A 144179-nucleotide genomic window follows, 5' to 3' on the forward strand; every position below is an offset into this window, starting at 1 on the left:
TGTGTTGACAGTTAAGAGCCTGGAGCCTGCTTCGGATTCTGTGTCCCCCTCTCTCTCTCTGCCCCTTGCCCATTCGCATTCTGTCTCTCAAAATAAATAAACATTTAAAAAATTTTTAAAAAGACTAAGAAAAATGTAATGCATATAATGATCAAAACATATGTATGGAGAATATACAAATAATTCCTAAAACTTATTAAGAAAAAAATCAATGGAAAAATGGGCAAAGAAGAGAAAATGTGCTTTCCTAACTTCTCCCATAAAAAGAAAATATCAAGGAAGAAACTTTACCAGTGGTTCCCATCCTATTGATAAAGTGAAATGTTTAACTCTACCAGTTATTGGTAAGGATATAGCACAACAAGAATTTTTTGCACATTGCTAGTCAGGATAAGCATTATTACAGTTACTTTAGAGAACAGTTTAGCAATACTTATTACATTTTAAAAACGTGTGTCCATTCAAAATCTTACAATGAAATACCATACATGGGTGAATGAGAACTGTACTAACAAGGATGACTCTCACAAACATTAAATAAAGACCAAGCCACATTTTGTTTAGGAATACATAGTCATGTAGTAAAAATATAAGATGTATGAGAATAAAACAAGCTAATGGGGAGATGGTATAAAGTCACCTTGTGAAAACCCCTCTATGTCATCATTATATTTAGTCTCACTTTTCTCCAAATAATTCCAAACACCTTAGCCAGACCTAATATTCCTGAAACTGCCCCCCCCCATTTTTTTTCTCTTTAAAAACCTTCCACAGTTTCTCCTTGAATCAAAATAATGTCCAAATGATTGGACTGTAAACTCATTGTGGGCAAAGATGGTCAATATCTCTCTGTGTTCTCACCCCCTAGAAGAGTTCCTTACATACAATCATACAGCAAATGCACCATGATTAAATAGCCCTGAAATGATTGGTTTTTGTGCAAATTATTCAACTTATGTGTTCTTATAACAGTGAATCTAATTTTGAATTTTTTGCAAATAATGTTACATGCTGTGGAGGAAAATTAAGGTTATATCTTAAATTTAGCAAAACTAGATACAGGACATGCAGCATGAAGGCTAAAATATGATTAAAAAATTCCATATGCTTGTATGAGTATGTGGTTTAACACAGTGTGTCCTACCAATAGTGTACTAAAATCATGGAAAATTGCCATGAGAAAATAGGATAAAATAGCTATAGTGGACAAAATTAATATTATATCAATAAAAATACTCTCTTCTGGAAAGAGTATTTAATAAACCTGTGATAAAAGTATATTTCTCTTCTAACAGTAAAAGATAACTTACACTCTATTAATATATTACAAACCTTTGAGTGAATTCATTTACAGAATGAGAAGGCTTATGAAGAAGTAATGTTAATGTTCTGGATATGTGGGGATCCCATGCCCAAAGCCAGGAGCATGTCAGTTCTGCTCTTTTCGAGTGGTCTTGCAATTCAGAATCATATTCTCTGGCAACAATAGGTTTATTTTATTTTAAGTTGCATTCAAAATTCAGAAGACATAGTTTTTGGTTAATAGAATGGTGTAGTAGTGTGACAGGTAAAAGTCTCAGGTATACCAGACATGTAACTTTAAATTTTTTTCATTAATTCAACTTTACTTTTTACAAAGTCTCCATTCAGCTAAGCTTTTATAAATTTCTTCATGGGGAATATCACTTATTTCTGGGGTTTATTCCTCTACCCCATAGTTGTGCCAGAACTCTTAACCATTCATCCTGGGAGGATGAGAGGAGAAGTATGCAAATTACCTATTTATAACCCAGAAGGGTTATGGCTGAGATGTCTTTTCAATTTTATCCATCATCTTTCAGCATCCAGGAGCTTCTGCTGCTTTGTGCTAAGTTGAAGCATAGGAGTCATTTGCCATGTTGCCTATGGTCTGGTCAAGCTGGATACATAAAGCAGACATGCCTCTCTTCAATCAGAAAAATACCTCATCTGGAGAATTTCCAGTAAAGAGGAAGTACATCCTTTTAACCCCCCAGATCCATAGACTTCTATTTCTTCCCTAAATTTTGCAGATTAACATTGTATTTAACCATTCTCACTGTTGCCCGAATATCCTTCTTGTTACCTCTTCCTGAATACTTCTCAAATTCTCCTAAAACCTTAGGCTTAGGGAAATTAAAATCCTAATGAATTGTGGATACCTCTACTTACCTCTCCATCACATCCCTTTCTGAGACAATGAACTCAGAACGTCCTGTCTCTTTAGGGGGACCTGGGTGGCTCAGTCAGTTAAATGTCCAACTTTGGCTCAGGTTGTGATCTCACAGTCTGTGAGTTCAAGCCCCGTGTCTGGCTCTGTGTTCACAACTCAGAGCCTGGAGCCTGCTTTAAATTCTATGTCTTCTCCTCTCTCTGCCCCTCCCCTGCTCACTCTCTCTCAAAAATAATGAATAAACATTTTTTAAAAAGATTTAAAGAAATCCCGTTTCTTGGGGAGGAAGAAAATGTGGCAAAGTAGAGAGCAAAATATCACAGAGTAACATGTTAAAATATTATCCTTTAAAAATAGAGCATGAGACAGACATGAATTTGCCTGCCAGTTCTAGTGATGTGGACAGCTTGCTATTGAACATACTCAAAAATCACTGCATATTAGAATCACTCAAAGAGTTTTGAAAAGAAAAAAAAAGCCATTGCCTGACCTAGACTAAGAATATCTGGGGAATAGAACCTAGAAAATATGGATATTAAAAATACTCTGGGTGATTCTAATGTGCATTTAGACTTGAGAAATACTGTCTTTGAACTGTGCTATTCAAAATGTGGTCCCCACAAAAATTCTCAGTAAAATACTAGCAAATCAAATTCATCAGTACATTAAAAGAATTATTCACCATGATCAAAGGGGATTTATTTTTGGGCTGCAGGGTTTTGGTTCAGTATTTGCAAATCAATTAACATGATATACCACTTAATAAAAGCAAGGACAAGAAGCATTATGATACTGTCCATAGATGCAGAAAAAAGCATTTGACAAAATACAGCATCTGTTCTTGATAAAAACCCTTAAAAAAGTAGGGATAGATGGAACATACCTCAACATCATAAAGGCCATATACAAAAGATCCACAGCTAATATCACCTTCAATGGGGAAAATCTGAGAGCCTTTTTCTTACAGTCAGGAACAAGGCAAAGATGTCCATTACTATTTAACATAGTACTAGAAGTCTTAGCCTCAGCAAGAAGGCTGACCAAATCATCAAGAAAGAAGTCAAACATTCACTATTTGTAGATGACATGATCCTCTATGTAGAAAACCCAAAAGACTCCACCAAAAAATTGCTAGGACTAATACTGAATTCAGCAAAGTTGCAGCAAAGTCTGCATGTAAAATCAACATGCAGAAATCTGTTGCATTTATATGTGCCAGTAATGAAGCAGCAGAAAAATCAAGGAATTGATCCCATTTGCAATTGCACCGAGAACAATAACATACCTAGGGATAATCCCAACTAAAGAGATAAAAGATCTGTATGCTAAAAACTATAGAACACTTATGAAAGAATTTGAAGGGGACACAAAGAAATGGAAAAGCATTCCATGCTCATGGATTGGAAGAACAAACGTTGTTAAAATGTTGATACCACCCAAAGCAATCTACACATTTAGTGAAATCCTTATTAAAATACTTCCAGCATTTTTTGCAGAGCTAGAACAAACATTCCTAAAATTTGTATGGAACCACAAAAGATCCTGAATAACCAAAGCAGTCCTGAAAAAGAAAAAACTGGAAGCATCATGATTCTGGATTTCAAGCTATATTACAAAGCTGTCCTCATCAAGACAGTATGGTACTGGCACAAAAACAGACACATAGATCAATGGAACAGGGTAGAAAACCCAGAAATGCACCCACAACTATATGATCAACTAATTTTCAACTAAGCAGGAAAGAATAGCCAATGTAAAAAAGGGTCTCTTCAACAAATTGTATTGGGAAAACTGGACAGCAACATGCAAAAGAATGAAGCTAGGCCACTTTCTTACACCATACACAAAAATAAATTCAAAATGGAATTAATACTTAAATGTGAGAAAGGAAACCATCAAAATCATAGAGGAGAAAATAGGCAGCAGCCTCGTTGACCTCAGCTGGAGCAACTTCTTACTAGACACGTTGCCGAAGGCAAGGAAACAAAAGCAAAAACAAACTATTGGGACCTCATCAAGATAAAAAGCTACTGCACAGCAAAGGAAACAGTCAACACATCTGAAAGGCAGCCTACAGAATGGGAAAAGATATTTGCAAATGATGTATCTGATAAAGGGTTAGTATCTAAAAATCTATAAAGAACATATTAAACTCAACCCCCCCCCCAAATAACCCAGTTGAAAAATGGACAGAAGACATGAATAGACACTTTCCAAAGAAGAGATCCAGATGGCTAACAGACACATGAATAGATGTTCAACATCAGTCATCATCAGGGAGATACAAATCAAAGTCTCAATGAGATACCACCTCACACCTGTCAGAATGGCTAAAATTAACTGCACAAGAAACAATAGGTGTTGGCAAGGATGCAGAGAAAGGGGAACCCTCTTGCACCATTGGTAGGAATGCAAACTGGTGCATCCACTCTGGAAAATAGCATGGAGATTCCTCAAAAAAGTAAAAATAGAACTACCCTATGATTCAGCAATTGCACCAATAGGTATTTACCCAGAGGGTACAAAAACAAAGATTCAGAGGGGTACATACACCCCAGTGTTTATAGTAGCATTAACAACAATAGCCAACTATGGAGAGAGCCCAAAATCCATCGACTGATGAATGGATAAAGATGTCATTCACACACACACATGCACACATGCATGCAAGCACACACACAAACACAATGGAATATTACTCACCCATCGAAAAGAATGAAATCTTGCCATTTGCAATGAACTAGAGTATATTAAGCCAAATAAGCCAACCAGAGAAAGACAAATACTATATGATTTCACTCATATGTTGAATTTAAGAAACAAAACACACGAGCATAAGGGAAGGGGGAAGAAAAAAAAAGAGAGAGAAACCACAAGAGACTCTTCATAGAGAACAAACTGAGGGCTCATGGAGGAAGGTGGTTGGGGGATGGGCTATTTGGGTGATGGGTATTAAGGAGGGAGCTTGTTGTGATGAGCACTGGGTGTTGTAGGGAAGAGATGAATCACCGAATTCTCCTGAAGCCAGTATTGCACTCAATATTAACTAAAAAATTTTAAATAAAACATTTTTTAATGGTTTTATTTTTTTTTTCACATTTATTTTTGAGACAGAGAGAGACAGAGCATGAACAGGGGAGGAGCAGAGAGAGAGGGAGACACAGAATCCAAAACAGGCTCCAGGCTCTGAGCTGTCAACACAGAGCCTGACGCGGGGCTCGAACTCACAGACCGTGAGATCATGGCCTGAGCTGAAGTCGGACGCCCAACCGACCAAGCCACCCAGGCGCCCCGAAATAAAACATTTTTTAAATGTGGTTCCCAGAGTAGCAGCTTCATATCACCTAGGAATGTGTTAAAATGCAGAATCTGAGGCCCACCCCTCTCAGACCTAGTAAATCAGAATCTCTGTGCTTTAACAAGTTATTTAGGTGATTCTTAAGCACACATTCAGAATTGAGAACCTTGGCTACTGAAGTTAGTAGAGGTCAGCCCCAAGTCCATAACTTCCCTTATGATTGATTTAGAGCCATGTATCAGGGTGGGAAAAGAATAGGATCTCTATAATCCTGTGTGGTTAGAGATATTTTATGGCACAAAAATGTTCCAGAGTTAGGTAGACTTTCAGGGATTTCTTGGAAGCCACATTCTTTCTCAACGATATTTTTGTGTTGTGAATCTAATGTTCTTCCATTATTTAGCTATGAATCCCTAGGAGTAAACAACATTGACATCTGCAGCATCTAGCGTTGAGATGAGATGCATCCAATTTCCCAGCTGTGATTTAGCAATTACGCATTCTGTCTCACAATAATGTTTCCCTACATTTCATGGTACTCTACAGTACAAATTGCTTTGTATGCATTATCTCATTTAAGCCTCAATGTATCACTTAGTAGATGATGGAAATGAGGTTACAAGAATCTAGTGACTCAGGTTCTCTAAGACCTACTAGTTGGTAAAAGTCAAAGACGATTTATACTGTGAATCTGAATCCAATTACAGGACTTTTTTTCTCCTCCAGTATACCACCACGTTTTTGAGTTTGGCTGATTTCAATTGATTCCTCATGTTCTCTTTTCATGAAATGAAAAGATCTTCCGTAAAGCAGGCTGTGGTGCTCACACAAAATACAGATATTTAGTGAAAGCTTGCTTGCTTGCTTGATGAAGCCAGTAAAAATAAATCAGCTTCCATTGCATAAAGAATTCTGTACAAGGTGGGTTTGTTTTGCTTTGCTTTTTTTTGTTTTTTAAATGGTGGGAAGTTTGAGGGAGAAAGGGTTTGTCAGAAAAAGAAAAGGAAGCAGAATAAAATTGGCAAAATGGTTTATACTCTAGAAGTATCTTAAAATTGGGATGGAGATACACACATGTGCAAAGAAGACCTGAGACTATTTCAGACCAAATATTAAGTGGTGACAGTTAACACTATAGACCAATACCACTAGAGGGGTCATAGGAACTAGAATAGGAAGACCTGAGTTTTCCAAAAGTGCTCTGCACTCCCATAGAAGCTCCTTTTTCCAAGTAAAAAATCCAGCTCTGTACATACTTGAGAACAGCAGAAAGAAAGAAAAATGCATTTCCAGGTTGGGGAGTCATTAGAATATCATTTGCTAAACTACTTCATATAAATTATTAACCTGAGGGCACAGCTTTGAACTTTTTTCCACACAGAATATTGTATGTTGGGTGTTTTTTTTTTTTTTTACAGTTAATTCACTTCAATTATATATTCTTTTTAAATGCACTGCTTTTTGACAACTTTATATATCACTTGATGATTATAGTAGCATAGAGCATGCAATAGAAAGATACTGTGTTCTATATCATTTGTTAATTTCTACTGTGCAGCTTGAGTAAATTTAAATTCTTCTAGCCTGAGGAATCTTCTTTGTTCACAGTGCTACATAGGCACTGTAATAAAAATATAAAGCATTTTAGGTTTTCAGGAAGCAGGTATGTCAAAAGATAATATGTTGTCCAAAGGTGTCTTAAATCACCCATCAGCTTAGCTTTTTAAAATGTGGTATATGTTTACACACCAGGATATTTTATGACCTAAGACAGCAACTTTAATATTTAAAATGTTACTTTTACTCTGGGAAGTCTAATCTAGTGTGATGTGTTACTTCTTATTGCAGTGTTTCCAATTGTGTGTGCTTAGGGGACTATATTTTCCATTTTGATTTATCATCTTGTGAGTCAAGTACTTTTAATTGCTTTCCTATAAGATAAAGGTTTACTTGTTTCAATTTCACAAATAATTCATGAGGGCTCATGAATATGCATATTCTATCTTTTGTAGCATAATATTATTAATCAGCTTTTTCCTCAGAGTAGAGCAATAGATTAAATAAAATGGGATTTAGAATGAATAATGGATTATAAACAAAAGGATTTACAGAAAATAACTTTTATCTTTCTTGGTTATTTTAGAAAATACATTCCAATTGTCAAAAGATAAGGTCACTTCTCTAACATTTGGCACACTATGTTATTCTTCATCATTTTCCCCAATAGTACATCTTGCTTTTGTGTCCATGATAGGACTAAAAATGTAAAATGGACAAATATTTGAGCCTAGAAGAAAATGAACACCTTTATTAAGTATAACATTGTTTGTTTTACCTAAAATATCATACTACCCTCCAAGGCAGTAGTATCTACTACCATAATGTTAACATGTTTGTATTTCTAAAATGCGTATTTGCAACTCAAAATTTATGTTGCATAGTTAACAACTTAAGTCTATACTAACACCTTCAAATATAGCATACAACCCTTACTTAGGGTTAAAATATGAATAATTTTTCATGAAAAAAATGTAATTTGGAATTCTCTTATACCCTCATTAACTTTTCAGATGTAAGCATTAGTAGAAATGGATTTTAGTTGTTTTGCTTACCATTAGTGTTTGATACACAAACTTAAATGCACATAATAGCACATAAACAGGTGTGTTTAACAGTACAGTCGGGGTGCCTGGGTGGCTCAGTTGGTTAAGCATCTGACTCTTGGTTTTGGCTCAGGCCTTGATCTTACAACTTGTAGGTTCAAGCCCAGCCTCCGGCTCTGCACTGGCAGCACAGGGCCAGCTTGGGATATTCTCTCTCTCTCTCTCTCTCTCTCTCTCTCTCTGCCCTTCCCCTACTTGTTCGTGTTCTCTCTCTCTCTCTCATTCAAAAAAAATAAACATTAAAAAAACAGTACCATCATAGTATATTATACCTTAATAATTGGGAGAGTTAAAAAATATTTCAATCTAATTTTCTGAGCTGATAATTGTATGAAGCTTATTTCATTTATGTTGGTGATCTTAACTTATTACTTCTTTGAAGAACACTGCATTCATACCTTCTGTTTTATGGTAGAATAACAGTTGTGTTATTTCAAAGAAGACCCAACACCAGTTGCTTCTTAAGGAGTTTGCCTGTCTTACTAATTGGCCAGAATAGAGTTATGCAGCTAAAAGGAGCTAGCTCCTATATGTCTGTTCTAGCAATGAGAGCAGTTTACCACCTGGCATCTGCTATTTGGCTCTTACATTCATTTTTACCAGGCAAAGGGTGATTCTCCCAGTATATAACCCCTTCCCCTGTGATGGTTGAAGAAAAATTCCAAGCAGAATTGCTGTTTGAGGATTTTACAAGGCTGAAACTCTCAGGATTCTCCAAAGAGTAAGATAAACAGGAGCATATGAATTTTGTTTACATAACTGGTGCAGTAACAGTTTGGAAATAAATACACATGCACAGCTTTCTTTCACCTTTTTCTGTCTTCCCTCCCTTTCTTTCAATCTTTCTTTTAGAAACTTTTCAAAAAGCTATCCAAGGATTACACATAGAAAGTTATTGCTTGATAAAGGTCTTTAGGATTATTTGTAAGCATGATTTTTTTTTTTTAACTTCCATGGAATCCTCCATGTTCTAGAATGAAAGTTGTGATTTGGCAAGTAACTACTGTTTTAGAAAATCTTGGATAATAGTAGCCTGTCAGAATTTTATAAATCTGTGTGACCCTCCCCCCCATTCAATACATACTATATAGTCCTGGGTATGCATGTAAAAATGTAAACAAGCTTTGACAAATGTATCTAAAATATACCAAGAAGGCACACAGAAATTTAGGATAACAAATGTTAAGGAGTCAGCTGTCCTTCCTTACTTTCCCACTAGCTCACCGCAGTGGTTAAAATTCTGTTTTTCTTGACTGTTGAATACAGTCTGTCTCCCTTTGCAGTAGTCATGACCCCCAGAGCAATAGTATTAAATAAAAATCTTTTTTGCCTGTTTGACTTGTCCCATGGAATTTATCTTTGACAATCTTCGTATCACACAAAAGCATGTGCAGCCGGGGCACCTGGGTGGCTCAGTCAGTTAAGCATCTGACTCTTGATTTCAACTCAGGTCATGATCTCACGGTTCATGAATTCAAGCCCTACATAGGGCTCCTTGCTGACAGTATGGAGCCTGCTTGGGATTCTCTCACTCTCCCTCTCTCTCTGCTCCTCCCCTGCTCATATGTTCTCTCTGTCTCTCTCCCTCTCTCTCTCTTAAAATAAAGAAATAAACTTAAAAAAATTTTAAAAAACATGCACAGCTAAGACTAGATAGTAATATTCCTGAAAAACATCCGGATGCTCATTTTATTAAATGGGTTAATATGTATGGTAATTTGCTAAGAAACATTAAAGGTGACAGTGTTTTGTCATACTTTTGGTTTGAGAACATTTGCCCTATTCATTAATTTTCTATACCTACCTGAGAAAGGCATACACACACACACACACACACACACACACAGATAGCCACATCATTATATTCATTAGAATTATTTTTGAAACTCAGCTTCTCCCATGACTTTATAGAGAAAGGTTTCATTTTCTTTCCTAATATATGGTCTATTCAGAAACAAATTATTTTAAAGTGATTCTCCAATTAAAGTCAGAAATGAATCCTTACGGCACACATCCATATATTAGATTTCAGTAAATGGCTTTCCCTAGTTTAACAAGGAACATCAAGTTTTCTGCAGCTGTTTTCTTCTTACGACCTAATTTGTGTTGAACTATCTACTAAGGTTTATTCTCCCTAAGCCAGAGTTTAATTATGAGCCCTGTATGGAGCATTGTAAAAACTGTCATACAAAGAGCTTGGACTTCTTGATTGTATTATTCTGTAACATCTGCAGACATGAAAAGTAAAGATTAGTCATTAGGTGTTTTTCATAGATCATAAATCAACCTGGAAATTCTTAAAATTAATAAATTTCATGTGTTTTATCATTATGTTCTCACAAAACTGTGTTAATATTCTGCCCTTGATTTTAAAAATTAAATTTGAGGGGCGCCTGGGTGGCTTAGTCAGTTGAGCATCTGACTTCGCCTCAGGTCATGATCTCACGGTTCGTGAGTTCGAGCCCCACATTGGGCTCTGGGCTGACAGCTCAGAGCCTGGAGCCTGCTGCAGATTCTGTGTCTCCCTCTCTCTCTGCCCTCCCCCACTTGCGCTCTCCCTCCCTCTATCAAAAATAAATAAATGTTAAAAAAATAAAAAATAAATTTGAGGAATCTTCTTTTTTTTTAATGTTGATTTGTTTTTGAGAGAGCAAGATTGAGTGGGAGAGGGGCAGAGCGAGAGGGAGAGAATCCCAAGCAGGCTAGGTGCTGTCAGCACAAAGCCTAACATGAGGCTGGATCTCACGAACCTGAGCTGAAATCAAGAGTCAGATGCTTAATCAACTGAGCCACCTAGGCACCCCTTTAGGAATCTTTTCATTGGCCATTCGTAGAGGAAAAATTACAAATTGGATTTCCCTCTTAATAAGACACTAAGCACCAAATTGCTGAATTATGTATTATATGAAATTTGATTATCATGTTATTATAAATTATGGTTTGCATTTAATGGAACATTGAAGCATTGATAATCTGTAAGATGGGACACAACTTTGTTTCTCTTTTTTAGTTGAAGAAATTAAATTGTCATAGAGTTGAATTTCCTAGGATTATTTAGTTCCTAGGATTGCAACCCTTTAACTCTTGAATTTTTCCATGTTAAACTACTTCCATATGAACCTCTATGGCAACTGAATAATGTAGTTCCATAAAGTATTGAAAATTGCTAAGAATCTTCTTCAGTGTAAGACTTGGAAAAATAGCTGAATGGTTTTCCTCACCTTCCTCATATTATCTGTAGTGAACATATTTATTTATCTATTCATTTAATAAAACTTTCCTGCTACTTAAAAGTTTTTTAATGTAAGTGCAGTAATAATGTAATGCATGGGAAAAAATAAAAGGGATAAAAGTATGAGTGGAAGAAAAGGGATACTTATATCTTCCAGAATAAACAGATTCAAAACCAAAGACATCAAAGGAAATGGGAGGGACTTCTGTTCCCAGCTATGACAAAGTAATGGATAATGGAAATGTCTTCACATTGTAGTGAAAGAGAAAAGTGGACAACAGTGCAGCACGGGACTGTGACACCTGACAGAAAGGACACAAATGAAGAAATCCCTACGATCAGTCCAGCATTCCTAATAGAGGCACTTTCTAGACTAAAGCAGTAGCAAGGGGAACACAAGCAGATTATCAGTCTTACTGAGATGAAGACACAAATACCAGAGTTCAGGGTGTCTAAGGCAAGACTAGCAGAGCAGGCAGCTAAGCAGAGAAATAACACTAGTCTTCTGGCTGAATACTAAGGCGAGTATGAATAGGATAAGACTGAGGCCATATGAGGTCAGACAAGCAAAAACTACTGGGAAAGAACTTTTGGTGGATTATAGGCTGAAAAGTTCCCAGAGTTCATGCAGGGTTGGGAGATACTTAAGTGCTCACTAGTCAGGGTGTAAAGACCTTATTGAACAGTCAGGGAATTTAGTAGATTACATATTAAAGAGGGAAATAACTGAACCTGAGTATATAATATTAGAAATCCAAACTGAAAAACAGAGAACAAAAACATTAAAGAAAACAAACAGAGATGTAGTGGTCTATCAACTGGTTTAACATATGTGTAATTAGAGCTACATAAAGAGGCAAAGCTTAGCACAGAAAATATTTGAAAAAATATAAACACATACATCTAGAAACAAAGTTTCAAAACATGAAGAACTTTCAGACAGAATAAGCAAACAAATCAAGAAATAAGTGTGAAATTTCCACCCAACTCTCTCCCTAATGGAACAAGTGACAAACTAGTAAGTATATAACAGTTTTTTTTGAAAGAGTACGTGTACGCACCAGCAGGGGAGGGGCAGAGGGAGAAAAAGAGAACTCTAAGCAGGCTCTATGCCCAGTGTGGAGACCAATGAGGAGCTTGATCCCATGACCCTGGGACCATGACTTGACCAGAAATCAAGAGTTGAACACTTAACCGAGTGAGCCATCCAGGCACCTCAGTATATATAAAAGTTTTAAATACACACTCATTTGTAGAATACTACATTAATAACAGCAGAATACAGAACTCCCCTCAAATGCACATGAAACATTCACTAAGAAAACTCACATTTAGAGACTTAGAATTAAGTCACAATATATTTAATAGGATTGAAAGCACAAGGATTATGCTCACAGATCAAATGGAATTAAATTATGACTCAAAAACAAAATAATATTTCCAAAACTCCAAATATTTGACATTTAAGGTCAAAGAACAAACCACAAAAGAATTAGAAAATATCTTACATTAAATGGTAATGGTGACAACACAACAAAATGATTATGGGATGCTGCTGAGAGGACAATTTATAGTTTTATAGTTTTTGTGCTTATTCTAGAAAAGGAAAAAGGCAAAAAAATAATGAAAATCTATGTCATGTAAACAAAGGAAAGCAGGATTGACTATATTAATATCAAGCACAGGATAATTTAAGGCATAGAAAATTACTAGAGACAGAGGGACATAATAGGAAATTTGTCAGTCATCAACATGACATTGTAATTCTTTATGTGCATGTACCAAACAACAGAGCTGCAAAATTAATGAAGCAGAAAGTGATAGAACTAAAAAGAGAAATTGACAAATCCACAATTATAGTTGGGCACTTCAACAATCCTCTGTCAACATTTAACAGAACAATCATTAAGAGTATAGAACTCAACAACACCATCAATAAGATATAGTCAACATTTATGGAATTTTCTACCCACCAATAGTAAAATACACGTTCTTTTCAAGTGCCCAGAGAACATGCACTAAGATCTACCATATCCTGGGACATAAACCTTGAAAGGATTTAAAAGAATCAAAATGGTATAGAATGTGTTCTCTATCCACAATGGAATCAAATTAGAAATCAATATCAGAAAGATAACAAAAAAATATACCAATCCTCGCACACTAAAAAAATACTTTTTTCCTTTTTTTTAAACAACACACTTATTTCATGAGTTTATGAGAACATCCTAAGGGAAATTAAAAAAAATACTTTGAACTAATTGAAAATTAAAATAGTATAGAGTATATACTATAAATACTATAAATAGAGTATACTGAAATTTGCGGGCCATAGCTAAAACTTTGCTGAACCCTAAATGCATGTATTAGCAAAGAAGAAACTCTCAGATCAATAGTATGAGCTCTTCAAGGACCTAGAAAAAGAAGAGTAAAATAAAAATAAAGCAAACAGAAGGAAGGATATGATAAAAACAAGAGCAGAAATCAATGAAATTGAAAACCGAGAAACAACAGAGAAAAATCAGTGAAACAGAGCTGTGAAAAGATCAGTAAAATTGACAAACCTCCAGAAGGACTGACAAAAAGAAAAAAAGTGAAGACACAAATTTCAGGATCTGGAATGAAACAAGAGCTATCACTAAAGACCCTGCATGCATCAAAAGTATAACAAAGGAATACTACAAACAACTCTACACTTCTACACACTTAAATTTGACAGTTTAGATGAAGTAGACCAATTCCTCAAAAATCACAACTGTCACATCTCATCCAGTATGGAATAGAACATTTGAATAGCCCTATGACTATTATGGAAATTGAATTCCTCATTTTAAAAACTCACCAAAAAGTAAAACTTCTATGAGCCAAGATGGATTCAGTGGAGAATTTTACCAAATGTTAAAGAAGAATTAACAATTCTGTACAGTCTTTTTCAGAAAAAGAAACACTTCCTAATTCATTTTATGATGCTAGGAAAACTAGACAAAGATAATGCAAAGGAAGAAATTTACAGTGAATATCCTTTGTGAATATAGATGCATACCCATAACAAATTATTAGCAAATAGAACTAAGCAAAATATATAAAAGAATTATATACTATGATCAAATGAGATTTATTCCAGGCATGCAAATCTGGTTCAATATTTAAAAAAAAAAAATCAGTGTAATTCACCATTATAAAGGCTAGAAGAGAAGTCCCATGATTGTATCAATTAGTGCAAAAGAGCACTTTACAAAACTCAGAACTCATTCATGATTAAGATTCTCAAAAAATATGTAACAGGGAAAGAAACTTCTCCAGTTTTATAAAGCACACCTAAAAAAAAAAAAAAACAAAAACAAAAAACGAAAAACTCTACAGTTATCAATGGTTTTCCCCCAAGGTCATGAAGAAGGCTTGGATGTTCACTCTTACCACTCTTATTCAGCATAGAGCTGTAAGTTCTAGTCAGTTAACTAAAGCAAGAAATAGGAAATAAGACATACTGATAGGAAAAGAAGAAATAAAAAGTGTCCCTATTTGCAGATAATATGGTTTTCTATGTAGCAAATCCAAAGGTATCAGCAACAACAAAAACTCTTAGAATTAATAAACGAATTCAGCAAGACTGCAGGATACAAGGTAAACATTAAAAATCAACTATATTTCTGTGTACTAGCAATAAACAGTATACAATGAATATAAAAATACAATATCATTTACAATTGAGGGGCACCTAGCTGGCTCAACTGGTGGAACGTGTGATCTTGATCTTAGGGCTGTAAGTTCAAGCCCCACGTTGGGTGTAGAGATTACTTTAAAAAATCGTTTTTTAAAAAATGATATCATTTACAATTGAAAAAAAGTAATATTTAGGTGTATACCTAACAAAAACATGTTCAAGAGTTTATGCTGAAAACTGTATACTACAGATGAAAGAAATCAAAATCTAAATAAATGAGGAGACATACCAATTTCATGGATTGGAAAACTCAAAATAGCAAAAATGTCCATTCTTAATTTTATATACAGCTCTAATGCAATACCTATCAAAATCCTAGAAAAAAAATTTGGGGTAGAAACTGACAAAATGTGTGCAAGATCTATACACTAAAAATCACCAAACACTGATGGGAAGAAATAAACCCTAAATAAATGGAGAGACATGCCATGGTCATAGATTGGAAGGCTTAATCTTTTGAAGATACCAGTTCTTCTAAAGTTGCTCTATAGGTTCAAAACAATCCTTTCTTGTAGTTCCATCCCTGACATGATCAGAGCATTATTGGTAATGGTGGGTGTCTGTGTCTCATTCCTGACCTTATAGAAAATGTTCATAATGGGGCACCTGGGTGGCTCAGTCGCTTGAGCATCCGACTTCGGCTCAGGTCATGAATGATCTCATGGTTCGTGAGTTCAAGCCCTGCGTCGGGCTCTGTGCTGACAGCTCGGAGCCTGGAGCCTGCTTCAGATTCTGTGTCTCCCTCTCTCTGCCCCTCCCCTGCTCATGCTCTGTCTCTCTCTGTCTCTCAAAAATGAATAAACATTAAATTTTTTTAAAAAAGAAAATGTTCATAATATTCCACCATGAAGTACGATGTTTGCTGTAGATTTTAGTAGGTATATTTATCACATTAAAGACTTTTTTATTCCACATTAAGAGTTCCTATCATAAATGAATGTTTGATCTTGTCAAAGGATTTATCTCATTATCTATAAGGATGAATTATGTTAATGGATTTCTGATTTTAAATTGTCTTTCAATTCCTGCATATTACAGGTTGGGTTCTCAAGGGAGTAGACTCTGAGACAAACTCTGGTGTTTAGGATATTTATTAGAGAGTAGCCTTGGGATCAACACCTATGGAAGGGATAGAGAGGGATAGAGAGACATCAGGATTGGGCAAAGAAGGAGATAAAGATTTGATGCAAACCTCATAGCTTCAACTGCCCATGAAATGTATGCCATTCCTATAAGGACGTAGTCTTGGACAAAGGGTCTCTCCATAGCTGGGTCAATTCCTGAAGGGGCTATAAGCTAAAGGATGTCTACTGACAATACTTGAAACACCTGGGCAACAAATCTTTTCTTGAAAGGCAATTTGGGCTTCACACCTGTAGTCTACCATACGGAGCTATATGGCATATATATATATATATATATATATATATATATACACATACATACATGTATATATTAATACATGGCCAGATTAATTTGTGAATATTTTATTTGGGATTTTTGCTTTCTTTTTTTGAGACAGAGAACAAGAGCAAGTGAGGGAGAGAGAGAGAATCTTAAATGGGCTCCATACTCACCACAGAACCCAACACAGGGCTTGATCCCATGACCCTGGGATCATGACCTGAGCCGAAATCAAGAGTTGGTCACTCAACTGACTGAGCCACCCAGGCATCCCTGTAATTTTTACTTCTACGTGAGCAAACCTGTTCAATAATGATCTTTTCTTACACTATACTTGTCTGGTTTTAGTAATTAAGAATATACCATCCTCAACAAATAAATTGTATTTTAGTTTTTTAAATATACTATTCAAGATAACTTGTATAAAACTGATCTGTTTCTTACCTGTTTTCTAGAAATTACCAATCAATATGTAGCAGCCCCTGCCAGTTGCACTCTTATTTTGTCCTTTTTTTAAGTTTAATTTCTACACCTGATGTGGGGCTCAAACTTATGACCCTGAGATCAATAGTCACATGCTGTACCATCTAAGCCAGCCAGGTACCCCTTTTGTCCTTTTTTTAAAGAGCTTAACTCCTGACAACAGCTGACTCTAGCTTAATGGCTACATTTCCTAGTTCCTTTGCTTCTACAAGTGGTGGTGTCACTAAATTATGGTCAAAAATTGAGTGGAAGTGTTATGTGGAATTTTGTGGAAGTCTTGTTACCAAAACACAACTTTTGTGTCTTCTCCTCCTCCTCCTCCTCCTCCTCCTCCTCCTCCTCCTTCTCCTCCTTCTCCTTCTCCTTCTCCTTCTCCTTCTCCTTCTCCTTCTCCTTTTCCCTGTTGCCAGCAATACAGAAATGCTGACAGTTAGAAAGCTGATATGGCAAAGTAGAAAAATAGAGACTAGATCTCCTATGTGAGAGAATAGGCCAGTGTGAGCTTACAACCATTGTAGTGGGTTTTCTGATGTCATCGTTGGCTTATAATTATCTTCATATTCAACACCTGTTGCTCCTCCTATTTGTCTTCCAGATGTTGTTGTGGAGTTCATGTCTTCAGTCTTAAAATGACCTTAACAAGAGTTTGTTGTTGGTTTAGTCTCAGTATTTATTTAAAAATGTGAAAATAGGGGCACCTGGGTGGCTCAGTCAGTCAGTGTCCCACATCGGCTCAGGTCATGATCTCGCGGTTTGTGAGTTCGAGCCCCGCATCCGGCTCTGTGCTGACAGCTCAGAGCCTGGAGCCTGCTTAGAATTCTGTGTCTCCCTCTCTCTCTGCCCCTCCCCTGCTTGTGCTCTGTCTCTCTCTGTCTCTCTCTCTCAAAAATAAATAAACATTTAAAAAATTGAAACATGAAAGCAGCCTTCTCTCTTTTCCCTTTTTTTTCACTTTTACACTTTCATTAACTAGGCATATAATTCTAGGTTGGTAGCTGTTTTTCTCACAGCACTTTAAAGATGTTATTCCATTCTCTTTGTTCTTTGGATTCCTTTTTTGCCTTTATGAAGTATTCTATCAGTCCTTTTCTAAGAAAAGGTGCTTTCTGGAGTTTCCTTAAGAATTCCACTTTTTTCTTGGTATTCTGCAGTTTTATATAATATTCTTAGGTGTGGATTTATTTGTCTGTATCTTGCATGGTATTTATATCATTTCCTGAATCTAGAATTCACATTTTTGTTAATTTCAGAAAAAAATACTTAGCCATTGTCTGTTCAAATACTGTCTGTGTTATTCTCTCTCATCTCTCCCTTGGAACTCGAAATAGACATGTGCGAGACTTCTCTGCCCCATCTTCCTTCTTTTAATATCTTATATATGAAAGATGAGACTTCTGTCTTTGGACAGTTTTTGGGCAGTATCTTTATATCTGTCTGCTAGTTTACTGATTCTCTCTTCAGCTCTGTTATTCATCTTCTGTGTGTGTGCACAGTGTGAGTGCATGCATACATGATTGTATGTATGTGTTTTAATTTCAACAACAATATTTTTCACTTTAAGGACATTCTATTTTAATTCTTATATTTGTCTGCCCATGTTCTATACTCTTACGTTCATTGCTCAAGTTTTTAACTCATTTCTATTAATTTTGAAATATGCTTACTTAATAGTCTATATCTTATAATCATACTCTGTGGGGATCCCGTTCTTCTATATTTGTTTCAAATTCTCTTTCTGTGACTTGGCAGTTTAATTGTTATGATACTATATTTGGTCAGTCTTCATATTAGGAATCCTAATGACTTAGATTAAATATGTACTAATCCAGAGAGGATTTGCATTTACTTCACCAGTAGCTCTGAGCTACTATGAATATGAAAGCACCTTCAATGAATTTCTCACCTTGGAGTTTTCCTGAACCAAGTATAAATGCAGACCCTCAAATCTACATGACAGCAGGATTGTAGTTACGAATTCTCAAAAGACTATCTCCACTTGTCTCTGAACTCAAAATTCTCCTTTTGTTAGTAGACAGATTATCTTTCTAGTCTACCTTTTCACTTAGAATATATGCTACTTAAGTTTTCCTTTTGAAAGAACAACTGCAGGTGTATGGGTCCTGGCTTGAATTCCTAACCTTCATAGGAGACTTGTTTTATATTTTAACATGAAGTCATTAAAAACTGAAGCTTCAAGAATCAGTAGATATCCCCAAGTCACCCTGTGTGGCAATGCTGGTGCTACTTATATCCCACATGAACTTCCCTTAATTTTGTGTAAATGCAGCTTTCCATATAAATGGAGTTCCCCAGGGTCGCCTGGGTGGCTGAGTCAGTTAAGCCTTTGACTTCGGCTCAGGTCATGATCTTGTGGTTTGTGAGTTCAAACCCCACGTTGGGCTCTGTGCTGACATCTCAGAGCCTGGAGCCTGCTTTGGATTCTGTGTCTCCCTCTCTCTCTGCCCCACTCCTGGTTGCGCTCTTTCTCTCTCTAAAAAATAAACATTAAAAAAGTTTTTAAAAATGGAAATTCCCAGAATTTCTAAGTATTTGAGGCAGTATACTTTTCTAGGACATAATTTTTTTTTGAATGTAGAATAGTCTGCTAAATTTCCAGAAGTCATCCAATCCAACTTAAATTCCCATTCTCTGTGTTCCCACATCATCCTAGATCTCTTGTCATGGTACTTATATTTCTTTTATTTTTGTGTCGTAATTTCTGGGTTGACTTCTCCCCCACTATACTGTGAATTAATTTAAAAAGATGAAATTCAAAATCTGTTTCTCTGTCAGTTTATTGATATTTGCAGTGAAGATGATAGGAAAGCTATATACTCCTAGTTTTCTGACTGGCCCTAACTCAGGGATAGCCAAGGGATAATTCTACAGCCTCTCAAATCATGGGAATGAGTATGGATCCACATGAAGCCTCTCGGCTCTCTTCTTCCTTCCAGCTCTATTATTATGCAGGTCAACTCCAGAAACACAGCTGTGTTCAGTGAGATACAGCACAATGCAGACTGTGGAAGGGGGAGCAGAAGGTGTGCATTTCCTGAGCAAAGTTCATTTCTGCCTGACTCATTCGCCTCTTTTCTGGTCCTGTTCCCCAAGTCAACTTTGTTCATTTACTCTCTGTAAGCCTGGTGGCAAAACTGTGAAAAGATATGAAAACCAACCATCTGCATCCAACCAAATAATGAAACAATATCTGCTCTGGCAGGATAACTAGAGTTTGTGAGGGTCTTTATAACAAGCCATGCCTGGAAATTGTCAGTGAGTATATTAACAGACCTAAGTTAATTATCGCTGAGGAGTGTCATGTACTCTTTGGTATCTAACAAAACCTTCACGGATCTATTAGTTGTGATGTATTATTATCCTATTATACATCGGGGAAAGTAAAAATCTGAAATTCTAAGTAACTTTTTAGGGCCCCACATCTTATGTTTGAGATTTTTGATTCCCAAGTAAATATTTGTATTATACCACTATGCAGATTCTTATGTGGTAGTTTATGAAATCTCTTATATGAACTGAGACAATCCTTTCTGGATCTTCCTAATCGTGTATAACCACATGGAAAATCACAGCCAGCAAAACTTACCATTTTTTCTCCTTTGTTTCCCTCCTCTGTCCATTCTTTCCATCCTCTCACATCTTACCCCTCCACGCATCCCCACCTTCCCCACCACCACCCTTAGAAAATTCATAACACCCTTGGGGCGCCTGGGTGGCGCAGTCGGTTAAGCGTCCGACTTCAGCCAGGTCACGATCTCGCGGTCCGTGAGTTCGAGCCCCGCGTCAGGCTCTGGGCTGATGGCTCGGAGCCTGGAGCCTGTTTCCGATTCTGTGTCTCCCTCTCTCTCTGCCCCTCCCCCCTTCATGCTCTGTCTCTCTCTGTCCCAAAAATAAATAAAAAAACGTTGAAAAAAAAAAAAAAAAGAAAATTCATAACACCCTAATAATTGTCCTGCCACATTTTTGTTTATATTCCTATAGTAACATACAAAAGTAAATTATACATGCACACATATATGGAGATTATTCTTTTCTTACAATATGAGATTGTATGCAAACATTCTGCACTCTATTTTTTGTCACTCAAGAACACCTCATGGAAATTCCTTCAAGTCAACAGGGAGCAGTATTTTTCCATTGCTGCATAGTATTTCATGGTATGGGAATACAGTACCACATTTTTTTTAGCCATTCCGATTATAACCAATACTCTCATAAAGTATGTGTGTATTTATATTTGAATACTTGCATTTTTATTTCTGTAGCTATAATACAAGAAGAGGGGTTGGTAGCTGAAATTATATTCATTTTTAATTTTAATAGATGTTTCTGGTTGCTTCCTAAAAAGGTTGTAACAATTCCAGTTTTGTTTCCTCCTGAGGGCATCTTTTACTAAGTCCCCCTCTAAAGATAAGTGTTACTGCTTTTTTAAAAGGTGTGCTTTTTTAAAGGGTGGTGTAGTGTTATCTCAGTTTTATTTAATTTGCATTTGCCTGATTACCAGTGAGTTTGCACATAGAGTTCTTGACCTTGGGATTTGCTTTTGAGGCATTTGTTTTCTCATAACCCCTTGCCCATATTTTAACGGACTGTTTGCTTTTTTCTTATCCATGTTTAAGCTTTGCGTTTTGTTAAAGAAAAAATATGAACTTCAAGAATTTGTATATATTGAAACATGTACATGTGGTGGTAACTCAATCTACTCAGTGTGAATTTTGGAAAATAATGTTCATGCAAAACAAGAGGAAACAAATAACATTAAGTTTTTAACCATGTTATATAGGGTTATCTGCTTCATAACTAATTAAATGTTGTCTTAACCTAACTGGTCATGGGTTTTGTGCTCAGACTCTATAGCTTATAGTCACACAATTCTGTGGTTTATTGTTTAGGAATTGCTACTTAAGTATGTATTCAGTATGGATTGTGGGCAGTTGTTTTATTTTTTGCAAAATTCTTCCTCAGATTTATAGATAGCATACCTTTTTCTTTTCCTGTTGAATATTTTGCAATTTCTTTCCAAATCAGTGTTTGTCTATTGCCTTGTTTTGTTTAACTCCTTTTGCCATACAGAGATTTAATATATCTTATAGACAGAAATGGCAGATTTATTGGTAGATCTTTTATTGGTAGATTCTGGTTTCTTGTCTTGGTTAAGAAGGTTTCCTTTACCCCACCACCAAGTGTTGAACATGTCTCCTCATTTTTCTTTAACATGTAAATCTTTATTTCATGTGTAGTTTTATTTTGCATAGGCATAATACTAGGGTATATGTATGTTTTTCACACAAAGTCTGACATAATCTTATGAATAATTTTTTTCGTTAAATAGATATATTAGTATTGGTATATTGGAAACTGTTATATATACCAGTGCCCATTTCTATCTTTTGCATCCTGTTTCATCCCTCTATGCATCTATTTTTATGCCAGTGACATATTGATCCAATTACATGGATTTTTTTTCTTCTTTAACAAGTGATAGCTCCTTTAAAAAAAACATTTTTATTGGGGTGCCTCAGTTGGATATTTTTTCTTCTTTAACAAGTGATAGGTTCTTAAAAAAACATTTTTATTGGGGTGCCTCAATTGGGTGCTCACTTGGTTGAGCATCTGACTCTTGATTTTGGCTCAGGTCATGATCCCAGGTTCATGGGATTTAGCTCTGCATTGGGCTCCATGTTGACAGCGTGGAGCCTGCTTGGAATTCTCTCTTCCTATCGCCCTCTGCCATGCCCCACTTGTGCGCGCGCGCTCTCTCTCTCTCTCTCTCTCTAAAAGAAAAAAAAGAGAGAGAGAGAGAGATGGTTGACATATAACATTATATTAGTTCTAGGTGTACAACATAATGATTCAATTTTTGTATGTATTGTAAAATAATCACCACAAAAAGTCTAGTTAACATCCATCACCAAGCATAGTTACAATTTTTTTTCTTGTGGTGAGAACTTTTAAGATGTACTCTCTTAGTAACTTTCAAAATTTTGATATATCCTGACATCTTTTAAGACAAGTTCCTCAACATTATTTTCACTATTTTTTTCTTTCTCTTAGTTTTTTTGTCTTCCATATGAACTTTAGGATCTATTTCTAAATTTGACTTGAACACCTGTTAGCATTCCAACTGAAATTGCATTAAGCTTTTATTAATTTAATGAATAGTGCTTTATGAGACCAAATACCCTCATAAAGAGATATGTGTTTCCATTTGTTCAAATATAATGTTACATTCTACAAGTTTTTATTTTCTCATATAGTTCTGTTTCTTTTCTTGTTACATTTATTTCTAACTATTTTATAGTTTTCAGTGTATAGTGAATGGAATGTTTTCTATTTACATTTTAGATTTATATTTACTTTAGTTCTGATACACATGTATTTCTATGATGAGCTTATGGAATACTTTTTTTTTTCCTTTGAGAAATATGAAATGATGAGAACAGAAACGAAAGTGTACTTTTGTTTTTAAAACTAGATAAGGCGTTTTTGAGAATCTATTGTCATTCTTCCAACAAAGAGCCAACCTCTCAATTTTAACTTGCCAGTGTAAATTGCAACAATCGTTATGATGCCTATCCTGTACACTTTTCTTCTGTATATTTACATACACGTGTAGAAATACACATAAACATACCTGTACTCTAACTATAAATCTTCATCAACACTTTTAAATGGTAGCCTAGTTTGACATGTTCAATAATATAAAGTACACAGTGAATAAAATCTTTGAACACACATCACTGCACACTTTTCCAAGTATTTCTCTGGGATTATTTAAAGAAGTGGAATTCCTGATTGAAAAGGAATGCAATAATATTAATAACTACATTTATTACATTTTTCTTGTCTGTGAGAAGGGATTCCCAGTACTCCTGCATATCTGCTTCTCCTTTTCATCCTGGGTCCAAAGATGATGATACTTCCCAGACTGTTTGCAGGTGCATGGGGTCATGTGATAAATTATTGCCAATGGACTATGAGCAAATGATTCATGTCATCTCTGGTCAGTGACAATCTTCTTTCTAACCTCCAGTTTCTGTTGTTGTTTTTTCCCATGTGACAAAGACACTGGAGGAAAAGTATAGAGATGGTGAAGTTTGGCATGAGAGCTGAACCTTAGAGAACTTATGTTTCACAGCAGATTTTGCAGTGAGAGGTGACATCATTTTCCTGTTTACACAGCTTACAAGCTGACATGCCAGGATTCAAACCCAATGTCTTGCTCCAGAAACTATCCTGTGAATTCCTACATCATCCAGTCTTGTATTATGTTTTTTGATTCATATTTAAAATATCCTTTAGAAATATCCCAAACTATTTCTATTACTATTTCCTGAGAGCATCCATTTCTTCACTCAAATAGGTATTACTAAATATTGAAATCTATTTTGAATTGATGAAGTAAAGCTAAATTTAATTGTCATTTAATTTACAATTAAAAATGTATATTTCCTATGATTTATATATCCTATTTTGATAATAGCCAGTATATATATTTTGCCTGTAAACCTAATATATTTGGTATTTTTTCATAATACCTCATTACATAGTAAGCAGTAGTAACTTATTATAGTGTCCTGACTAAATTGTGAAAATTTTATCTAGTTTAGATTTATTCTCCACCCCTCAACCCAAGAAAACTCATCCAGAAAAATTTAACTTTTCATCTGACTTTGGAAAACTTTGCCTTACAATAAGATTATAAAATATTCAATTAATAGTTTTTTTCTATTTTGATATAAAATAATATATCAAGATCAAATTTTATGACTAGTGATTTTGAAAGGTGAATACATTTTTAATCAATGTTATGCAGTTAGCATAATACTGATATCAAAACCAGAAAAATAATTTATAAGGGGAAAAAATAAGCTTGTCTAATTTAAGAATCTACATGCATAATGTTTGCATAGTAGAATATTTAAATAATGGAAAAATATGACTGATTCCAGGCATTCAATGTTATATTTTTAAAATCTTATATATACTGAATCACATTAACAGATCAAAAGAGAAAACAAACATCAACATTTCAATAAATGACAGAAAAATAGGTGATAAAAGCTAATACCTATTTGTTTATTTTCTTTTTTCTTTATTTTCTTATTTATTTATTCTGAGTATAGCTGACATACAATGTTGCATTAGTTTCAGGTATGCAAGTTAGTGATTTGACAAGTTGTACGTGATGCTGTGTTAATCACAAGGGTAGCTACCATCCATCCCATTACATCACTATTAATATCATTGACTATATTCCTTATGCTGTGCTTTTTATTTCCATGACTTACTCATTCCATAACTGGAAGATTGTATCTTATTCCCCCCTTCACCCATTTTGCCTAGCCCACCATCCCCTTCCCCTCTGGGAGCTGTCAGTTTGTTCTCTGTATTTATAAGTCTGATTTTATTTTTTGTTTATTTGTTTGTTTGTTTTTTTAGTTTTAAGTTATGGGTGTATTCATATGATATTTGTACTTCTTAGTCTTACTTATTTCACCTAGCATAATACCCTCTAGGTCCATCCATGTTTCTCAAATGGCACAATCTCATCCTTTTTTATGGCTGTGTAATGTTCCATTGATTCTATTAATATTCTATAGTAGCATATATTTTTATGTATAAGTGTTTGTGTATAAATGTGCATGTGTGTGTGTGTGTATATATATATATATATATATATACACATACACACAGATTTTCCTTATCTGGTCATCTGTTGATGAACACTTAGATTGCATCTATATCTTATTGTAAATAATACCACAACAAATATAGGGGTGCATATATCTTTTCAAATTAGTGTTTTAATTTTCTTTGGATAAAACCCAGTAGTGGAATTATTGGATCATATGACATTTCTATTTTTGATTTTTTTGGGGAAACTGCCATATTATTTTCCACAGTGGCTACAGCAGTGTGCATTCCCACCAGTCGTGCTTGAGTGTTCCTTTTTTTCCACATCCTCACTAACACTTGTTATTTCTTGTCATTTTGACTTTAGCCATCCTAACTGGTAGAAGGTGATATCTCACTGTGGTTTTGATTTCTGTTTCCCTGATGATTAGTGATGTTGAACATCTTTCATGTGTCTGTTTGCCATCTGTATGTCCTCTCTTGGAAAATGTCTATTCAGTTTCTCTGCCCATTTTTTAATCAGATTTTTTTTTTTTTTGGTGTTTAATGGTATCAGTTCTTTATATATTTGTATACTAACCCTTTATCAGATATGTCATTTGCAAATATCTTCTCCCGTTCAATAGTAGGTTCTCTTTTTGTTTTGCTGGTAATTTGCTTTGTTGTGCAAAAGCTTTTTATTTGGGTGATTTTTAAAATTCTAACAGATTTTTCGGTCATTTTCTTTCCTTGCCAAATTTTTGGTCTATTTCTCTTTCACTGATTCATTTCTGCTCGGACATCATACTTAAAAAAAATAATTTGAGTTCAGACTCTTGTATCCTGTCTTATTCTTCAAGTTTGAAATTCAGGGAAGTACAGGGAGGATGTTAAAAACTGTCAAAGAAATTTGGGTTTAAAAGATCGCATGTCTAGGGGATTTCCTGAATGGTGATCTTGGTATCACTTCACTGAAGCTGAACCAAGATTAAGACTTAGTATAAAAGGGATTCAAAGAGAATGACCAAGCTGATATCAATCTACCAGCACTATTTGCAATTTTTGGGTCTAGCCTGCCCATTTGATTATCACAGATCCGTATTCTGTGATGAAGTTCCTTACCTTGTCATTTATGTTTCTGAATGCACCAATCACGATTATTTTAAAGTCTGTATTGCAAAACTCTAATTTTTGTATTATTGTAAATCTGTTTCTATTGCCTCATTTTCTCTTGGTCCTTTCTTATAATGTGCTTGAATTTTTTTGATTGAATGAACATTTTGTATAGCCAAATTGTAAAAGCCCTGTATTAGTTGTTTGTTTCTGCCAGGAAATTAAAGGCAAATAACCTGAATCCATGTAGGAACTGAGATGTTCTGAGGTGAGCTTTTAGTCTGTATATTATAAGTCAGGGAGAAAGCAAAATGCAGAACACATTTTAAGTTTTTTGTGGACTTTCTCCAGTCCTTGCAAGATCAAGCTAGTCATTTTAATTTGCTCGTATCATACAGTTGAGTCTTAGACTTCTCTATTTCACCTTTAGCTTCTTAATTTAGGTGGGCTGGAAGTCTATATGTGGAATTAGCTTGTAGTGGTGCATAATGCATATTACATGTGAAAACCAATGAGGTTCCTGATTTGGGGCCAGCTTCCATGTGCTCAGCCTCATTAGGTTGTGTCATAAAGTGTTCCCTGAGGTTCTTACTAATAAGTATCTTCCTATGAAATTTCTCTGGTGTATATTTAGAAATCACTATCTACTACTTAAGATGATGTCCCTGGTCCCTGTTGGATATTTTGAAACCTTGCCCCACCCCTCTTTTTACATAAAATCATTTATCTCCTGGAGGCAAACACTGAAATAACAGAAGCAGAAAGCTTCTCAAATTCCTAGCAAAATGCTTGTAATAATGCTGCTAATTTTTGGGAGGAGATCAGAACTTCTGATATTATATTACATCAGTATTATAAATCTGCCTTGTGCCTCTGTGAGCAAACTGGCCACCAAAAATGCTGCAGTAACTGATTCTACTGGACTCAGAAAGCCATAGCAGCAAGAACTAGTGTGGGACTGGGCAGAAACAAAGTAGGTCAGAACTTCCTTTGAAGACCCGTGCATTCTGCAGTATGCTTAACCATATCTCTCAAATGTTTCTGCAGCTCCGTAGGAGGAAATCTCCTGCTGGGATTAGTGGATTGCTTAAAAATGCAATTTGGATTTGTTTTCCTTAGAACAGTTTTGAAAGTTTTTTTTTTTCCTCTTTTCCCCCAAATACAATATATATTTTAAAGTATCAGGTAATTAGATCTCTGTATTAATTGTTTAGGGCTTGGAAAGTTTGATATTTTTCTTTTGACTTAAAAAAATCAACTACAAAAGCAGAAGGTTCAGAAAGGAGAATACAATTGCAAAGCCCCCCCCCATCATCATCAGTCCATTAGGACTGTATAGTCATACTGCCTAAGAAAAAAAATGTCATTAAAGCAAAAGGACTAAAATACATAATGATATTGATAGAAAAAAATCACTGCTATAAATTATGTCATATTGACCAATTACAGTGGGAGAGCAAAGTAATTCCAGAAAAATATGAACAAATATTTAATTATACCAATACAATTATTCCAGCAATGGAATGACCTTTTCCCACATGACACTGATGCAGGGGAGCAAATGTCCATGTGTCAGAAACTCCAACAAAGTAACCCAAGAACCCAGATCACTTGTCTCTTGTATCTCAGGTATCAACACCTTCTCATTTTTGTGAGGTTCCATTCTAAGAATTCTGTGTTTGCCCTGCACTGACCCAGAAGCTGAATTAAGTGCTTGGTTGAATTTAATTTTGCTAAGGAATTGACTTACATTGAAATTAATAGTGAGCAATGAAAAATCCATCTCTTCCTTCTTTCCTTTCTTCCTTCTATCTTCTTTTATTCTTTGAAACAGGAAAAGCTTATAAATGCTTAGAAATTCAAGACATGGTGATGTCATGGAAAATGGTGGAATAGTAAGCTCCAGGAATTGGTCTCTTCACTAAAAATAACTATTTAGTTGGCAGGAACTATCAGAATCAGTGATTTCAGAACTCTGAAGTCTAGTTGAATATTTACAGTATCCAGGGTGGTGCCTGATGAAGAAAGAGGTTGGTAAATGTTGGTGAATTTTCATAGTTTATGTAGTGACTGCAATTCCAAATCATATGAGGGATAGCATGTAGCTGTGAGGATGGTGGCCCATATTTCTGGTGTTGCTGGTGCCAGGGTGGGTGACAGAGATCTTGGGAAGTCTGATATTTTTCTTTTGACTTAAAAATCAACTATAAAAGTATAAGGTATGGAAACGAGAATGCAATTGCAAAGACTTCCATCAATATCAGTCCTTCAGGACTCTAGAGTCATACAGCCTAAGAAAAAATGTCTGTCGTTAAAGCAAAAGGACCAGAATATATAATGATACTGATAGAAAAATCACTGCTGTAAGTTATATCACGTTGACCAATTAGAGTGGGAGAGCAAAGTAATTCCAGAAAAATATGAACAAATATTTAATTATAACAATATGGCTGTTCCAGCAATTGAATGACCTTTTATCACATGACACTGACACAGGGGAACAAATGTCCATGTGGCAGAAACTCCAACAAAGTGATCCTCTAAAAATCAGGATTTTGGCCACTTTAGCATATTGCTGAGGGGCTATCACAGGAGCTGACTATTGTTTCAATTCTCATACACAGAAGCATTTTTCTGGTAATGTCAGTTGGGAGGATTCTTTCACCCGTCCCCCTTATGTATACCTAGGCATTTAAGGAAATCTCTTGTCAGGTCACTTGCTACTTGCTGACATGGCTGATAATAGAAAAGGGATTTCAGTGGCCACACATGATGAGGAATATAGTCTTTGCACAAATAATTTGGAAAAAATAAACAAATGAGGACGACTAAGAGGTCTTCCTCAATTAAAATAGTTGTCAAAAGCAACAAACGGAATTTCTATAAAGGGGGAAGAATTTGATTTCAAAATCTTTAACATTATAATGTTCAAAATGTCCAGTTCTCAACAAAAAAAATTATAAATAGACAAACAGGAAAGTGTGGCCTATTCATAAAAAATATAAAACAATAAATTGACAAAACCATCACTGATGGAGCCGAGACATTGGAGTTACTAGACAAAGATTTTAATTGTCTTAAATATGCTCAAAGAGCTGAAGGAAACCATAAACAAAGAACCAAAGGAAATCAGGAGACTGGTGTACGAGTAAGGAATATGAAGAAAGAGATAGAAATCACAAAAAGGAACCAAATAGTCATTCTGGAGCTGAAAGTACAATACCTGAATGAATTAAAAATCCATGAAGGGATGAAGTAGCAGAATTAAAATGTCTCAAGAAAGGGGTGCCTGGGGGGCTTAGTCAGTTAAGCGTCTGACTTCCCCTCAGGTCATGAACTCACAGTTTGTGAGTTCGAGCTCCACGTCAGGCTCTGTGCTGACAGCTCAGAGCCTGGAGCCTGCTTAGAGTTCTGTGTCTCCCTCTCACTCTGTTCCCACCCTGCTCTTTGTCTCTCTGTCTCTCTGTCTCTCTCACTCAAAACTGAATAAAGATTTTTTAAAAAGTCTCAAGAAAGAATCAAGATTAAATATAAAGCACTTAAAATTACTCAATCTGAGGAGCAGAAAGAAAAAAAGAAATTGGAAAAAAAAAAGGAGCAGAGGAGCAGAACTAAAGGTAACTATCAGACACTATCAAACAGACCAACATACCAATAATGGGAGTCTCAGAGAAAGAATATATTCTCTGACAGAAGAATATTTGAAGAAATGATGGCTAAAAACTTCCCAAAATTTGATAAGAACATGAAACTACATCTAAGAAGAAGAATAAACTTGAAGCAGGATAAACTCAAAGAGAGATCTATACTCAGACGTGTTATAATCATACTGTCAAAATCCAAAGCTAAAGTCTTTTTTCTGATAGCCATAGAAGAAAATAAAACTGTGTGTGTGGGGGTGGGGGGGGGGGCTTTGGTAGCTTTGAAACTTCAGATGCCCTAAAGCCATAAAGGGGATACACTGAAAGACCTTAAGGTGAGAAACAGAGTTGATCACAAAAGAGCAATCGTTACACAAGACACCAGTTCTGAAAGCATATTGACTTGAACTTAGCAGATAATAAATATTAATTTCTTTCCTTTCTACTCAGATATCATTAATAGCACTTTATTTCCAAAAAAAAAAAATCAGTTCAAACTATCAAGTGAATACATTTTAGAGCTTTTACCTTGATCACTTCAGATTAACAATACCTCTGTTTGAGAGTGTTGGTTGTTTAACATACTCATTCTGTCTCTGGAATATGCTCCCTCTCCCCGACATGGATACGTGTTGTGAAAATGGAAGCTGGTTAGATTGAGGAGAATTTAAAGCATTGTGCAATGGAAAAGAACTTTTTTTTAACTATACAAACTTAAGTAAAATGTACTTTTCAAGCTGTTTTTGAGATATATTGATTGCTCCCCTGAAGTTGGCAAGCATCATGAGACTAATAAATTTTCTTAATGTTTCTGCTAATGTGACTGGTGTTTGCCTATTTCATGTTGCTCAGAGAGCCCAAGGAGATTGCAAATATTAAATGAGGTGTCTTGGTGATGATTAAAACTATTTGGTGAATAATGACAGAAAGATAATGAAAGAAAAAGATAAGGATGAATGATAATGATAGCTTCCATACCTTGAGCACTCTCTTATATGGAATGTACATTTGTTTTCTTGGTTCAAGTTTTCAATTTTCATAAAAAGGTAGTTTTCATTAAATAAATATTTACCTCATATACGTTCTGAAATAGTTGTGCTTTGGAATCACGTGTGGAGCTTTATTGAAAAAAATATATACCTTGATTTTACCAGCAACTGAGTGAGATATTGGGAATAAAATAATGAAATCATCCTAAGCCCCCACCAACAAGAAGCTAATAACTTAATCTGGGAGGGAAACAATATAAGCTGTAAGGCAGCGTGAAAAATGTTAGCAGCATGAACAGAATGCTATAGGAACACAGAAGAGAGAGCAAGTGATTTTGATTGGGGGTATCACTGAAGGCTTCACTGCAAAGGTAGCATTCAATTTGAACTTAAAGGACACTAAGTATTTCACCAGGCAGAGATAGAAATAGGAGAATGGATTCTTTGTCCCAAATTGAGAAGTATATCACAAGACCAGAATTATAATCTTTGAAAATATCGAGAATATCCATTCATCTATGGATGGACACTTGGGTTGCTTCCATATTTGGCTATTGTAAATAACACTGTAATAAACATAGGGGTGCATCTTTAAAAAAGGAGAATGGACTCTTATAATAAATAAAATTTTATGAACAGTCTTATTTTCTACTAGTGAGTTAGTAAGTGCTACCATGTGCATTGCATAAGAGTAACTATTTGGGGTAAATTTTTACTTTATAAAGACAACTTTGTATACTCAAGGCCTTCAATATTACTTCATATTTTACTCACAGAAGATTCTCAATTATTCTTGTGTAGATTACTCATGCAGTCGATTCTGTGAAGCATATCTGAATTTTCAGATTGCCTTTACTTGTCCAGTACCTGATCCAAAATACCAAACATTCAACCAACAAATGCTGTGAGGCTATCAGTAACCAGCACATAGTCAGTATATGTTGAGAAAGTACTTGGGAGGTGAAGTCACAGGGACATAGGACAATGTTAGGAATAAGAAGGGGCATGTGTGGCTTGAAAGAGAATATTCAATATTATAACATAATTTTCTGTTTGAAAAATGGAAAAGAACTCTCTTGCTTTTGTAATGCAAATTACAAAGAGCACATCTCTCCCTCAGTAATCATAGCTGGTAGGCATACTTAGAAGATAGAGTGAAAAAGAATTCAGAGCAAGCAGTGTAAGATACACGTTACTTACCTGAAATGCTTTCCATTGTGTTCAGTGTAATTTATACTGTCATTTCTATTGCATATATAAATATGTTCCTTCTGAAACTATGCATTTATTTTATTTAAAAATTAAACTCAAGTATTGGCTACGAGTAAGATTGAGTAAGCATAGTCCACTCTGTCTCTACCAATGAATACAGATCTAAAACTAAGACAGAAGGCATGGGGCAGCTGTTGTTGACTTTGAAAACTAAACAGTAGCAGATGGATTGGGTAAGAATACCAGAATTCGAAGTACCACCAAACCGGAGGTGCATTTAACACTTTTTATCCCTCAGGTCTCCCACTTTTTTTCACTGGCATGGCCACATTTGCAAATGTGCATGGCAGGGTAGGGTAACTGAACTGGCTGGAGGACTGAGAAGGGTTCCACAGGTGAACGGGAAGTACTAGGGAGATCATAGACAGGAAGAAACCGGGGAAAGTGATCCCATAAAATTGTGAACTCTTGGGCTCATCTGAAGCTGTCATACCTGAGTCTATTTCTAACAAGCATACCAAAAACATTGAGAACTGAAATAACAGACCACTTTCCAGGTCCCATACTGAACCAACCACTGGGAACATTCATGAAACAGATCCAGATAGCCATACAAAGACTTTGAAAAGTTTGAAAACCAAACTTAAAGAGAATCACAACTCAAAGAAAGTGAGTCAGAATTTGCAACCTGAACTTAAATTAATCATGACAATTACTTACAAATGAAAATTTCATTATTTCTCATAAGATTTGTACAAGACCCAGAATCTTATAATAAAATGTCCAGGATATGATTTATATTGCTTGACATATGAGGAACCATGAAAATATCATCTGCATAGGAAAAGACAGTAGGCACAAAGCCAAGAGAATCCAGATGTTAGAATTATCTGACAAAGACTTTACACACTTATTGTAACAATGCTCCAACAAGTAAAGCCAAAAACTCTTTAAGATAACAGCAAGGAAGTTTCAGTAAAGAGAAAGAGGAAAAGAACCAAATGGAAATTTCAGAAATGAAAAAAGTAATTACCAAAAAAAACCCCCCAAAAACAAAAAACCCACTGAGTATACACTAGAGCAGAATGGAGATAGAATCACTAAACTTGAAGATTATCTATAGATATTGTACTATGTGGATACTAGATAAATAATTTTTAAAATATGGACACATTCTTAGATACTTAGATAATATAAAAAATTCTAAGGTTTGGGTTATTAGAGTTCCAGGAGCAGAGGAGAAGTGTGTTGCTGAAAAAATATTTGAAGACACATGGCTGAAAACTTCCCAAATTTGACACAAGACCTACAAATTCAAGAAGCCTAGTGAAACCCCAACTGGGGGCAGGGAGAGTAAAGCTAGAAATTCAAGCTCAGAAAATCAAACTGCTAAAAACTGAAGAAAAAGAAGACAATCTAGAAAGCAACAATATTACATATAGGAAAGCAATGATGCAGACGACTTCAGTTTCCAAATCAGAAACCATGGAGACCAGAAGGAAGGGACACAACATAAAGTGCCTTGTGAGGGGGCAGGGGAGACTCATCAATCCAGAATTCTATGTTCAGTGAAAATATCCTTCATGAATGATAGTGAAATAAAGACATCCTAGATGAAGGAAAATTCAGAGAAATGGCAACATTTGCCCTCGGACACCAGCTAGTGTTCCTGCTCCTAAGTACCAGAATTGGATAAAAATAGAGAAAGCAGCCCTAAAATACTTACCCACCTTCTCATGTCCCCCTAGCTCAAGGACCCTAACTGCTTGAGGACTCCTTTGAAGTTCCATTTGCCCAAGCCCAAGCAGATTTATGGAGAGGAGTGTCCTCTTCTTCCCAGGAAATAGTTCACTGTCATTGATAGTGCTTATGGACCCAAGATCGTACTTGTGATGGCAATATCGACTGCCACTTTTGGCTGCTGGCGATTGGAATATCATTCATTGTGCAGGGGTAAAGAGCTCACTGGGGCACCAAGAAATTCTAGGGTAGTTGGGGCGCCTGGGTGGCTCAGTCGGTTAAGTGTCCGACTTCGGCTCAGGTCATGATATCACCGGTTGTGAGTTCGAGCCCTGCATTGGGCTCTGTGCTGACAGCTAAGAGCCTGGAACCTGCTTCAGATTCTGTGTCTCCCTCTCTCTCTGCCCCTCCCCTGCTCATGCTCGCTAGCGCTCTCTCTCTCTCTCTCTCTGTCTCTCAATAATAAATAAATGCTAAAAAAGAAAAGAAAAGAAAGAAAGAGATTCTAGGATAGAAAATGGTGCAGAAGAGACTACACCCAGTGACTGAGAGGGCAGAATGCAGTAGCTGCTTTGTGTCTTCTGATACTTGGGTTAAATAGCAACCTCGTTGGTTTGAAGATACATGTTCAAAGAAATTGCTGGCTGATGTAAGCTTGCACTCCAGTCACACAGTCTCAGCTTCTCCTCTTATGCTTGCTCAGGCTCAACATGCAAGCCCCAGGCTGGCTTTGCTGCTGAAGAGAAGTCTGACCAATGGGGCAGCTCTCAGATCTACCAAGACCATAGACCTCTAAGGGTTACACCATTCATCCCTCCTGCCTCCACCTGCCTCGAGGCAAACACTAACATTTTGATGATAGTATTTATTTTCCAAAGTAATAAAAGAAAAGTGGTGTATAACTATTTAAAGAGTTAGAGGGAGGATCAATTCTTAGTTGGTTTGTAAAGGAAACTGCAGAAAGATGACAAACCCAGGTCTTACAATATAACATATGTAGCCATCTAACTGAAGGCTCTGCTTCTTGTCACTGCAATGGCTCAGAGTCTTCTTTGAGGCCAGGACTTCTACTGATTCTAGTTGTTCTTTATCACTGAGAGGCTTATTTTGCTGTTAATTCCTCTTTGCAAATGCCAACCAGGCTTCAAGGCTGAAGGACCCAATGGAATGGGTCACATTGCTCCTTATCTTCCATTTTGAACAGCAATGCCACTGACTTTGGAGATCAGGCCTATGTGTAGGTAAAACTCAAAATTGGAATAGCTGAAAAGGGCCAGCCAGTGTGAGATGGAGGACCATGCTGGGGCCTCCAAGGAGACTCTCCCTCCCCTAGCATGTTGCAAGGCCCTGCAGGGGTAGGCCGAAGTGGGCTTGGCTCCCTCAGAGTGCCTAACATGAACACCTTACCCTGTCACTGGCCCTTACCCTCAAGCTGATCTTAATATACATATGGAAAAGAAAGTGAACTAGAATAGCCAAAGTAATGTTGAAAATAATGAAAAAGAGTTTGAGGGCTCACACTACTTGGACCCAAGAATTACTATAAAGCTGCCTTATGACAGTGTGGTACTGACAAAAGAATGGATATATAAACAATAGGAACAGAGTGAAGAGTTCAGATATAGACCCATACAACCATGGTCAGTTGTTTCAACAAAAGGATAGTCATTGGGGTGCCTGGGTGGCTCAGTTAAGCATCTGACTTTGGCTCAGGTCCGATTTTGGCTCACAGTTTGTGAGTTTGAGTGCCACGTCTGTGCTATTAGCACAGAGCCTGGAGCCTGCTTCGGGTTCTGTCTCCTTTTCTCTCTTCCCCTCCCCAACTCATACTCTGTCTCTGTCTGTCTGTCTCTCTCTCTCTCTCTCTCTCTCAAAAATAAATAAACATTACAAAAAGAATTTAAAGAATAAAAAAAAAGGATAGTCATTCAACAAATGATCCTGGGACAATTGGACATCTAGATAGAGGGGGAGAATGAATCTACAGACAGGCTTCATAACATATATGGAAATTTAAAAAAATAAGTCAAAATGGATCTACCTGAATGTAAAATCTATATCTATGAAACTTCTAAAAGAAAACATAGGAGAAAATCTTTGAGACCTTGGGTTGGGTTGGAGAAGTCTTAGGTATGAGATCAAAAGCAAATCTATAAAAATGGAAAAATTTGTCCTCCTCAAAATTAAAAATATAGGCTTTTTGAAAGAGTGCTTTCAGAGTAAAGAGATAAGCTACAACTGGGAGAAGATACCTGCAAAGCGCATGTCTGACAAAGGGTTTGTTTCTGGAATATAAAAATGACTCCTAAAACTCAATAATAAGAAAACAAACAACCTGATTTAAAAATGAGCAAAAAATTTGATCAGACACTTTAACAATGAAGATATATGGATATTGAATAAGCACATGGAAAAGATGATCAATATAATTAGTTGGTAGGAAAACAAAGTTTAAACCATGATGATAAGAACTGGCAATAATAAGTGCTTACAAGGACATAGAGCAACTAGAATACTCGTACATTGAAGGTGGGAATGTAAAAAATACTACAACTACTTTGGAAAATAGTTTTCCACTTTCTTATAAAGTTAAAAATACACTCATCATATGACTCATTCATAGGTATTTACAGAAGAGAAATGAAAGCATATGTTCACACAAAAATGTTTACACAAATATTTATAGCATCTTTATTCTTAATTACCCCAAACTGGAAACAACTCAAATGTCCTTCAACAACTGAACAGATTAAGAAGGGTTGATACATCCTTACGAAGAATATTTCTCAGTAATAAAAGTGAGCAAAGTACTTATGTAAGTAACAACATGGTAGGATATTAAATGCATTATGCTGAATGAAGGAAACCTGACTAAAAAGACCACTTCCTACATAGGATTCAATTATATGACATTTTCAAAAGGGAAAAGCAATAGGAACACAAAAGAGTTCAGTGATTTAGGGGTATAAAAGGTGGACTGGGGGCGCCTGGGTGGCTCAGTCGGCTAAGCAGCCAACTTCGGCTCCAGTCACGATCTCGCGGTCCGTGAGTTCGAGCCCCGCATCGGGCTCTGGGCTGATGGCTCGGAGCCTGGAGCCTGTTTCGGATTCTGTGTCTCCCTCTCTCTCTGACCCTCCCCCGTTCATGCTCTGTCTGTCTCTGTCTCAAAAATAAATAAACATTAAAAAAAAAAAAGGTGGACTAACTGCAAAGGAGACAGAAGATTTAGGGGAATGATGAAATTGTTTTATATTTGGTTTTGGTAGTAGTTACACAACTATATGTGTTTGTCAAAGATCAATGAAGTATACACTAAAAAGGATGAATTATACATGTGCAAACCACACCTCAATAAACTTATCCACAAAATTTTTTTAAAACTACCACTTCAACTGAAGTTGCATCAATTTTTCTTAAACACTGAGTTGAACTGAGGAAACTATTAGTGTAATATGTATTCACAATGATACAGCAATGCTAGGCTCATGAGCGTAATTTTTTGGAAAAAAGAAAAAAGTTCATCAGTCAGGGAGAAGCCAGAGATCGTGGTATATCATTTACCTATAAGCATTGGCTTCTAAAACAGCCCAGTACTCTATAAGAAGGCATTAACCATGTAATAAGGGAGTCAATTAGGTGGCAAAATGTTGATTACACACCAGATATTTACCTTGCTTTATAAAAATTTTAATGCTCTTCGTGAAGTTATTTTGTCCCATATTGAAGTTCCTCAGTTGTCAACAGGAGAGAGCCTGGCTGGATTTAAAGTAGGAACACATTTTTTTTCTGTGCTTTCCTAAAGACTTAGTGCTTCAGCTATCAAAAAAGTATAACTTTCAGCAAAGCTTGGTATAGTCGTCTGATATATTGAAGTTTTGAATACATTGAATCTGAAACACCAGCATTATTTCTCTTTATGATTTACTTTGAACATACAGAGCCAGAATCCAGCTATGGATTCAGCAAATTGTCTCTTAAAATGCCTCATCATTTTCTTGTCTTAATGAAGCTTATAAAGACAAGGCTCTTAAAAATTATTTCAAAGAAAATACCCAAATCCAATCTCTGCAAGATGAATTCAGGCAATATTTTCCTGATGTCGCTCCTGAAAATGCCATTTAGAAGGTTATGAGAAAGGCTTTTCTTACTAATGTTGAGTCATTGCCAGATTTTAAGAGGGATTTTAGAATTCAAATTTGATGTAGCTGTCAAAAAGAATATATGGAACGTCACTTTGGATATTTTGGGGGCAAAATATCTCTCTGTTTGTCACAAGAGAAGAGGATTTGAGTGTCATCTATTTTCATCAGCATACATTTGCAAAGTTATATATTTTCCTGTACTTTTGCCTCTGAAAGCAAAGTAGTATAGTAGGCTTAGTGGTAGTTATTAGTGTCATGGCTAGATACTCTGGTTCTTTGTTTTTTAGCATATGATAGAATTAATACTTCCTGACTCTGTTTTGCTTGTTTGTGTGGTGTGTGTATAGTTTTAGATAGTTATGAGTGGAAAGGAGGCATGACTCTTGCAGGCTGAACATTTAATGCCAAAGTAAGATACCCTAGAACTCTTTCCAACTGCCTTGGCCACCAGCTATATTCACTTCCTAAGGCTGCCATAACAAATTACCACGAATTGGGTGGCTTAAAACAACAGGAATTTATTCCATCACAGTTTAGGAGGCCAGAAGTACAAAATCAAGGTGTCCGAAGGCTTGGTTCTTTCTGGAGACTCTAAAGGAGAAACCATCCCATGCCTCCCTCTTAGCTTCTTGTAGTTGGTGGCAGTCCTTGGCACTCCTGGCTTTGTAGACACAGCACTCTAATTCCTGTCTCCATCTTCACATCACCTGCTCTGTGTTTGTGTGTCCATTTCTCTTCTTCTTCTTTTTTAAATTTATTTTTATTTTTTTTAATGTTTGTTTATTTTTGAGACAGAGCACAAGCAGGGGAGGGGCAGAGAGAGCAGGAGACACAGAATCCAAAGCAAGCTCCAGGTTCTGACCTGACAGCAGAGAGCCTGATGTGGGGCTTGAACCCACCTAATGTGAGAAAATGACCTGAGCTGAAGTCCGGCACTTGACCGACTGAGCCACCCAGACGCCCCATCCACTTCTCTTCTTATGAGAGCAGTAGTCATTGGGTTTAGAGCTCACCCTAAATCCAGGATGATTTTGTCTTGATGTTCTTAACTAATTACATCTGCAAAGGCCCTATTTCTAAATATGGTCGCATTCTGAGGTTCCAGGTGGACATGGGTTTTTGGAGGACACTTACTATACCAGCGATAGTCCGGATACTTTATGCTCCATCAGCCTGAGATCCAGAGTGATGATAGCATGGAGCAGAGCCCAAGCCAACCTATAATGGACCTATAGCATATGTGACAAAGAAATCCGTGCCATAGCAAGTCATTGAGATTTCAGGGCTATTTAGTACCATAGCATCCACAGATATGTATAGGTCTCACGTTTAAAGTGACCCTTTTAGTGTTCAACTTTCCATCTTTTCTGGTGTGAAAATGTCTGTTGGGAGCAAACAAACTCAGTGGTCCTATTAACATCAAATGGTTAAGGTAAAAATTCCTTTTTTAAAATAAAATATATATTAATTTTTCTTCTAAAATGAATCTTACTTTGATATTTTTGTCACAATCTTGAATTTATTTTGACATTTAACCTTAAACCCTACTTTAAAATAAGTTATCTGAAGGATACTTGGGTTAAAAAAAATTGACAAATACTAGTTTGTAAAGGATAATGTATTCACATTAGGAAAGTTAAAAAGTACTTTGGGTAAATGAATTTATTCAAAGCTTAATCTATCATTTCAACAAAATGTCCATCAAAATCTACATATTTCTTTTAATGTAAGAAAATGACACACAGGTTTATTTAAAAAAAACAGTCACAACAGTTTATTCTTTTAACTAATTTCCTTTGGGTTTAATATAAAAATGTTATATTTATTATTTTTGAGTCTGTTCTTCATATTGGTCTATAGTTTTCTGGGTTCTCATTTTAGGATTTTAATTTTGCTTTCTTCATTGAAAAAGTGAGGACATTTGGATTTTTTTTTTTTTTTTTTTTTTTTTTGTCCCAGTGCCCTGAAACAGTTTTAATATCACAGGAAGTGCATTTTCCTTTTGGTGTTTTTTGCTGTTGTTTTTAAGTTTGATGGAAATATTTCATACCTCATCTGGGTTTGATCTTAATTTGATTTTTTTTTTTTTTTAGAGAGAGAGAGAGGGAGAGGGAGGGGGAGAGGGGAGCAGGGAAGAGGAGAGAGAGAGAGAGAGAGAATGAATCTCAAGCAGGGTCTGTAGCCAGTGTAGAGCCCAACACAGGGCTCACCCCACAACCCTGGGATCATGACCCACAATCAAGAGTGTATGCTCAACTGACTGAGCCATCCAGGTGCCGTTGGGTTTGATCTTTATCACAGGTGATGTTAACAAACTTCTTCATTGGTATATTATTGATCTACTTGTATAGTATTTCTTTACTTTCTTAAGCTAAATTTGGTAATATAGAGTTTTCCTTGAAAATAGATTTTCAGTAAGATATTAACATGACCATAAATTTATATATAATATGTACATATTTTAATATGTATATAATGTTATGGCATTATGAGGACCGTAACTAAAATATTTTCCTCAATACTTACATTCCTTCTCTTACTCCTAATAATGGAAATTCTTGTTTTTAACTATTTCTTAGTTTTTAATTTTATTATGGCTTTTTTTTCTAAGCCTCATCCACTGTTCTCTACTTTTTCCTTTAGATATATATGTATATGTATGTGTTTATAGATAGATTTAGATATACGATGTCACTCTGACTTGTGTTTCTGGCTTTCTTCTAGGGTCCCTTTTATACACCTCCATCAAGTTAGTCCTCTATTTGCATCCAGGGTCTTGGAGGTTGGGAAAACTTCCTTTCAATTTCTGTTTTATTTCCACTCAATGAGTGCAGTTTTCTAACATTTTCTTCTTCCTTGTGCTGATAAAATTCACTTATTGGAAGGGGCTGTAGGTGAAGGAGACAAGAGTGTTAAACACACAGGCTGAATTCACTGCTCTAAATCAGAGCTCTCTCTCCTTGATTTTGAGTGGTTACTTCATGTTTCTCATGGTCCCAGCCAACTGTCTGGTGCATAGTAAGTCCTTAAAAGCAGTAAGTATTGATGGATTTTTAGTAGGTTGAAAACAATCACTTTGTACAGGAGAGTGAATCTGTTAAATATTGTGATAAGACTTGAATTTAAAGATTCATTTATAATATATTTATTTTTTTACTCATTTAGCAAACATTCACAAGATGTACCTCATTTCAGCCCATATATGGAGCACAAAATAACACAATGACATGGGTCCTGTCATTGTGGTTCTTATGTAAGCCTTTAAGTCTCTACTTTGCATTCAGCTCTTGATTCTATCCTTCTTAACATAGTAAATACTGTTGTTCATTCCTATACTTTACAAGTATAAATCCCTTGACAATTTCCAAGGCACTTTCTCAGATGTTGGGATCTCCTTTGGTCACATAACTAGATGTAATGATAAGGGATCTAAATTCAAGGTAGCCACAAGGACCAAATATGTTATCATTTCTCTCTTTAATCGAGATTGAAAGCACCAGAGATGTAATTAATTTGGAAAATTTACTGAGCGTTCAGAGCTTTGAACACAGTTTATCTATCAGGCAGCCACATTTACACCCTAAACTCCTATGAAGAGCCCTGAATGAACGCCAACGTCAGTTATATGTCGCAAGGTGTGTATACAGTTTATCAATTGCTTGGATCCTTAACTGACATAAATCCTATGGAGAATGGAGGATGAAACTGGCAGGACAGTAGAGGATGCTGTCGTTCTGGAAAAAAGAAAATTCAGTATACCCAATGGCTGTTATCATAGATGAATCAGACCAGAAATTAGAACAATGAAAGGGACAAAATGTGGAGAAAATATAAAAACTGGAAGACAAGTGAAAATTCAGTCACCCTATTCAGCTCTTTGTGCAGTCCTGAGTGATTGGCATTTAGTGACAATCCAGGTGGCTAGCTGAGGTGTTCACCTGTCACTAGGTTTTTTTGGTGTCCTGTAAACAGTGGGCTACAAGCCATTTTGCAGAAAAGTTAAATTAAATCTGAACCATTCCTAACTGCCAGCATAATCAAGTCATATTTGCCACTAGGCATAAAATGAAGTGGAGTTCTTGAGGATTTTTTATTCAGTCTCTGTGGTTTCTTAAAAAATGCAAAATGAATTTCTGAGAAGATGCTAAATTTACTTGCAACTCTAAAAACTTATCACTCCCTATGGAGGGATGATGAAATGATTAACTACTGGTTACCTGAGAAGTTGGAACACCTAGGCTTTAAGCAATAAAGAAAGTTCCTTTGAATCCAGAGGGATAACTTATAATTCATCTGAAGGCTCTCAATGCCTAATTGGAAAGAAAAGAAAAGAATTAATAATGTGGAATAAGGAATAATATGAAGGACCAGGGAATGTTGTAATTATCACCCATTCTGCTGTGTGGAATATAGGGAATAATATAGTCTGATTGTGCAAAGCATAGATTTAAAAGAGAACCCTCATAAATGGAAGAGGGGAAAGAGCCATTTGTTCCTTACCACCTCTTGACAAGTGATTTCTGAATCCCCTCTCTAGCGCTTTGTTATCAATAATAATAAAAGTGATTTAAAATAAAACAATGTCTATTCTGAATCTACACAGGAATTAAGGCATGTCTAGATTCCAAATATGCGGTCTTTTCATAGTGCCAAAAATAAACCTGAGACCTAAGGTTATTATCAAGTATTATGTGCCAGGTACAGTTCTAAGCAATTTACATGGATCTCTTCCAATCATTCCCATAAAATCCGCTATATAACTTCTCAGGTCCATCTGGATTCTGCATCTTTCAGTGCTTCTTCTTGTACACAATCAGTGTGAACAAATGGATGATCAACATTCTCTACTGCCTCTTTTTTCCTGGGTGCTTCTCATACACCATCTTCTGTAGTCTTTACAACAAGCCTGTGTGGAATGTACTAATATCCCCATTTTTGCAGACGAGGAAACTGGGGCTCAGAGAGATGGAGTAAATGGTCTTTGCCTTCACAGAACAGAACTGGTGAACACAGGATTCAAATTTGAGCAATCTGTCTCCAGAATTGGTACTCTTGAGAATATGCTAAGTTGCTTTCATTATGCCAAGGAGGATTTTTGCCAAATATTCATTCTCAAAATTATCCTCTATGAGATCAAAGTGAGACAAGCATAATACGTGGCATAATAACTCCACTGAGTTCAGAATCAGTCACAGAATCATTAAAATAGCAAGCAGCCTCTGTTCTCACACCTCAGCTGCTTAACTGTCCCTGAGGTTCCAAACGTCTATTCTCTAGCAGGAGTGATATTTCACAGGATGGTGTGTGTTTAGCTGATCTTTTAAAGAAACTTCAGCTGGCTTATCCAAAGAGACAAAACAGCACTGCATTTTTAAACAGAAAATATTAATACATTTCACTAGCGTGAATATAACTGCTGTTCTGTTGTGTGACTATAATGCTTTTTCAACAAGTGTTATTATTAATTAGCCATCTCAAAAGTGACAGAAAGACCTAGTGATAAAGGTAAGGATATAAATAAAAACTGTTATTCTTAATAAGTTGTCTGGGCAAATCCACTGGAGGGGAAAGGGCAACAAACCTAGAGCTTGGCACTTTGATGTTTCCTCCTCATTTCTCCTTATTGTGTCTTTTAGTGCAATCCTCCATGAGGACCAAAGATCAGTTTCATGGTTCAAAATCTTGGAAACACCACAACTCTAAACATGTATGTACTATTGAGCAATAATATAGGGAAGCACCTCACTTTACCCCACATTATGTTCTGGAAAGACAACATAAAACCAAAACTGATTTAGGGGATTATTTTGTATATATAGACATAGACAAGATCTATAGTGAACATTATTCTTTATTATTAAATACAGATCTTCTAAGTAAATTACCATTCCACATTCCTTTTCCATGTTTCTAGAGTTGCTCTATTTTGTTATTGATCTATAGGAAATCTTCATACATCGTGTATATCTATTTTTTGTGTATATCAGCAATTTTGTTAGCGTGTGTTGTATACCATCTATATTTTTTGGAGTATCTTTTCTGTAGAGACTTTTTCATTTTTATGTAATGAAATTTGTTCTCTTCCTTTAGAGTTTTTCATTTTTTTGGGTTTTTTTTTTGTGTGTGTAAGGATTCTACTCCAAGATTATCTAAATAGCTTTTTTGTTCGCTTCTCATTATTTATCTGTCTTAGGCAGGACAGATCAGTGATGCTGTAGTAAAGAACCATCTGTAGATTTCAAGAGCTTGACACAATAAAATGTTTTGCTCATGTTACATGTTCAGTGCAAGTTAGAAGGGGATCTCTGTTTATCACAGGATGGAGAAGGTTTCAACTCTGCAAATACTATCTCCCTTATCTCCATAAGGCTTGTTATTACAATAACCAAAGCTGTAATCTGTTTCATTTTCATGCAACACCCATACTCCAATTCTCTTTACCCTGTTTAATGATTATTTTTTTACATTTTCACTAATAGAACTTGTTATTTTATACATATAAATTTTTATTTAGCCTACTTTTCCTCTTTTACTACAACCAACACTAGAATGCTCAAGCCTCTAAGAACACAGAATGCTGTGTGTTTGTGTGTGTGTGTGTTTTCCATTGGTAGGTACATTGTGAGTCTCTAGAACAAAGTCTGGCACATAGGAAGGGACCAATAAATATTTTTAGAATTATTTAATGAAATCTCATAAATTCATAAAAGAAAAAGGTAGACAACCCTAATACAAAAAATGGTAAAAGTTTGAGCAAGAAATTTACAAAGAAGGAAATCCAAATGACTAAGAAATTGAAAAAGTTGCTTTTCTTCATTTTTAATCAAATTCTAACTTAAACCACAACAAAATAATTTTACACATACACAAGATTAAAGTTTAAGACTTTGATAATCCAGATGATGGCAAGGGTGTAGAACAGCAAGGTTTCTCATATATTTCTGGGGGAGTATAAACTGGTCCAAGTACTTTGAAAATAGTTTGGTATAACCTAGGAAAGTTGAATATTTGCATATAGGAATATATCAATTTTAGGAATACAACAAAAAATTTACATGTGTGCATCAGGTGGTATTTCAAAAATGTTAATAGCAGCACCGTTCATAAAACAAATTTAAAAATGGAAACAATCCAAATGTTCTTCAGTAGTAATTGACTAAAAGATAGTGACAAATTTATAAAGTGGACTATTATTTCTCAGTGAAAAGGAACAAGTCACAGATACACACAGACGTCAACAAAATTGAAACCTGCAAATACATTGTTGAGAGAAAGAAGTCACAGAAGAATTATATACAATATGATTCCATATATATCAAGTTCAAAAAGAGGCAGAACCAACAGTATATTGTTTACAGTTGTGATCATAAGTGGTAAACTATTTTCTATAAAATAAGGAATGATAACCATCAGATTAATTTAGTGGTCACTCTTGGCGGGGAGAAAATGAGATGTTAGCAGGAGAGGAATTATAAGGTGCTAGCAATGTTTGTTCTTAATTAGGGTGCTGGTTACATGAGTATTCACCTATAATTATTCTTAAAGTGTTCGTGTATATTTCATACATTCTTATATTTAAAAAAGTTACTCTCATTAATTTTCCAGCACTTTGTTCCTATTACTCTGTTTTTCTCCCAGCATCCCATATTGCCAGATGTCAGGGTCAGAGGAGCTGTTTTCCAGCCCTTTAATTAATTACTTGCTGAATTCCTCACCTTTGGCCCTAGTTCCTATTTCCTACTGCCTCTTATCTTTTGTTATTCTAGGATTTGATGAGTGAAAACTTTCTTTTTCATCTGTCACATCTCAAGCAGACACTGGGCCTTATTTCTTCATCATATCTTTTTATTTTCTGTAAATTCCTTATTATCTGGGCATGTGGACAGAAATTTCCTCAATTTCCTAGAACTGCTATAACTTCCATTATTTCTTTTGGATTTTGAAGAAGAAGGGAGGTAATGATTATTCTCAGATATCTCCATTCAGAAGCCTCCTATTAGAGGAGTATTTTAAGACATTTGAAAAGATCTTTACTTTCATTCCAAAATAATCTTTAACAAGCAATGATCCTCAATTTTAGATTTAGATTTCTCTATCAGCCAAAAATAATCCATTGGAAACTCTGTTTAGCAGTTAATGATATTTTAATGAGCTGTGGAAATTTTAACTCTGAATATGTTATAATTACCTAGGAAAGTTTCAAAAGTACCAGTGGCCAGAGTTCAACCCATACCAATTAAATTGGAATTTCTGTAGGTAGAGCCCTGGAATATCTATGTAAAAAACAAAACAAAAGAAAAATTACTTAATGTGCACTAGGATTAAAAATCACTATTCTAGTGGGTGAAATAAAAGCATAAATAAAAATGTATGCAACAAGACAATTATAAGATAAAATGCCATTAGATTCATGTTTACGTTTTGCAGGAGTGAATGTTAATACTTATGCCAGCAATGGGCATGCCAACACTTTGGTCATGAGTCACTGACCCATTTTCCCATCCTGTGTTTCCAGGAGAGAAGCAATCGCTCCTGTTTTCATTCTCTCAGACATCTAAGGTTTCTCTGTTCTCATAGGGCTTTGTTATTTGAAGGGAATCTCTGCTATGTATATTAACTATTGGCTGAGTATATTTTCCCCGTATTTTTACTCTAAGATTTATTTTTTGGAGATTAGCATTACTCTTACTTGGGCAAAATTCTTATATCTTAACTCTGGCTTAGACATGAAAATTTCTCCATTCTGAAATTTACAAATAGCAAATGCTCCTGAAATCCCAATTGAGTGGGTTTTTCTTGAAACGCCTAATATAGAAATGAAAACAGACTGAATTATTCTTACAGACTACTAATGGTCATTTCAGCTTTTCAGCAACTCCCTATATGCCTCTGTCCCCTTTCACTCCCAGCTTCTACCATAAGCTTTAATGCCCTTCCTAAGGAAGAGCTAGGATTTGCCTTATTAAATTGTAGTCACCCTTTAAACCCAGCTCATATCTCACCTCTTCTGGTCCTTATCTGATGCTTTGAACTGCGATCCCTGGACCCTTGCCCTAGTACCACCTTTGCCCTCTTGAGTTATCATTCACCTTGTTTCTTCTGGTTTAGCTTTCTACAATGAAGACTATTTTCCAGATTCATCCCTCAAACCTTTCCTCTACTCCTTTCCTTTCCTTTCCTTTCCTTTCCTTTCCTTTCCTTTCTCTCTTTCTCTCTTTCTTTCTCTTTCTTTCTTTCTCTCTTTCTTTCTCTTTCTTTCTTTCTTTCTTTCTTTCTTTCTTTCTTTCTTTCTTTCTTAGAGAGAGAACACATGTAAGTGGGGGAGAGGGGCAGAATGAGAGAGAATTTCAAGCAGTTTCCATGCTCAGCACAGAGCTCAATGTGGGGCTTGATCCCATGACCCTGCGATCATGACCTGAGCCTAAATCAAGAGTCAGATGCTCAACCAACTAAACCACTGAGGCACCCCTTTTCTCTACCTTTTAGGATTTCCATAACCAGCTCTGGGCCTCTAGGTTCTAGTGTGTGACCTTGGCTGGCCCTAGCAATGCTCTAACAAGACCTTCTCTGGCCTACCTCAAGGCATGCACCCCTCTGTTCTTTGAGAAAGGGGATTTGCTGCATGGAAGCCCCAGGAATATCTTGCTCAAGCGTAGAAATAATTGCTTTCACCAGCCATTTCCCCATTATCCTCCATTCTTTTTTTTTTTCAAGTTTTTTCTTTGAGTACAGTTGAAACACAATGTTACATTAGTTTCAGGTGTACAAAGTGATTTAGCATCTCTATACATTTATACATTACCCTATGCTCACCACAAGTATAGCGACCTTGTGCCACCATGCAGTGTTATTACAATACCATTGACGTATTCCATACACTGTGCTTTTTATTCCTGTGATGTACTCATTCCATAACTGGAAGCCTGTATCTCCCCCAAATATGGAACACTCTATGAATTTGCATGTCATTCTTGGGCAGGGGCCATGCTAATCTTCTCTGTATTGATTCTGTTTTAGTATATGTGCTGCCAAAGGAATACCTTTCATATACCTCTTGTCTTTATCATATTCCCCTGTTTTATGATCACCTCATATGTAAATGCTCAGTAAACATATATCAAATATGTGAATGAATGAGTGAATGAATGAAAGGATTGACCTTGTTGCCCCAATACCAAGATGGCATAATCTTTTCCCTGGAGGAGTCACAGTGGAGTATTACAAATAGAAAAGGGGCACCTGCGTGGCTCAGTTGATTAAGCCTCTGTCTCTGGCTCAGGTCGTGATTTCACAGTTCATGAGTTCATGCCCTGGGTCAGGCTCTGTGCTGACAGCTCAGAGCCTGGAGCCTGCTTTGGATTCTATGTCTCCCCCTCTCTCTGCCCCTGCCCTGCTTGTACTCTGTCTCTGTCTCTGTCTCTGTCTCTGTCTCTCTCAAAAATAAACCCAAATTTTTTTTTTTTAAATAGAAAATATATGAGCCCTGATATCCCAGGCTAGGCCTCACCTACCTGTGGCTACAATATAAGATCATAACTCTTCTTCATATGCAGATTATGATGGCCCAAGAGAACTTTTCCTTTGGATGCTCACTCTCTCCTCCTCCGCCTCCTCCTTTTCTTCCTCCTCCATATGTAGCTGTCCTCTGCTAGTGACAGCTACTACTCTCCTTCACCTTTCTCTACTATAAGAAGAGGGAACACCAAGGATGAGAAAACTGTTCTTTTCTGCATCACTTTTCCCACAGATGAGCACAGCACTTTTCTAATTTTCTGTATTACTGAGACCCAATTGTAACCATTAATAATGTTTTACTGAATAGTCAGAGATGATGGAAGGGCAGTAAACAACACATAGAATAACTATTGTACAAGTACAGAGCTGTCCCAGAATCCTTTCTAGGCTGGTTTGCTGTCTTTCTGGTATGTTTCTGCAAGGCTTAACCCCATATGATGTGCTCTAGGATTCTCTTTGGCCAAGAAGCTAGGTCATATTAAACTCACACCTGAGGCTAAGGCTACATCTTCACCTCTTGACCCAAGATTTTTTTTTTAATGATTATTTATTTTGAGAGAGAGAGTGTGTGTGTGTACATGTGTGGACCAGCAGGAGAGGGGAGGGGAGGGGAGTGGAGGGGAGGGAGGGAGGCAGAGAGAGAGAGAGAGAGAGAGAGAGAGAGAGAATTAATTCCAAGCAGGCTCCATGCTGTCAGTGCAGAGCCCAGTGCAGAGCTCAATCTCATGAACTGTGGGATCATGACATGAGCTAAAATTGTTGTAGGTTGCGATCACTTATGAACTCCGGACAGCAAAAACAGGATCAAAACAAGTTTATTATGGCCTGGCCAGACAGGGAAATACAACAGGTCCTGACAGTCTGGCCCCAAACAAGCTTTGGGAATGTCTTATAAAGGCTGTATCGACCAATCAGGTTGCAAAGGGTGGCAGTTGGAAATGGCGGGCACCAATTACACAACGTTGTAGGTTTTTAAATTTTTTTTTTTTAACGTTTATTCATTTTTGAGACAGAGAGAGACAGAGCATGAACAGGGGAGGAGCAGAGAGAGAGGGAGACACAGAATCTGAAACAGGCTCCAGGCTCTGAGCTGTTAGCACAGAGCCCGATGCGGGGCTCGAACTCACAGACCGTGAGATCATGACCTGAGCCAAAGTCGGACGCTTAACCGACCAAGCCACCCAGGCGCCCCTGTTGTAGGTTTTTAAAATATAAGGCGGGCACCAATCACACAGTCCTGAAGAATTTTAAAATATAACTTGTTGACTCTAGCCAATTGAATGCCGAATCATGTGGTTTACGATATTAGTCTTCTATCTATTCGAACAAGACGCGGTGCCCGAGAATGCGGAAGGGTGATTACGCCAACCAGGTTTACAGAAGCTCAAACAAGCAGTTAAGAGGAAGTTCTATTTCTCAGTAACTCAGCAAATGTGGTTTTAAACAGAACTAATATCTAGGGAACAGAAACAGCACTTCTAGGAAAGCCCAAAACAAACACTGGTTCAGCATCTCATACTCTGGGGTCCTTCTAAGCTTACATAGGTCATAGTTTACTCCCAGGATACAGGAGGCTAGCTATGTTTGCCCTTTACAAAAATCAAGAACCAGACACTTAACCGACTGAGCCACCCAGCACCTCAGCCCAAGACTGACTTTTTACAAAAATAATATGTTCCTCCATTCAACAAATACACTACTCCTAACATGTACCAGACACTGAATTAAACAGATGTAAAGGTTCATCAAATAAATTCTAGCCAAGTGGAACAGTAACAATAAAGCCTTTATATACACTGTCAGCCAGAGGGTATTTGATGAAAGTGAGACTGTTCCTCTCTTTTGGTGCTTACAGAGGATATAAGCACTTAGGTTAGGTATGAGGGGAGGAAAATGGGACAAGAAACAGGAAAGTGAGGTGGGGCAGGCTGAGATTAGTTAATGGTTCTCATAAGTAGGTGACCTGAGTGAGAAAGTCTGGGAAAGTACACTCTGTTGGTGCTAGTTTAACAGGGAGAAAAGAGCACTTAAGCAAGTCCAGGGAAGTATATTCTGAGGTTTTGGGGGTTAGTGTGCATATGTGCACAGACACTGCACTTTCAGCTGCAGACTTGCAATTTCTGGTACAATGTTGTAAAAAAAGATCTTAACCCTTTACACAAACTGATTCTGTGTTCTCTTGAGCTTGCATTCTCTTGGTGATTAACAGTAGGAATTTCAGTATCCAGCCAAAGCCTGGGATCCTGAAAAAAAATTCTAAGTACTGTAGCATTGGTACATTCCTCAAAGTCTGTATTACTTTGGTCACTTCAACGAACAGAGGAGTGACAGTGCCATAACAGATGTTTTTAGAGGGCTATTGGAATTTAGACAAGAGAGACTAAATCTGCCTGGAGAAGTCAAGAAAGGATGTAGAAGAACTATAAAGTTGACTTTGGTCTTGAAAGATTGAGAAGACATTCACTGGGCAAGAAAGAAGAGAAAGGTTATTTAAGAAGAGAAAAATGACATGATCAGATCTGTGTTTTAGAAAGACAGTCTCAGGGATGATTTGGAAAAGGAAGTGACAGGATATGGGATGATAAATGAAACCACTATTGGATCCGTGCAAGAAAGAAGAAATAGGGGTTGAAGGAAAGCATTAGCAACAGAGATAGAAGCAAACATATTGGAGTGACATTTCAGAGATAGATTTGACAGTTTCTAGTTTCAGAGGGGGTCTAGGAAAGAGGAAAGAACCAAAGATTGCTCTGAAATGTATTGGGGGATAAAAATTGAGAAGAAAAGCAGATTTGGATATGTCAGGAGAAAGTTCTGTTTTTTAAAAAAACGCCAAGGTACTTGTGGGACCCGCAGATAGAGTCAGTGGGCATATATAGCTGGGATCATGGAAGAAAAGTCAAAGTTAAAGTTAAAGATTTGGGAGTCACTGACATAGAGGTAGTTGATGCCACATTAGAAGATGATATTGCATAAGAATTACTTATTGACTCAAAGGATAAGAAAAGTAAAGTTCACCTACAGAAGACAATTGAAGTACATAAATAACAAAAAGCAGTGACAGTGAGGAAGAGATCCTTTGAACCAAGATTTGTCACATGGTTCTTTCATCTCCAGTGGGTTAACTCAGAGGAAGAGTTTTGAAGATTGCATCAGAATGTATCAGTTACTTCTGACTCTTGCAGAAGGTTGGATTATTAGGCTGTGTTCTTATTATAGAACATATATGTGTTGTCAATTAGCAACAGCCCATCACCATATAATGGCATTTAATAGCCCTGCATTGATGTTTTGCATCTGCCTCATGATGCTGTCTTGTTTTTAAGAGGTAATTTTAATACACAAATGATTGCCAGTTAACAACTGACCTGAATGTCACACCTGCATTTAACACATATTATAGAAAGAAAATAAAACCATCAAAAATATGTGGAAAGATGCAGTGGGATCCGTTAGTATACAGTGAATGAAAGTGTGTTATTGAAGTCTGTGACAATTAACACATCCTTATTTCATGGCAAATTACCAATTCCTATCAGAGAAGATCATGCGTGCTATTCAATTAATACAAAAGGAAAACAGAGCTACAGGATATCAATTTATACATTGATTATCATGCACTGGTAGAGAATTCCAACATCCATAGGAAATCTGTACCCCAAGATGTCTTTATGAATGACTGTAATACTCTTAAAAACAGTTTTCCTTATTCAGTATTTAAATATTTCCAGAGAAGTAACATGGTAATAAAACAAAAAAAGCAAAATGAATAAGTAAGTTCTAGTGTTTGACTCAGAAGATCTGGGATCAAATGAAACTTAGGCCCTTTGATGTCTGCTTCCCACCCAGAGGACTGCAACCCTCTCACAGGTGTGCTATCACATTTTGATCCATATTAAAATTAATTTTTCCCAATGGTGTACACATACTGACATTTGATCTTTTGGATGAAGTAGTTAGCTAAATGGTTTGTGTAATGCTAATGCAGACAGGGTCTAACTTAGAGAAGACAAAATGTGGAAGAGAATATCTAGCCAACACCAACAATGTTATGAATGAATTTACCGCAGATTATAATAAGGTTTGTATTCCGCCTGTATAATACCTCTTTCTGCTTTAGCTGGAGTATGGTGGATAAATGCTGAACATGGAGTCAGATTTGGGTCTTTAGTCTATTTTTGTCATTTACTAATTGTGTGAACCTTGGAACACAATTTAACTGTTCTTAGCACACTTTTCTCCATATGGAGAGTGGTATAGATTAAATAAATCTTCCTGGAGAAAATTTGCGGTAAGAAAGCACTCTGAAATGGAAACATGCTGAATCAGTGTGCTTTTGTCATTATAGATCCACATCTCAGAGACGTCCAGTATTTCTTTAGAGTAATCCACATGATAATAGTAATAACAATTAACACAAACATGGTGGCTACCTTGTGTTTGGTATTATTGCAAATTATTTCCATATATTAACAATTTAATTATCGTAACAACCCTATGATCTGCATACTGTTATTTTCTCCACTTTATAGACTGTTGGAACAGATTATGTTGGAACAGGATAGGAACACCAGAAATCTGCTGAATGTTGTACTCTTGACCCTACTGCCCGTCGTAAATCTACATGTGAGCGAGTATAAGGACCCCCGTTGAGAATGTGTGGACTTCATACTTGGTGTACCTACCTACCACTTGGACATTAGTTAAGAGCAATAAGGTTTTGGATTTGCTGATTTAAGAAACATTGCGTTTCAAAGGCATAAGTTTCTTTCAAGTGCAATTTCAGGTGAAGCAAAGTTAATTTTGACTTGGTCTAGAATGCATGCAACTTCAATGCAAACTACAAAAAAAATCACTAAAAAGAAAATGGCAAAAGCAAATATAACTGTAGGCAAATGCTTCAGTAAGAAATGATTGAAGTTAGCCCCATACTGACTTGAAAATGGGGGAAGAAGTGCTGTGTATTAAGTGAACACAAACTGCCAGACACTGTGAGAGGTTCTTCACACATACCATGCAGTTTAGACTTCAACTAGAAGACGAAGTATTTTACAGATCAAGAAAATGGGAATTTGAGAGATTAAGTTTGATAATTTGTCTAATATGAGGAATGAAGATAGAAATATCTCAAAAGACAAAAGACATTCACCTATTTGTTCTCTATTTAACAAATATTTACCAAACTTGGGGGGGGGCACTTACACTGAACTATGCATGGTGACCATACCTCTGATGACAGCACACAGACTGTTTTCAGGAATTTAGGGATGAATGGGAGACACAGAGCAATAAAAAGTCCATACGGTCCTGCCACGTTCCACATGTGCTGGAAAACGTCTAGGAGGGAGGATTTATCCAGGCTTGGTAATGGGGAAATTTCTGGAAGCTATAATGGCTAATTTAGGGAGAAAGGCACTGACAACATGAGATCAAAAGTGTCTGCCACTTTTTTTCCTAATGAGAACTTATTTTGAGTTTGCTGAAACCTTATGATTATTGGCAGGGAGGAGATAGAAGTTGAGGGTTTCGAGTAAATCACAACATGCTTTTGGGAAACTGACTTATAGGTTATGTTACTGAGATGTGAAGCTGAGAGCTCCTTTGGTGCCATGCCTTTTTATTTTCTGCATCTCTGTCTTGCTAGCACACAGTGGTTTATTCCTCCCCACCCCTCATGCATACCCTTTTCTTGTTCTCTACTAGCTGATTGGGTTCCTGCTGTTTTTTCTATTGTAGATAAAGGACTCCCAATTAGATGGTCCCCTGCTGGCAATAATAATGCAGCCCATTCTTTTAAATCCACTAAATTCTGCTCAAGATATTAAGTTGCTCATTTTAAAAATTAAAACTCTGGCACTTTTATGTGGTATCTTTCTCCATGGAATTTATTTAGACAATGGATACTCCAAACTTTCCCTAGAGACCTTTTGACCCACTTTGAAAGTAGCTCAACACATTTGAGCCAAATTCATCTATTCAATTTCCACATTTTCTTTGGTAATATGTAGAAAGGAAGGCAACTACCATTTGTTGAGTGGCTAATCTGTACCAGGTCACTTTGTGAGAAGTAAGGGAGAGGATTCATTTTCACAAATACTAAGCCAAAAAGCTGTCCAGTTAACAGTAGGTCTACAACCTACTGGAAATATATATAGAGCACCTCCCACCCCCTCAGACCAAATGGAGTCCCAAACCTTTAGACACTTCACCTCCTGGTTCTTCTTCCCCACCTCTCTGTTTTGAGGGCTTATTTTAGTAGGTTTTGCAATGAGCATGCACCATTGAATAAAGGGAGCAGGGATTGAAAGTCTCTGCATCACCTCAGGGAATGTACCTTTGTTCCAGTCAGACCACTTTTTGCCTTACATGGGCATAGGTGAAGTCAGGATAGGCGTTAACCTCTGTAGTACTCAGCCAATGAGGAACCAGGGGAGGGACCTGGCTTTTAGTGGGTAAATTGCCTGCTGTGACTTCCCCAATGTGCCTGTCCATCAGACACCCACTCTTGCGGAACGTTGATTAAAGCCTCACTTCACTGTGCTCTGAGTCTCTTCACCCTCCTTTGATTGGGGCAGTGGGCATATTTCTCACAACTTATGTTTTTTATGGACTCTCTGAAGTATGGAGTTTGGTCAGAGGATAAGCCATTTGTCCAAGGCCAGTCTCCTAAGAGTATAGGAGTTAGGACGGGACCCACATCTGTCTAAAACCATTTTTCTCTCCTTTGATCAATGAAATGCATGGGCCAGCCAGTCACCAGTTTTTGTAAATAAAGTTTTCCTGACACAGTCTTGTCCATTTATTTATGGCTATTTTCAGCCTACAATGGCAAAGTTAAATAACTGTGATAGAGACTTAATTTGGCTTGCCAAGCTGAAAATATTTACCATTCGGACCTTTATATAAAAATCTGTCAGTCTCTGAATATAGAAAACAAACTTAATCAATGAGAATGGATTCAAATAATGAGAATTTTCTACTTGCAGAAATGTTCTGCATTTTTCTATTGTTCCCAGGGTGTTAGAGCTAGGAATTTCATGACTCATTTATGACATTAAGATATTTTTTTTGTTTTTTGGTTTTTTTTTAAATACACAACAAAGAATTCTTGGATTGCATTAGAGTTCCGAGAAATTTTGTTACATTAGATTATTTTCTCACATTCTGATTGGTGAGTGTTCTCTCATACATAAAAACTTTGGGATTTTTTTGTCATCATTCTTTTTTTCTTAATTTTTTTAATGTTTATTTATTTATTTTTGAGAGAGAGACAACATGAGTGGGGGAGGGGCAGGGAGAGGGAGACACAGAATCCAAAATAGGCTGTAGGCTCTGTGTTGTCAGCACAGAGCCCCACATGGGGCTTGAACTCAGGAACCTGTGAGATCATGACCTGAGCTGAAGTCTGATGCTTAACTGAGCCACCCAGGTGCCCTTTTTTGTCATCATTCTTATATGAACATCAGTTCATATAAATAGTCCAATTCAGTGTATATTCATTATGGCTGGTTGGAAAAAAAAAAGCATGCTGAAAAACTTCTATTTGCCTCACAGATTGACTCTCCATCCTGCTTTGTCCTGCCCTTGCCCCTCTGAGCTGATCTGTATGCACTTGCACCCCTCCAACCACTTCCCTTGTTCTCTGGCTTCCTGGTAGGTATGTGGCCCAGGAAAATCCTGGCAACCTGTTAGAGGGGGGCTGGAGATTTTATCACAGGAGCTCCCACCCAGCAGGGTTGCCATGGGTTCCTATGTCTCTTAACCAAAGATTCTCGGGCACTGAAAGGCAGCCCTCTGTCTGAGTACTCTATGTGCTGTTCTGGAAATTACATGTTCTTTCCACTTCTTCAGGTCTAAGAGTATAAAGCAGCTAAACTGTTGCTAAACTGTTACAAAACCAGACACTTCACTATCTTTTGTTATTCCCCTACACCTTCCAAATAGTCTTTTTATTAAATTCTCCTTGAATTATTCTGATTTCAGTGTGCCATCTGCTTCCTGCTGGGGCTCTACTCACAAACTGCCGATAGCAGTACCCCAGGGCAGAACTGAAGGCAGACATTTATTTACGCCGTTTGATTGTATGTTTGTTCTGTTTTCCCTTAAATATGGTATGACTTGAGAAAAATTAGGTACAGAATAAATGAATATAGAAGCATGGAAGACTCAAAATAAATAAATAAACTTAAAAAACTTTTTAAAAAGGGGCACCTCGGTGGGTCAGTCAGTTAAGCATCTGACTTTTGGTTTCAGCTCAGGTCACGATCTCACAGTTGCGTGGGTTTGAGATCCGCATCTGGCTCTGTCTGGCAGTGCAGAGCCTGCTTGGGGTTCTCTCTGTCTCTCTCTCTCTCTCTCTCTGTCCCTCCCCTGCTCACACTGCCCCTGTCTCTCTCAAAATAAATAAATAAACTTAAAAAAAATTAAAAAGAAGTATGGAAGAAAGTTTATGGCAACTTGGGACCTAAGGAAGTAAGAATTTCTTGGCTTTTTATTACTTGCCATCATGATCTACTGGTAAGAATATTCACATTCTCTGGGACAATTATTTCTATGACTGGAAAGATAACTCAAAGTATAAGATGTACTGGAATGATCATTATCATTCATTTATTCATTCAAGAAATATTTATTGTTCATTTACTTTAAGCAAGAATTAGAATTTAGAAAAACAGTAAATTTGGTGATTGAATTACTGTGTTTATGAAAGCATTTTTATTATTTCCTACATATAGTATAAATGCCCTTAAAAGGAATCCTTAAAAAAGGGAGATATTTGAGACTGTGCTGTTATGAAGAAATCAACAATTGTCTTTCTTTTCACCTCTCTCCTCAAATAGTCATATTCATGAGGATGTCTTAAGAAAATATATACTTCCATATTAAAATTAAACCCAGAATCTTTAAGATATGACTTGAAAAGAAAAATGTCCTGGTGACAGTAGTAATCAAAGTGGGAGAACCACAAGGAAATGTGAAATGCAGGGCAACAGGGTGGGGAAACTTCCCCCAAAAGAGGTAGTCCTTCCACAGAGAAACTGAACACTCTGGATTTGTCTCAGAAAGGTAAGAGTTACCCCACAGATGGCAAAGGGCTTTTTATAGATGGGGAAAATGAGTCTAATAAAGTCTAGCAAATAAAAGGAATCTCAAGATATTGATACCTACTAATATGTCATAGAGAATCCACCTAAAAATCAAATTTATTCCTGTCACCTTGTTAACAGTTTGTTCAGTGCTATAGCAATAGCTGTTAGGTACTGCAGCAAGATATTGATGAGCCTGGACCTTGAAAGCCAGGCTAACTGGCTTCAAAGCCTGGCTCTATGACCTGTGTATAATGTGAATTTAGGCAAGTTACTAACTGGGGTAGATTGAAAGATATTCCACCCAGGTCCCCGTTGGAGGAAGGACTTGATGCCCAGCCACAGACAGTGTGGTCTGAAGATAGCGTCTTATCTTCTTCTTGGTCAGCCTCAGGCTGTAGAGACCATTTTGCCTGAGGTCATGCCTTTCCTGAGTCAGCCTGTGCCTGGTGACCAAGCATGATGGAGTTATAAAGGGCTGGCCACTTTTGCCCAACTTGGGATGGGTGGCATCAGCTTTAGAACTTCCTGTCAAGTAGGTCAAGGCTTTTCCAAACCTGAATCTTAAGCCTGCTTCTTTCTCCAGCCAATCCTGTTTCCTCCCTATTACCTTCACTGGTGTTGACATCTAAGTGTCTCACACCCCAAACTCTGTCGTAAGTTCTGCTTCTAGAGAACCTGAGCTGTGATAATACTGGAAGTGGTCTGAGAAAGCAAGTGAGATGATAATGAGCTTTTGGAGCTGTATTGCCCAGCACTTGACTGACAGGGACCCCACCACTGGTGGTAGATGGAGCACAGAAGGGCTCTGGCTTAAGGCAGTGGTCTGTTGAAAGTTTCAGCACGGTGAGTTAGGGAAGGAATATAGTGGATGGAAATGCACTAGCAGCTATACCATATTAGGCAGTTAAGATGTATAGAGAAAATAGTAGATAGAAGAATACTAGGGTTAGAGTTATTGCTAAGCACTCTTGATACACTACTTCAATAGCTGTCAAACTTACTGTGCCTCAGAATCACTGAGAGAACCTGTTAAAACACAGACTGCATCAACCCAACATTAGAATTTCTGATTCAGTAGGTCTGGAGCGGAGCTCAGAAATTACATTTCCAAAAAGTTCCCAGGTGATACTAATTCTGATGGTTCACAAACACTCTTTAAGAACCTCTGTTCAAAAAAGAAAAAAAAGAACCTCTGTTCATAGAAAGATAATAAATAGCTGAAGACCAGTTACAGGCAATAGAAAGCCAGAAGAGAAAGCCAGAGGGTCTCTTTGGTTATAAAGAACTTGTCATTTCTGCAAGGTCAGAGGGCAGAGAATGCTAAGGACTAAATCTGGAACTTAATTGTCCAAGCAGATGGTTAAACACTCAACCAAGGTCAGATCCCTTCTCTGGAAAACCTGAAATCCTTGCATTGGGAATGAATGGGGATATCTGAAGGGTGCCTTGGAAGACTGACTCTCTAGACTCCTTCTGAGCCTGCAGTAAAGATTTAATTCACTTCCTCTCCCCATTAAACAACTACAACATCAACAACAAAAACCAAAACCCACATCTTGGTACCTCTCTGATAAATCCTACTGCATTCGTTAGTCAACATGTCAGTCCTTTCCAGATTTCCAGTTCTCAGTTTCTCCAGTTCTCAATTTCCAGATTTCTCAGTTTTTCTTCAGTATCTGGATATAGTCCTCCAAACTTACTTCTCTAATTACTTGCCCTCCTGCCTACCTTACATCACCAAAAATTATAACCCAACTTTACAGAACCCCAACTAAGTTGCCTGGCAGCTACTGGAAGCCCCCAGAATCCAAAGAAGCCCTGTGAGCTGAAGCCCCAGACTTGATATAAGCTCTAGAGGACTCATCCTCACAGCTTACTATGTGTGGGAGGATTTCTCCATAGACAGTCAACTGTCTGGACCACTAAGGAAGTCAGGCAAAATGCTCAGCTCATGCCTGCCCTTATAGGAGTGGTAACCAAGACTAGCCACTTCCTAGAGCAGCAACATCCTAGCTCCAGAGCTTCAAGAAACTCAATGAATGGTGCCATATAACTGGTTTTCCTTGACGGACTTTATGGAATTCACAGAACTCTCAGGGTTCACTTCCTGGCATTTGATTTTAATACAACCTTTATATTTATATTTTTCTTCATTAGTTTAGGCATCTCTTTTTTATTTTATTTTTTATTTTTTTAAGGCATCTCTTTTTAAAAATGTTTAATCTCCAGGACTCTAAAACAATTTAACCTTTGCCACCACTTCTCAATAGCTGGTTTAACTGGTTTTGTGTGAACACCACCAACAAGCTTCTCAGAGAGACTGTTTCTTGGACCTTATCTCACCTTGTTCAGTAAGTTTACTATTGCCTCTGAGTTGTTCAGAAATAAATGATATTTGTTCATCTTCAAGAAAAGGGATGGCCGACAGTGTTGAACTTTACCTGAGTCCCATGCACATAGAAAACAGCAGTGGTTAAGATCGCCACCCCCCCCCCATCTTTTTGTTTTTCAAAATCCTCCCACCCTTTTGCATTCTGAGAATTAGCTAACCACAAAGGAACACACTGCTCTCCCATATGCTGAGATGAGGCTCACCTCCTCCCTTTCTCAGTGATGTTTTATAAAACCACATTTTCTCCCTGTTATTTGAGACACTCCTCATTAATGAATGTTCTGCCTGGTAGAAGAGCCTGAACAAAATCATCTCCTTAATTGTCCATTGCATTCTCTCATTGCACCTGCTTCTCCTTTCCTCTCCCTTTCATATTTTATACCCCAAGCTCTGTCTCAGTGTCTACTCTTTGAGAAACTAAACTATAACACCAATTTCTGTGCTCAATTCCCCTACCTATATGCAGAGAGAGTAGTAGTATCTATCCTGACCTCACTGATTTCTGCTGTGGACTGAACTATGTGCCTCCAATATTTACATGTTTAAGCCCCAATCCCCAGTGGGACTATGTTTGCAGATAGAACAATTAGAAAGTAATCACAGGGAAATGAGGCTGTAAGGGTGAGGCCCTAATCAGATAGGATTGGTAGTCTTCTAAGAAGAAATTGCTTTCTTTCTCTACGCGTGCGCACGCACACACACACATGCACAAATGAAGAAGAAGTTATGTGAGCACATAGCAAGATAGCAGCCACCTGTAGGCCAAGATAAGAGCCTCAGAATCAAAGCTGCCTTGCCAGCATCCTCTTCTTAGACTTTTCCAGACTCCTCCTTTATTTCTGTGAAAAATAAATTTATGTTGTTAAAGCCACCCAATCTGTGGTATTTTGTTTTGGCAGCTCAAACACACAAATACAATTTCTTTTTTTTTTTTAATTTTTTAAAATGTTTATTTACTTTTGAGAGAGAGACAAAGTGCGAACAGGGGAGGGGCAGAGAGAGAGGGAGACACGGAATCTGAAGCAGGCTCCAGGCTCTGAGCTGTCAGCACAGAGCCCAACGTGGGGCTTGAACCCACCAACTATGCAATCATGACCTGAGCCCAAGTCAGACGCTCAACCGACTAAGCCACCCAGGCGCCCCACAAATACAGTTTCTTAATTAAGTGCATGTAAAGTGTTTAAGATTGTGTCTATCACATAGTAAGTACTAAATAAATGTTAGCTATTAACATTATTGAAGAATATGCAATGAGATAGGGAGAAGGCATATAAAGGTCACTTTACTGAAACTCCACAAATTCTCTCTACATCACACCCTCCTTCATTGCACATTGTTAACTAACCAAATGGACCATGTTTCTTCTTACCTCAGAGCACAAACACAGGTAGAATGCCCTCGACCAACTGGAAGTAGTGCAAGATCATTAACGTGGCATGCAGTCTTCTCCTTGATACAGCTGCTGCCAGCTTACCCAGTTTATATCTTCCCTTTGTCACTGCTGCAGTCTACCATCTCTTAATTGCCAAGGGCTTTCAGCTTATTGCACACAGGACAAGATTTTGGTACATGTCTTCATGATGCAAGAAATGACTCTCCCCTACCTTGTTGGGTTCACTAAATCCTCCTGTCTTTCAGATTCAGTTCATAAATCTTTTGCATCCCTCTTCTGTCCAGACATAAGCACACACACTCATACACACTGGGCAAAAATCTCAAGTACTTCTTTTTTGTGTGTCTGCAGTACCCAAAGCATAATTCCAACATTGCACTTGCCATTTTGAAAGTGATATTGAAATTTCTTATTTGTGTATATAAGAAATATATATACTTGTATATATATATGTGTGTATATATATATACTTGTATATACTTGTATATATTTGTGTGTACTGTAAGTTTCAAAAGAGCAGGAACCATATTGCAAATTTGGTGCCTTGTGGGCTGGTGGTGCCCAATAAAATATATTAAATTTTTGCACTGAAATGTAGGGTGTTTCGTGCACTTTAAATAGGTGAAAATTTCACAGACCTTGTAGTTCTTTTATTGTTCCAAAACTACTGGTGATGAGATCAAGAACACACCCATGCGTGGGTCCATACATGTGCAGACACATGTGTGCACATACACACAACACATGCCACTATCTATTTGGGAATCAAAATCATTAGCAAGAATAGTAAGAAATGTTATTCACCTTAATATTATTTACTTTCATATTTATTCCATATATTCCATATTTATTTTGTTAAAATCCAGGTATGGAGATATTGTACTGTAAATCTATGTGTCTTTTTAGTAATACATGGTCTCTCAAAATTAAACATTTTAGCACTTGAGAGATTTTTAAATGTTGAAACCATAATGTGTAGAAGGTTTAACTGTAATAATGACATTGATTTGCATGAACTTGTACTAATGGGCTGGGAAAAATAGGGAGATTTCTTCCTTTGCCTCATGAAATGGAATTTCAGGTGAAATGCTGCTGAAAAACTTTAACAAAAAATGTTGATCTCAGAGAATCCACCTTTAAACCATATGCCACGATTTTACTTATCCCTCCTTTACAATGAATACAATTCTTGCAATAAATAACATCAATTTCCTTATTCGGTGTTTCATGATTGAATTTTTACTTGGTGCCAAGAAATGCATGAAGGGTGGGTTATAGCTATAAATCAGGTTGGAGCTCAGAGCCCAGTGGAGAAGACAGGTGAGTAAACATTAATTAGACTGCAGGGTGACAAGTGCTAAGAGATAAAGTATGGGGTGCTACCAGTGTGTACTAGAAGATTACTTCCCCTAGTGATAGGGGCCAGGGATGGAAGAGGATGGGTGGAAAGAATGACATTTCCTGTAGTGCGCTCATTTGCCTCATCTGTCACTTGTATTTGCTGGTAAGCCACTTTCTCTTAGTTCTCTTAGTTCCTAATTCACTTTCTCTTCATCTGTAAATTTCTCTTGTAAATTTTCAATTAGTTTGCAGACACCCCAAAGTCATGGGACACATTCTCTCTTCAATTTCTGATAGCCTTAAGGGCTCTGCATATACTGGGTGCTCAATAAATTCCATCAGCCAACACTAGCCAGTAATCAATGCTTGCCCATGTTTTCCCAGAGCCTTGCCATATAGCTAACCATGTGGCATCCCTCTGGTTTACACTCCAAGCTGACTAGGAGGGCACTAAGGGAGCCATTCCAGAGCTTCACAACAATTGAGCAGCAAGGCTCCCATCATTGTTAATAAGATTTACAGAGGTAATCTGCCTGGCACGTAGAGAAACCCTGCCATTAAATAAAAAGGGCAACACCTTCAGAACAGAACAAAGTCAACTGTTTTACCTTCTAAGACATTAACATGATAATGTCACTGTTCCTCCAAGGTGCCTGGCTCGCTAATAAATATGCAGATGCCATTCGGAAAGACACAAATGGGCAGACTAAGGGTAGAATGTTTATATCCTATTGCTGGAGAACAAAATAGACTTTCTCCCTTGACTCTTTTTCCAGGGCTCTATTCTCATTGCTAAGGGCCAGGTCTGTGGAAATTCAATTAAGGCGTGGAGGCAAAAAATCAAAAGTTAAAGAAAGAGTACTTTCAGAGAGACCTGAAATTAGGATACCTGAAAAGGAGTAATGAAGGACTGTTAGAAATGAAGGTTATGCCTAGATCGGAGCATCTTGCATACTGTGTCAGAAGATTTTTTATTTTCCTGTAGATAGTGTGTGTTCTGAAGGATTTTAAGCAGGGAAAAGTCAGGGACAGACATGAGCTTCAGGAAAATTAAAGGAGAATATATGTGTTGGAATAATTCTGGATCCTCATTAATATTATAATAATTTCTTACTTTGAACTTTTATCTGAAACGTCATTTATCCTATACATGATAGCTACAAGCTACATATGAATCTCCTCCTCAAGGTTCTTCATTGCTGTATCAGAGGTGTGTGGTGGCCAGCGATAGAAAGTGATTCTGGCTAATGTTAGCAGTAACATTGTGTGAAAAGAGAAACTGATAGATCAGACCTCAGAGACAGCAAGAGTAAAGGTAGCTGTGGAGACCCCAGGATCAGGACCTCTCTAGGATGCTGCCTTTGAATTACTCAGCTCCAGTTATAGTGAGCGACTGTAAGGCTTTTCTCAGAATGCAGAACTACAGGCCCTAGGGCTCCTTGTTTTAGCCTGAGTTGCAGGACTGCTCCTGGCATTAGCAGGTCAGGTTGCATGATAAAAAAAATCTAACCAGCAGGCATGGCATAACAGACAAAATATGAATAGAAAATAATGAAAACCATAGGACAAACCAGATGTCTACTCTAAGAGCATTCTTAAAAAAGAAAGCTCTCATTCTTTAACATGGCAGTCAAGACTGTGTATGAGAGGGCCCTGTCCTACCCTTAGGTACCCAAGTCTTATTTCTTAATATAGCTATCCCTGCATAAAATAATTAGATCCATAAAGCTACTTAGTCCTTCTTAAATACACCTGTTCTCTGTTTTTGTTCATCTTTCCCTTCTCCAGAACTAGTATCTTACTTATCCTTACCAGCTTAATTTAAATACCATTTTCACAAACTATCATCTATACTCAAAGAACACTCTACCTCTGTCTCTACTATGTCACTTATTTTCCTTTGCCTTGTAATAATTTATTAAATATACTATTATAAACAACTAAGAACTGTATGAAAGTTTACATTTTAAGAGAATTATTGTATATTATTTCATTTGACCCTGGTAGTAATCAGTACAATAAAGTACACTATCTTTTTATAGGTCAAGAAATGTTAGATAGAAAGACAGGCTTCTATGTTTATCCACCTAGTAACTGGGAAGGTTGAATCTAAATCCAATCTAAACACAAATTCAAGTTCCAAAGATGGAGACCTTTGTCTGTTTGTCTCCCACAGTGACAACTAAAGATTTGCAGTGATATTTAGTCAGTAAATGTGTGTTAAATAAAACAAATAAAAGGAAGGAAAAAATAAAATGTCAAAATTTCTTAACAAAGTATGAGTAGTTCCAGATTCAGAAAAAGCTCAATGAAGACTAGATTATGAAATTGGCCTTCCTCTTAAAGGTAAGACTGTAGTTAAACCTTGAGAATTAATATTTGGAAAGACAAAGAAGTGGTAATGGGAATTTATGGTAGCAGAAGTCTGTGCCGTTTCCATTATCTGAAATGGTACATTTTCTTTGATGTTTTCATAAAGACAAATCCTTTCAAACGGGATCCTGTACTATTTAGGGGATGAGGGAAGTGTGATGCAAGGATGCCCTAAACAGTGATTTATCGTCTACCCCCCTATCCTCCTTATCGGTTGATTCATCAGACAGCTGTCGGGTCTAACTCTGTGATCTGTGATAGACTTTGAGCTTCAGTCTTCCTGAGGCAAATTAAATTTGACATTCAATTTAAAATCTGGGCTGTGGTATAGCCAACTCTAACTGTAAGAGTGATATAGCAATGGGCATTCTGTTTAACATAGGTTTTTTTTATAGCTTTCTGGGTCTTATCCACAATAATAGGGCATTTAATTCATATTTCACAGAATCATACCCTTTTAGAACTAGAAGTCTTACAAATGCTTGAGGGCAAAGAGTATCTTGCAAATCTTGTATCATTTATAGCAACTACGATCCTAACCTTACTGTGAGGGATTGTGTGTATAATAGCTAGAGTCCAGGATTTTGAGTCAGACAGATTTGTGTTTTATCTGTAACTCTGCCACTGAGTTCCTGGGTGAAACTGGGCAGAATATTTAGCCAATTTAAGTTTCAGGTTGCCTATTTCTAAAATGAAACTAATACCTATCTCCTAAGTTATAGTAAGATTCACCAAGCTGGCATATATATAATACACTCTGCATACAGTAAGCCCTTAAAGCATATTGGGACCATTCCATTTATACATAGGTGCTCAACAAACATTTCGTGAGTTGAATTAAAATGATGTGCACAATGGCATAGAAATGTAGTCCTGTCCTAGTCTGTCATTTGTCCTCCTAAGAAGTTTATTGAGTAGAGAAAGACTTACAATCCTAAAGTAAAGTAGATCTGAAACCTGTGAAAAGAAGACAGGAAAGAAATGAGATTGAAGGAGAGCTTCAACTTCAAATGTAGGTATGACAGTGTTGGCCAACCCACAAGGATGGCCTTATTAGGGTATTCTGGCTTAGGAGGACTGGTGCTTGGTTATTGGGTGAGGGCAGCCTGGGAAGAGGGTGGGCTTGGCTTAAAAGCTGAAGCAGTTCCTGAAGGTGCTACTAGCTGAAGGCTGCCGGCTAACTCCATTCCCTGCAGGCGAATGACAAGTTCTTTCTTGGGAAGAGATCTGAGTGGCACATCTCAAGGCTGCCACAACTAGTAATAGTATTCTATTAGATCAAAGACCAGTTATGACCTTTAAAAGTTCACGGAATTCAAAGCTAAGAATGACTTGGTAACTGAGAGATAAAACTTTAAAAATGAAATGAAAACTTTGATGTGTACGTTCAAACTATATTCAGAACTGTATGGGACTGAAGGAGCAAAAATTCCTATATTTCAAGACTCAAGTGGATAAGAAGAGCCAGTAAGAAAAAAATAAAAGAAAGAAAGTTAGATGAATACTGATATAGAGACAGAAATAAAATAAGAAAAAAATGAGAACACGAGAGATAAAGAGAAAAAAAAATAACTTTTTTTTTTTTTTTTTTTTTTTTTTTTTTTTTTTATAATGGTGATGTCCAATAAGGGAAACAGCATGGTTTGGGGTCAGATAAATTGCGAGTTCATTCCCAGGTCTGGTAATTGATGGGTGTTCTACCTTGAGCATGTCATTCAGCATCTCTGAGCAATTTTAGTTATTCAGTGTTTTCAACCATTCGTCCAACATTTACTGAATGTCTATTATACATTATAAATGATAGAGTCTGTTGTGATAAACAAAGCAGGTATGGTTCCTCATGTGAAACACACAATCGCCCAGAGAAAATTCTGATTCTACATTTTGATAATTATAGAGCAGGAAAAAGAATACACAGAATTATTAATGAAAGAATAGAATTGAGATGGACTGGGAGGTGAGGAAAGATTTTGTGAAAATGGTGATTAAGTAGGGACTCAAAGGATGAAAACGTTTAAATTAGATTTTAAAAAATGGGGAGGGGTGCCTGGGTGGCTCAGTCAGTTAAGCATCCAACTGAGGCTCAGGTCATGACCTCATGGTTCCTGGGTTCAGGTCCTGCATCGGGCTCTGTGCTGACAGCTCAGAGCCTGGAGCCTGGTTTACATTCTGTCTCTGTCTCTCCCTGCCCCTCCCCTGCTGTTGCTCTGTCTCTTTCTGTCTCTGTCTCTCTGCCTCTCTCCAATATAAATAACCATTAAAAAAAAATTAAAAATGGGGAAAAAACTTTTCCAGACAGAGGCAACAGCATGTTTGAAGATCTTGAGGCAGGAAAGAGGTAGCCACATTTCTGGAATTGAAAGTAGACAAGCATGACTAGCTTGACATGACCTGAAATGTGATCCACAGGGAAGACAAAATGGCACTGTTCTCCTCTGATAGGTTGTATTTTCTCTGTGATGCTAAAGGCAAATTCATCAGCTAAGAGAGGTTTTGGTAATGAAATGAAGGACAACCTGGAGAAGAAATGAAATTGGTAACAATGGGAGAATAAGCTTACTGGCCAAACATAGTAAGATTGTTGGGAGGTGTTTTGTGGCCATTGGAATTGACAATTATAAATTTATAGTGACACCAAGCTGCCCAGTTGTCTGACTTTCTTCCTCAGTACTGAGCTATTTAGTTGAAGCATGGAAAACTCCAGCAGTTAAATGCAATTTAGTTGGTAAGCCAACATACCTTCCTGTTTCTATATTAATCAATTCTTGTATTTAAAAAATTTTTCCTGTTTCTGTGCCAAACAATACTGGGACCTGGGCAAAAAATCAAAATCAGAAAACAAAAAACAAACCACCAACTTAGCTCCTGTTTCAAGAAATATTTGCTTTTGGAAAACAGCTAGTCTTGAAACAACTAAAATAGCTTACTTGTCAACACTAGCCAGTTGCTTATCAATACAGATTTCAAGATCCTCATGTTACTGTGTCCACCAATCCAAACCTAGTATGTCATAAATTCTGCCATTCCTAATATTTCCCTATTTTAACACTGGCCTTAAGATCACCCAGTGTAAGCATAAAACCCCATAAATACATTTTCCTGACTTCTCATTTCTGAGGCACTACTAATACCTTCTCAAGGTGTGTTCTCCATTGCTTTAGTAATACAGACTAAGTTTTGCTCAACCAACAGGCATTTCTAGTGGTGTTTTTAGAGGGAGAGTCACCAGTCAACACAAGATTGAGACTTTCCCAAAGATTGGTGATAGAGCGTGATGCGTGCAAAAGAATTAACGATATTTGTGAAACGGTGATGTTGGGATGGGTTATTGAGTCTAAAATGGAAGAGGAAGAAAGTGAAGACAGTGGGGACTAAAATGTAGGGTTTCTCAACTTTGGCACTGTTAACCTTTAAGACTGGATAACTCTTTGTTGTAAGAGCTGTCCTCTGTAAGCTATTTAGCAGCATCCCTGGCCTCTACCCACTAGATAACAATGTGACATCCCCAGAGATGACAACTGAAAACATCTCCCAACACTGGAAGCAAATCTCTTGGGGGAAAACTGCCCCCAGTTGAGAACCTCAGCAACAGAGAAGATCAGTTTATCAGTTGCTTTCGTGAGGTCAAAAAAATATTTTAAGGGGCGCCTGGGTGGCTCAGTCGGTTAAGCGGCCGACTTCGGCTCAGGTCATGATCTCGCAGTCCGTGAGTTCGAGCCCCGCGTCGGGCTCTGTGCTGACTGCTCAGAGCCTGGAGCCTGTTTCAGATTCTGTGTCTCCCTCTCACTGACCCTCCCCTGTTCATGCTCTGTCTCTCTCTGTCTCAAAAATAAATAAAACGTTAAAAAAAATTAAAAAAAAAATTTTAATGGGTTCCCTTGAATAAATAAGTGGTCAGGATAGGTGTGTATGACTGAGAAGAGGGTGTTTGAGTTAGCTATTTCTAAGAGAGTGTAATTTTTGATTTTAGTATCTTTCAGGGTGTGACCATGGGGATTGGGTGAGTAATATGCAGCAGCCGTAAAAAGCTAGAATTAATGGGAATGTTAAATATGTTAAGGTATATAAAGTAATTAGTTCAGAGGCTGCCACAAAGTAAATAGTCAAAAAAGTCTGGTTTTCTTACTAGTTTGATGGCTACAATGTAGGAAAACAGCTGAAATCTTACATGTAAACCTGTCCCCAGTTGAGTAAAAAACAACAGACATGATATTGATAAAATGAGTCTCCAATTGATTATTAACAGGAATTTATTTTAACAGCACTGATGTGTTCCTGTTTCTAAGATAAAATGTTCAATGGGAGCAAGTTGACTTCAGTGCTAGGGTAGGCTGAAAGAAAATAGCTCCTGTCTACACAACTTTTGTAAGCAGAAAGAGTTAGGAGTCCCCAGAAAAAGAAAGACAAGTCATTTTATGCCCCCAGCTATTTTCCGTGATCTGTGCCTTACTGACTCTACTTGCCCTGGAACATTTCTTGCAGAACTTCCTGGGGGTGTCAGAATTACAAAGAATTGCAAAAGGATTTTTAAAGGAACAGGGGAGTGCAAAAACTAACAGTCTCCACCAGGTCTGGAAATTACCTAACCATATCAGAGACAATAAATCAGTGTTTTGTAAAACTCCCAATGCAATTTCAAAAATAAGCAAGGCCCTGCATTCCTTACCTGAGATACAGAGCCCAAGACCCCATCCAATGCTCTCAGCATGCCCAGACCCCTCCCGCTTGCCTGACAGTTACCTCTGCTCCACCCAAGGAGGATCTCAAACCTTATTAACATAACATACAATGTATATATAGGCATGTTTTCTTAAGATGCATGTGCCATCGTATGCCCACCTCTCCATGTGATGACAGAAACTCCCCTTTCTGAATATTCATCCTAGCCCTAAATAAAAGAAACCCATGAACCCCCACTTGGAGAGTCACAGCTTTGGAAGTTATTCCCCATGATCTCCTTATTTGCTGCAAATAAAGTTTCCTTTGTGTGACAACTCCAGCTGGTACAGTCTCTACCCGAAAACTCACCAATGAGCAAACTCACATTAGTTAGGTTGCCCTTTGAGTCAGTTATAATGAGACCGTACATATAGGTTAAGCACTTATTTGACTGTCCAGGATGAAACTCAGGAATGGACCTAAGGAGTCCTACTTATTCAGCTAATCATGTTAGTTGTCATAAGCTATCTCCAATGAACAAATAATCAGATAAAGCGAACACAAAAGTAGTGCAGCTGAAGAGAAGAATACGCAGCATGGATTTCTGTGTGAAACATGATTAGAATGCAGCAATCATCTGGGATAGACTTTCAGTGAGGCTATGATTTTATTCTTATAACATGCATTAACATTAAACTGCACCACACAAGCTATTGAAGAATCTAGTTGCTCTTGGCATCTGAAAAAAAAAAAAAAATCTTGCATCATCTTCTTATCTAAGACTCACCTCTGATTACAGTCCTTTTCTATACTCCCAGACTTAAAGTTCTAGACCATATTGCACTGACTAGGCCACCTGGGCATTCTGGCTTTTTGGAAACACTCTTAAATAAATCCCCACTACTATTTTAAAGCCACAATTTCAATTACAAAGGCAGATTTGAATAGAGGCAATCTGGGATTAGGCCATGGCGATTAAAAGCAAAGCTTCTAACCTTCTTCACCCTTCCCTAGGGACTAAGTTCTTTATTGGAAGGGATCAAGCAAGCCAGTTAATACTGGCTCCTTCACTAGACCTGCTGGGGGCTGCCTTTTTGCAACAAAATCAGAGTCTCAATGAGGAATGTGCATTGTGTGTCATAACAGCTATTTTCCCTTAATTATAGAAGATACTTTTGCCTGAGTTTGAGTCTCCATAATGCCAGTAGAATTAATACCGTTTGGGTTGTGACATCACAGAGCTAGGCAAGCATTTTCTCCCAAGATATTTGTATCATGTTTCAGAGGGAAAAAATGTTAAAGGGATTTTAATGGCACTTTTCTGTATACAGAATCAAGAAGCAAAAATAATCTCAGGAAAAGACTTTCTTCTCAGGTCTTACTCTGCCTCATACATCTACAAGAAGCTCTCCCTTCCTCTAAAATGCATATTCTCCTTTTCTTTAAAAACTACTTGGGTATAAAGTTTTGTTTGTTTTTGGTATATTTTTGTTTTGTTTTGTTTTTAACTAAAAAAAGGAGAGTAAGGCTTGAAAATAGACCCAATTTACCAGGCATCTGTGAAATATATTTAGAGCCTCAACTTCAAGCCTGGAAGTTTGGAGAAAGCAGATTCTTTATAAGTTTGTAACTGAAGTAGATTTGTTGATTATAGCTGTAGTTTTTGCCAGGATTTAAAGTAAAGATAATAGAATAAAATAGACTCATTTTGCATACTTGAATCTCAACCTGAAATATCCTAACTCCCAAATATCTTCTTCTACCCATTTATTACTTTGAGTTTTATAGAGAAAGTCAAAGGAAACAAATAGGGAAATAATAAGAGCATCATGGTTCTTTCATACAATGGTATGAATTTCAGGTTGATTCAGGCAGGCTGGGTTCAAGAACCCAGGGGAAGGGTCCCACAGGACCAACCATCCATGACTTCACATAGGATAGAAATCAAATGTGAGCCAGAGAAAGTGGAGACAAAGCTTCTGAATAGTGTAGGTAACAGGTAAAGAATAGATGGAGTGTCTGGGAGACTCAGAAAGGAAAGGAGAATAAGTCTCCTTGTTACTTAGGGCTAGGGATTTATGTTAGAAAAGGGTCTAGGGTGCATGTTTTTCAGGAATCCAGGGTAGGGTCCAATCAAAGGTGAATGTTAGGTGAACAATAGATGTTATTCCATAAGTCACCAAAGGTAGGGGTAGTGATGCCAGCTTTCCATATTTTTAGGCTCTTCATGAGAGGTGAGGCAAGGTTTTCTCTGTTCCTGATCCCCCAAACTTACTCATGTTTTCTATTGCATGTGACCCTGGTCTGTATACCTATAGGTGACTTAGAAACAGGTCTATGACCATGGAATGATCACATTTATGTATTTAAAAGAATTTTAATTTTGAAATAATTATAGTCTCACAAGAATTAGAAATAGTACAAAAAGTTCCCATGTACCCTTCCTACAGCTTTCCCCAGTGATAACATCTTATATGACCATTGCATCTTATATGCATTGTGACTAAGACATACACATGGCAAAACTATTAACTAAGAACCTTATTTAGATTTCACAGTTCTTATATGTATTTTTCCTTTTTTTTTTTTTTTTTGGTGTATAATTCTATAAAATATTATCACGTACACAGATTAGTAGTCAAGGTTCTCCAGAGAAACAACCAATAGTGTGTACACACTCATGTGTGTAGAAAGATTTATTTTAAGGAGTTGGCTCATGTGATTATGGAGACCCAGGGAAAGCTCATGTTGCCGTTCAAGTCCGAAGGCCACATTTCTCTCTTGCCTGGGGAGGCCAGTTTTTTGTTCTATTTAGACCTTCAACTGATTGGATAAGTTCCACTCATATTGTGGAGGGGAATCTGCTTTACTCAAAGTCCAACTGAAATACTAATCTTGAGAGAAATAAGCCCACTGACCCAAATCTAAGGAGGGATGCAGAGACTCAGAGCACAGTGAAGCAAGGTTTTAATCAACGTTCGTAGAAGAGCAGGTGTCTGGGGAACAGGCAGACTCAGGGAAGTTACAGCAGACAATTTATTTTCTCACATGCAAGTCCCTCCCTTGGTTCCTCATTGGCTGAGTACTACAAAGGTTCCAGCCTTACCCAGAAGTTGCCCATGTAAGGCAAAAAGCAGTCTGATTGAAACAAATGTACATTCCCTGAGGTGATGCAGAGTCTTTCAGTCCTTCTTCCCTTTGTCCTTTGGCACATGCTTATTGCAAAGCCCTAGAAAATAAGCCTGGGAAACAGAGAGGGGAAGAACCAGGAAATGAAGTATCTAAGGGTTGGGGACTCTGGCGGGGGGGCGGGGGGGGGGGCAGGGGAGCATTTTGTACGTATTTCCAATAGGCTATGAACCAACTAACTAGACAGCACAGCTTGATTTGGTATTTCTGAAAATGAATCATATCCCTTACTTTTCACAATCTCACCCAGAAACATCCCCACAGAAATCTACAGAACAATATTTGATCAAATATCTGGGTCTAACCAAGTCAACACATAAAGTTAACCATCATAATCACTACAATCAAAATACAGAAATATTCCATAATTACAAAGCAACTTTCTGGTACTATCCCTTTAAACTTTTTCCCTCTGTTTTATAACAGTAACAATAACTGGGGAGCCTGGGTGTCACATTCAGTTAAGCATCTGACTTTGGCTCAGGTGATTGTTAGGATGTCCCTGGAACCACAGTGGAGGGGACGGCCATCTCGCCAGCGCAACCCAACGGAAAGCCCCAAGCGGTGTGCCAGAATGAACTGAAGGTCAACCAATCACCCAGCGACAGCACGACCTGGCACCCACCCGGACCTAAACCGGGAATGCTGCAGCTTAAAAACCCTGCCCCACCACACCCAGGCGCGACTTCCCTGACTCCTCTCTCTCTCTCTCTCTCTCCCTGAGTCACGGAACCTCTCCCGAGACCTTAGTTCCCAATAAAGTCTTTGACTGCTAAAATATTTTAGCCTCTGACTCCTATCTTTACCCTGCCCGAAGCCTGACCCTAACAGTGATGATCTCGTGGTTTGTGGGTTCGAGCCCTGTGTCTGGCTTTGCACTGACAGCAAGAAGCCTGCTTGGGATTCTTTTTCTCTCTCTGCCACTTCCCCATTTGCATGTGTGTGCGCTCTCTTTCTCTCTCTCTCTCTCTCTCTCAATTTATTAAATAAATAAATAAATAAATAGTCATTAAAAAAGAACTAATATTTTTGAATGTTTACTAAGTGCTTAAACTATATCCTAAACATTTATTTACCACATAATCCTAAATTAAACCGTATAAGGTAGATGTTAAATAAATTCATTATGTCCCTAAAAGATATTCAGCACATACTGAATTTGTAACGGAACCAAAGTGAGTTCATTTGTTTGTGAGTCACAGAGGCACCAGGTGGAGTTGTCTCAGGAAGTAAACTATTGGCAGCAAATAAGGAGATCACAGGAAGTAGCTTCAAGGCCATGACTCAGGGGGAGAGAGAAAGAGACAGAGACAGAGACAGAAACAGAGAGGGAGAGAATGGGTACCGTTTGTTTATGGTTAGGATGAATATTTAAAGAAGCCTCTTCAACATGATATGGGGAACAAAAGCAAAAGGAACTGTAGATAAAATTAAATTTCTTTATAATGTGCAGCCCACTGACAAATACTTGAGGCTGGGGGAGTATGACATTTCTCCAGGAACTCCCAACTGTCTTAATGTTAATGCTTTGCTAGAGGGAAAAACAAGTTTAGCTTGACAATAGCTAGGCCTCCAGGATATCGATGAGTCTTTAACATATGAAAATTCTTTTGGAAACTTCCTTTGTCTTTACCTCCCCTAATTCCCAAGTATATAATAAATTGTTCCTCAGTCCCAGGGCAGCTGTTTCTGCCCACTGGTCCTGTCCCCCCATGCCTTTTTGCACCAAAAACATCTAAAGAATTCTTTCTTGGCCATTGGCTCCAAATCTCACCACTTCAAACCACATCAGTCATATGTACAGGTGGGCACAAGGTAGTGCATGCACCTTAAGGAAACATGCCTGTCCATATATTGTGTGTTATGTAAATAAGGGTGAGGATCCTCCTTAGATGGAGATTTTAGTATTGTAATGAGGGGAAGGTAATGTAGGTCATTCCAGAAGTCTCTCCATGGTCCATCTGTGCAGGCACAAGTCAAGTTTAGCTCGGTCTGAGTGGTCTGCACAAGTTGGAGGTCTTGTCAGGGCATTTGCTGTCACCTGTGGGTGGTTTGGGGTTTATTTTGTCTGAGTTAAGTGGTAAGCTAGAAAGAAGAACTTAAGGAAAAAATATAAAACAAAGGTTAGTGATTATTAGCAGGTAAACAGTAAAGGTCAGGTTTTGGGGTCTAGCTGGTGACAAATTAAAATTACAAGTTGCAGAAGAGTAACATGGATTAGTAACAGTAACATACTAATGACCTCATTTTATTTACTTATTTATTTTTTATTAAAAACAATTTTTAATGTTCATTTTAGAGAGAGAGAGAGAGAACAAGCAGGGGAGGGGCAGAGAGAGAGAGAGAGAAAGAGAGAGAGACAGAATCTGAAGCAGACTCCAGGCTCTGAGCTGTCAGCACAGAACCCTATGCAGGGCTCCAATCCACAAATCATGAGATCTTAACCTGAACTGAAGTTGGACTGACCCACCCAAGTGCCCCCTGATGACTTGATTATCTTTGTAAAGACCCTGTTTCCAAATAAGGTGATATTTGGAAGTGCTAGGGGTTAGGACTTCAATAGATCTATTTTTCAAGAACACAGTTCAGTCCATAACAGGTGTAGAGGAGGAAAAATAATGTCTCCTTTACCCTTCTAGGTTCTTGGCTGAGACACCCCCCCCCCCCATAGTAAAAGACAAATTAACAGGAGAGATGTTACTAACCATGTATTTCTCCCATATAAATAGGAGAGGTCCAGACAGACTGAGTAACTCTGAAATAGGCCAAACCATCACCTCAAAAAACATCTCCAGCTAAAGACAAAAGAAGATGTTAGGGATGTGGCAAAAGGTCAGTTATGAAAGGTTACCAGGAAAAAGCACAGCAAACAAGGGTAAGGTTGTCAGGCAGATTAAGGTTTTTGCTTTCTCCATATATGAGTTTCCAGAGATTTAGAGTCATTCTCTGCCTAGTACAGATGGGGAGACACAACCTTCTTACAAATAGAGATTTTCCTGATAAATGTAAATGTCTCTCTGTGTTACAAAAAGGGAGCTTCTTGGTTTTCAGGACCTTCCCCTTGTTTGCTATTTCTTAAGAATAATCAACATAAAATCATCCTTATGCCTGTTAGAAAAGAAACAGTGGGCTCAAAATGCAGTTACCAGTCCCCATGACAGCAAACTAAGACTTAATTGCAATTTCAACCTCTCCCAGAAATGTGACCTTTAAACAGTCAATCTCAAATTTCCTGATGCACACTAGTGAGGTAATCTGCATAATAAGATGCCTGTTGTTCCCCTTCCACCAAAAAGGAGGTGACATGTGGCTTTAAACAATCTTTTCTTTTCTTTTGCTAATAATTCCCTGCCTCACCTTCCTTCTGCCTATAAAAACCTTCCATTTTGTACAACTACATAGAGCACCTGTGTATTTACTAGAAGGGAATGCTGCCTGAATCACTGAAAAAAGCTAATTAGATCTTCCGATTTATTCAGTTGAATTTTTGTTCTTTAACAAGCCAAGGAGACATATTTTGGGGTATTATATTCCGCTCCCTTTCACATGTATTATTATTATTACTACTGCTACTACTACTATTGTTATTCCCATTTTAAATGGAGAGATAAAGTACTTGCCAACATTGCACAGATGGTAAGTGTCAGAGGGAAAATTTGATTCCAGGCGATCTGATCCCAAAATGGGTGTTGACAGCCACGTCCTTATTCACACAGAGTATTTATTTCTTTATATTTGTGTCTTCTTTCAGGAGCAGCTAGTTAGCAGCTAACACTCTACCTGTTAGGTGCTTGAGAAATATTTGTTGAATTTAAATTTAAGTGATTGTTGAGACGGGTTTTAAATCTTTTTTTTTTTTTTTTTGTCAGATGGAAAAGGCATAGTGAAGGGTCCTATTCAAGTTTTTAACTCTGGTTGAAACCGAGGGGAAGCCTAAGAGCTGACATGATGACACATCGTAAACACATCTTCAGTTGGTTATGAAGAGTGTTTTATATTTCCTTAAGTACTTTCAGCCAATACATAATACATAATAGCTCCCTTTGAGACCATTTGATGGACAAATACTAGCACAAAGCAAAAATTTAAACGGGTCAAAACAAAATAACAAGAAGGACATTTTGAAACCACTAATGTCTAGGTTAGTTCTTTTTCTGAGCCTCACCTTGACAGAGGGCTCTGCTGCCTCAGATGACAGTACATGTGATGGCTGCTGAAAGGAAAAACGGAGTTTTACAAGTTTATCCAAATGATGACTGAGTACGTAAAAAGGTAAGGCAATTCATGTTTCCCTGAAACAGCATTATTGTTTCTCAATTGTAGGTGCATTAGCAAGCTCCCTTTAGAGTGCAGGTTATTAAACAATTGAATAAAAGTTGCCCATCTGTGCACTTGCAATTTAAATGACTTATTGTACAGTTAATCAGTAATGCTTAATCAGCATGTCAGTGGTTACCCACTTGGCTTAGGGGCACAGGCATTTTATTTGTGCTGGGAATTGCAGAAATGAAGTCGGATGAAATAATTTCACCATGGGAGCGAAGGCAGCTAGAGATTAAGGCGTTTTGTTGTCTTGGTTAATGTGAAGAATATGTAGGTGTTTTGGTGTTTTTTTTTCCAACCCTCTGTAACATTTGCCTCAACCCAGGCCATAGAATTGGAAATGTGCCTGACAAACATCTGGTCATGTTCCTCCAGGGTGTTGTCAGCTTCTCTCAGCATCCCGTGTGACTCTGTCTGTAAAAACACTTTGCAATTACATTATACCTTTACCTAATGATATCAAGGAAGTAAAAATAATAATAATTATGTAAACCTGGGAAAGAATGGAAATTCTTATGCCCATCTGCAAGACTAAAAGGAATGCTTTATTAATGTTGGCTGGTTGTCTGAAATTCCATTTTCATTGCACTAATAACTTAAGGGATTTGCTGACAGTAATAACATCTTGCAGCCCTTTTCCTCTCAGAGGAGTGAAAATATTGGTGCTTAAGTACACTGATGATGTGCTAGAAGGCAGCACGTTCACCTTGCTTTACTCCAAGGAGGCACAGGAAGATAACCTAGGAGCTCTTTCCAAATGATGAAACTAATCAAAACAACCATTCTCCTTCATCCAAGACCTCATTGTGAAAAGACTGGTGGTAAAAAATATATATAGTTATTTAAGAGAAAAGAGAGGAAGCATGGAGTTAGAGAAGATAGAAGGAATATAAAGTGGATGGCGGAACATGAATTTGTTTTTAATAAATGTATGTGTATTAAAATTAATTTTAGGGGCTCCTGGGTGGCTCAGTCAGTTAAGCGTCTCTTGATTTTGGCTCATGTCATGATCTCATGGTTCGTGAGATTGAGCCCCACATCGGGCTCTGCACTGACAGTATGGATCCTGCTTGGGCTTCACTCACTGTCTCTCTGCCCCTCCCTGACTTGTGCTTTTTCTCTCTCTGTGTCTGAAAAATAAATTAATTAATTAAAAAAAATTCTTTATAATTAATTTTAAATGCATATGCAGAAAACTCAAAATAACTTTGATTTAGACCAAAGATGAGAGCTTATTTCTCTGTCATGTAAAAGTTTGGAGCTGTTGTGCCAACAGAGCTCATCTGGCAGCTCTGCTCCACTAAGTTCTCAAAGACCCTGGCTACTTCCTTCATCTGCTTTCTCTAGTGTGTGGCTTTCATTCTTATGTTTCAAGGCAGCATCCATGTTTTTGGCATCAGGAAATATGTAATAAAAAAGAGCATAAAGTACTCACCAGATGCTGCTTAATGATGGTTTCTGTAGATTGTCACATATTTCTGAGCTTGTCTTGTTGACCAGAACCTAGCAACTTGACCATATTTCAAAGAGAAACTGAAAAGTTGTCTATATTGGATGACTGTGTGTCCTACTAAATATTAGAAAATCTATGTCCATGGAAATAATATTTTAACAATATAGTAGTGTAAAAATTTTACTACATTTATGACTCTCATTCCACTCCACTTCTGGCCATTTCTGTTGGGTTCTTCTAGAAGTTATTTGCATAACTAAGCCATTTGTAAATTCCTTTATCTCTTGATTCATCAATCACAAACTCTTTTCTGAGTAGGAGGAAGTATTGTGAACTCTGTGTGTCTGGATTAATTTCATCTCAGAAATAGACTAGGAGAAGGCAATCAGTCTGAGTATCTACCCAAGTGCTAAAATGAGGAAGGTGAGGGGTGCCAGGGTGGCTCAGTCAGTTAAGCATCCTACTCTTGATTTTGACTCAGGTAATGATCCTGGGATTATGGAATCAAGCCCCATATCGACCTCTGCCCTGAGCATGGAGCCTGCTTGAGATTCTCTCTCCCTCTCTCTCTCTCTCTCTCCTCTCTCTCTCTCTCTTTCTCTCTCCTCCCCTCTTTCTCTCCCACTCCTTCCCCCCCACTCCCTCTCTTTCTCTTCCTCTGCCCCCTCCTCCACTCATGCTCTCTCTCTCTCTCTCTCTCTCTCTCTCTCTCAAATGAAAATTAAAAAATAAAATGAGGAGGGGGGACCAAGCCTGTCAATACAAACCATGAGTTTAGGAGGTTCCCAAGTCCACCCTTAGATTCAATGATTTGCTAGAAGGAGTCACAGAACTCAGCAAAGTGGTTAAACTCATAGTTATAGTTTATTATAGTGAAAGAATACAGATAGAAATCAGCAATGGGAAACGGTTTCTAGGGCAGAGTCCATGAGAGACCAGGCATGGAGCTTATATTTGTCTTCTCCCAATAGAGTCCTATAGGCAGCACTTACTTCTCCCAGTAATTGTGTGGCAATATGCATGGAGTGAAGCCAGGAAGCTCACCTGAGCTTTGGAGTTTTTTACTGGGAGTTGATCACATAGACATGGCTTACCAATGGTATGGCTGACCTTAACCCTTATCGCCTCCAGATTTCAAGTAGATATTATGTAGCCCAATGCCCCATCACAAATCATTATCAGTATAGACTATCTAGTGTGGCCCAAAGCCCTCAGATACACAAAGACACTTTTATCAGCCAGGATATATGAAGGGATTAGAGGTTACCTCCCAAGAGCTGGGTCAAAGGTTCAAACTTTTCTTTGGGCAAAGTTAATCTTTTACTGCACAGAGCCTTAATGCTACTAGACTAATCAATCAATCACTCATCTTTATTTTTAAAAAAAAATTTTTTTTTAACATTTATTTATTTTTGAGACAGAGAGAGACAGAGCATGAACGGGGGAGGGTCAGAGAAAGGGAGACACAGAATCTGAAACAGGCTCCAGGCTCTGAGCTGTCAGCACAGAGCCCGATGCGGGGCTTGAACTCACGGACCACGAGATCATGACCTGAGCCGAAGTCGGCCGCTTAACAGACTGAGCCACCCAGGCGCCCCCTCACTCATCTTTAAAAAGCAATTCTTAGTTCATCCTGGGAACACACAGTATATACCTCCACGTGCAGGAAGAAAGAGGTATCACTATTCAGGCTCCCTTCTTGCTCCTACTTTTCTTCACTTTCTTCTGTTAGTCTTGAGGTCTTCTGCAGACCCCATCTGCTGGGTTCTTTTAGTATATTGTATGCTGATTCTTTTTCTGTTTAGTTTGTCAATAAGATGTCCTATGCTTGCCATGTTTCAAAAGTGCCTCAACTTATGTGATCCTTTAATGAGCTTTCTTCCCTTGTCTGCACTTTTATGAACATACTCACCTTTGAACTTTTTTACCATAATTTTAATAGGTTTTAGGAAAGATTTGAGATAAATAGACTTGACGCTCAGCTCACTGCCAAACTGGGAGCTCAAACATGAAATTCTGGAGACTAAGTGTGGAAGAGATTTTTTAAAAACAACCTGTGCCCAGATGCTTTATTGCATGGAACTACATTTCTGATTCTTTGTGGGAGAGGGAACTGCCATGTAAGTAAAAGCCTGTGTGAAGTCATATTACAAAATCATGCTAAGAACTTCTAGGTTCTGGGGAGGGGGAAAAAAAGAACTTCTAGTTTCTAGGTTCTGGAAAATTGTCATGTTTCATGCAAGCTGCCTTAGCAGATTAAAGATGGCCAAAAATTCTTTGTCACTTTTCTTATTGAGAGAGGAGTCTATGTCCCCTTCCCTTAAATCCTGGCATACTTTGACCATAAAATATGGTGGAATTGTTGCCATGCTGGTTGTCTTTTTTTTTTTTTTTTTTTTTTAGGCTTATTTATTTATTTTGAGAGAGAGAGTACAAGTGGGGGAAGACCAGAGAGAGAGAGAATCCCAAGGAGGCTCTGCACTGATAGCACACGGAGCCTGATGTAGGGCTTGAACCCACCAATCGCGAGATCATGACCTGAGCCAAAACCAAGAGTCAGATGCTTAACCAACTGAGCCACCCAGGTGCCCCGGCATGCTGTTTTTCTACTCAGGTGTTAAAAGACTGACAGCTTCCTAATCTTGTTTCTTAGAGATTTTCACGCTTAGATGGGGTGCCTAGGTGGCTTAGTCTGTTAAGTGTCCGACTTCAGCTCAGGTCATGATGTCATGGTTCCTGGGTTTGAGCCCCACATCAGGCTGTGTGCTGACAACTCAGAGCCTGGAGCCTGCTTCTGATTCTGAGTCTCCCTCTCTCTCTGCCCCTCCCCAGCTTGTACTCTGTCTCTCTCTCTCAAAAATAAATAAATGTTAAAAAAAAAAAAAAGAAATTTTCATTCTTAGGGTAAACAATACCCATTATTCATGCAAACCACCATGTAAGATTTACCCTGAGATTATCATGTTGTGAGAAAGCCCAAGCCAGCCACGAGAGAGAATGAATGAAAAAAGAGAGAGAGATGCCCATCCAGTTCCAGCTTTTCCAACCATCTTAACCTATGTAAAAGGCACACAAGTGAAGAAGCCATTTTTGACATTCCATCTCCAGCAGATGCAACATGAAGAGCTGAAGAAACCAGGTGATAGCTGAAACTGAAGCTCCTGATATATATGGCCTGGTCAAACTCTCCCAGCAGACTCCAACCACATATCATCCCAGCTGTAGTCCTAGTTATCTGGGAGGAGAAACAAGCTATCTTCTCTATTCCCTTCTCAAATTTCTGACCTGCAAACTTGTGAGCATAATAAAATATTTGTCTTTTTTGGAGAGAGAGAGAGAGAGAGAGTGCAGTCACATGTGTGCATGCATGCAAGCAGGGGAGGGACAGAGAGAGAGGTGGACAGAGGATCCCAAGTGCGCTCTGTGCTGACAGCAGAGATCCTGATGCAGGGCTTGAACTCATGAACCTTGAACCATGAGATCATGACCTGAGCTGAAGGCTGATGCTCAACTGACTGAGCCACCCAGGCATCCCAAAATATTTTGTCTTTTTACTCCAAACAAATTTTGGGTGGTTTGTTATGCTGTGATAGATAACTAGAACAGATTCTATGAGCCAGATTTTTTTTTTTTTTGACAGGTACTTTGACTATGCTGTTAATGGTATAACGCTAAATATGTTAATCTCCCCCTACCCCCTTTCTCTGGAGAAAAGAGCAAAAGAGATTGGAGCTAAGGAAGGCATTTTCCAAATGTAGGACTTTATTCCTTTTCATCCACTTAAGCTTATTATATTTGTAGTCCAACAGATAGTTGATGTTACAAGATTTATATTTAGTTTATCAATCAGTGAATTAGGATATTACTTCATTTATAACATGTTAAATGATGCATAAATGTAATACAATACAAATGAAACATAATAAACTAGAAACGTATATACAAATTTGATTCAATATGTTCACAGTTTCTTTTGCCCTCTGTCAGTGTGATTGCCTTTGTATAATCCATATCTCTAATTATCCTTTCCTCTGCTTTGCATATAAATAGCTAATTAGATAGTGTCCCTGTCAGCTATGAAGCATATAATATTCAAAGACATACTCCTTTAGAAATTTAATTTGGGATAACAGATTGTGCTAACCAATTGAAAAACCACAAGATTCAAATTTGGTGAATCATTTGATGATTTAATTTGAAGTCAGAAATGTCACATATGAATCAAAATGTTTTGAAAAATTCTAAGGTTGACTTCTCAGGTGTAAGGACTGGCAGGCTTGTTTGTTAGCAGTATTGAATAAAGACTTATATTATGTGAGCATTTCACTGAATGCTGTTTTTTTTCTAGACACAACTCCATCCAGGAATTACTACTTTTAAGAAATAGCTGTTCAACACGAATAGCATAATTGGTGCTTGGGATGTAAGAGAATGTTAGATGATCAGTAAACTGTCAGGAGCAGTGCCATGGGAAAGCTCCAAGAGTTCTAGAAGTAAGAATACACACTGTCTTTCTTGTGGAAAGGACCAGAGTGAGATTCTTTAATGAAAGCACATAAGCTTGGAAGCCAGCTATGTCTCATTCATGTCCAGGGGTACAATTTGCCTTCTTGGCAACAAAAATATCAGAAGCTTGGTTTGATTTATTTAAGCAAGAAAAGCTATTTCTAAGAAGAGTTGGTGGGAAATGTTCATATTGGAAGTTTGTTGAATGAAGCTTAAGTGGGAATCAAGGGAAGCCAAGCACAGTGAAACTTCAAAATCTGCAGAAACTACTACAGGAACTGTCACCACTGGTCACACATTGCCCTATCAAAATTGATGGCCCTGAACACTCATTGTCTTGCTTAGGATTTTGTGGATGAATTCCATAGACCTTGAGCCTTTGTGTCACTACTCCACTATTCAGAGTCCCTGGTGAAAGTGTCTGAAAGGCTGTACTTAGGTCACTTGACCAAATTCTAGGGACCTGCCAGGGAGGGAATCTCTTCATCAGATTTTTTTTAGTGGGTACCAGGGCATTTCCAACTATTAGAAATCCTCAATTTCACATACAGAGCTCAAGCAGGGCAGGGGTCCTGGGCATTTAATGAGCCCTATTCTATGCTTGGTCAAAGAGTGTGCCCCCAAATCTGATACCTCAGCCTACCATCACTTCAGTCCTCCATTGATGAGGACCAAGAGTGACAACTGGCTCCTTTCAGGAGAACTCTGTTCCATTATCCTGGTTAAGGGGGAACACCACGCTCCTCAAACCTCCCTGTTGAGACTAATGGAACTCACTTGTTCATCACCAGTGAAATGCTCCATGTCTTCCTTGAGTGTTCCCTTTACCTCCTTGCTCCAATTGAATCCTGGATCTCCCCTGGGGCACTGCTTCCCTGCAGCCCTCCTGACCAGCAGTTGTTTATTTCCATCTCTTATTTCTCTTTTATCTTTGAGCCTATCTTCAGGGTTATTCGTGCCATTTCCAGAGCCTTTTCTGCCTTTCTTCCTTAAAAATCTTCTTAAAATATCAAACCTTTTAGATTATGTCACCCATTATTCCTGATTATTGATATAATTCACCTACCCTATGTCACCCCCCTTCACAATTTAACTTCTCTCCAGTAGTTTGCCTATCTGAATTTTCACTAATTTCAGTGTATACATGGTTGACCTTTGCAATACCATTACTTTTCAGTTACTTGATGTTTTTATGTTCTGATTATCTTGTCCACTACTCTATCTTTAAGTCATGCACAGATCTTCTCATGTCCCCAAATTTCCACTGACTCATAATTTCAATTTTGTGCATAACCTCACCTCTCCACGCACCCCTTGATTACCCCAATTTCAAAAATACTTGCACTCGAATGAAACCTCCACTCTACCTTGCCATCTCTTCTCTGTCTACTAATGAATGTATTTCTTGATGTCCTTTCCTCTCTACTTATCCATCTTCAATTATTTGGCCAATCATTTTATTCATTTACTTGAATATGCTTTTTACTCCATTGACCTTTCTCTCAATTTTAAAGCTCACTTGACAAAATCACAGCTCCAGTAAATCCAACTCTCTGCCAACTGTGCACCTGTACCAATGCAAATATACATGGTTGTTTAAAAATACTAAATCATGTTGCTGGATCTCATTTTAGATTTATGACCACAAATGCCAAGTGGACTCTGAATGCTGCTCCACATTCGTAAAATATCTCCCTGGTCAGTTCACACTTCCCAGTCCTTTGGAATTTCATTCATACCTTGTTCATCCTTCTCAAACCAGTACAATTCCATCAGCTATATTCTCCAGCACTTTTCTTTGTTTATTCTTATATTGATGTTATTGTTATTTTTAATAGTTAAGGTAGCAATAGGTAGGTGATGCTAATTTAAAAAATATTTTCTACTCTGGTATATAGGTACAGATCAGATTATTTTGCTTATTATTATTTAACTCAATTACTTTACTAACCTTCCATATGTTTAGTAGCTGTTTATCTATTTGGAAATTTGTAGAAAAATAATAATACTATTTGCAAATACAAGTTAAATCCTTTTTGTCTCAATATTAAAAATATTTTCTTATTTTTATTTTTATTTTTTTTTTAGTGGTTTGGTTGGAATGTGTCCAAAAAATGTTTGATATTTTTTGTAGAATTCTGGTAAATACCCTTTATCAAGTTAAGAAATTTTCCATCTTTGCCTCGATTGATAACTTTGTGTTTAACAGAAAAATTCACATCTCAGAGTACACATTTTAAAAATTAATTGGGAGGGGAAGACTAGCAATCTGTGTCTGGGGTATAAATGCCCAGTTTGTGCATAATAGGCAAGTTAAAATCAAACTGCGTATATAGACCTTTACTGAATCTCCAATTTTCAGGTTCTCTTAGAGTCCTGGGTCTTTGCTGGTCAATTTCTCCTGAGAAGAAACCTCTAATTTTATACCTAAAGTAGACTAGGGTAACAGCTGCATGAGAGAGTTAGATTGTGTTGTATACTGGCTTTTAAATGAGTTCCCATAGTTTCAACCTTCTTTCATAAAGAATTTCTGAATTCTAAAATATGAGATTTTGCAAGGCTTCTATAGTAAGTTCTTTTCTTTGTATGTCCTCTGCAGCAGACTCTCTGGTCTGTAGCTTTTTCTGTAGCATCCTCTGTTTGCTTTCCATCTTTAAAAAGTTTGTTTAAATCTCCAAAGGTAGATGACCTTGCTTCCATTCCTTTTCCTTGTGTATTGATGCCTTTTTAAAAGTAAACACTTTGGGGCTTCTAGGTGGCTTAGTCATTTAAGTGACCAACTCTGGGTTTCAGCTCAGGTCCTGATCTCAAAGTTCGTGAGTTTGAACCCCGTATTGGGCTCTGTGCAGACAGTGCAGAGACTGCTTAGGATTCTGTCTCCCTTCCTCTCCCTCAAAAATAAATAAATACATACATACATAAAAACACTTTGTGACATTGGCCTTGTTTGTACATAACGTATAAATGACTGCATGACTGCATATGTGTCTGTATCACTCTGATTATGTGTGTGTGGCAGGAGGTGGGGGAAAGAATATGAAAGAAGGAATAAATGAGTAAAAGGATCACTAAAGACACTTTCAGCTACAAGTAATAAAGATTTCATTGCAAGTGACTTACACGTCACAAGCACTTACTGGATCAAATATTATTTGTGGAGGGATGTGTGGAGGGAGAAAGTGTCAGATCAGTGGCACAATGGCTTTATCATGGACCTAGGGTCTGTATCTGTATTTCTAAGGATATGTGTTAAACTTAAATTGGTAGTTCGTTCCCTAAACCTTCTGTGGTTCTAAACCTGGGATGACTTTTGTGTGAGTAGAAATACGTTGGGAGGAATGTCACAGAGAGGATTGTCATCAAAAAGTCATTTAAGTTCCATTGTAGACACAGTATTTCTTCTTTTCCAAACTATATGCCTTTTATTTCTTTTTTTTTCCTTTTCAAATTTTTATTTAAATGCTAGTTAGTTCACATATAGTGCAGTATTGGTTTCAGGAGTAGAATTCAGTGATTCATCACTTACATATAAGTGCCCTCCTTAATACCCATCCCCCATCTAGCCCATCTCCCACCCAATTCCTTCCATCAACCTTCAGTTTGTTCTCTATCTTTAAGAGTTTCTTATGGTTTGTTTCCCTCTTTTTTTTCTTCCTCCCTCCGATATGTTAATCTGTTTATTTTCTTAAATTCCACATATGAGTGAAATCATATGGTATTTGTCTTTTTCTGAATGACTTATTTCACTTAACATAATACACTCTAGCTTCATCTACATCATTGCAAATGGCAAGATTTCATTCTTTTTGATGGCCAAGTAATATTCCATTGTATATATATGCCACATATTCTTTATCAATTCATAAGCTGATGGATATTTGGGCTCTCTCCATAGTTTGGCTATTGTTGATAATGCTACTATCAACAGTCGAGTGCATATACCCCTTCGAATCTGTATTTTTGTATCCTTTGTATCCTGCTAGTATAATTTCTAGATCACAGGGTAGTTCTATTTTTAACTTCTTGAGTAACCTCTATACTGTTCTCCAGAAGGGCTGCACCAGTTTTCATTTCCACCAATAGTGCAAGAGGATTTCCCTTTCTCTGCATCCTTGCCAACATCTGTTGTTTCTTGTGTTGCTAGTTTTAGCCATTCTGACAGGTTTGAGGTGGTATCTCATCATAGTTTTGATTTGTAATCCCCTGATGATGAGTGATGTTGAGCATCTTTTCATGTGTCTGTTAGCCATCTGCATATCTTATTTGGAAGAGTATCTATTCATGCCTTCTTCCCATTTCATAACTGGATTGTTTTTTGAGTTATGCCTTTTACTTATTTTGCTTGCCTTATGGAACTGCATAGAACTGTAGTTCTACTATGTTGATTATGAATAATGAGAGAGGACATCATTGCTTTCTTTCTAATTTTAGAGGGAAAGCATTTAGTCTTTAATAATTAGCTATAGGCTTTTTTGTATGTGCTTTAGGCTTTTTTGTATATGCTTTTTATCAAGTTAAGAAAGTTCTTCATTCCTGTTTTTCTAAGATTTTTTTTTAAATCGTGAATGGGTGTTTAAGTTTGGCAGGTGCTTTTTCTGCACTGATTGATTTGACCATGTAATTTTTTTCTTCTTTGGCTTCTTTTGGTGAATTATGCTGATTAGCTTTCAATGTTAAACCAGACTTGCATCCTTGGAATGTGAACCCCACTGGGTCACAGAATGTAATTCTTTCAGGTATTGCTGACTTCTGTGTGCTAATATTTTGTGAAGGAATTTTTAAAATTTTATATCCATTACTTATCTTTGTATGAGATAATAAATTTACCATACTTTTTAAGCCAGTTGAGTTAGGGCTTTCTGTTACTTGTAGCCAAAAGCATCCTTAATGATCTATATGGAAATGAAAAGTGAGTTTTCCTCAAAGTTAAAAAATTCTGGCTCTATGGTGTTGTTCTGCCTCCACCATTCCCCAAGACTGTCATTGGTATGAAGCTGTAAAGTGTCTCGTATTTAGTATTTATGGGATAGGAGTAGGGAGATAAATAATCTGGGGCTGTAATCTGGGGAACCAGGTTCCTCTGCTTACCCCAATCTCTGTGTCATCACCTGTTTCTTGAAAGTTTTACTACAGCTCTTTCAAATCTTCTCTATTCCTCATTTCCACTACTCTATCACATCATCTCTCTCTCCAAACAGGTTAATTTGCCCTCTATTTCACAGAAACTGCCAGGTAGAAATTCTTCAACATCTGCACCATTCTACCTTCCCCAGCTCTCTCCTTGCTCCCCTGTCAGAATAGATGAGCTTCCCTTTTTCTTAATGGGCCAGTGCCTGTTACTGTACCCTCTCCATTTCATTTCTCCATGAATTATTTCTCTATCTGTTTTTCAAAATTTCCCTTCTCCAGTTCTTTCCCAGAAGCAGTCTCCCCTTTTATAGAATCACTTTCTTAATCCATACTTTTCTCTCCAACTATTTCTCCATCTCTCTTTCCCGCCATCTCCACTTCCTTACCAACTCTAGTCTCCATAGTCCCTACAGTTGGCTTCTGCTCTGCCCCCAGAGCTCCACTCAATACCAAAAATCTCTTTGTAGCTAAATGCTGAGATTACTTCCCTAGTTCTTACCCCAGAAGACCTGTCAGCAACATTTAACCCATTCCTCACCAACTCTGACTTATAACTCTCCTACTTTGGCTTTAGTGATATCACACTTTCCTGGTCTTTCTTCAACTTCTGGCTGCTTCTCCTGAGCCCATTTCCTAAATTTCTTCTTCTCACTTCTGGAGATTTTCAGGGTCCTGTCTGGCCCTCTCTTGCCCCTTTATACTCTCTCTGGGGCCTTCTTACATCCCTGTGGATTTATGATCACATTCTTGATGATTACTCTTGCATCACTTTGCTAGACCTGGGTTATGCTACTGTAACAAATGACCCTAAGATTTCAGTGTTATAATATCAAAAGTTTATTGCTCACTCATGCAATAGGGCCAGCTTGGGTAGACTGAGATTCAGCTACTCACTAAGATCCAGGATGGTGTGGCCTATCTGGAACATGGCTGGTCTCTGAGAAGAGACATAAGGGTATATGGTGGACTGTGTGCTAGCTCTTAAAGCATCTGCTCAGAAATGATACATATTACTTCACTTCCGCCCCTGTTTCATTGGCCAAAAAAGTGATATAGCCAAGCCTGAGGTCAATAAGGCGTAGATTTATAATTTACCCCAAAGAAATAGATTCCTCACTGTTGAAGATAAGAAAGTAATTTGAATGATAAGGCTGTCTGACATATCCTAAATTCATATCTCCAACTCTGATTTCAAAGACAAGGACAAACTAGCTTTATTCTTGTACATGAAAACCAGCTCGAGTTCAGATATAACCTGGACCAGGTGATAAGCCAATAGCAACCAAAACTCTGATCTTAAAAGATTTCCTTGCCATCTTCTGAACAATGATTGATAGATGAGATTGACCAATGGAAAATCTCATAAGAAGAGCCAGTCTACAGTTCTGAGAAGGCTGCACCACTGGGCTGCTCTCCATGGTTCTGAACACCACGGTCTGCTAGATCAGGGCAGTTTCATTTCTGGGACCTTGGTGAATGCTTGTTAACTTCTTTTTTTTAATACGAAATTTATTGTCAAATTGGTTTCTATACAACACCCAGTGCTCATCCCAACAGGTGCCTTCCTCAATGCCCATCACCCACTTCCCCCTCCCTCCCACCCACCCCCCCCATAATGCTTGTTAACTTCTAAAGTCACTTATGGTTGAATTTGTTTTTAATAAAATATTGTCACATTGCATATGTTGTAGATCAAATAGAACCATATTATTTTGTATTAAGTGTAGATATGTTTATCAAGATTTCTTTTTATTGTGTTTAAACTAAAAACAATATTATGAGTTCTCTAGAGAAATGAGAGCAATCTGCCATTTTAGACTGAAGTTGCTTCCATTTTATGAATTTCTTTAATGAATTATCCATATAATTTAAACTTAATTATGTGTTTTACTATTAATATGTTCTTCTGTCTTCTTTTTTTGCATTTCGTATTTGTTTTGCTGGAAAGCATACTTTAATAATTAATCAAGGAGAAGTAGTTTTAAGCCTCCTGATTTCTTGAATTTCTGAAAATGTATTTCTTTTGCTTTTATATTTGAATGTAACTTGGATGAGTTTAAAACATTTTCCATGAACACTTTGTAGGCATCTTTGAATGTTTTCTAAAATACTGGAAATGTTTATTTTCCTCTTTCTCTCTGCCAGCTTATGAAATTCTCTATTTGTACTTGAGCATTAACAAATTCACCACAATGTCACTGGGTGTCTTTTTCAGTAATAATTTAAGCACTATCAACTCTTCCTATATGAGAAATCAAATCATTCTTCAGATTAGGGATTTTAAATATTATATCTTCTTATTGTTACTTTGACTATTTCCTATCCATTTATCTCTTACATTTATTCACCACATCTCTTAATTTTAAAATATATTTATGGGGCGCCTGGGTGTCTCAGTCGGTTAAGCATCCGACTTCAGCTCAGGTCATGATCTCACAGTTAGTTTGAGCCCAATGTCAGGCACTATGCTGATGGCTCAGAGCCTGGAGCCTGCTTCAGATTCTTTGTCTCCCTCTCTCTCTGCTCCTCCCCTGCTCATGCTCTTGTCTCTGTCTCTGTCTTTCTCTCTCAAAAATAAATATTAAAAATAATTTTTAAATAAAATATATTTGATATAATTTAACACAGTATTATATATAATTATTATATACTTATATATATAATTTTATTTTTCTTTTGTGTTTTGAGAAAATTCCTTGTCTTGACCTTTGTTTCACTGATTTGATTTTCAACAGAAGCCATTCTACTATTTGACCTTCAATCATGTTCCCACCTATTTGCCCTAATCCTCCATCCACCTGTATGACTTATCATTTGCTTCATCATAAATTGCTCCAAAATCTAGGGGCTTAAAGAAGCAAACATTTATTATCTCATAGTTTCTGTATGTCTGGAATCTAGGCATGGTTTTACTGGGTTCTTCTGCTTCAAGGTCTCTCACAAGACTACAGCCAAGATGTTATACAGAGCTGAAGTCTCATTTTAAGGAATATCTTAAATTGAGGGAATATCTATCTTCAAGCTCACTCATGTGGTTGTTGCCAAAATTCAATTTTTCAGGGATATCAGACAAAGGGACCTACTCAGTTCCTTACTAACTGTTGTCTGGAGGACTTCCTCCATTCCTTGCTATGGTGGCTTCTTTGTAGGGCAGCACACAACATGGCAGCTGACTTCATCTAAGTGAGCAAGCAAGAGAAGAAAAGGAGGGGAGCAAGATGGTAGACATGATCTCTTTATAACTTAATCTTTGAAGTGCTATCCATCAATTGTGCCATATTCTATTCATTAGAAGAGAATCACTAGGTCCTGACCAGACACCAAGGTAAGGAATTACTCCAGGGTGTGGATATCAGAAGGATCACTAAGAGGCATCTTAAAGTTTGCCTGCCATCCGCCCCCCCCCCCATTACATTGATTTTAATAACTAAAGATTGTTATTGCTGCAGTAGTGATCTGTTAATTTTTAATAATGTGAAATCCTCCTGAATTTTTCAGTGGATGCTAATTATAATTAATTTGAGCCTCTCTTCTGATTCCTGCAACAACTGTTTTGTGCAGTGGTCAGTTCTGATCGTTTAATCTGTTTAGTGATTATTGCATAGCTTTTCACATTTATGATGAAAAGTCTAGTTTGATCATTATTGCATGTTCTCAACATGAGAAAAAATCTGTATTCTACTGGTAGTGAATACAGAGTGTGATTTTAGGACTCTGGCTTGTGTGGTCATGCAGAGATGGGCTAAGTGAAGAGTGAGCATGGCAGGTCTATATAGCATTTGTCTCAGGAGCATAGTCGAAAATTTATCTGAGAAAGTCACCTTTTTCTCTCTAGAACCAAAACCCATGCTGGGTCTTTTCTGCTTTAAATAGAGAAGACTATTTGGGATTTACCCTAAGGGTGGGTACTCTGAGAGGAGCCTCTCATAGCCATTCCCATGGTCTTTAATTAATTACACCAGAACTTGCCTCATAGTTCACTGCATTTTTCAACTCTGGCTGGCTTTGATTTGAGGTTAGGCCATGGCTTTTCCAGGGAAGAGTTCCTTTTTGAGGTTCTTTCTCTCTTTCCTATAGAGATTCTCGGACTGCTTCTTACTGACTCTAGGCTCTGACTCTCCCTTTTCTTAGAGCTTTACTTTAGAGTAGAACTCAGTTAACTTTCTCTTGCCTCCCTCCACAAACTAAACACATGACACTTGTGTGTGGACAAACATACACAATGGAAAGTTTTTATAGTAAAACAAAATAAATACATTAAAATTTATTGTTAGATACTTATTTCCATAAAAGTCTTTAGATTCCTTACCAGCTAGAATTTTTCATAAGATACTTTATATATATATTTTTTATGATTTTATTTTTGGGGGGCACTTGGGTGGCTCAGTCAGTTAAGCATCTGACTTTGGCTCAGGTCACGATCTCACGGTTTATGAGTTCGAGCCCCATGTTGGGCTCTCTGCTGACAGCTCAGAACCTGGAGCCTGCTTCGGATTCTGTGTTTCCCTCTCTCACTGCCCCTCCCTGCTCACACTCTGTCTGTCTGTCTCTCTCTCAAAAATAAACATTAAAAAATTTACAGAAAAAGAAAAAAGATTTTATTTTTAAGTAATCTCCACACCCAACATGGGGCTTGAACTCACAACCCCAAGACCAAGAATCACATGCTGTACTGACTGAACCAGCCAGGTGCCCCTTCATAAGAGACTTTAATCTGAAGTCTTCCACTTTTGGTCATTTTGTTCCACCCCCTCTTTCTCACAGTGCTTTTCATATAATTTTTATTTTTCTAGGTTTATATTCCTTCTAGTCAGGGTCCTCCTTAACCCCCTTCTAGAGAAACTCAGCTTTCAACTCACTGTGCAGTTCCAGAATCTGTTTTGCATAGCCAAGTCTCTATGATCTCTAAACAGCACTGCCAGCTCCAAGGCTCATCCTTTAGTTAGTACGAAGAGCCAATTAAGGCTTAGAAATTCTGGTTTCCCATTCTACTTTTGAAAATAAGCAGCTATAGTCAGCTTGGATTATAAGTGTTATTTCACTATGCTACAATTAAAATTGTCTAAATATTTTTATAAAATCATTTTTTAAATGGCTGGGACTATAACTAAAGACCAGAGAATATTTCAGCTTTTGTTTTCCTGCCAATTATTCTGTTTTTGAATGTTATGTTGTGATAACATCAATATAACAGAATAGCCTACTAAATGTCCTTTTTCTCTGTAATGGTTTTTTATTTTTATATGGATATGTCCAGTATGCTCAGTCAAGTTATTTCTGCACATTTTTTTTCAAGTGGAAATGTATATTAAATATATTTAGAAGTTCATTCATTTCTGGGGCCCCTGGATGGTTCAGTCAGTTGAGTGTCCAACTTTGGCTCAGGTCATGATCTTGCAGTTCTTGAGTTCAAGCCCCACATCAGGCTCTACACTGGTGGTGTGGACCCTGCTTGGGATTATCTCTCTCCCTCTCTCTCTGTCCCTCTCCCACTCATGGGCTGTCTCTTGCTCTCTCTCAGAAATAAACATTTAAAAAATATGAATGAAATAGATGATTTTCTAGAAAAAAATAATTTCTTACTTTTGGAATGAGGAGGACCTTTCTCAGCTAGAAACAAACCTCTAAGGCTAAAAGGAAAATCTAAAAGTAAAAATATTGATATATTTGTCACATGTTTTTGAACAGTAGGAAAATAGGATAAAGAAATTCAAAAGACTAATGACCAATTGGAGAGAGAATACTCACAGCCAATAAAACAAACTAACAAAAACTACTTCACTGGGGAAAAAATAATTGCAAACAAAGGAAAACCTACTTCTTTTAATATATGAAAAAGTCATATAATCAGTAAGAAAAGGAATATCATCAACTAAATAAAAAATAGACAACACAAACTGGTAGAAGACAAAAAATAAATGGTTAGTAAAAAGAAATCAGTCTCACTCTGAATTAAATAAATGCAATCCATTTTGTTTACAGTTTATTTTTAGAGAGTGAGAGTGTATGTGCATGCGTGAACAGGGGACGGGCAGAGAGAGGAAGAGAGAGAATCCCAAGCAGGCTCTGTGCTGTCAGTGCAGAGCCGGATGGCGGGGCTGGATCTCATGAACCGTGAGATCATGACATGACTGAAATCAAGAGTTGGATGCTCAGCTGATTGTGCCACCCAGGCATAGGCACCCCTATGCAATTCATTTTTTATCTATCAGATTGATAAATAACATAAGTTAATTGACAAATCACAATTTGAGGAGGGTTTGGGAAGCAAAAGCTTTAGTGAAAGGTGTATGTAGGACTGTAAAATTCTCAACCTTCACTGCCATTTACAATACTATTTATAAAAATTTAAAAGATACTTAAACTTTGGCTGTTTTCATAAGCTAAATGATCTTGGGAGATGTTGAGCAAAAGTATAGGTACATAGTAGTTCATGGCAACATAATAACAGAAGGCTGTTAGCAGTTTAAATGTCTACCATTGTGGAACTGATTAAATACAGAATGATATCTTCATAGAATGGAATATTGTAAAGTAATTTTAAATAGTGCGTGAAGATGAAATCACCTAAAATATATTATTGAATGACAAATATAAATTAGTGTTTGTCTAATTCTCCCATACTTGGAAAAAATATGTCTTCAAAAACCTGTATGATTGTATAAACAGAGTGTCTCTGGAAGGGTACAGAAGAGATCGGTAATACCAGTTACCTCTAGAAAGGGAGTTTGAGGAGGTTTTAATGGGGGCTCTAAAAATGAATAAAATAATATAAAATAACACAGAGCATATTATTTTCTTTCTTTCTTTCTTTCTTTCTTTCTTTCTTTCTTTCTTTCTTTCTTTCCTTCCTTCCTTCCTTCCTTCCTTCTTTCTTCTTTCTTTCCTTCCTTCCTTCCTTCCTTCCTTCCTTCTTTCTTTCTTTCTCTACACTCAACATGGAATTCGAACTTACAACCCAGAGATGAAGTGTGGTGTGCTCTACCTACTGAGCTAGCCAGGCACCCCTTAAATTTTTATTTATTTGTTCATTATTATTATTTTTATTTTCTTTTTTTAACGTTTATTTTTGAGAGAGAGTGCTAGCAGGGGGAGGGGCAGAGAGAGGAGGACAGAGGATCCAAAGCAGGCTCTGAGCTGACAGCAGTGAGTTTGATTCAGGGCTTGAACTCATGAACATGACACTTAACTGACTGAGCCACCCAGGTGCCCCTGTTTATTTATTTTTAAGTCAGCTCTGTGCCCAATGTGGGGCTTGAACTCACAACCCTGAGATTAATAGTCACATGCACTACCAACTAGTCAGGTGCCCCTAACACAGAGCATATTTTACATCAAAGACTTGTACAGTGTTTAATACCAACCATTCCATATTTCCTGAAAACAGTAGTTAAGGACTTGTTAATCTAGCTGAGGATGTCAAACTTCGTATATGTTTTAAAGGAGAAATCCTGTAATTTGTCAGTTAGTTTTATTACTTAGGGTTTATCTTATGTTAGTAATTTATTATGCTTGGGCAATGTGCTAAGGCTGGTATGTCATTATATTTTAAGTCAGGTTCAATTCATGTGGTCACATTTATTAATTCAAATGAATTTTAGGTCTGTTTGAATCCAGCATTTATAAAATTTATGATAATATTTTAGTTCAAATGAAACTTTCTAATGAGGGATATTTTGGGCTTGAGTATTTGACTTCACCAGTTTGAGTACAAAATGGGGTTTTATCCCTCTGAACATATGTTAATAATTTCAATATATATGAGTTCTAAGTACACTCGGAATTGGCCCTAAGCAAAACTGTGAAGTGTAGACTTTGTCCTCGTCACATGGCTCATTTGTATTTCACATTTGCACTCATACATTTAGTGAAACTTCTCTAACTGTCCTAGATATTCTTTCAAATTCTATCTTCCCATCAAGTCAAACCACTAGAAAAATAGCTCACTGTAATAGTAATATCTAACTTTTATTGAACACTTTAATATATGCCAGAGGCTGCACCAGGCACATTGCCCACATTACCTTGTTTAACTACAGGAAATATTTCACTGCTGAGGGGAGAATAAATTAGTATGGTCGTTTTGTCAGAATATATTACAAATAAAAATGTCCTCAGCTTATGTTATATCAACCTTTTTTCTTTGTTTTTATTTTAGAAAAACATTTTTATACCTGCATATTGAGACATGTTCAAGGAAGTTCATTCAAACACAGCTAAAAATAACAAGAATCAAAATGTTCACAATAGAGCATTGGTGGATATAGAAATATGGAACAGCTAAAAAGAATATTACTGTGTATGTACTTATCTGGATATAATGCTAGGAAATATGCTGAATGAAAAAGCAAGTTAAAGAAAATTATGTAAAATAGAATACTATCTATTTAAAAAAAAAGCATGTAAGATGGAACTGTCTACAAAATTGGTCAATAAAATAAAATTTTGTAGTTCTGGAAATATTATACTAAAAAAATCAATAAAAGTTGTTACCACTCAAATGAAAACTAGAACTAAGAGTGGTGGTCAAAGGGAATTTCTATCTGTGATGTTTGAAATTTTGCAAAAAATAACATTTGTGTATTTCAAATTAAAAAAATATATTTTTGAGAGTTGCTTTCACATTAAAAAATTTGAAAACTATTGTTAAGGCACAATTTCCCCTTTTGTCTTGGCTGCTTGTGACCTTAAGACCAAAATTAGCGTACAATTGGATTTGATCTGCAAGAGGAAGTGGCATAGAATAAAAAGCAAGGAGCACTTCTATATACCAGGGCCTTTTCTTTTCTGAAGTTATTGAATCTGAATAGCAAAGCTGCCAGGAAGATGGGATTATTACTAATTTTATAGGTCAGTTAACTAAGGATTAGAAAGTTATACAATTTGCCCAAGATCCCATTGCTTGTTAGTCTGATTGCGTAACAGTAAAACATGAGTATGGAATAAAGCTTCTAGCATACTGCACAGGCTTATGTCATCATAAAAAGCTCTCAATTTCAGGGTAAATCAGACAGATTTGTTGCTAGTCTCTCTGCTTCAAATGTTCTTGCTGCCCTTTGTCAATTATCTTAAGTGATAACTCTTACTTTAATCCTTTGGTTCATGTTTAAAAGCACATATGTTTGGAAAATGTGTCCCTTAAAGACTTTTCTTTAATTTTCTTTTCTTTTCTTTTCTTTTCTTTTCTTTTCTTTTCTTTTCTTTTCTTTTCTCTTTTCTTTTCAGAGAGAGTGAGCAGGGTCAGGGGAGGAACAGAGAGAGAAGGAAAGAGAGAGAGAATCTCAAGCAGGCTCTGTGCTGACAGATCATGACCTGAGCCAAAACCAAGAGTTCTCCACTTAACTGCCTGAGCCACCCAGGCATCCCTAAAGCATTAATTTTATGTGGTAGACTCTGAGGTGCTCCCCAGGGACCTTTGCCTTCAAAGTGTTCATATCTTTGTATAATTCCCTTCCCTTGAGTATAGATGGGACCTCTGACTTTCTTTTGACCAGTAGAAAATGGCAAGAGTGAAGAGATGTCACTGCCATGACTGTGTTACCTTATGTAAGACTCCATCTTGCTAGCTGACTTGCTCTCTATAAACTCTCTTTTATGGCTTATGGAAGTAATCAGCCATGTTGGAGAAGTCTATATGACAAGAAACTGTAGGTGGCTTTTAGGAGCTTGGGGTAGCCTATAATTAACAGCCAGCAACAAATTAACCCTTAATCCTATAGCTACAAGGAAAAGAATCTACCAATAATCTGAGTGAGTTTAGAAGATTTTTCCCCGAATAAGAATGCAGTGTGGCCAACACACTGTTGTTTTGCAGCCTTGTGAGACCCTAAACAGAGGACCCAGTTAAGCCTGATGCCCAGAAACTGTGAGATAATAAATGTGTATTGTTTTAAGCCACTGAGTTTGTGGTAATTTGTTACACAGCAATAGATAACTAATATAGTCAATCAGGCATAAATTACCATGAATCAGTTTGAAATCTGTGAATTAGACTTAGTAATTTTAAAGTGGAGACAAAAGGGGAAAAGGAGTTCCTTGGGTATTTAAGACTGTGAATGGAGCTTCCCCTAAGTGGGGATATGTGTGGAAAGATGATAGTGACTGAAGATTTCTGGTGGCGATTGTTGTTAGCTTCACAATTTTATCCAAGGCCACGTAGAGAATATTTATTGATTGGATGTCCCAATTCTATTTTTGAACGTGAATAAGAGCTTCCATGAAATGCTTTTTCTAGGCAAGTATTAAACCTCTCAACAAGTTCAAGTCATCTGAGTAAAGATAGACGGCTAAAGGTTATAAAAGCATTTGCTTCTGAACCTGTTGTCAGGATATTACAAATCTGATGTGAGTTACAATCACCAAGAGATACCATGGCCTGTTGGTCAAACTTTAATTATTTTCTGGTATCACACTGACCCTGATCATTTTATTCCATCCCTTGTAAGGTGATGTCTGTGCTCTGGGATAATTATCTGCCACTGTGGGTTTTCAGAACTGCTTCATTGAATCTCTTTCTCAGTGATGACAGGGAAATTATATTTGTATTAAGCACTTCCCTCTTTCATTCCACAGTGTACTGCTACTGGCAGATTTTTTCCATATCCTATTAAATGTCAGATAATCAGCTGCCTCATCCTAACAAGCATCTCAAAGTTTAGACCCTCAGGATTCATGGTTCCAGTTCTCTGCACTATTCCTTCAATTTCTAAGAAGCACAAAAACAATTACTCTTGGATTGGGTGCAAGAAATGCTTATGTATAATTTGCATTTAGTAAATACAAGAAGTGTAGACTGAAACATTTTTCTCCATGTAAGTCTGCATCTACTAACTGAGGTAGTGTGAGGAGCAAAGAACAGGGAATCTGCAGTAATGCAGACCAGGAATTGAATATTGGTCCTGCCACATGCTTTCTGGTTATGATCTCTTCAGACCTCAATTTCCTTATATGTAAATGAAGACAGCGTCAACCTCATATATTGTGGGTGACGATTCAGGCATAAATACTAATAATGTAGATGACTGGTTATAGTTCAGAAGAGGCCTTAGAGTCCAACAAAAGTAAATTGAAAAGCATTGAATGGCAGAAGATTCTAAAATCTCTGTCCTTTCTCTCGAATCCTAAATTGGAATTTACATAAAGAATGCATTTTACTCAAGACTTGATAACCATGATCCCCTTCTGGCATCTATTTAACATCCTTTAAGATGCAGAATAACTACCTCCACGTGTTATATTTTTCGTTATTTCAAAGAGGGATTCTGATAGAAAACAGAAGGATGAAGAGTACCTATTTCTTTTGTGTCATATATTAATGTGTACAACTTCACATTTTTAATGTGCATGTGTTAGATGATAGGGGAACTAAAGCAGTGAAACAGTGTGATAAGTGAGGAATCTGAAATACTTTAAGATTATAACTTAGTTGAAGATTTCTTTTAATGTTTATTTATTTTTGAGAGAGAGACACACACACACAGAGTGTGAGCGGGGGAGGGGCAGAGAGAGAGGGAGACACAGAATCGGAAGCAGGTTCCAGGCTCTGAGCTATCTGCACGGAGCCCAATGCGGGGCTTGAACCCACAGTCTATGAGATCATGACCTGAGCCAAAGTCAGATGCTTAACTGACTGAGCCACCCAGGAGCCCTAAAAAATTTTTTAACATTTATGTTTCAGAGAGACAGAGAGACACAGTGTGAGTGGGAAGATGTTTTAAATCATGGAATGGAATGTAAAAAAAATTAAAAAGGAGGGAGGGGGAGGAGATAAGAAAGAAGGGAAGGAAGGAAGGATGGAAAGAAAGAAGGAAGGAAGGAACGAACGAACGAACCAGCCTTGCAAAGCAAGTGCAAAGCACTTCTCTCTTTTGTTGAAGTCTCTAGTTCCACATTGAATGGGTGTGGGAGGGTGCATTGTGTTAATGATGATGGTAGGTTAAATGTGAAAGAGATAATTTTTTTTTTCAAGATATGTTTTATTTTTATTTATTTATTTATTTATTTATTTATTTATTTATTTATTTTTGATCTAATTATTTTTTTTTTAATATATGAAATTTATTGTCAAATTGGTTTCCATACAACACCCAGTGCTCATCCCAACAGGTGCCCTCCTCAATACCCATCACCCACTCTCCCCCCCCTCCCACCCCCCATCGACCCTCAGTTTGTTCTTAGTTTTTAAGAGTCTCTTATGCTTTGGCTCTCTCCCACTCTAACCTGTTTTTTTTTTTTTTTTCCCCTTCCCCTCCCCCATGGGTTTCTGTTAAGTTTCTCAGGATCCACATAAGAGTGAAAACATATGGTATCTGTCTTTCTCTGTATGGCTTATTTCACTTAGCATAACACTCTTCAGTTCCATCCACGTTGCTACAAAGGGCCATATTTCATTCTTTCTCATTGCCACGTAGTACTCCATTGTGTATATAAACCACAATTTCTTTATCCATTCATCAGTTGATGGACATTTAGGCTCTTTCCATAATTTGGCTATTGTTGAGAGTGCTGCTATAAACATTGGGGTACAAGTGCCCCTATGCATCAGCACTCCTGTATCCCTTGGGTAAATTCCTAGCAGTGCTACTGCTGGGTCATAGGGTAGGTCTATTTTTAATTTTCTGAGGAACCTCCACACTGTTTTCCAGAGTGGCTGCACCAATTTGCATTCCCACCAACAGTGCAAGAGGGTTCCCATTTCTCCACATCCTCTCCAGCATCTATAGTCTCCTGATCTGTTCACTTTGGCCACTCTGACTGGCGTGAGGTGATATCTGAGTGTGGTTTTGATTTGTATTTCCCTGATAAGGAGCGACGTTGAACATCTTTTCATGTGCCTGTTGGCCATCCGGATGTCTTCTTTGGAGAAGTGTCTATTCATGTTTTCTGCCCATTTCTTCCCTGGATTATTTGTTTTGCAGGTGTGGAGTTTGGTGAGCTCTTTATAGATTTTGGATACTAGCCCTTTGTCCAATATGTCATTTGCAAATATCTTTTCCCATTCCATTGGTTGCCTTTTAGTTTTGTTGGTTGTTTCCTTTGCTGTGCAGAAGCTTTTTATCTTCATAAGGTCCCAGTAGTTCATTTTTGCTTTTAATTCCCTTGCCTTTGGGAATGTGTCAAGTAAGAGATTGCTGCGGCTGAGGTCAGAGAGGTCTTTTCCTGCTTTCTCCTCTAGGGTTTTGATGGTTTCCTGTCTCACATTCAGGTCCTTTATCCATTTTGAGTTTATTTTTGTGAATGGTGTGAGAAAGTGGTCTAGTTTCAATCTTCTGCATGTTGCTGTCCAGTTCTCCCAGCACCATTTGTTAAAGAGACTGTCTTTTTTCCATTGGATGTTCTTTCCTGCTTTGTCAAAGATGAGTTGGCCATACTTTTGTGGGTCTAGTTCTGGGGTTTCTATTCTATTCCATTGGTCTATGTGTCTGTTTTTATGCCAATACCATGCTGTCTTGATGATTACAGCTTTGTAGTAGAGGCTAAAATCTGGGATTGTGATGCCTCCTGCTTTGGTCTTCTTCAAAATTACTTTGGCTATTCGGGGTCTTTTGTGGTTCCATATGAATTTTAGGATTGCTTGTTCTAGTGTTGAGAAGAATGCTGGTGCAATTTTGATTGGGATTGCATTGAATGTGTAGATAGCTTTGGGTAGTATTGACATTTTGACAATACTTATTCTTCCAATCCATGAGCATGGAATGTTTTTCCATTTCTTTATATCTTCTTCAATTTCCTTCAGTAGCTTTCTATAGTTTTCAGCATACAGATCTTTTACATCTTTGGTTAGATTTATCCCTAGGTATTTTATGCTTCTTGGTGCAATTGTAAACGGGATCAGTTTCTTTATTTGTCTTTCTGTTGCTTCATTGTTAGTGTATAAGAATGCAACTGATTTCTGTACATTGATTTTGTATCCAACTTTGCTAAATTCATGTATCAGTTCTAGCAGACTTTTGGTGGAGTCTATCGGGTTTTCCATGTATAATATCATGTCATCTGCAAAAAGTGAAAGCTTGACTTCATCTTTGCCAATTTTGATGCCTTTGATTTCCTTTTGTTGTCTGATTGCTGATGCTAGAACTTCCAACATTATGTTGAACAATAGCGGTGAGAGTGGGCATCCCAGTCGTGTTCCTGATCTCAGGGAAAAAGCTCTCAGTTTTTCCCCATTGAGGATGATGTTAGCTGTGGGCTTTTCATAAATGGCTTATATGATCTTTAAGTATGTTCCTTCTATCCCAACTTTCTCGAGGGTTTTTATTAAGAAAGGTTGCTGAATTTTGTCAAATGCCTTTTCTGCGATTGACAGGATCATATGGTTCTTTTCTTTTATCAATGTGATGTATCGCGTTGATTGATTTGTGAATGTTGAACCAGCCCTGCATCCCAGGAATGAATCCCACTTGATCATGGTGAATAATTCTTTTTATATGCTGTTGAATTTGATTTGCTAGTATCTTATTGAGAATTTTTGCATCCATATTCATCAGGGATATTGGCCTGTAGTTCTCTGAAAGAGATAATTTTTTAAATCTCTGTTGGTTATCCTCTTTTTGCCCCAGATCTGCCCTCCTCTGCCCTTTTTGTGCACTAGAGGCTAATGTCCAAGGGCTGCATAGGCTGCTCTCCCCGATACAGTGCTTAATACATGCTGGTTCCTTTCTTCTCCTCTCCCTGGTCTAATTTTTCCATTGTCAGGAGTTGTGCATTATTTACAATAAGTCAACAAACTTCTGAAAAAGCAGTCTTCAGAGCTTAAAAAATGAGAACCCAAAATGTGTCCAAGACTCACTGATTCACTAGCTTCCACATCTGTGGTGTCACACACACATTTCAGGTTGAGTAATGTTTATTTTGTATATTAAATAGCCTGTCATATGAGCTTTAATGGGCTCTGTGTTTAAATGACAGGAGATCCAACTGGCCTCTCTCTAGAAAAAAGTTTAACAGGATGTAACTTAACCATATCTGCTGCCATATGGCAAAACAGAACATTCATAAAAGCTTGTCATGATGTGAATTGCCTTGATCTGATGTGGAGCTACATTCTAGTTGTTTCTCTTTTAAGTATTTCACCTACATCAGTTAGATTATATTAATGCCATTTTAGATAATGAGAGATGATGCTTTATACAAACATACAGAGACTGGGAGAAACATAGTCATGCACACACTTTCAGGGCCATACAAATGCAGTCAAACAAAGGCTAGATGAAAACTGTTACAATGTGTCTTGATACCCAAGACATCACTTTCTTGTGTTGAATGAGACCTGGGCAAGAAGAAAGAAAGAGGACTTCATGTTATATAACATCAAGCAGTTGAAAAAATATTTTGCGTCCAATACGGTCCAGGCAGTTTCAAATGTGGGTGAGTTATTTCCCCTGAAAACCCTCAAAAGTAGGTATTGTTTTCTGTTTTTCCAGATAAGGGGATAAAAGTTAAGGAGGTAAAATGATTTAGCCACATAGTAAACATGCAGAAGAGATCATATCTGAATTTATGCCCTGTGACTTGCTGCCCATTGCTTTTAATGCAGCACTCATCTGTTCCCAGAGCTCTAAATAACCACCCATCTACACCCTTAAGATTCACAATAGGTTTGGGGGTTATTCATTATCTTCCTTGCTCTGATAATGATATCTTTGGAAGGCAATAATTACCTGCACTCACAGAGTCCTCATAGCTTCTATAATCAGAGAGTAGGCAGGTGTAAATCCAATGAGCATGAAGAGCATGATTTAAAAACTGCCCAACAAGGGGACAGGAAAGAATCTATCTGCATAGGTTTGTCACCAGAGATAATAGAAAGAATCCAAAGAGCTGGGTTCAAGTTCTGGATTAGTTATTGTGGTCACTTGTTGTGGGTCAGAGCGAGGCTCCCCAGAACGTATACATGGAAAATATAATTGTACTGAAAATTCAACTGCAAAACAAACGTATAAGCTATGAAAGTAAAATATATATAAATTTAATTTAAAGACAGAAGGTGGCTGCTGTGCTTGACATTTGGTGGCAACCTGTTGGTTGGGGATTAATCAGCCATGAGATGTGGATAAAGAAAGTGAGAAGGTATGTATTAGGTAACTAGATACCCACTCAGTTTCTTTAATGGTACCTACCATCTGGATCACTTTGGCACCATCAGGGACCGACCTGATGTCCAGAGAGTATCAGACTTTCTATCGTGTCTCTGCTGCACAACTCTCCCATTTCCTTCATTCCAGGTGTCTGGAAGCTCCTGCTACACAGTTAAGGATGAAGTATACACTGTAGGATGTGGGATCTTACATCCCAAATGGCTTCCAAAATGGCCAGATGATAGAACCCAGTAGGGAAAACCCTGTGTAGGGAGAACTTTGATCAACAGGAAATAGTAAGAAGGGGCCAGGCAGACGTATTCTCCCTTATTTCTCCTTACCATAGAGCCTCCAAGCCATGGTTACTCCAAATATAAGTTCAAGAACATATGCTGCCCTGCCATCAAATGGCTCCCCAGGGACTCATTGCCCTCAGATTCCAAACATCCTTTCTCTGCCTGCTTGCCTGGCATGTCAGTCTGTCTTTACCTGGGAGAGGGGTCTCCTGTTTGTTCAGTGACCGTGTACAGAGGAGGAAGCTTGTGGAAGTTTGTGTACTTCTATACTATCCAGTGAATTATAACCACATCTTCTCCAATAAAATTTGAATCTCCAATAAAATTTGAATCCCAGGGTTGTCCTTCCAAGTTGTCCTTTTTTGGGGGTACTCTCCCTCAGCCAGAGGCTATTCTTAAGAGTATCTCTATATAGTTTACTCCCTTGTTATAGTTACTAATTGCTGATATTAAACTTTCCTGTTCAAATTATTGTATAATTTCTATCTCCTGATTGGACTTTGACTAATTCACCAGGTAAATCGTGATTCATCACCATAATTCAGCATCAGCATAGGACAAGATGGAAATGTAAACCTATTTGAAACTCCTTTTCTGAGGCTGTCTTAATTTTCTCATCAACAAAATCGGAATAATAATACCTAATTCAGAGCTGTAAGAATTAGGTAATATACACATATAAAAGCTTTATAATCGAAATACTCTATTCTGAGGAAATCTTGATCTTTTAGTGGAATAAGAATCTGAAATCTTTACTCAGTTAGATTCTGTTTATCCTTTATGTCTCTGCCGTTCTATCATTCAGGAAGGCACTTCTGAGTCACCAGAGATGGGTTAGGTGCTCCAAGGACTTGTCCTGATCATAGCACTTAGTCTTCCGCATTGTAATTGCCTTTTTGATAAATGTTGTAATCATGTTGAGGTCAGAGGATTGGTTTTCTTCACTTTTGAGTCTCCAAGATTTATTGGTTGAATAAAACACATCTGAATGGGTAAGTCAGTATGTCACTGGGTTAGAAAAATAAAAGGGAAAAACTAATTTAGAAGAATTCATATAATTTTCTCAAAAGAAAAAAAAATAATTCAGAATATTATTGCAAGTACTAGGAAATTGTAAATGGTGGCACAGAAGCATCAAAGTGCATGACATTTCTGAAAACCGTGGAGTACTCCATTGTTCCCAGAGTTTATGGTGCCTGGGAGGTGGTGAGTATATCAGTGGGAAAGCAATGTTGGAAAAATAGACTAAGGTCAGGCTGAATGCTGAGTTACTCAGCCTGGACTTAATCATTAGGCCTTGGAGGACCATCAAAGACTTAAAGCTAGGTATAGCATAAAGAAAAGGGGAACATGAAAAAAGGGGAGAGTTGGTAACTCACAGTGTGCAGCAATTTTCTTTGGCATAGTGAAAGAAGAGAGCTTTAAATGGCAAGTGATGTGCTTTTTTGGCATATAGACTAAGGGTTGTCGTCTTCTGCTATGTGCTAAATCAAGAAACCATAAGAAATAGTGACATCCTTTAAGACCTCAGAGACAGCCCTCTCCCAAAAAAACAAAACAAAACAAAAAAACAGTGCTAGAATCCTGGGCTGAAATAGTCATAATCCTATCAGATTCACCCTGAAGATGCCTAGGCAGTTGGGTCTTGAGCAACATTCTAGTGGTGTTTTATGGAGTTGCCCAACTTTGGGGTTTAGGATTTAATTAGTTTTCTTTATAATGTGTCACTATAATATCAGTATTAACCATACCTAATCTTTTTGTTTGTCGCTTGCCAGGTACCATGAAAATGTATTGTATTTTGGCAACCTCAGAGCTCTGAGACATTCTGACAAACTTGTATGCAAAAGAGTCATTTAGAAATTTTAATAGAGTCAAATTATCTCTGTTTAAGGCACTAATCTGCAGTGTTTAAAATGAGCTATTTTGAGGTGTCCTATTTATGAGGTAGGAGGAGTAAATGTCTGAAAATTCCTATAGATTTTAATCTATTGAAATTTAGTTTTGAAAGAGTCCATTTCATGGTCTGTTTAACTGTATCACAGGAACAATCTAACAAGATGGAAAGTAAAAAGAATTGCTATGTTCACATCTTGCTTTGTACCCTAAAATGTAGCATTTAATGCTGGAGGACCTCCAAGATTTTGCAATTAATATTAAATATTGGCATTGGGAAAAGGACATCTGTTTTTAATCAGCATTTTGGAATTTTTGTGGTGCACAAGGAAAAAGCAGATCTTTGAACTTGTAAAAATGTTGACATTATTATAGCAATAAATAGACAACAGGGTATGAATTACTAGGTCATTAATGCAGGCTTCTTGATTAAAGTCAATTTGATTTTATCATTATGACTTATCACATGCCTGAGGCATGCATTAAAGACTCAAATCAAACATGCCTAGACTTGTTTTATTGTTTAATTATTTATAACTATTATTGCTTGTTGTAACAAAGCGATCAATAAAATTTAATAGAAATTTACAATTTTCTTGATATAAAAATTGTCCTTCTTAAACTTACTCTGAACAGCTACCTGCTCTCTGCCACTCACCAATTTATAATCTCGCAAATAAACCATATTAGATAAGAAGAATGATGATACAAGTTTTCATATGTATGTACTCAGAGTCTCAAAGCAATTTACAAACATTGATTAATTATGTTGCAATACATTCCCTTGGGTTACATAGCTGCTATTTTTTTTTTTCATCTATCAAACAGAATGTATGAAACTTGTTTATACAACTTTTTTATTCCCATTTTTCCCCCTAGCTACTTAGAGTCTGCAATCCTATGGAGTTAAAAGGGGTTAAGAAGAAGATCATGTTTATTAAGAGAGGAGGAAGACTCTGGATGCAATTAAACAACTAGGGAAGAGTGAATTCTTGAAAAAAAATATATTTAATGCTCTAACTCCAAGTACTTGGACAAACCTTCTCCAAATACCATGCTTTCAAAAAAATCTACCTAACTTTACACTTGCCGTTTTTTTTGCATAGGATGCCTTCCTTCGTCTCCATCACTCCAATCCCTCATTAACTCTAACTTTTGGACCCTTAGCAAGAAACCCCTTCTCAGTGGAGTTTTTTCTTACTTCTTCCCCCATAAACAAAAAGATGATTGGTTTTTTCGTACACTACCTACATGACTTACTTCATAGCACTTGTCTCAATGTACTGCATCTGTGTTGTATCAGTGAATGCCTTGTCAGGAAAATACAAACAGAATGATTAAGATAAGGAATTGGAGTTGGAAAAGCAAAAGGGAGAAGAGGATTTCTCTGGAGACCAGAATTCTGCCACAGTTCCTGTTGGCAGCCCATAGGCTGCCTTTGCTGCTAGACTAAAGGAATCCTCACTGCCATTTCTACCAGTCTGGTCTGAGTCACTGTTGTTGATGGTACAGGAAACATCACTGAGCTCAAACTGCCCCTGTTGATAATGCTCGAATCACAAATGACACAAGAATCACCAATGATGGTGGAGTCCTCAGTTATCTGATGTCTTATCCTGCTGCTACTGGAGGAGCCAGAAGCAGGGAACATGTATTCCCCCTTTTTCCAATCTGCTAAAATCCTACCAGTGTCTCTTATTGCCAGAAACCAACAAGAGCACAATTAGCGAAAGGGATTTGCAAATGCAGTATTCATGCTTTCAGCCCAGTAACAGAATGGAGAAGATAGAATAGGAACAAGGCTAGGAGCCAACAGACAGATCATTGGCATATCCCTGTTAATGTTTTAGGTGCAGGATGACTTTTGCTACTGTGTTGCTAGTAGGATAGGAAGCAAGTCAAGAGAAGAACTTACAGCAATAATTTAGGCAGGTGATTTTGGTGACTTGAAGGTAGTGGAATGTTGAGAAGTGGTCAGATCCTGGATAGATCTGAAGATAAGAGAGAAAATTTTGACTGGTTGAACTTAGTCATGAGAGAAAAGGATGGTGAAGAGATATACCTGCCACCTGCTCAGTTGAGGAATATTGAGGAATATTGAGCTGAGGAATATTGCAGGAAGAACTGGTTTGTTGGGGGAAAGAGTGTGTGGATCATGAACTCATTTTTGGACTTTGAGTTGGTCAAATGAATCTTGAGTTCAGGAGAGGAATCCATGCCAAGTTAAAATCATAAAACTGATTGGGGTCACTAAGGAAGTGAGGGTAGATAGAAAAGAGAATCACAGACTGACTTCTGGGCATCTCAACATTTTGAGGTCAAAGAAATAAGGAGGCACCCATGAAGAACATGGAAAAGGAGCTGCCCGTGAGTCAGGAGTAAGGTAGAAGATACACAAGGGAAAAAAGTGTTTCAAGGAGGAGAAGCGATAAACTGTGTCAAATGCTACTGATAGGTTATGTAAGATGATGTTTAGGAATTTGTTTTTGATCAGACGTGATAGCCAGTATCTGAACCTGGGAACTCTGACTCTAGCGCTGTGTGCTTAACCATGACACTAGCTTTATCATCATCACCAGCTTTCAGACAAACTCTGGGGATGGAGATAGCCAATGAGCTCTTCTCCATATCATGTCCAGCATAAAAAGTACCTCTAGCTGTGAAAAGCTAGGGAGTGCATTTTCCCCCCTAATTATTATTGCTTACTGTACCAGGGCCCAAAACAGAAAAACATAGTGAATTTTACCTAAGGAAATGGAGATCCAAGAGCCAAGGTACACATTGCTTTTAAATCATAAAAAGATAGAAATCTCTGCTTAATTAAGTCATGGGAGGTTCCCTGTTTTATGAGCATCTTGAGTGATTGCATGCCCACAAGCTCTTTGTTTCAACATGGTTTACTCAACCGGCAATTGACGTGGCAGAAACTCAGGACTGGTATCTTACACTGACAGAATGTCAAGCAGTTTTGACAGCCAACTGCTATTTGCAAGGGAAATTCTTCATTTACCTCCTAGAACAGGATTTTTAAAAATGGGATTTAAAATTTGAATTGAATGTAGTCCCTTCCACACTCTGAAGCGGGGATCTCGTGTGAGCATTGCCCCTCATCATTGCAACCTCCCGCTGGGAGTGAGAGGTGTGAGGAAAGAAGGATGGATGGATTTCAATGCTTTTGACAGCTCCTCTGTCCTGTTGAAGGGAAAATCTGGACATGTGGCCTCTATTTGGAGTATATTAAGAGTTTTTGAATACACAAAGGCAGGCAGAATAATGGCTAGAAAGCAAAACTATTTGTAGATTTGTTTAATGAAAATTGAGTAATGAGGAAGGAGAGTGGGGACCAGTCAAATGGCCACTGGGAAACTCCCTAGTGTGGGGTGATTAAAGACCTCTTAGGGCGCCTGGGTGGCTCTGTGGTTGAGTATCCAGCCTCGACTCAGGTCATGATCTCATGGTTCGTGGATTCAGGCCCTGTGTCTTGCTTTGTGCTGAGAGCACGGAGCTTGGAGCCTGCTTCGGATTCTGTCACCCTCTCTCTCTGCCCCTCCCCTGCTTGTACTCTCTTTCTCTCAAAAATAAATAAACACTAAAAAAAAGTTTTTAAGAAAGAACTCTTATTAATTGCCGTTCTCATCTTTTAAGTCATATGCTTTTCTGAGATGTAAACACTTCCAATCACCCAAAGACTTCAGTAAAATTTGCTATTTGTAAGTGTTTTACATAAGCATATCTTTTCAACAATTACAGGGAAAAAAAGGCTGAGTGTTCTATCTGGGTTGGTGAACAACAGACCAAAGAGAATGGCTGCTGGACATGATAGGTGACTGAGATGAATGGTCAGACAGTGCAGAAAATCACTGCATGAAAACTAAGCCCTTGGCAATTTACAGAAATGTCGGTGGCCGGAACAATTTTGTCTTAAGTTACAAAGAACAGGGTGACAACAGCTGACATCTGGATATAGACATAATCCTAAAGTTGTGTGTGGGGGGTTTGCGTGTGTTGACTGTGGATGGGGATTTGGAGCTGGGAATAAGATGAAATGATCCTTCCCCAGCATTTCTGCAGCACAATATGAATAGTCATCATTGTTATGTTTGACCTGGGAGTTAGGGTAACAGGTTTTGAGTTTCAGGTAATTAACCAACTCAGTTACACTTGGTAAGTCTTTTGCTGCTGGGGTATATTTCCTCAATTAAATAATCATGACGTTAGAGCTTGCTAAGTGATATATAAGAATTTATGTAAGTCAAATCCTATGACTTATAATTTAAGCCATTTTGACACAAATGCTTCCCCTGAGAAAATATATAACAGAGTTAAAATCAATAATTTTAATTTTAGTTATGAAAGTATTTTTTAAACTCTGAGGCATTACATAAATGCAAAGGTTACTATGTTTCCACTGATTAATCACTTGTTCCTGTCCCACTAAAAGCACTCCCTTGATTTTTTTTTAGATTGGTCATATAACAATAGTGTCAGGTAGAAAATTCCCCAGAATGAAATGGACGGTTTTCTTAGCCCATTCAGGCTGTGATAACAAAAATACCATAGATTGGGTAGCTTAAACAACAGACATTTATTCTCACAGTTTCTAAGTTTGGAAAGTCCAAAATCAAGGTGCCAGCAGATTCAGTTTCTGGTGAAAAAGGGCTTTCTGGTTCATAGATGGCCATCTTTTCACTGGATCTTCAAATGGAGCAAGGGTCAGGGAGCTCTCTGGGGGGGGGGGGGTCTCCTTTTTTTTAAAAAAATATAATTTATTGCCAAATTGGCTTACATACAGCACCCAGTGCTCATCCCAGCAAGGGCCCTCCTCAATGCCCATCACCCATTTCTCCCTCTCCCCCACCCTCCCATCCACCCTTAGTTTGTTCTCTGTATTTAAGGGTCTCTTGTGGTTTGCCTCCCTCCCTCTCTGTTTGTAACTATTTTTTTCCTCTTCCCTTCCCCCATGGTCTCCTGTTAAGTTTCTCAAGACCCACGTAATGAGTGAAAACATACGATATCTGTCCTTCTCTGACTGACTTATTTCACTCAGCATAATACCTTCCAGTTCCATCCATGTTGCTGCAAAGGGCATGATTTCATTCCATTGTATATACGAACCACATCTTTATCCATTCATCAGGTGATATGGGCACTAATCCCATTGGTGAAGCCTCCACCTCCATGACCTAATCATTTTCTAGAGGCTACACCTCCTAATATCATCACATTGGAGGTTAGGTTCGATATATTGATTTTGAGAGGACACAAAACTTCAGTCTATAGCGATGGTACTATATCCTAGCTAGACATAAGTCTGATTCTGAGAACTCAATCAACAGAAGTGTGATTATTTTGAGTTTCCTTCAATTTGTGTCAAGAGGCTTGGCCAGGGAGTTAAAAGACCCATTTTGAGCCTTTAGTCATTAACAATCTCTGAGAGCCCAGGCAAGTTTTCATCAAATTTTCTAAGGCTTTGTTATCTCATCCATAGAAGCAGTTAGAAAGCATCTGCACTGCCTGATCCACTAGTTTGTGGTGACTTTGAAAATAAGTAAGTGAACGTGAAAGCACATTGTAAACTAGAGACTGCTTCATAAATACTAGAAATTATTACAGTGTTTTGTTTTAATCACTGATGTATCTCCCCCTAGTAAGTACTGCCTACTCTCTTGATTGGTGACGTAGAGATATTGCTAAATATGAGGATGACTTAGAACAAGAGGGGTCTGTCTATATGTAAACGAGATTTATAGCATTCCTTGATTTTGCAACGCCAATAAGTACAGCCCTTGACAGTTGTGGTTTTCCTCATGGCATCTTTATATGGCTTGACGGACTCTTTTACTAAGATTTATGTCTGCTTGAGCAGGCTCCCTGAACCACAATCTCAGTACTCATAAATCTCCAGCATATTCACTCTGACTGTAGCCACATCTCTTGCCTCCTTAAGAGACTACAGAGGGGTGTCTCAGATGCTGTGTTTCCTGTGGTTGGCAAAGATTTCTTTGAGTTTTGCTGTGTTTGCAGGGAGGGCAGAGGTTTTGGGGAAAAACTGAATGCACTAAATTAAAGTCAGTCCCCGTGAAAATGCTGATAAAAGCCAAATGGTCCTTCATGGTGATTCCTCGCACAGTTGGGACCTGAAAAAGTCAGAGGGATGTCAGACTTTTGCTTCCTCTCCCTCCCTATGACTTGGGTCCCTGATGCCAAATTAAAGAATAAAAGTCACTTAACTCCTGTTGTAAGAGCAAAGTTTTGGCCTCAACAACAAGCCTCATACCAAGAAAACCATTTGTGTGGAGGCATAAGAGATAAATCAATTAAACACTCAACCTTGGGTCTATGCTTTGGAATAAACACAAGGGGGCCTTTTGACTTTTATTGCCTGACAGGTTAACCCAGGGACTAATTGTGGCATTATATTCCTAAAAAAAAAAAAAAAAGCCTAGTCATTATTTAGGGAATATATTCCTAACTCTTTAACAATGGTCTCAAACAACCTTTCCAGTTTAATTTTAAGCCCATCACTTCACACAACCTGCATATTAACAGTATCTAATCGGTGATACTTTATAAATATTTGTAATTCTTGCTTCTCTCATTTTTTTCTTTTAAAGTTTATTTTGAAAGAGAGAGTGAGAGAGAGAGAAAGCACGAGCGGGGGGCCAGGGGGAGGGCAGTGCAGGGAGAACACCAAGCAGTCACAGAGCCCAATGTGGGGCTTGCTGTCTGGACTGTGAGATCATGACCTGAGCTGACATCAAGAGCTGGACACTAAACCGACTGAGCCACCCAGGCGCCCCATGCCTGCTTTCCTTTTTTTAAATGCTATTCCATCTCCCTGAAATATCTCTTCCTCCTTGAAAATTCTTATTCATCTTTTAAAATCCAGCTTAAATATCATGTTAGTCAGCGTTGCTACTTAAAACAAACAAAAGCCAAAAAGAAAACAACAATAAAATTCAGAGGTTTGCAAAAGCAAGCATTTATTTGTGTCTTCATAGGACTGTACTTCGAGTGTTGTTTGAATGATCCAGACTAGGCTTAGTTTAGTGACTCTGCTTCACGTTATAGACATGAGTTTGGTTCTAGACTGCTAGTTTGCTCTGGTCCCTCTGCCAGATCCACAGCAGCTATCCAGGGCATATTGTGCCGGGTGGAAGAACAAGGCCAAATCTGTGAGCAAGTTAGAAGCTTCTGCTAGTCTTAGGTCCACTAACATTTCCTTGCCCAAAGCAAATTACAGGACCAAGGTCAATGTTTAGGGGTGATCCTCCCATCATGAGGTATGTGATGTGGGACACACACGTATATACACATAATCCTATCACAGTGAAGTCTGAGGACGGTTATTCAATTTAGCACGACTGTGAAGCTTTTCTTAGCCCTCATAGGCAGTGTTAGCAATCTTTCCTCCTCAGGGTTCTCCAAATACATTTTATAATGCTTACCACACTGAATCCCTCTTATATAGTAACACTTCTTTTTTCTAAATTTGTGGCAAAATGTAGTCTTCTAATTATTATTTTGTCAATGTATATAACACTGTACGCTGTTTGTAATAGAAGATCAATAAATGTTTGAGTAGACGAGTGAATGATCTATATATATCCCAAGCTCTCCCATATAAATTCTTCTTATAGAGTCTATTGGTTTCAAACAGATTTCACTGTTTCTAGGAAATACAAGAAAAAAACAAATATAAAAATCTGAAATGCTGCCACTTTTCTCTTTTTCTCTTTATTTAGAAGGTTGCTGACCTCACAATGAACAATTAAGTCTATTCACAGAGTCTGGGATCATTTCAAATGGGACTAGGTGATACTGTTTTGGAAACTCACACTTAAGTATTTTAACCGAGCCGTAAGTTATTTTATTTCCTTAGTCCACTAGGTGTGTGGTTCTGGCTGTAAGTGTAGTAGTTTGCAAGATTAATATTTAGCCATACACTTCATGTCTGAGCCCATAAAATATAATATTCACTAGTTGGTTTTAAGCCTGTGAGAGATGCTAGTGTGAAATGAGTATCTCCTTTCTATGGCAATTTAAAGCAAATTAACAGTGACAGTAATGCCATTTTGGTTGGCAAAACACTTCTTCATCCTTTTTGTCAACAGCTTTCTAAAATCTTGAAGTTTAAACGGATTTTGAGTCTTTTATAGAGAGAGGGAGGTGGATAAATATGTTTTTCATCTTTATGTTTTCAACTGTAGTGGATATATAAAAGAAAGAAACATTTACATTTTATTTACAAGCCCAACTTTTACAAAACTACCAATGACAAATGACAGGATATATATTATATCCATATTAAAGCTAAAAATATTTACCTTCAATAAGGCAAGGAAACCAATTTACGATGGAGACCTGCCCCCTAATCCCTTTGGAGGAAGAAGCGTGGAATAAAAGATTACAATGCATGGTTTTCTAACAATATTACAAGAAGTTAAAAAGCCAGAGAGCTGCAATATTAATTAATCAGATTTGGGGAAGTGTTGTTAGAATATAGGTTTTGTGAAAGCGTGTGTGTGTGTGTGTGTGTGTGTGTGAGTGTGTGTGTGATACAATGTTAAAGTACCAAGTGTTTTTAATTCAGGTTTGGCCTAAAAGAACAAAGAGTTTACTTTCAGAATAAGATATTCTTGTTTGCTGACCTGATTTTCCTCTTAACACTACCCATTGTTCTGGTGCACACTGCGAAGTGTGTGTACTGCTTTCTTCCCCACCTAAATCAAAACGATACCAAATGATCTTCGGATTCAGAAACATGTCTCCATGGCTTTGCCAATGAGGGTTTTGTTTGTCTGTTTGTCACCTGAAAACCCATTTCCTCCTTCTGCACTTAAGGCTTCCAACTGCAGTTCCGAGTTCCTGCGTAGAGGAAGGCTCCCTTTGCTTTTTGCTCCTAGTGGCCTTTCCAGATTCCTTCTTCACAGCACTAATGGCAAGGGTACTGTCGTATCCAATCAGCATGTCTCTCACCACAAATGGACTCTTTTGTCCCTTGTGCCTTAGTCCATGTCTACCCCATAGATCTCTCAATACAATTTTTTTGAATACATAAGTATTGATTAGAAACACTTTCTTCCTATGATGAATTTCATACTGCTTCATGGTGGCCATGGCCTGGAAAGAACAGCTTGTGATGTCAGCCAGCTGTTTCTTCTCCTAATTCTCGCCCAGTGCTCTTCACAATAGTGTTTCTCTTCCTATTTACCACCTTTAAAAATAGGATCTGTGCTGAAGACTTTGCTTGTCTTAGTTAAGCATGGCGAGATTCTCGGTAATTAGTGCTTGTAAAACACCGCAAGGTTCTCAGATGAATTAAAGTGTGAAATCTTATTACAAGCAGTATATTGCTGGAGTAACAAACCGGCATGGCAAATTACACCATTTGCTAGTCTCTATTGCTTTTAAGGAACAATGCAATTCATAATTATCCATAAGTATTGACTGGATTGCCTCCTGCTATCTAGACTGCCAGATTAGCTCTCCTCCCTGCACTTAGTCGGTTTGAGGGTATGCAGGAAAGTTTCTTCTTCCGAATGATATTTTATTTGGCAGCCTCAGATGTTCATGTCTGTAGAAAAAGCTTTCTGCACAAACACAAAGAAATTATTGTGCTCGTCAGAGACAAAATAGTTTAAAATGATACAGATTTTCTCTAATTACCATCCGTGAGTACTTGCAGGTTCACAGCAGCAATAGATATTTTAAGCTGCCTCCTCACCTCCGGAGGGAGGGGTTCTGGTAATTTCGGCTTCCAATAAGTAGTTTGCTGTATTAAAACTATACACCATCCAAACACTTTGTAAGACAGCAACAGAGGAATTAGGTATGAACTGAGTTTTGCTATTAGCCTGGGTTGGGGGGGTGGACAGATACAGGAATGTGGAACAAAGTCCAACTCACATGCTAAAGCTGTAGCTGTATACAAATTTAACGGGGATCTCATGCTGTGGAGGAAAAGAGAAACACCTAAAACCCAGTAATAATAGATCAATTAATTTAGTAATTACTATAAAGCACATCAAGCTTGTAATGATTAACAGTCATAATCCCTTTGTGCATATAACCACCTGTGTCAACAAATCTGGTAACAGCTATTTTATCAAACAGTGGAGTTTCTTGGATATCTTCTGCTTTCTTTTGACTCCCAGTAGTCATAATTAATATAATAAAACCCCCATTATAAAATCATTAGTGTGAATGCAAATAAGGTCTTGCATTGTTAATGCCCCCACCAGGCCCTTAATCACTTGAAATGTCACACTGCATTAAGTATAACATCGATTACATATGATAAAAACATGCAATGCGAAAAATATTAAAGCGATATTTTCAAGCTATTATCTAGAGCAGAAGGGCTTTGAAAATTAATTTCTTTTTGGGGCTTTGAATATTTTAGAAGCTAAAGACCTCATTAATTTATCGGCAAAAGCCTTGGGTCCCAAAAAGACCTTTTGGCCTTTTTTCATTTTCCTAGCTGTATCCCTCAACCCCCACCCATTCATTCTTCTTTCCTTTTTAAAGTTTTTCCTCATTAAATGATAAATGTTTGAAGGGATGTTTCTTCAGCATTTTAAAGATACTAAAGTAGCTTAATCTTAAAGATGTAGTCTAAATACCTTACTTTTTAATATTCTTTATTTGAGGGGTAGATGAAATGTCAGATATGGAAATTGGAGAAGATGCAAAAATATGATGGCAATAGTTATTCCAGAGTGAGGGTTTGCTGAGAATTAAAAAGCAACAAATATACTGCACTGAAAGTGCACTGCCATTTAAAAGCTTAACAAACTTTTCTTAAGTTCATTGGAAAGTTACCTACTTTGTCAGGGAAAAATTATGAAAAAAAGAAAAGAAAAAAGAAAAATGATCACTATGTGTCCCGTATTGTGCATACTTCTAGGTGATAGCCACATTTCCTTGTGTTTAGACCAACTCACAACTTTATAAAATGGTTAAAACAAAATTAAAAAAAATAACCTGAAAATAGTTCCAATGATTTTGATCCATAGAAATGCAATGAGGTGTGACTAGTGGGATGCAATCCAATTTTTTAAAGTTTATTTATTTATTTTGAGAGAGAAAGTACAAGCATTGGAGGGCCAGAGAGAGAGGGAAGGAGAGAATCCCAAGCAGGCTCCATGCTGTCAGCACAGAGCCTGACGTGGAGCTCGATCTCACAAACTGTGAGATCATGAGCTGAGCCAAAACCAAGAGTCAAATGCTTAACCAACTGAGCCACGCAGGTGCCCCGCAATTCAATTTTACTTCTTTCTGTAAATTGCTATTTATGTTCTTATACATTCATTTCAGCATTTCTTGTATTTTTATTATGTGTGGTACTTTGAATTCCCTTTTGAACCTAACACCTCCCCGGTTCCTCATTAATTAATTAGTTACATAAAATACTTGATACTAATCCATTTGACAGTGGTATGAAATTCATGATTATATCTTTACAAAGTAATCTTTTGGCATTGTATTCATAGTAGAGAGCACACCTATGCAACATACTAATGGAACTCAAAGGAGGACTTAAATCCTTATCCTATACTCTATCCTGGCCCTATATTCCTTTGCTTTTCACCAGTGCTTCTGTAGAAAGCCTCTGCCCAACAGTGAATTTCATCCCCAATCACCCCATGATTTCTATGTCTCTAAGAGTCATGAGACACTGGACAACCCAAACAAATACTGAAAATATATAATGGTGGAGATGATGTCAATAATTTAGAGATGTGCTGTCAGGAACTTAAAGATACTCCCTCACCAAGAAACCCATCACTTGCTCTTCTACATCGTTAGCAATCAGAATTGTGTTTTTACTTTGTCAGGGATCAATGACTTTGACAGCAGTGATAACAGAATGCCAAAAAGGTAGATTCAAATGACATTATGCTTGGCACTTCTGTTTATTTCCTTGGTTTTATAAAATTTAATTCTATCATTTGACCTTATATTATCTAAACTTCTTATAGCTCTTCTGTGGAACTCACAAAGGCAGGAGCAGAAAATAGATAAAAACTTACTTCCTTAAAAAAATGGGAAGAGGACATTTTCAAGGAAAAAAAGCAAAATTGATAGGATTGGAGTCCTCAACTTCCTTTCAGGAAATATTCTTAGATTAGCCTTTTATATAGAGGTATCTATTCTTTGCATGCCTTTATAAGGAATGGGAAACCCATTTATGGCACAGGTAAAATGTTTCTTATACAAATATAAAGCTTTAGAGATATTGGTACACTATAAGTTCCCATATTGAGAACAAAATTGCACCTCTCTATTAGATATGAACCATGTCAAGGAAATATTATTCTTGGTATCCATTTCACAAAGGTGCTTAACTCTCAGACTGAACTTCAGAACTGAAAATGCTTAGATGAGTAGAGGAGATGTATTACCCAGTCTTCTGTTTTTAGCTGAGAATGAGGTCAGAATGTTGAAGTGTGTCATTGTAGATGTGACTTACAAGCAACTTATGAGGTTGGGCAGTAACTGAACAAGAGAGAACCTAGTAAAACTCTTCTGAAAACTCGCTAGCTAGTACAAGAGTAGAATTCTACAAAATTTGTAAGCCAGGCAGTTTAGAGTTTTGGGAGTGATTGCATTTATTTCACTTTTGTTATTCCTTTGTGTTTAGAAAAGTCTTCTTGGTCTTCCTGAAATTTCCAGACTTTATTAGCTAGACTAAGAGGGCTCGAAAAAAATGTGGTTCCAGTTCAATCAAAATATTAAAGGTCTTCAAGTGAACTCTGGGGCCAGTGTGCAATGGCAGCAGGAATGTGAAATAGAAAAAAAAAATCTCATGGAAAAATGAAAGGATGATAGAGTGAATACCTATTTGTTAGTCATTTCTTCCTACAAAAATTGTTTTCCTACTGGTTAGAAAGTCTGAATTCACTGAATTAAGGAGGTTCTTCTTAACTACTAGCATCACTATCAGAATAAAAAAAGGGGGATTGGTAGACAGAGAAATGTGTAATTCTCTAGGATGTATAATATGTTTGTATCATAAATATTTTTAGTAGAAAAATTATAAAAATACATTTCATCCACATTAGGCATTTCCCTTTAAATAACATACATGTAATTAGGCATAAGTCAGAGAACAAAGAGCCTCGGTACTATTTCCTAGTCAGTAGATATTAGTGTTCCAACATAGGAGATGCCATTGGGGTTGGGACTGCTAGATGAAGGAGGGTCTTCAAGGAAACAAATACCTTTCTTAAGAGTATCTTCCCTTAAGGAAGGAGGAAGAGAAGAGAGGAAAGAAGGAAACAAGAAAGAGAAGGAGAGGGGAAAAGGGCAGGCAGGCAGGGAAGTAAGGAAGGAATTAAGGGAAGAAGGATGGGAGGGAGGAAGGGAGAGAAGAAAAAATATTACTTTGAGGGAGCAAGATGCTATATAAAGTGAAAGTCACTTTCATTTCTTTACTTCTCCAGTTCTAAGATTCTGTGATGAAAAGCAGGTTGCACAGTAATGTGGGAAATCAAAAGACATAATTGAGAATATGCCCAAGTTGCAGAGTTCACTGTGGATGCTGTGACACTTTGCAAATTAAGCTTTTCACTAAGCCCTTAAAAAGCAGTTGGAAAAAGGTGCCTGGGTGGCTCAGTCAGTTGAGCATCCAACTCTTGATTTCAGCTCAGGTCATGATCCCAGGGTCATGGGGTTGAGCCCCACATTGGGCTTCGTGCTGAGCATGGGGCCTGCTTAAGATTCTCTCTCTCTCTCTCTCTCTCTCTCTCTCACTCTCACTCTCACTCTCTCTCTCCCCCTTTGCCCCTCTCTCCCTCAAGCTCTCTCTCTAAAATTAAATCTTAAAAAAAAAGCAGTTTAAAAGATACCCCAACTTTTCAGCACAAGTGAGGTGAAGGAAATTCACAAGTTTGGAATGGGGTGACCCAGAAATTTCCAGCTTTTATAAACCTTTTACAAAATTATTCATTTTATTTCCTATACTTTTCAGTAATGTTGCATTTACTCTAAGAGATAAAAGATTTGAACAAGATATACCTATATGATGTATCAAATATTTTTTATAATTTTGGAAACCACAAATCAAGGCAACGTTTAAGAGGTAAGCCATTAGAAAAATTCTTAGAAAGGTTCGTGGCAGCCAACAACCTCTGCCTTTGGTTTGAAGTGATGATGTGCTTATCAGTATGTCCTCCTGGATTACGAATGCTTGGGAAAAATAGACCAAATTTTATTCTAGTGCCTGTTAACTACATTGTTGACAATATTGTTAATAGTATTGTACATGAAAATTTTTTTAATGTTTATTTATTTTTGAGAGTAAGAGAGACAGAGTGCAAGTGGGAGAGGGGCAGAGAGAGGGAGACAGAATCCGAAAGCAGGCTCCAGGCTCCAAGCTGTCGGCACAGAGCCCGACATGGGGCTCAAACCCACACATGAACCATGAGATCATGGCCTGAGCTGAATGAAGTTGGACACTTAACCGGCTGAGCCACCCAGGCGTCCCTGTACATGGAAGTTTTTAAGCAAATTTTTATGAAACACCAAAAGAAATATACTGTGCACCAACTTGATTGTGGTACAATATATGCAAGGTAATACACCCATTTTAAGTGTACCATTGGATGAGTTTGAGAAATGGACATATCCCATAACCACTACCACAATCATGATGTAGGACATTTTCCTTCTTCCTTCCTTCCTTTCTTTCTTTCTTTCTTTCTTTCTTTCTTTCACATGTTTACTTATTACTTTTAGGAGAGAGAGTGAGCACGAGCAAGGAAGGGGCAGAGAGAGAGAAGGGGACAGAGGTTCCAATGCAGCCTCTGTGCTGACAGCAGACAGCCCAATGCAGGGCTTGAACTCATGAACTGTGAGATAATGACCTGAGCCAGTCAGACACTTCACGGACTGAGCTACCCAGGCACCCCTAGAATATATTCTTTACAGCAGAAAGTTTTCTCATGCTCCTTCTGAGTCAATCACCCTCCATACATCCTGGCCCCCAGGGAACTGTTGAATTTCTACCACTTTAGAAGTGATTGACTTTCTCGACTTGCTCCTAAGGAGAAACATGCAGTACATACCCATTTATGTCTAGCCTCTTATGTATAGGATAATGTTTTCAAGAAGCAGGTATGTTATTACATTTTCTATTAGTAGTTTGTTTCCTTGTATATTTCATAAGTGCCCCTTTGTATACATATACTAGATATATGTATACATATATATCTTGTTTACTCATTCATCTCTAATAGACATGTGGCTTGTTTTAGTTTTTATCTAATACAAATAAAGTTGTTAGGACTATTTATGTGCCAGTCTTTTGTATAGAACAGTGCTTCATTTCTGTTGGCAAATGCTTAGAACGGCAGCATGGTATATTTATTTTTTTACTAATCTGCCAAAGCATTTTTAAGAGAAGTTGTAGCATCTTGCTTTATGTATTTTGGGTTTTTTTTATGTTTATTTTTTTGATGGCATAGGCGGGGGAGGGCAGAAGGAGAGGGAGACAGAGGATCTGAAGCAGCCTCTGCACTGACAGCAGCAAGCCCAATGCAGGGCTTGAACCCACAAACCACAAGATCATGATCTGACTCGAAGGTCTCCTAAAGCAATGCTCAACTGACTGAGCCACCCAGGTGCCCCATTGCTTTGTATATTTTGAACCTCTGTTATTTGGTACATTCATTTAGGATTGTTTTGTTTTCTTGATGAATTGACACACTATCATTATAAAATGTTCATCTTTATTTCTGGTAATATTTTTTGTTTCTATAATTTTGACTTTAAATTCACTGATCTATTTTTCTGTGGTCTACCTTAATTTTACCTGGTGGAATATTGATTTCAGATATTTGGGTCTTTTTTTAATATCTTTTCTGTTTCTCCTTAATAAGTTTATATTCTCCTTTAAATCTTCAAGCACACTGAACATATTATAATAGTTGGTTTTAACTCTTTTTCTATCATCTTTGTCATTTCAGGTTTTATTTCTGTTGACTGACTTTTTCCAGATGATGCTGTATTTTTGTGTTTCTTGGCACATCGAGAAATTTTTATTGGATTATGCTTCCTGAATATTACACTGCTTGGTGTCTGGATTTTGTTGTCTTCCTTTTAAAAGGTTTAGCGTTTGTTTTGACAAATAGTTAAATTATTTGCATATCCATTTGATCTATTCAAGGCTCACTTAAAGCATTACTAGGGAAAGTCTGCATTAGCCTTTATTCTAGAAATAAGCTACCTCTACTACTATGGTGTGAGCAGTCTGGGATATCACTTGAATAGCTCAGGTGTTAAAGGAGAAGGCTCCTTTCTGGCTGGTTGAGGTAAATTGTCTCCCTATTCTGTGCGAGCTCTCTAAATTGTTCAGATTGTCACCCGCCAGATGTTCTTTACCCAGTTTCAAGGAGCCCTCTGCATACATACCGTATCATTTGGCACAAATTCTTGGAAACCCCAATGGAGATTTTTGGAGCCCCCATTGGCACTCCTTCCCCATGGCTCCCTTCTCTCCAGAATCCTGCCCAGCAATTTCCCACTGTTTTGAGATCTAATCTCTGTCTTCCTCAGGAGAGTGAGCCCTGTATGCCTGCTTGGATCCCATGCTTCACACTGTAGTCTGGGATGTGCCTCTAGCGAGAAAGCAAGAACAACAGGACTCACTTCTTCACTTGTTTCCCTTTTAGGAAAGAAAGATCATACTCATGAGCTACCCGTTGTCCAGTCCCCGAAAACATTTTTTGATGTATGACTCCCCCAGCTTTCTAATTGTTTACAGTGGGATAATGTTTGTTTCTTATTATTCCATCATTTGAGATTAATAGTAAGAAACTATGATCAAGCACATTAATATAGACTCTTATTGAGGGATGGCCATTAATATTTTAATTTCCCTATTCCAAATATGGCTGAGAATGGTCTTAAAGCAGTCAACTGATAGTAAAAATAGACCTCTTCCAGAGGACAGAAGCGTATTTGTCTGATTTTTTTCAGCAGAATTTTATTTTACATACTTGTCTTTTTTTTTCCCAATTCACATGGTTTTCTGGTTTAAGCATGGGGTTAGTTGAGGGGATAGGGTAGTAATGCTTTAATTTCTGGATATTAGGTACAATTAAGACAAGAAAGAGTGGCAAGAACAGCTTTTGGAGTTAGACATAAGTGACTTAGACTTCAGCTTAGTTGTTTATTATCTATGAAATTTTACTCAATTTCTCTGAGCCTCAGTTTAATTCTGTATTATACGGATACAATAATACTTGAATTATACAGTTTTTATAAGGTTTACTTGAGAAGTTACATAAATAACCTCCAACAGTTCTTGGAAGTGTTGTAAAATGCTAGTTTCCTTCTATTGGGCTGATTCAAGAGATTTATTGAGATTTATTAAAGATTTATTAAACTTTGCAGAGAATATTTCCTTCAAAGCAGAGAAAACTGAAATTTAGGAAGGAGGAACATGTTTCGACATGGTGTTTCAGAGAATCATAGACTGTTAGAAATAAAATAGTTCCTGGAAATAATCTCCAGACTTTATTCTTTTCTTTTTCCAATACATTTCTTTTTAAAAACTAAATCTTAGTTGGCACTTATGCAAGTTATTCTCCCTTTGATTTCTCCCAGACATTCTCCAAATTTCTCTGCCCTTCTCTGTCCCCCAGAGGGCAGAATCCTATGGGATGTAACCCTCAGGTTTCTTGTTCTCTGCTTCTGGTTGTATTTGGACAATAAGGGGAACCACCACCAGCAGCCTGGAGGATCAGGAGAGGAGATGAGATGCCAGTACATTTTCTTCATTTCTGCTCTAGGTCCTTTCTGCTTTGATTTATTTGTTTGCTTTTTTTGTTGTTGTTTTGTTTTGTTTTCCAGAGAGAGAGAGTGTGCATGAGTCGGGGAGAGGCAGAGGGAAATGGGAGAGAGAGGATCTCAAACAGTCTCCATGCCCAATGTGGAGACTGACATGGGGACACCAGGCTCAATCCTATGAAATCAAGATTCATTGGGTGCCTGGGTGACTCAGTGGATTGAGCTCTGACTTCGGCTCAGGTCATGATCTCACCATTCGTGGGTTTGAGCCCCATGTCTGACTCTGCTGACAGCTCAGAGCCTGGAGCCTGCTCCAGATTCTGTGTCTCCCTCTCTCTGTGCCTCTCCCCACCACCACTTGAAAATAAATAAACATTTTTTAAAAACTTGTCTTGGGGCGCCTGGGTGGCTCAGTCGGTTAAGCGTCTGACTTCGGCTCAGGGTATGATCTTATGGTTCGTGGGTTCGAGCCCCGCGTCGGGCTCTGTGCTGACAGCTCTGGGCCTGGAGACGGCTTCAGATTCTGTGTCTCCCTCTCTCTTTGCCCCCCTCCCCCCATTCATTCTCTATCTCTCTGTCTCTCAAAAATAAATAAATGTTTTTAAAAATTAAAAAAAAAAGATTCAGATGCCCAACTGACTGATCCATGCAGGTACCCCTGAGTCTTTCCTGATTTGATTCTGCGTTTCTACAGTGCTGGGTGCCGGTGACGACCTCCACAGCTTGCTCTGGCAGGTCCTCCCACATAGCTCCAGCTCATTTAGCTCCCTTAAAGATAAAGCTGTTTCTTCCTTTTGTCCTTTTAGACCTAGAGGTAGCAAAGCTTCCTACTTGTTGTTGCTTATCCCTGAGTGCTTAGATTCTTCAACCTTGCCCGTACCTCTTTCAGAAATACTCCAAATTCTCTTCACTGTAACCATTTGAGTAGAATTCTAGCATCTGTCAAACCCTGACTATAATCATTTCCTGTGGCCATAGAAACAAATTACCACAAACTCGGTGGTTTATTTATTTAAAAAAAAATTTTTTTTAAGGTTTATTCATTTCTCAGAGACAGAGAGACAGAGCGTGAGTGGGGGAGGGGCAGAGAGAGAGAGAGAGAGGGAGACACAGCATCTGAAACAGGCTTCAGGCTCTGAGCTGTCAGCAAAGATCCCGATGCGGGGCTTGAATTCATGGACTGCAATATCATGACCTGAGCCGAAGTTGGTCGCTTAACTGACCGAGCCACCCAGGTGCCCCCATACTTGGTGGTTTAAGCAACAGGAATTTATTAGAGCACTTCTAGCCTTCAGAAGTCTAAAGTCAGGGTATTGGTGGGGCCCTGCTCTCTCTGAAGGCTCCAAGGGACCATCTTTTCTTGTGTTTTCATGCTTCTGGTGGTTCCAGGAGTTCCTGGGCTTATTGCTACATTACTCCAGTCTACCTCCATCTTCACATGGTGTCTTCTCAGTGGCTTATAAGGACATTGGTCATTGGATTTCAGGTCCACAAGGGTGATCCAGGGTGATATCTCAAGATTCTTAATTACCTCTGCAAAGGCACTTTGTCAAATAAGGTCACATTTACAGTTCCTAATACATAAATATACCTTTCTGGAGCCACTAAGACCCATACAAGATCCTAATGCTTAAAACAGAAAATAGCTAATCTGTTCTAACTGAAAATAGGGTAACTGGACCATACCCTCCCCCTCACATATTTATATATAGGAAATAGAAGTCCAGCAATCATACATGATTTACCTAATATCACAAACCTAGTTAATAGGACTTTTAGATAGAGGCTCTCTTCATTCCTGGTATGTGGGTAGCTGAGAGACTAATCATGTTGTCAGTATCATTTACTATGCTAGTAAGAAAATTAGGCAATTGTGGCAAAGTTAATTCTTGCCTTTCAGGAGTTTTCTGTTTAGTAGGGGAGCACATTATGATTATTGCCTTTTAACCTAATGATTTTTTAAGCTATGGCCAGGGAAATAAATATGGAAGATTTTCTTGAGCTGAGTTACCATCCAATAAAGACTGTTAAGCATATTACTTTCTCTCTCACAGCTCTGTAAATCAAAGTAAATTGAAGACCTTCAGTTTCTAAATGTGTTTTGTCAACAGACAGCAGAGCTTCTAAAGTTGTATGAAAGGAATACCCTCTCCTCATTTGATGGAATGATTCTTTATATATGGTGTTTGCTGCCTCCAGTGGGATTTCCAAAGCTTAAAATCAGGGAAAGCGGTGGTTTTTTGGACTGTCCAGCTGGCTCCAGTACGAAAAAGAATTGTTTCCTCATCTGGTGTTACGTGTCTGAAAACAGGAGGTGGGACATTCTTATTAGTCTCTCCTTAGTTTGGCTCTCAGGAGTGTCACTTCTGGTTTATCTATCCTAAAATGTTTGAGTCAACCTTCTGGATCGTGGTCTTTTCCCCAAGGAATTGTCAAATTGCTTGGACTGCACTCCCAGGACTTCATATTCTCCTCATTATGTTTCAAAGTCTGCCAGGCTAGAGTCTGTCGATCTTCAGCGCCCTGGTTTTGGTTTTTTTGATGTGCTCTGGCTCAATAGCACATTCTAACAGACAGTGCAGATGGAAACTCCTTAGTTAAAATATTTAGGAGAGAAGAGAGAATTAAGCCTACAATAGCATTTTCCAAACAGACTAGGAAAGGCTAAAAATAAAATTTTGTTGTGTTTTTGCTCCTGGTAATTTTATGTGGAATTTATGGGTAAAAAACACGAGCACTTATTGAGTGCGCAGGGCACTGTTTTTGTGAGTGCTTCACCTTAATTCATTAATTTCACAAAGGATTATTTTGAGTCTTTTATAGCAAACTGTCTTCTAGGTCCTAGGGTTACTGTGGTAATCTAAAGAGACATGGCCTTTACTTTCATGGAAATTACTTTCTAGAAGTAATAAAAAGAAAGTAAACAAGTAAGTAATTAAGCCAGAGAGAAGAAAATAAACAGGTAATGTCATAAAACAAAACAGATTAGCAGGTTACTTTTGCCTGTGTGGTAGGAGTGAGTATACTAGCTAATTCCTTAAAAAGAGATTGGAGGTTCTTTGGGGCAGCCTGAGCAAATAGGTCAGATTTCCAGTGCATGATGCTACTTCTGTTTCACCTCTTATGACCTGATGACCAAAATTCTAATCTTCCCTCAACCATAGAAGGAAGGACCCAATTTCCCTGGTATCTGATAGGCTGTTGGAACAAAAGACTCCATGGGTATACATTATATTTCATGAATGGTGAGAATTTTCTCCTTGACTAGGTCTTAGGGATATAGAACATGGAATTAAATTTTGGCTTGCTTCACCCATTGGTTGTGAGTATGTTTTATCCTCAGAGTAAATTAAAGTTCTTGCTACATGCTTACTTACCTCTTTTCTTGGCAGCTTTTTTTTTCTTATTGCAACTTAAATATGGAAAGTTTTTCCTTAATAGGCCTAATATGTCCATGTATCCTAGGAATGACCAACCTAAAACACTTAAAACAATTGAACTAATGCAGTCAGTCTGGTCCTGTAAATGTGCATCTCCATGCTGATGTATGTTCTCTTTTTAATTAAAATATATTGATCATGGCACATTTGTCTTTATCAGAATGACCATGTATGGTCTTTTGAGGAATTGTTGTTTATTGGTTTGAGAAACTAATAGGCAGCTTTAAAAGAATATGTAGTTTTTCAAATTTATTTTCTGCCTTCTAAGTAGTTACACATTGCTCTTAGTTAAAATATGCTGTCTTATCTGCTTAAAGCTTCCCTTAGAAGATATGTAGGTGGTAATAAACAGTAATTAGTTCATGTGACCATTCAGCAAACTGCTTTGGAAGAATTCAATGATTTGCTTTACAAATATCAGCTCTTTAATGGAATGTCTGATGTGAAGTGATTACAGATTTATAAAGAATGTAGACTTAAACCAAAGTTATTAAGTCTCTTGTGATCAATTCACCTGATGTCACGGGGGAAACAATTTAAGGAGAAGCTATCCTAAATTAATTTTAGCAGGGGTCACACCTACCGGAATTTGCAATTCTGCTTGGGGTATAGTTCATTCTTTAAGTGGAAACTGGATAATAAGAAGGAAATTATAATTCACTTTTAGAAATAATTCTGAAAAATAAATGCACGCCTAATGTATTTTCTGAACAAATTAGCATCTAGCTTGAATGTACAAATATCAAATGAAATGTCTTCCAAGTGCAATATCTAAGCTATATAAATATTTCAGGGTATATTAAACATGCATGGTGAGCTGTAAAAAACTTAAACATAAATCATGACCAATTCTTAGAGTGTATCCCAAAGCACTATCAGAAATTTCCCCAAGTTTTAATTATACGTTATACTGTGATAGACTGTCACGCACCAAAAGAAGCAATCTGGAATGCTGTTAGAACAGATAACAATCTGATAGAGCTGGAGGGTCAAGGAGGATGTCTCTGAAGAAGTAACATGATTTGAGAGATAAAACATCTCAACCCTGGCTAAGTCAATCTCTACCTTAGGTTTATGTAGCAGTTACGGTTTACTGGTTACCTAAAAGCCATTTAAAACCCCTTCTCCTTTGCTGCCTCTCTTGTTGAGGGATGTAGCTCACTGTAGCCTATGAGACAAGAATATCAAGACAAGAAGTCTGGGAAGATTTTCTTTCCCAATCAAAAATAAAGATGTATCTGGCCAAACTCTACCTCTTTCTTCCGGTTTTCTGCTTTCAACATGGTAATTAGGGCAGGTCCCGAAGCAACATGTAAGGGGATATGGCCAAGGAAATCACAGAGATGTTACTAGACAACTATTGAGTCATAGAAACAACAGTGGTATCTACCTGCCTCTAAATTTTATGTTATTGGTGTTTATTCTCCTATTTAAGCCCATGTGTCAGATTTTCTGTTACTTGCAGCAAAAAGCATTCTTAAGTGTTACAACTACAAATCCAGTATAAATAATAGTGTGATTGACCCTAACGATCTAATGCAGTCTTGGGCTGCATTAGTAGAAATAAATATGTCTACATGACAGATATTAATATGCTAATAGATACTCACCAGTTTTCCAATTAAAAATTACAGGAAAGAAAAGAAGCCAATAGAATGTGGGAAGTGGGAAGGCAGGAGTAAGAGGGTGAAGGTGATTGCACTATGAATTGAAATGCTTCAGCTGAAGACTCTTAATTATAGAGGATAAACAGATGGTTACCAAAGGGGAGTTGGGTCAGGGGATGGGCGAAATAGGTGATGGGGATTAAGAATCCACTTATCCTGGGTGGTTTAATCGGGTAAGCCTCCAACTCTTGATTTTGGCTCAGATCATCTCACAGTTTGTGAGATCCAGCTCTCACCCCTCTCTCGCTCACTCTCCCTCTCGCTCTCCCTCTCTCTCTCTTCCTCTCCAGCGAATGCCCCCTTCCCACTGGGCATTGGGTTCTGCACTGACAACATGAACTCTGCTTGGGATTCTCTCTCTCCCTCTCTCTCTGCTCCTCCCCCACTTGTGCGCTCTCTCTCTCTCTCAAAATAAGTAAATAAACATTAAAAAATTTTTTGAAAAGTACATTTATCCTTATGAGCACTGAGTAATGTGTAGAATTGCTGAATCACTATATTGTATGCCTGAAACTAATAGAACACTGTATGCTAACAATACTGGAATTAAAATTAAAAACTTAATAAAGATACAAATAAATGCTTCAGTTGAGATTTAGGATGTTTCTTGTGAAAATATTTTTAGAATGATATTTTCATATGAATTGTGTTTGAGAATCACAGGTATAACATAATTTTTGTTGTTTTGTTGTTGTTGTTTTAACAAGAAAAAGAAGTGGTTTATATTTTACGTCTCTAAATTTCCTGCATGTTGGGGCATTATAGTATCTCTGAAGTCAGGCCAATCAGAATTTGATGTCTGATTTAATCATTAGTTTTGGAACTTAGGGAAGTTACTTAACCTCTTTGAGGCTTAAGTGTTCTCATTTGTAAAACTGGAAGATTAAGAGTACCTCACTCTGACCGTCATTTTGAGGATTACCTGAGATTAATTTAGCCCAGTCAGTGCCTAGCACACTGTCTGTGCCTACACAGTGTCAGCTGTGGTGACATGATGACTGTTTATGACCAGCAGCTGCTTTCATACCTGTACGGTAGTAATGTTGTGGCCTTGCTTGTGCAGAGCTCAGTGTCAGTAACTGCCTCTGTCTGTTCTCATATATCTGCTTTTCTAGATTTGTAATTTTTTTTTTTTAGGGAAGGGAATTAGTAACTAAGGGTTCAAGTTATGAAAAGTTATGAGACTCAAAATATTCAACCACATGTTATCTGTCCTCCATTCTATCCCCTTTATCAATAAATAAATTCAGCCTTTATTAATCTTTCATCCCAGGGTTTTTTTGGTTTTTTTTTTTCTCCTTCGGATTTTTTTAACCTTGTTTATGGAGTCCACAGCTTACTAATGAATCTTCTAGGATACTAGGGGGAATAAATGTACATAAGATATAGCCTGTGTTTCCTAGAACTTACAGGTAACTAAGAGACACAAGATAAGTGTATTAATAGCTCCAGTGCAAACAAGGATAAGTACTAGAGGCCTAACCCCTAGCAAGTGCTATAAGGAAGTCAGAAGAAAGAATTGATACCAGCAAGGTTGGCCCTGGAGAACTACAGAGAAGGTCCCTTAACAATTGAATCACAGTGATTATGATTTCACTAGACACATAGATTTGGAGGGAAAAAAAAAGAACACCATTGACAAAATAAAGAAGAGAGGAAAAGGAGTGGAGAACAAGAGAAAAGAGGCAATGCCTTAGTGGCAATTAACATTCTCCCTTAGGGACTTCCTGAAAACTTAGTGTGGGAGGAAGTGAGCAGACCTATGTTTTGCCCTCACAACATCTGAGATTTTCCTCTGAGCAGATGACTCTTTCAAAGAGCTTGCCACATGCTTATTTACCTCTTTTCTGAAGAAGAATTTTTTTCCCCATTGCAATTTTCCATTGTAAAGCAAGAGAAAGTTGATGAGGCCATTTAGTTTGTCAAAAATCTATCTAAAAAGTAGAAATTGAGAACACATCTGCTGAAAATGAAAACTGAAAAGGTTTAATTAGGTAAATTATTGTGTGATGAATCTTTTGCATTTTCTAGGGTGAAGAGTCTAATATTGAGCTTGGCTGTATGTCATTATGATTTACTCACAGTTTTAACTTCTGAAGCTTTATTTATAAAGGAAAGGCAAATCAATCATTTTATACTTTTTATTTTTACAGTGTCTATTTTTCTTCTGGGAACATTTGTCAATTTATTTCTTGAGAGGTAATACACAAAGCATTATTGATACATGAATAATTAAAATTATATATTCCACCCTCAAGAAGCTTACCATAAGTAGAAAAGATGAGTTAAAACAATACCTTGTCAGGGTGCCTGGGTGGCTCAGTCTGTTAAGCATCCAACTCTTGATTTCAGCTTAGGTAATGATCTCACAATTTCATGTCGAGCTCTGTGCTCACCCACAGAGCCTGCTTGAGATTCTCTCTGTCTCTGTCTCTCTCTCTCTCTCTCTCTCTCTCTCTGTCTCTCTTTCTGTGCTCTTCCTCTGCCTGTGCTCTGTCTCAAAATAAATAAACTTTAAAAAAATATTAAAAAAATAAATTAAAGAACACCTTGTCATATTTTCAACAATAAACGTTTCAAAGGATGCAAACATAACATGCATGATCTTTTCAGCATCATCTTCTTTGGAGGTGGGAGGGATGATATATTGAGGTATCTTGAATGCCATCTTAAAGGAGGTCCTAACTGAGCTACGTTTTGAAAGATAAATAAATACTTTCTAAACAGCAGAGGGGTTGTAAGAAAGGCATTGAATGGGCATATGGGCATATACAAAGGCATGGAAGAACTGAATTACAACACCTCTTTAGGAAACCATAAACAGTTCAGAGCTGAGAAACCAAAATGATTGAGAAAGTGACCGCAAATGAGGCTGAAGAGGTAGACAGAGCCCCAAGAACAAAGAGACAATTCCATGGGCAGATCTTTCTATATACTTAAAATGGGTAGGCCAATGAAGTCATCCCTATTGAACTCTGGGTTCAAAGTAAGATACTAGTTCTGGATAAGGTGCTTTGGGGAGGACTCTGGTATTTCTTGATTATTAAACTCAAATGAGCTTATAGAGTATGTATGTGTATGATTTTCATTTCATTTAAGAAATAATCTTAAAAAGCTTTTATTGTTATAAATTTACATCCAAATCAACTTCATCAACATATATAACAACAGCATGGCATTCCTTTTGATGGAGGTACCGAAGTTTAGTTAAACATCCCCCACTGTTGGACATGAAGATTATTCAAACTTGGTTTATTGTAAATAATTATGTGATATGTGCTTTCCAACTTTATGATTATTTTCTTGAGGATCCATTTTTAAAAGTGTATTGCTGGGACAAAATTTTTAGATTGTTATATTACTGACAAATTGCTATTTATTTATATTATATATCAACCTATATACTTACCAGCAATATATCTAATAGAATTTATAGGATTTCTTTTCTATTTCCAAAATGAATCATTGCTTTACATATTAACTTATGAATAGGCAGGCATAATTTATTTTCCTAGTTTATCTCATAAACAGCAATCTTTCCACAAAAATCTGATGAAGAGAAGTGTTATTAAAAAGATCTTTTAAATTGGAACCTCTTTAAACACCAAAAACAATTTCATAGCAACAACAAAAAAAGGAATAAAAATATTCCATGGCAACTGTCTTCAAAAATGCAACTAAAAATACTTTAGAAAGTAAATATATTTGAACTTACATTTACTAAAATAGATTTTAATCACAATTATCAGATAAACAAAAATGTTTCTAACACAAGTTTGATTTTTATAATTGATTCATGTATACTACAACAAAATCATATAGAATATCATTGTTTTGATCAATTTTTTTCAAAGGCAACTCTTTATCTTTTGTTATTCACTTTTATTCCTTTTTCAAATGCCTGTCTTGTAGAAAATATTGAGCTTCTCATCTTTGATTATTGTCTGGTCTAACTTTCTAGATTCTTACTGATTGAGGGTCTAGAATAAGCATCTAGATAATAAGATTGAGGATCTTGTTTATTAATATTTTAAAGGCAATTCCAGCTGTTCTCCATCACTTACTTAGCTTTCATAAAATCTTGTGTCATGGCTGAATATTTCTCTTGGTTATTGTTTGATATTATATTTGTAATATCCAGCAATCAGCAAGAGACTTTTCCAGAGATACCTGGAATGAACTCATGGGAATAGACACTAGAATGATGGTGGAATATTTGAGTGGAACTAAGGGACCAATTAAATGATCAATGTATTTGGAAATATTTTCATGTGATGAAAACCTTTGTTTCCCTACAAAATGAGGGAACCATCTGGCCATGTGGCATCTGTGTCATTTAGAAAAAGGTACCCACTCGAGGTAGACACAACTCCCAATTTGCATGTCTTGGATTCATGCAGAGAATAACCTGCCAACCATACATGGTGGCCAAGATATTGGACACAATTCCAAAATTCTATGGTAATATAAGAACAAATAATTGGACAATTTCGTTCATAAAAATGATGATATTTGTAGCAAAATGTATTGATTCAGCATGGAAAAACTGCAAAAATTATTACAAATAGACAAGGTGCTTGGCTGATTAAATGTCACTTTAATTAAATCACTAATGCGGGTGGTCCAATAGTAAAGTATTGCATTTATCGGCAGAAAGAAGTCTCATGCCTATAGAAAAGGTTCTATAGCTTTTCTTCTGTTTGACATATTTTCTCTTTTATATCCGTCCTCAAATTTCTCTTTAAGTCAAATATCATCTCTAAAGTGAAACTTTGCTTGTTACTGATGTGATTTTCTCTTCACTGAGCTTCTGTAGTTTCTAGATAAGACATTCATTATACCACTTATCACAAATTATGCTTTGTATTAAACTCACAAATGTAAGTCACCCCTTCCTATATAGGGCAATAATGACATTCTTCTTAATGATGCTTTTCTTTATAGCTTTTCTACTTCTTACTTTAAGCCAAGTGAAATTAATATTGAATGAACAAATGGATTTCAAAAGACGGAAGTCAAGTGAACTGATGAGAAACATTTTACATTTTACATTTAAATTTTTTTACATCAAGTAGATTATGTTGCCCATGATACAACATGTAAAAGGAACAACAAATGTGTAAATTGATGCATGTCTCTCTGACCTTTATCCCCTCACTCATATAATTCCCCTCCTAAGGGGCAGCAGTGTTGCTGTAACTTATTCATTGTTCCAGAAATAATCTTTATAAATATAAGAAAAAATATATATATAGTCCACCCTTTTAAGCCCAAATTACAGTAGCATATTATAAACATTGTTCTGTACTCCACTTTACTCTATTAAAATATATTGTGGGGACATTTCCATAGATAGCAATTCCCCAAAAGCTTCCTCATTATTTTTTAAACCAGTATTATTCTGAAAGGCATTCAAGATATTTTGAATGTTTTGCTATTACAGAGAAGAATGTTGCAATTAATAACTCTGGAGAGAGAGAGAGAGAGAGAGAGAGAGAGAGAGAGTGAGAGATCTAGTATATTGGTGAGATCCAGAAATGGAATTTCTGCATCAAAAGATGTATACCAAATTGACCTTCATAAGATCTATAATTATTAATAACCCCTATCCCCACAGTGGAGGAAAGTTCCTGTTTCCTACCTCTCAGGTGAAAAACAGTATCTCAAAATTCTTTTGACTTGCATTAAGAATGAAAATGAGCATCTTTCCATACATTTCATAACAATTTCTATTTTCTTTTTTCTTAACTTTTTGTTTAGATATTTAACCCACTTACGTATTGGACTGTTGGTCTTTTCTTACTGACTTATCAGAACAATTTTTACATGTTAAGGAAGAACATAAAACAACATAAAAACCAGTTTTAAATTATTTTCCTTTCACCATGGACAGCATGTGGAAAACTAAGCATGAACTACAAATGCATGAGATTCACATTAAGCATAAAGAAGTTTTACAGAAAAGGGTTATCATTTGAACTGATTTTGCAGAAGTTTGTGAGTATCTTCCTGCAGAGATAGATTATGGTAAAAGAATGGTCATAGTCCTTGAGTATATCAAGCTTGAAATAAGCTAGATTAGATAATGTGATACTGTGTGGCCCTCTGGGTAAGAATGGTATTCAGATAAGTATTGAATAATATAGCACCCTCCTGAAGTTCCACAGAGATCATTTGGTTTATGTTCCTGAATGTCTCAATTAGGAAATGAGGGATTAACTTGTCACACTTCTCAAAGTGAATAACTGGCGGCCATGGCTGCATTGCCAATATTGTCAGCAATATCTTGGCCAAACAGAGTGCTTTCTCTCAGGCTGAAACCAGCAGTGAGTAAAACAGAGCTGAACTGAACATCTGTTGAGACCCAACTGATTGGAAACTCTCTCTTTTTAAAGTTTCATGTGCTTTGTCCTTTTACATTAAAATCAACGAAAGAAAAACATGTATACAATGAACTTGAAAAGCATGCTTTTCAAGTGAAGATCCCTAAGCAACACATTGGTGTTTTCATAGCATTGATCTGTCCTTTTTTGGCGAATTACCTGACATAGATAAGAAAACAAATCTTTGAATAGAAAACAAGTTTTAAAACAGTTAAAACACTTCAGGGCTTCATTCACCTCTGGAATATGAATCAAATCAGTATCCTAGGTTGAAAGTCCGGAAATAAATACACATAACATGTGCATGCACTTATATAAGCTTGTATATGTCTTTTAAAATATCCACTAAAAACTATAGACTTGATATTAACTAGAACCATATCACTAACATTACTTTCAGATAATAGCTACCTTTAGGGAGTGAACATCCAGACTCTGACATTTATTCTATAACAGGTGAGGGCTAGCCTCACTATTAAATTTATAACTGAGTCCTATGCATGGTAGGAATCTTGCAACAAACATTAAAGAAAACCTTTATTTCCTATATAGAGTTCATTTACCCCTGAGAAAGAAATAAGAATGCACATGAAACTTTAGCTCTTGCTCAAGGCTGCCAGGTTCCTGAAAGATATTATCCAAAATATGGAAATAGATAAATATAATGATTCAGTGGACAGAAGGAAGAATGGAAGACACTATAATAGAATGAAGCCATAACAGATGGTTAGTAAGAGATGTTCTGGTAAAGAAATTGGAACAAGTATAATTGGAAGTTGACTGGTGGGGAATTGGTAGTATGTAGGAGTTATAAAAAGGGTCGGGGCGGGGGGGGGTGGAGTTATATGTAAAGCACAGACTGAAAAAAAGTTTAGTATTGTGGTTGTACATGCTGGTAAAAGCCAGAATAATAGAGAATAGGTCAAGGGTTGGTATACATGTATAAGTGGGAGCATGAATGGGAGGAAGGGGCTCTCAGGGCTTTGTTGTCTGCTTTTCTTCCTTCATGGACAAACACCAGAAATATGGTGTTCCAAATACCAGTTCTATTCTTTGCTGCCTACAATGCATCTTTGTTTTTATTCTCCTACTGCGTTTTTATTTCCTTACAGTTATGTTTTAGCTAATGTGGTCTCTTGGCTTATCTCACTATACACTTCATATTGATTTCTCTATATATTAGGTGGATACCAAATCTTGACAAAGCCACTTTTTTTTAAGAAAAAAGTCTCAATATGAAAATTATATTAAGGAATATTATCTTCTTCTAAATTTTAAGAGTGATAAGGGATTTTACTTGTTCTACACTGATTTTTCTACAAGTCTAATGCTGAATATTTGCTTATTCACCATCAGATCAGAAGTAATCTTTTGAGACTTAATGGTCAGCATTTGAAAGAGTACATGGATTACTGTTTAGCTTCCTAAGTAATTAATGAGATGTAAATTAAAACCACAGCAAAGTATCATTATACACCCATCAAAATGACAAAAATTTAAAAGCCTGACAATGCTAAATATTGATGGGATATGGAATAAGGGGAACTCTAATACTGCTGATGTAGTACAAATTGGTATAATTGCTTTTGAAAATATGTATTTTCTGATAATGTTGATCAAGAACCTAGTAATTACAATCTTAGATATAGAGAAATTTACCTGCCTGGTTATGCATCATGTTATAAGCAAAGATTGTTTATGGCCGTATTCATAAACAGTCCCAGATTTGAAAAAACTCCAATATTCTTTAATAAGGGGAATAGATAAATACATCCAAGTATATCCCAACAATAGGCTATTTTACATTGATGATATAAACAAACTATATCCATGAATAACAACTTTAATGGGTCATATAAGTAATATTAAATAAAAGAAACAAGAAAAGGAATGTATATAGTATGATTCCATTAATATCAACCTTAAAACAGGAAAATAAACTAAATTTTCTAGTGGTGCATACACTGGTGACAAATTTCTGAAAAAGTAAAGAAATGACTCATCATAATGCCATAATTACTTTTGTGGGGATGGAGAATGAGAAGGTTGGACAGTTTTAAAGTATTAGCAATGTTCTATTTCTTTTCTTGTTTGAGAGAGAGAGAAAGAGTGTGAGTGGGGGAGGGACAGAGGAAAAGGGAGAGAGAGAATCCCAAGCAGACTCCACACTTAGCACAAAGACTGAAGTGGGGCTACATCTCACAATAGTGAGATCATGTACTCAACGAAAATCAAGAGCTAGATGCTTAACTGACTGATCCACCCAGGTGCCCCCATTCTATTTCTTTTTGTGAGTTATTTAAATATAAATATATAATATATTTTTTATTATATATATTATGTATATTACATATAAAACATATACAACATCTTTATACACATATATATATAAATATAAAAGTAAGAACTTTTATATAAGTAATTATAAACATCAGCATTTATAGTCACTAAACTGACATTATGTTTTATGTACTTTTCAATAGATAAGATACATTAAAAAATAAAGAGGTACAACTAAGGACCTATCAGAATGTCTGCAGTCTTGAACAATGATAATACTGAATGCTGTGGGTGTGGAACAACAGGAACTCTCCTACGTTACTGGTGGGAATGCAAAATGTCACAACCTCCTTGGAAGACCACTGGGTGTGTCTTATAAAACTAAACATACTCTTACCATGTGACTTAGCAATCATGTTCCTTGTTATTTATCCAAAGGAGTTTAAAATTGTCCACATGAAAACCTGCACATGGATGTTTATAGCAGCTTTTTTCATAAATGCCAGATCTGGAAAGCAACCAAGATGCCCTTCAAGTGATGAACAGATAAGTAAACTGTGGTCCATCCATAAAATGGGATATTATTTAGTGCTAAAATGATATAAACTATCAAGCCATGAAAACATATGGAGAAAATTTAAATACATATTACCGAGTGAAAGGAGTCCATTTGAAAAACACTGTATAGTGTATGATTCTAACTGTATGGTATTCTGGAAAAGGCAAAGCTCTGGAGACAGTAAGAAGATCAGTGGTTGCCCAAGGTAGGGGGAAGGAGAGATGGATAGGCAGAGCACAGAGGATTTTTAGGGAAGTGAAAATACTTTATATATTACATTTATGGATATATGTCATTATATATTTGTCCAAATCCATAGAATGTACAACACCAAGAGTGATCCCCAAGGTAAATAATGGACTTTGAGTGTTTATGATGTGTCAAACATAGGTTCATCCATGGTAAAAAAAATGATATAATAATAATAATAATGATAAAAAATACCACTGTGGTGAGTAATATGGATAATGGGAAAGGGTATACATGAATGGGGGCAGGGAGTATAAAAAACTCTCTACCTTCCTCTCAATTTTGTTGTAAATGTAAAACTGTTCTAAAAGGATAAAGCCTTTAAAATAATGAAATAATGGAAGAGTGCATGTATTTCTCTGGTCCCATTTATTGTCAAGTTAGGAAACATGAACAGATAAGACATATCAAAAGGGAAAAGGCAATAATCAATGCAATAAATGGTTATTTGTTGTTATATTCAGCTTTGCCAGTGAACTTCACCAGACACTGACTTGGAGTTCAGTTTGATTCATGTGTTCACCCTGGTGCCTAATCCTGGGCCTTGTAATGACCACTGGTCAAAAATATTTGTTACAAGTATAAATGAATAAATAACTTACTGCAGAATTCTCTATGGTCAGCTACTATGAACCTTAGAAAGTGTGCGTGTTGGTAGCGGGGGAAGAGAGAAAGACAGAGAGAGAGAAAGAGGAGGGAGAGGCTTGTTATCTTTGTGATAGTAACAAGATCTAATTTAGGGTATAAAGTAGCTGATAAAGTAAGAAGACTACAGAATTGTCAGCAGGTCTTATGTAACATGTAAAACAGTTGTATCAATAAACTAATTCTATTATATATAGAAGTGGGATAGAGAGAGATGTCAGATAAGTGAACAGACCTAGAGATAAACTGAAAAGTCACTTGTGGAAAATAGAGAATTTGAGGGGGGGGGGGGTCCTCTGCAGAACTGGGAAGTTGGGATGGGTAAAGCAATAGGAAGCTTATGTTCAGCTGGACAAGTTCAGGCGCATTTTCTGCTAGGTAGTGAACATATCCCTAATGGATAGGTTTGGACCCAAGCACACAAGTGTTTACTATGGCTTTTCACTGAAGAGGAAGAGTATAGTGGCAATTGTCCAATTTCACTGGCTTCTGGACAGCAAGTCTCATGATAATTGGTCCTAACTGCAAATAATACATAGATAAGTCTGTATTAACTTACTCTAAATACTCAGAAATGTTCTGGAATAATATTTATTGATCACATCTCTCATCTCCTTTCTTCTTGAACAATCAGTCGCACCCTGAAGTTAGTATATGGAGCAAAGAAGACATTGGTTTTGGGTGAGGAGGAGCACAGTGACTTAAAACAGGGGAGAAGAAGGGTCTCTGCAAGGTGGGGCTGACTAGCATAGATACCATCCTCCTGGGGGGCAATTTGGTGTTGAGGGTCAGAGTATGAACAGGGTGAGGAAGGCAGTTTTGCAGATGAGAGACTGGGCATGGCATCAGAGTCCAAGCAGGGCAAGGAGAGTGCTCATGGGAAGGGTGGCCAATTTAGTTGTGTCGGAGACATGCGTCTTGAGGAGGGTATCTGAATCAAGTCATGAGAAAACAGATGAACTGAAATTGAGGGACATCCTACACATTAACTGGCCTGTCTATTCAAGAATGTCAAGGATATGAAAGCCAAAGAAATACAGAGGAACTGGTCCAAACAGAAGGATACTAAAATGACACCATAACAAGGTAGAACGAAATGACAGCAAATTTGAACAGTTTGCTATTGCTATATTGTTATTATTGGGACCCTTGGTGAAACTTGAATGGAATCTGTGGATGAGATGTTACTACACCAACATTAATTTGCTGTTTTTGGTGGCTATCTTGTGATCATGTTGGAGAATGCCTTTATTTGTAAGAAATGCACCCTGTAATATTGGGGCGAATAGGGCATCAGCTCAGTATTATATGCAGTGCTGATGAAAGTCAAACTCAGTTAAGTTTAATTACTCAACTGGTGGTTGAACTGGTATTTGAACCTACACTGTCTGATTTTTTTTTTTCATTAGATCTCACCCTTGCTTCTCTAAGTTTCAGGGAGTCCTCTGAGGGCTACTTGCTTCTCTGGGTACATTGTAGCCACTCTGCGTCTCAGTTTCTCCAGTTGGGAGTGTCCAATAGAGAGAAAAGCTGAATCTGTAATGTGAGATTACTGTAAGAACATTTACAGAATGGCACTCCTTAATGTAGCCAGGCTCAGCCCAGATGTGACCACCTCAGAGAGCTCTCTCCTGGTGTCTTTTTCCCTCCTTCAGATGTGAGCTCTGTGAGAGGTGGCACCTTGTCATTGTGTTCAGTTGTGTCTTCCATAGCCAGCATGGTGTCTGGCACAGAGGAGGTTCTCAAACTTGTTGGACGAAGACAAAAGGAGAGTACAGCTTACTGCAAGACCTACTCCATAATTCTCTGGGTATCCTATGTTGAAGTCAACCAATATCAAATGATCATTTACCAGCAGTCTTTCTGGAATGACTTGAGCTTTTGTGTACCTTCCCAGTTTCAAACCCTCGATAAGCCTATCATTGACCCTGTCATTTCAGAGCTTTGAATCGGAGAAATTGTCTTGCCCTGGCTCTTCCTCAAACTGGTGCAAGAATAAAGCTAAATGTGTTATCACATGTATTTTTAGTAATAGCAGCTACTCTCTTTGGTCCTCGCTGACCTACATTATGCTTCAACACTGTGATGGGAAGGGTAGAGGTGGAAGTCAGACAGATAGAGGAGCCCAGCTATTAACATTCCTTTTCTGCAAGGTTAACAGTGTTCTCGTTTGCAGATTGGAGAAAAGAGACAGAATTTTGTCTTTCATTTAGCTGGATTCACAGAGAACAAGTTGAATTACTGAATTTCATGAGACTATAATCATCCCCATGGCAACAGAACTCTATCTGTGATGGTGATTTCACTATTGCCTCAAAGATTCGCATATGGTTTTTATTTATTTTTTGGAAGGTGACAGATCCTTATTCTTAATATTCCATATTGGCATCAGAAAAAGGAAAAAAGTCAAAAGTTAGTGATGAGGTAACAGACGTTTTAAATTCAGTGTTCTCTCTTGTTAGTCAGCCCCAGTGAGAAAGTTGCTCTCTTTTAAGGTTTAATTTTGAAGCTTTCCTTTTCTCACATTCTGATGTGGTAAATGGCTGCATTCTATTTCTATCAGACTGACATGATCAGTCAGCCTTCAGATCCCAAACATGTTTGCAAACCATCTGTTACATTTACTAACAGAGTGAAACAAAAGATCTGGCACTTGACAGTGTTTCAGATATTAACTTTGAAGCCTCATGAATTTGCTTAAATCTGTTGGTATGTTACATTCAACTATCTACATTCCAAAAACTTGCACAGAAACCTCTACCAAAAGCCCTGTGATTTCTTTCCTAAATGCTATCATTAGAATGCAGAAGGCAAGCTGTAAGCATCCCATCGCCTTTACCATAGAACAGTGTATTACTCTTGGAGGGGAACAGGATTTGTAAATATTTTATTATATTCTTCTTGAACATAAACATGCAATTATTCAAATCCACGCCCTATGCTTATACACTTGAACTGTGTTATTTGCCAGAGAGCCATAAAGTGATGTCAGCTGAATAGAATTAGGGGATTAGAGGGTAAACAGCATTTAGCAGTAATTTGGGGGTAGATGCTATTTTGTGCTTAGCTAAAGGGTTCTCTAGAGTATGGCAGAAAATATTGTTCTGGTTGGAAAGAGATGAGCCATTGGACAGAGCTTTTCATCATTTCATGACTGTTTCTCTGCCAGAGAGTCCAATTAAGTAAAGTATAGGACAAAAATATTGTTAGCATGGAGTGGTTAGGAGTTATGATGGTAGCAAACCCAAACATTTGAATAGTGTGCCTCTGTGTTTACATGATCACACTTATTCCTTTCAATGACCCTGTGAGAGATAGAACAGGTATTCTCTACTTTCTGTAGATGAGGAGCTAGACTCAAACAAGTAATGGGTTTCATTTAAAATCCTAAAGTTAATAAGAGGGAGAGCTGGAGGTACGGTGACTAACCATTCTGGTTAGAGATGGGAGGAATCCTGGGACATTGGACTTCCATTTTAATACTGAGCGGTTTCCTAGGTTGTGAGACTTTCTTTGTTAAAACTAGGAAAGTCCTGGACAAATAAGGAGAAACTGATCACCTTAGCTAAAGGAATTCTGACCTCAGTCCTCTTTCTCTTCTGGAATACTTCACAGTTCATCGGTTTGTTTCAAAAATTGGTTTATTCAGTGTACCTTGGTCTCTCAAGCTGGAAAACTTGAGGCTTAAAAGGTTGAAGTATCTTGCCATGGATTTCATAGGCTTACTTGTTTTCCACTGTGCAGAACAAAACAGGATTTATCCTCATTTTTTTGAATTGCACTCTTCCTTCCCATGAAACCTCAGCATATGTGCCAGGGGAACACTGAACCTCAGAACCTACAGTACAATTTTACAATTAATCACAGAAAAGAAGTAATTTGTAATGCACAGCTTTCATGTGGAAACAAACTAGGTTATCTACACATTGTTTGGTCTCAGTGAAGTATTTGTGCTGCCACAAGGCCATTTCATATCAATAGTTTACACTGTGAGCTGCAGATTAATTCCATTAGAAGCCCTAATGTCCGGATTCTCATTTTTCACTGTGCTTTTGGTGTCAAA

General features: G+C 37.4%; 1 non-coding gene across 1 annotated transcript; it reads right to left on the reverse strand.

Moving 5' to 3' along the window:
* Positions 1 to 48400: 48400 nt before the first annotated feature.
* Positions 48401 to 48506, reverse strand: LOC122233816. The gene has a single exon (XR_006211548.1). It is a non-coding gene; the product is annotated as a U6 spliceosomal RNA (small nuclear RNA).
* Between the last annotated feature and the right edge of the window lie 95673 nt (positions 48507 to 144179).

This window comes from Panthera tigris, chromosome E1 (genome assembly GCF_018350195.1).
Source record: "Panthera tigris isolate Pti1 chromosome E1, P.tigris_Pti1_mat1.1, whole genome shotgun sequence".
Taxonomy (NCBI): Eukaryota; Metazoa; Chordata; class Mammalia; order Carnivora; family Felidae; genus Panthera; species Panthera tigris.